At 32.4% G+C, this 144,179-nt stretch overlaps 1 protein-coding gene and 1 long non-coding RNA gene across 3 annotated transcripts; both read left to right on the top strand.

Moving 5' to 3' along the window:
• The first annotated feature begins 22,064 nt into the window (after positions 1-22,064).
• Positions 22,065-99,012, top strand: LOC140438372 (uncharacterized). Of its 2 annotated transcripts, none has more exons than XM_072528050.1 (4): positions 22,065-22,163; positions 46,125-46,324; positions 49,240-49,555; positions 98,912-99,012. In XM_072528050.1, the coding sequence occupies exons 1-4, from the start codon at positions 22,133-22,135 to the stop codon at positions 98,926-98,928; spliced, it is 564 nt and encodes a 187-aa protein (XP_072384151.1). In that variant the 5' UTR covers positions 22,065-22,132; the 3' UTR covers positions 98,929-99,012. The 2 variants fall into 2 exon arrangements, with proteins under 2 accessions (XP_072384151.1, XP_072384150.1); XM_072528049.1 differs by lacking the exon at positions 98,912-99,012 and adding an exon at positions 81,589-81,880.
• LOC140439918 (uncharacterized) lies at positions 57,720-59,177 on the top strand. The gene is made up of 2 exons (XR_011950754.1): positions 57,720-57,901; positions 58,398-59,177. It is a non-coding gene; the product is annotated as an uncharacterized lncRNA (long non-coding RNA).
• Positions 99,013-144,179: the final 45,167 nt, after the last annotated feature.

Raw genomic sequence — 144,179 nt, forward strand, 5'->3', positions numbered from 1 at the left:
ATGGAGTTGCGTCATTTTTTTATTCTGTAGTACAAATACCCTCACTTAGTCTAGCAGATGTGATGATGTCATCATTACTGTATATTACTGGATTTAAAGTCTGGTAGACAGCATTTTCTACATTTATACTTTCTTCAATCCAAGTACCAAGCTCAGGATTATGTTCGTCAGCTAAAACAAGAAAAAAACGTATTTAAAAAACGGATATTAGGTATATTAATTTTAAAGTTTTGGTTGATTTTTAACACTGTGTTCATTGCTGGACATACGCCTCCCCCTTATCCTCCCTGATACATGCCCTCTTCCCCCCTGCTGTTCATGTAATATATTATTAATACAAACGACAATTATTACCAAACATATTAATATTAATACTTCATGAAAACAACGTGCAATGTTAACTTAACATAAATTTATAGTAGGTATGCAGTTTTTGTAGTTAAGAACTTAATATTTTACAAAAAAGTGAGTACGTTCTTTCCCTGACGTTTTCATATTACATATATTAACTAATAACTATAAATTAACAAGGACTAACTCATCTCTAATCTACCATTACACTGACAACTGCTGTGATAAGATGTTTGATTGAATTATAATTACGTACGTAAATTTATAAAAATTGTTACTTACAATTTTGATGGAGTTGTGTAGTTGTCAACTAACTAGGTGGTTAATGTTCATTGAAATATTCGTTACTCAGTGCTAACTGCAGCAGTTTATAACTTCTAGTTTTTTTTCCATTAGCGTTGTCGATAAAACATAAACAATAAATTCACTTGACAACAAAAAAGAAAACGTTAACAAATATAACCATAAAAACGCACACCACATAAGCTGCTAATGTTCCAGCTGACTTATTAATAGTGACATATTATTTTGTGCACAATTATTGCATGTCCTGGACATACAATATTCTGCCCTTTCTCTTTTGATTGCTAAGAGCACATATATTGTATGTATGGACATGCAACAATTGTTCCCTTCACAATACATTTTTAAGCTTAATTTACAGTTTTGAAATGTCATTTATACCACACCAAACGCTTTAGGACATGCAATGTCTGTGCAGGATGGTAGATTGTTAGGAGGTAATCAGGGTACAGTGCATTCAATAATAAAAAAAATGGACATACAATAAGTGTGTGCTTTAAGCCATCGATATATATATATATATATATATATATATATATATATATATATATATATATATATATATATATATATATATATATATGTATATTATATATGTATCTTGACAAATAGAAATCAACTAATATTGTTAGATATAGCTTGCGGTAGTGAATTTTAGATTACTGTTAAGAAAAATATTTTGGGACATACGAAATTGATATTATTCATTCTGTATCTATGAAAGTATTTAGTGTTTATATACATATTGTAATTTTATTATTTTTTATTTTATTTAATTATATATTCTAATTAATTAGATAACTTAATACTTGTTGTTATTTGCCTTAAAAGCACAGACAACGCTTTAGAATATCAAGTTTTTTAAACGGTTTATTCAAATGATTGCATTTTAAAAGGGCACGCAATACAATAGTTTTGATTTATAACGGTACATTTGTCACACTAAAATTTGTCTGGGCCACCTAAAAAGATTTGTCAGACAGTTTTAGTCATATGGAGGGAACGAAGACATCGAAACCAAACAATGCAGTATGCACATTCCGGTTTAACGTGGATGCATCCGTCCTTTGGGTCGTTCGGACGAAATCATTAACGACCACATGTGTTAGCCTACTTATGAAGCAAACGCTCAATTTTTAGGTGGTCAAAAAAATATAATTAAAGTAGATATTATTGTATACATATAGAACTACCTTTACCTAAATATTTGTGCTATTTGAGATTATCAGAAAAAAGTAATATTAGTTTACAAATGATAAAAAATACGATTTTCGAAAACCTGAATATTTTTAAACAGCTGTATCTTTAAATCGTCTACATAGCTTTTAATTTACTAATGCTCGTTTGAAAGGTATTTAAAAGTCCTTTAACTAAGTGGTTTTCTTAATTTTTTACCCCAATTGTGTAAATTTTGACAACTAATTGAAAATCGTATTTTTTTTCTTTTCGTTCTTCGTGACCTATAAAATAAAACTTATATTCTGCGGTTTTGTAAATTGTTTTCTCAAAAAGTTGACATCATAATAAAAAAAATAAGACCATGTGAAGTAAAATCGAGCCAATGAGCTCAGAGATATAGTAGCTCCTCAAATACTGGGCAAAAAGGCTATTTGTGATTCTTTCAAGAGGTATGGAGAAAGTGGTCTTTGCAGTTTTTATAAATCTATTATTTTTTTGGTAACTTGTTCTTTTCAATTGTTTAGTTTTCCTAAACTAGAGAAGACAAAGTACTTTTGGGTCTGATAATTTTAGACCGCATGTTTTTTCGGTGTTCCTAAACAAATAGCTGAATATTTAAAGTTACCAGATCCCAAAATGTAAACAGGTCACTGTTTAAGACGAACTTCTATTTTGGTAGATGCTGGTGGTGATTTAATGGCTCTTAAGCGACATGGTGGATGAAAATATTCAACACAACTTGAGTTGTATGCTTATTACATGCTTGTAAAATTATTGCGCTCGCCGCTACGCGGCTCGCGCGCAAATTTTTTACTCGCATATAATAAGCTTCTTACAACTCTCGTTATGTAATATACTATTAACGTTGTAGTTACTTTTAGCCCTATTATTTTGGATATAACCAATAGCCTTATAACGTATAGTGACTCACTGGTACCGATCCATCTAATTAAGCAACAGAAAGTTACGTCTGTTATTAAATTACCTTTAATAATGCCTGGTGCAGTTGCAGACAAAATATTGAAATGAAATAACTCCAAAAAGCTGTCTGTAAAATACGAAACCAATGTATCACTACAAAAAAGTAATTTTAATTTTGCACAAGGCCCATTCTATAGTAATTATAAAAGTAACTTGTTACAAAAAATTCACTTTAGAATAATACTTATAGTAAAATTGTTATATCTAAGGTAATAGTTATCTTAAAATGTTTTATTTGTAATGCAGTTTAATAAAATTAATAATATACATCGCTGATTGTTTTTAAATTCTCTTAACCCAGACACTTCTACAATTTTTAACTAAAAATTTGAATAAACTCTGCTATGAATGGTTTTCTGCTTCAATGATATACGAGTTTTAGAAATAAAAGTTTTCATTTAGGTTGGCCGTTTTTGAGTTATCAAGCATATGTTATAACCCACAGTAAGATTCCAAGCTAGTCAACGATCGATGATTTCATTATACAACATATGAAACTAAGCATAAAAATTAAAGTTATTCTTTATTATGATAACTAAAAAAACATGATTTAGGGGAAGTGTAGTAATATCGCGTTTGTTACATCTGAACACTGCATGTTTATGACATACATCACACCTTGTTTGGTTTTCTTGATAAATATGGTCTAATCTATCGTACCTTGACTAAAAATGTGCAAGTTGACTTTTTTTTGACACTCCGTGTTTGGTAGTTTTCTTATACATTTCCAGTAATACTGATGCTATGCATCTTCTTAAAGCTAGAAGTAGCATTTTCCCACCATTACTTTAATTAGATTGCCAGGTACTGTCATCTTCCATATCAAGGCGAAAAGAAAATAAACTAAAGTATCATTTCTTGCCTCTGATACCTGATATGGGTGATATTCTGTATAAGCTTACGTTTTGGTCTGCATGGTATACTCCTCCCATATTTTTATTATACTTTTTTATTATAAATGGCTGTGAGATGAATATACTTTATTTTTATTTCTGCGATTATATTTTCAATTATAAGTTTGGCAGTGGTGAGGTAGCATTTGGTGAAATAGTAACGACAATATGGTCGTTAAATTTACATATTGTAATTTTCTCCTCGTCTACGAGTGAGCATTTAGATACACCACACTGATTTTTTTTTGAAAAGCTAGGAGTTTATTAGTGGACAACTCGAAACTCGATTTTCTCGAATTCTCGATATGTTTCAGTGTATATGTCTTGCTATTACCTCATTTTAGTAATGGAAGTGAAGTAAAAACTGAGTTATCAGACTTCAATTTATCGGCAAATAACAATACGACACTGGCTCCTAATCCTAATTTCTTATGTATGTACCAGACATTGATAAGGTTCAAACCACTCAACATATCCCTGATTTGTGGTATCGACTTATAGTTTACAAACCCATCTAATGGGTTTACCTCGGATAAACTGTTTTGATCCATACTGCCCATAGAAAGGGGACATCGCTTTCTCAATACTCTGATGTTCTTCAGATGGACGAAACATATGAAAATTTTTATTGAGTATGTCCAATCATCTTTTTATAATTAAGTATTATCAAAAACATTTGTATAATAAAATTGAATCCTTCTTGCGATATAGCCGAACAGACCAACTTACACCCTGCGTTATCGATGTTTTCCCAGTACATAGACCTTCGAGAAAATGAGTACTATACTCTTGAGGAGTATTGATATATCCAGAGCGATTATGTTAGCATGCATATAGATTGATAAAAGGGAAAAGAACAGTAAATGTATGAGGAAATTTTTGGTTTACTTACTGATTTCCACTATGGAAAATTGGAATTAACATTTGGTCTTTTTTAGGGTTACTTTTTTTTCTTCAGCTTAAGTTGTGGAGGACTTACAACAAAACGAGACACACGCACAGACAACGGGAGATTATCTTCACATCAGAATGTTTAATTGCATTATATTGTAAACCTGAGATAATAATTTCATTCTGATCTTCATCCTTTAAAGTTGCACTATCAAAAACAAATTCAGTTTGTACTTCTAATTGACTACCTAAAAAGTTATTTATGTCAATGTAATATTTATCCACGGAATCTTTATCGGTATCACTATGATAAGATAGAGGAAAGACAATAGTACCATTAGGTGATGAAGACAGATCATCCAGGTGTTTGTTTTAACGTTCAGTAAGAGAATGAGTATTTGGGTTAACATGTCTGCCTTAAATCCTTGAATGTTACAGAAAACTTACATCAAGCAATAGGTTTATCGATGATAATTCTAAACACCGTCTTCGAATGAAGAAAAATTAAGTTCTAGAACTAAAAAACAGAATCACACAGTTGTAAAATCCAACAAACATAGAGAAAAGGCTAAGAAAATATTAAGAGAAAATTCATACCCACACGGATTACTAAACAACCTAATCTTTAGTACTACATATTATTCTACAACCACAAGTCAAGACCAATAAATTGAACAAACAACACTGAGTTATCATTCACAAAATGATGCAACAACAAACAGTCCAACAACGGAATTACCAACTACTTTTGGATCACTACCATACATTCCTGATCTAACACCGAAAATTATAAAATTGTTTAGAGATCAATCCAGAATCGCTACAAAAAATGTTAGGACCATCTTTAATTTATATATTAAAACTAAGGAGTATTTGATATTAAATGAAAATGCAAGGGTTGTGTATGAAATACCATGCTCACATTGTAACAAAGTATATGTAGGAGAAACGTCTAGATCTAGAGAATTACAGAGCAGTATTATATCACACAGAAGTGAGATAAACTCTACTTTACTTTTGGAATTGAGCCCAGGGTTGATTTTACTTGGAGGGTGAAAGCCACCCCTTTTTAAGTTTAAAAAAAACATACGTTCAAAATAAGTCCAGAAGTGTTTTATAAAGTTTTTTTTACTCGATAGAAACTGAGTTTTAGCTCATGAAAAGTAGGTTCTTATTTGTCAAATTCCAAATCGAATATTTCAACGTTAAATATCTAAAAAATGAATTACTTGTTGGTAAAAACTAATTAAAACTTTTAAAAGTGCTTAAAAAAACTTTATTTTTTTATTTTTTTTTAAGTTTCAAGCATCAATACTAAGCGAGTAACACTCAAAATAAAAGTGGTAAAAACCTCGTAACAACCACCCATTAATTAGAACCTGAAATGAAATTAATGATTACCGCTTTTAAATTCACTTTATTTGTGTATTGTTTATATGATCTGTAAGTTTGACTGCTTTAAAGTGCTTATTTTTAAAAAAGTTGGGTTTTAAAGTAAAAAAATAATTTTGTAACAAATGCATTTTTTTTAAAATAACTTAAAAAGTAATTGTGATGCGAAAAATCTTAAAGAAAAAAAAACATAGGTTTTGCTTTTCTGAACATTTCAGTTTTTTTATTTTTCTGTAAGACAAATATTAATTAGGATATAGCTGTTCAAAGTTTGTTTACACTCGTGATTAGTAAATAGTTCTAGCCCTTTAAAAAATAAGGGTTTAAAAAAATTAATTTGAATGATCTTATTTCCCTTAAAAAGATTTACAGTTTTTTAAAGTATTTCATAGCTTAAAAGGTAACCGATTTTGAGTAAAAAACCAATCACAAATTTTAGGAGATAAGAACGCGTATATCGGAGCATTGTAAAATGCATACAATGTACTGTTAAGGCACAGACATACTTTCAGCCGCCCTTACAAACTAATAGGGGTTATTTGTTCAGTTGAAAAAAAAAAATAAATTCATAACTTTTTGATTAAAACAATCATTGTATTTATAGTTGTCATTATATTATCAATGTATTATCAATTGTATAAACAGTTGTTACATATAGGATTGTACAAGGAGGACACTTTTCACGCTCAGGGATTCATCAGAGCGTCTTTATTGTAACAAATAAGATACAAACCGAGGTTAGGTAGGTGGGCAACATACTTATATGGTAAACATACAAAGGAAATGTTCACGCAACGATCAATTTCACACTCATACCTTTAATTTAATTTTTACAAGGAATATAATTGAATCGGTGATCGGAAAAAGGATAACATTCCTGTGAACCATGTTTTTAGAAAATATAAAAAACTGTTTTTCACCGAAGCCGCTAGTTTTACTAAAAACATTTGTATTGAACATTTGTGTAATTTGACAAGGTACATTTAATGCCAAAGTACTCACAGTCCATGCCTATAAGGTAAGTAGTTATTGATATCTGAAAGTACAAAAATCTTATCCTTTTTCCACTCAAAACAGGGCATTTATAAAGAACTAATTTTTATTTCAGAAACAAACTTGAAACAAAAGGTATTTATATTCTTTTTAGTGTTCAGGGTCACTGTTCTCTCTATTTTTTGTAGGATTTGTAAGTATATCATCATAGAAGGCCCTGTAGTCTTCTGGCATATAATGTATTATTTTGGAAACGTCTTCTAACTTCTTGGATTTGATGGGAAGTTTGCCATTGTATGCTTTCGAGATGGGAAGGTTTACATTATCTTATTTCTTCATATTAAAAAGATTATAGGTGAAACCACCAATGGATTCAGACGCCTTAATACAGTTTTTCATTGTTTGGGTATACGTTAAAATGTCTGTATTTGCTTATGGTAAATGACTGTTTTTTTTTCAACATCGTTGACAGTCTTTTTAAAATATTGTGGCCACCATTCTTTGAAATACATTTTATCGGTATTTGTTAGCCGTTTTACTTGGAACTTATTATTGTTCTTTTTCTTTAAAGACCATGATTTCGTTGCATTGATCAGGAGAATAAATCCTATCACTTTTTTTTAAAGAGTGCTTAATAACTGAGAAGTTTCTGTCAAAATGCAAGAAACTATGGCCTCGTATTGGAAAATATTGATGGATTTATAATCATAATATAATACCAGGGTTTGCGTAAATAAAACATTTCTTGAACTGCCATTAAAGGAAGGGGAAGATTTTGCATATAATCAAAGACTATTGCTCCAATGTCATTTGTCTCCTTACTGGTCTCTTTGATTGCTTGTAGTTTTTTATAAAATTTAGATATCTGTTCCAGACTCCGAAGGTTATTAAGCGACAAGTTTTTCACATTGCGCGGATAAACGATAATATTCCAGTAATATTATCCTTCTTCCGCTCAACATCAATGTTTTTATATAAAGGCGACTGGTGATTTTATCGTTTTTACGCTCAGCCGATAGAAGATACAAATATTCATAAAATGACTATCTCACTTTAATTCGCCATATATTTGGAAGGTTACCCTTTTTCCAATCACCTATTCAATTATTTTAAAGATTTTTATATTGTCTTCACTTAATAGAAGATTTACGTTTAATGGTGTACTTAAACCCTCTTTTATCAATTCTTTTAGCAGCCATGTGCTTGTATTACGATGTAGTGGGCAGTTGAAGAATATGTGATTTAAATTAGCTATACCAGTTACACACTCACATCAGTCTGTTGGGAGAACTCCTATTTTGTGTAGATATTTCGGAAAACATTCATGATCTACTTTTAATCTTAAGACAGTTGACACTGTGTTTCTGCTTAGTGTGACATCTTTGTAAAATTGTTTTACATCTACTGTTGGTTGTAATTTGTATAAATTAGTGCCCCTGCTTTCACCAAACTGAATCCATTGTCTGTCCCATTTAAATTTAATATGTTGTTTGATATAGGCAAGTAGGTCACATGTGTTAAATTCTTCTATCACCATATGTGGGTGCTGTAATGGATTTTTAGCTATAGAATCAGCAATAGTATTGCCAACAATATCTGAGTGTCCCTTAACCCATAGAAATTTAGTACCATATGGATCTGATAGTTTTAGTAACTGTTGAAAAATTTCTAATATGAATATTTTGCTATTGATTGTGAATTTAAAGTTTTGCAAGGAGTGTACTTCTGACAGTGAATCACTGCATATGACAATTTGGTTTCACTTGTTTTCACAGCACAATTCAAGGGTTTTGTATATAGCAAATGTTTCAGCAGAAAAAATGCTGGATCGATTATTTAAAATAAATGATTTTTTAATCTTCATTTTTGGTTCAAAGTAAGCACTGGTTGTACATATTGGTGATTTTGACCCGTCTGTATAGATCACAATATGATCTTAATAGCCACCTAAGATTTCTTTAAGAGTAGTGTAGCAAAATTCGTTTTGGTATTTAGGGATAATAATATTTGTAGCTAGAACACTTGTTAGATGTGGTATATCCAACGATTCCCAGAGAAGATTACAAGGGGAATTTATTAACTTCAGTTCGTTGCAAGTTATAATTGCTCTTGCAAGTGGCGGAGAGTTTTTTTTAATGAAGTATGTAGATGTTAAATCTTTAGTACTACATATTATTCTACAACCACAAGTCAAGACCAATAAATTGAACAAACAACACTGAGTTATCATTCACAAAATGATGCAACAACAAACAGTCCAACAACGGAATTACCAACTACTTTTGGATCACTACCATACATTCCTGATCTAACACCGAAAATTATAAAATTGTTTAGAGATCAATCCAGAATCGCTACAAAAAATGTTAGGACCATCTTTAATTTATATATTAAAACTAAGGAGTATTTGATATTAAATGAAAATGCAAGGGTTGTGTATGAAATACCATGCTCACATTGTAACAAAGTATATGTAGGAGAAACGTCTAGATCTAGAGAATTACAGAGCAGTATTATATCACACAGAAGTGAGATAAACTCTACTTTACTTTTGGAATTGAGCCCAGGGTTGATTTTACTTGGAGGGTGAAAGCCACCCCTTTTTAAGTTTAAAAAAAACATACGTTCAAAATAAGTCCAGAAGTGTTTTATAAAGTTTTTTTTACTCGATAGAAACTGAGTTTTAGCTCATGAAAAGTAGGTTCTTATTTGTCAAATTCCAAATCGAATATTTCAACGTTAAATATCTAAAAAATGAATTACTTGTTGGTAAAAACTAATTAAAACTTTTAAAAGTGCTTAAAAAAACTTTATTTTTTTATTTTTTTTTAAGTTTCAAGCATCAATACTAAGCGAGTAACACTCAAAATAAAAGTGGTAAAAACCTCGTAACAACCACCCATTAATTAGAACCTGAAATGAAATTAATGATTACCGCTTTTAAATTCACTTTATTTGTGTATTGTTTATATGATCTGTAAGTTTGACTGCTTTAAAGTGCTTATTTTTAAAAAAGTTGGGTTTTAAAGTAAAAAAATAATTTTGTAACAAATGCATTTTTTTTAAAATAACTTAAAAAGTAATTGTGATGCGAAAAATCTTAAAGAAAAAAAAACATAGGTTTTGCTTTTCTGAACATTTCAGTTTTTTTATTTTTCTGTAAGACAAATATTAATTAGGATATAGCTGTTCAAAGTTTGTTTACACTCGTGATTAGTAAATAGTTCTAGCCCTTTAAAAAATAAGGGTTTAAAAAAATTAATTTGAATGATCTTATTTCCCTTAAAAAGATTTACAGTTTTTTAAAGTATTTCATAGCTTAAAAGGTAACCGATTTTGAGTAAAAAACCAATCACAAATTTTAGGAGATAAGAACGCGTATATCGGAGCATTGTAAAATGCATACAATGTACTGTTAAGGCACAGACATACTTTCAGCCGCCCTTACAAACTAATAGGGGTTATTTGTTCAGTTGAAAAAAAAAAATAAATTCATAACTTTTTGATTAAAACAATCATTGTATTTATAGTTGTCATTATATTATCAATGTATTATCAATTGTATAAACAGTTGTTACATATAGGATTGTACAAGGAGGACACTTTTCACGCTCAGGGATTCATCAGAGCGTCTTTATTGTAACAAATAAGATACAAACCGAGGTTAGGTAGGTGGGCAACATACTTATATGGTAAACATACAAAGGAAATGTTCACGCAACGATCAATTTCACACTCATACCTTTAATTTAATTTTTACAAGGAATATAATTGAATCGGTGATCGGAAAAAGGATAACATTCCTGTGAACCATGTTTTTAGAAAATATAAAAAACTGTTTTTCACCGAAGCCGCTAGTTTTACTAAAAACATTTGTATTGAACATTTGTGTAATTTGACAAGGTACATTTAATGCCAAAGTACTCACAGTCCATGCCTATAAGGTAAGTAGTTATTGATATCTGAAAGTACAAAAATCTTATCCTTTTTCCACTCAAAACAGGGCATTTATAAAGAACTAATTTTTATTTCAGAAACAAACTTGAAACAAAAGGTATTTATATTCTTTTTAGTGTTCAGGGTCACTGTTCTCTCTATTTTTTGTAGGATTTGTAAGTATATCATCATAGAAGGCCCTGTAGTCTTCTGGCATATAATGTATTATTTTGGAAACGTCTTCTAACTTCTTGGATTTGATGGGAAGTTTGCCATTGTATGCTTTCGAGATGGGAAGGTTTACATTATCTTATTTCTTCATATTAAAAAGATTATAGGTGAAACCACCAATGGATTCAGACGCCTTAATACAGTTTTTCATTGTTTGGGTATACGTTAAAATGTCTGTATTTGCTTATGGTAAATGACTGTTTTTTTTTCAACATCGTTGACAGTCTTTTTAAAATATTGTGGCCACCATTCTTTAAAATACATTTTATCGGTATTTGTTAGCCGTTTTACTTGGAACTTATTATTGTTCTTTTTCTTTAAAGACCATGATTTCGTTGCATTGATCAGGAGAATAAATCCTATCACTTTTTTTTAAAGAGTGCTTAATAACTGAGAAGTTTCTGTCAAAATGCAAGAAACTATGGCCTCGTATTGGAAAATATTGATGGATTTATAATCATAATATAATACCAGGGTTTGCGTAAATAAAACATTTCTTGAACTGCCATTAAAGGAAGGGGAAGATTTTGCATATAATCAAAGACTATTGCTCCAATGTCATTTGTCTCCTTACTGGTCTCTTTGATTGCTTGTAGTTTTTTATAAAATTTAGATATCTGTTCCAGACTCCGAAGGTTATTAAGCGACAAGTTTTTCACATTGCGCGGATAAACGATAATATTCCAGTAATATTATCCTTCTTCCGCTCAACATCAATGTTTTTATATAAAGGCGACTGGTGATTTTATCGTTTTTACGCTCAGCCGATAGAAGATACAAATATTCATAAAATGACTATCTCACTTTAATTCGCCATATATTTGGAAGGTTACCCTTTTTCCAATCACCTATTCAATTATTTTAAAGATTTTTATATTGTCTTCACTTAATAGAAGATTTACGTTTAATGGTGTACTTAAACCCTCTTTTATCAATTCTTTTAGCAGCCATGTGCTTGTATTACGATGTAGTGGGCAGTTGAAGAATATGTGATTTAAATTAGCTATACCAGTTACACACTCACATCAGTCTGTTGGGAGAACTCCTATTTTGTGTAGATATTTCGGAAAACATTCATGATCTACTTTTAATCTTAAGACAGTTGACACTGTGTTTCTGCTTAGTGTGACATCTTTGTAAAATTGTTTTACATCTACTGTTGGTTGTAATTTGTATAAATTAGTGCCCCTGCTTTCACCAAACTGAATCCATTGTCTGTCCCATTTAAATTTAATATGTTGTTTGATATAGGCAAGTAGGTCACATGTGTTAAATTCTTCTATCACCATATGTGGGTGCTGTAATGGATTTTTAGCTATAGAATCAGCAATAGTATTGCCAACAATATCTGAGTGTCCCTTAACCCATAGAAATTTAGTACCATATGGATCTGATAGTTTTAGTAACTGTTGAAAAATTTCTAATATGAATATTTTGCTATTGATTGTGAATTTAAAGTTTTGCAAGGAGTGTACTTCTGACAGTGAATCACTGCATATGACAATTTGGTTTCACTTGTTTTCACAGCACAATTCAAGGGTTTTGTATATAGCAAATGTTTCAGCAGAAAAAATGCTGGATCGATTATTTAAAATAAATGATTTTTTAATCTTCATTTTTGGTTCAAAGTAAGCACTGGTTGTACATATTGGTGATTTTGACCCGTCTGTATAGATCACAATATGATCTTAATAGCCACCTAAGATTTCTTTAAGAGTAGTGTAGCAAAATTCGTTTTGGTATTTAGGGATAATAATATTTGTAGCTAGAACACTTGTTAGATGTGGTATATCCAACGATTCCCAGAGAAGATTACAAGGGGAATTTATTAACTTCAGTTCGTTGCAAGTTATAATTGCTCTTGCAAGTGGCGGAGAGTTTTTTTTAATGAAGTATGTAGATGTTAAATCAGCTGTATTTAATTCATTAATTGTTTTTGCATTATAAGTGCAACGATAATGTTGGTTTAGGAAATATTTGCTTGCCAGATATTCTCTGCGCAATAAGAGTGGGTTTTCAGATGCTAGAGCTAGGGTGGCTTCATTTGGAGTGCTTTTCATCAATCCTAACACAATCCTTTTAAGAGCTTTAAATTGGATTATATCAAGTTTACGTAAATTGGTTATGCTAGCTGATCCAAATACCACACAACAGTAATCTATTATAGATCTTATATATGCTCGATAAAAATTCAATGCAATGTTTTGATCTGCACCCCACAATCTCTTACACACCATTTTAAGAAAATTAATACCTTTTTCGCAGCGACCAATAGTATAATAAATATGTTAAGTCCAAAGCAATTTTCTGTCAAGTACGACACAAGATATCTAAATCCCGAAACAATTGGAATATCATTGCCATGTAAGGTTACAGCGTGATGTTTAATAGGGTGTTTTCTTGAAAAAAATACTACGGCACATTTTTGGTACGAAATATTGAATTCATTTAACCAAGTCCAATTATTCAAGTTGTATATAATATGTTTGAGTTTAGTAGTGCTTTCACTGTACGTTTTCTTATGTGAGTAGATGACAATATCATCAACATATTGTAAGCAAATTTGTCAAAGAGTGTGGGAGTGTGGGAGACAGGTAAATGGCCTGAGGACTGGACACAATCACTATATATTCCCATACATTAAAATTGTGCGAAAGATTTATGTAGCAACTATCGCACAATTGCTCTAATTGCGCATTGCAGTAAGATACTCTTACACATAATTCTCGAGAGGATAAAGCCCTTTTTACTACCTAACATTGCGGAGGAACAAGCAAGTTTACTAAGACCAATTCTATTTAACATCTATGGTGAATGGATAAGGCGGAAAGCTACTGAGGACTGGAACGGTGGCATCACCATTGGCGGGAAGAAGATTTGCAACTTGAGATATGCAGATGATACTACTATCCTCGCTAGTTCTGAAGCTGAATTGATTTACCTGCTACAACGGATAGAAGACGTAAGCTTAACGATGGGCCTTAAAATAAACAGAGATAAAACGAGAATCATGATAAGTGTCAGAGCTAACATCGATCAAAAATCTGGGCTCATTAATAACATGATACAAAAAAATAGCTGGGATACAAAAATGAGATTAGTAAGAAGTCTAGTTTTTTCAGTTTTTACTTATGCATCGGAATGCTGGACCCTTACTGAGAAAGACAAAAAGAACATAGATGTATTTGAGATGTACTGCTGGAGACGAATGCTGAGAATACCATGGGTGGCCCAAAGAACAAATGAATCCATACTGGACCAGCTAAACATAAAGATAAGACTAAGAACACAAATATCAGAACAAATAATAAGCTGTTTTGGACATGTGCTTCGAAGAAATGGTCTTGAAAAACTTACCATCCAGGAAAAAGTAGAAGGCAAAAGAAATAGAGGTAGATCTCCCACACGATACACGGACCATATTGTTGCTACCATTGGCGCTCCATTGTCAGAATGTGCTAGAATGGCAGAAGATAGAAAAACGTGGAGGAACATTGAGAAATTTAGCTAATAGCTTCATGATATCACGATACCTGCATCAGGTTAACGACTAAGAAGAAGATTGTAAGCAAACAATATTGGGAGACCATAAATTGTGCAAATCGCATGTGTACAAATTAAAAAGAAGTGGGCTTAAAACAGCTCCCTGTGGAATACCTTTTGATGTGATCTTGGGTCCAATAATATTGTGACCTACTCTTATCGATACACTTATGTCTTTGTATAGATTTGATAGTAAATGAGCTATCGATTTTGGAATGCCAATAAACACAAGTTTATCACAGAGTATATTTAAATCTATATTGTCATATGCACTTTTTATGTCAATAAACAATGCACCTGTTGTCATGGAATAATGTTATTGGTCTATATGATTCCAGATCTTTGTCTTTTCCCGGTTTTAGAATTAATATAACAAAGCAATCATTAAATTTGTAAGGGGATATACCAGTTTGCAAAATACAGTTATAAATATGTAGTAGTAGTCTTTTAGCCAGTACACCCATTTTTTGTAATATAATGTAAGAAATCTGATTTGGACCTGGAACTGTGTTTTTGGATATGTTGATAGCATATTCCTGTTCAGATGATGTTATTTCTTTTTTTAAATAATGTTCTTCTGGATGTAAAGCCATGTAAGGTATATGTTTGTCAACAAATGGTGGACATAACTTCTGAAGAATATCTTCTGCAACTGCGGAAGGAGCATGTTTGATGTTTGCGTTTTTGTTGTTTAAAAAAATATATTACAGCTATTCGAATTTCTTCGCAGGGGGTGGTTTTTAAAAAGATATAAATAATAAGGTAAAAAATTAAAACAGTAAAGAAATCTAAATTTAATGTCACTGTATAATCAACTATAATAATTCCAAATTGCTTTAACCCTAGAACGTGCTAGAACCACAAGATGGCGTCGCCCGCAACCGGCGAATCCTACTACCCGCTATTAAACTGATTTCAATGATTCAATGTCCGGACACAGCTAAGCCAGAGAACAACCCAACACATGTGCCTCTGTTATTCTAGGGCTAAGCATCTATCCATGGTACAATGAATACACAAGGTATGATACATAATATTCCAAAATCGGTTCGCTTTCGCGCATGACGTAGTCAAGATCGCTTATTTCTGCAACATTTGAATGTAGTTGTATAGGAAAGACTTTTAATTTTAAGTTTTTTTATATAATTTGGCTAATTTAATTATAGTAATTATAAAGAGATGATTAAATTATGTTATTATAATATTTATCCTCTATAAAACATAGATATCCTTTATAAGACAAGTTTTAATTATCTTTTATTACACGTAGGTACAGGTTAATTAACTTATACTCCAGAGTTCGATATTTCAGATGTTTAAAAAGATACAGAAAAGTGGTAATGGAGGTACACAAAATTTGTACGTATATATACCTACTGAACTAAACACAAAATCAAAATAAATAATGACAAAGTCAACTTTATTTATATCGAATGAGCTAGCTGGCCATCGAATATGAGTGTAGTGAGGGCACACAATATTGCACAACATTTAAAATGACATTTTTGTAATATTCACACATAACATTATCTTGGTATTGTTTATAATAATGATAACATTGTATATTTTAATAATGATAACATGATTTAACAAAGAAAAATATGTTATTTTGAAAGATGCTAAATTGATTTCCTCCGAAACAGTTCTTATTGCAAATTGCATAGCAGGCTGAGGATAATTTCTTACTTAACAAATCGATATGAAAAAACCATTTAAGGTTTCATGACTAATAATTAATAAAAATAAAGATTTAGACTTACGTCGTTGACCTAGAAGTAGTAAGAAGCTGCTCAACATACTTTTTGGACTCTCTGTGTTCGCCTCCTTGTACGCGTTTCTTTTGGTTGGTTAAAAGGGTAGCCGATGTTGATTTAGGCAAATAAAGACTAGGTATTGCCTCAGGTTTGAGTTTTAGACCCTTTTTAGAAACGTAATTTAAAAGTTCCTGTTGTAGATTTCTTTGGTAATCTTCAGCTTTAAAATGTTTAGAACAAATTCTTGCAGTATTACAATTAAAATTATCCTATCTACAACAAGATATAATCCACAGTTTTCTGGTCACGCTATCTTTGGGAAATGTATGAAACCTAAAGATTTTATCTTCATTGTCACTATTGCAACAAGCAATTGCACAGCGTACTTTAAAAAAGGTACAAAACCAGATATACAATGGCAAATAAAAACTTTCAGTTTTACAAAAAAAATACTATACAGTATAAATAAATAGTAACTAAACACCATTTGTATAAAGACACATATATAAGCATATATCTAAATTATTTTTCTATTATAAAATAGATGACTCAGTCAGTATTGAGATACTTTAAAATATATTTATTATCTCATAACTTGCAATTTGCAATAGTCACCATTGATAACCGATATTATTGTTGAACTTTTGTTTTTATACAAGCTTTCTGTCTTGCCGGTGTAAAGTCATCTGAAGTCGATATTTATTGTGTTTTGCGTTTGAACTAATTCGTGTCTTATTTTCATATTATTATATTGTTTGATAAGTAAATTTTGCATATAATAATCGGTAGGTCATAGTAATGTGTATATTTTTTATTTTACTAAATTTCATTATAACTCATCTAAAATACCATATTGAATTGTAAAACAGATTTTTCTCTATTGTACTCTATTTTGTTTTTATTTTAGTAAAACTGCTTGGAAGTGAGTGACAGTGAATCAGAATAAGCAAATCTACTACTATTTACCTATTCACAGTATTTCCTCTGCAGAAAATTTTTAAATTTCAAGGGATTTGCATACAAAAAGAGTACTTATATTATTAGTATATGTATGAAAACCAAAATAAATATTTTGCCTGAATCTCTAGGAGAAGTAAAGGTTTTACGCTACTGAAAATATATTTTTTATTCAATTATAACCAAAACAAAACATTTAAAAAAAAATTAGATCACCTTTTAACCATAATTTCAAAATTAATGTGTACGTTAAGCTGTAATAATGGGTTCGAGGTGGTTCAGGCGATCTTAACTACGTCACACTCCTGGGCCAGCTGTCAAATGTCATGCGCAATATCATACCTTGTGTATTCATTGTACCATGGCATCTATCTATCTACCTTTAGCATTTCTAGTTACCAGTTGATTGTCGAGTAGGTTAGTGCACCAGTTTCTGTCAGTTTTGAGATTTACGATACAGGTCGCATACGATGCAACCTTGTTATTTACCTTTGAAATTTTACGACGGTGAATATAAAGGTTTTGTTGAAATAATTTATTTATTTATTTATTACAATTGTTGCAGAGTATTTACTATAAGGATGGAGACAAAGAGGCCTAAATTAGATGTAGCTACACCCAGTTGCAGCAATGGCTATAAGAGAAGACGGCCTTGGACGCAATTCGAGTTAGAACAATTGGCAAACGAAGGTTTTAGCGACTCAGATGAGTTTGTAGAAAGCAATGAGAGTGAATATTAATAATTTGATGCCATAATTCCAGCAAATCCTGATGTCTCTCCGGAAATTGCAGTAGAAGGTACAAATAAGTCCAAAACAAAAAGTGTTATATATGCTAAAAATGGGCGTAGGTGGTGTCTAAATAGTTTTCATAGTAAAAATAGCAGGGTTTCGAAAAAAAACTTGGTTATTTATTTGCCAGGACCGAAAGGACCAGCAAAAGATATGGTAGAACCAAAAAAAATTTGGAGTTTATTTTTTAGCAGGAACTCGTGGGTATAATTGTAAAGTACACTAATGAGGAAATCGAAAGAAAGAAAATTAGCTGATATAAGAGCGAGCAATGATATCTTGGAGCAACGGATATTGTCGAAATACGAGTTGTTTGGACTGTTATATTTAAGCGGTGTTTTAAAAAATGCCCATGTCACACTGAGTGATTTATGGTTACCCATTTTTGGACCTGTTCTCTTTAGGACAACCATGAACAAGAACCGTTTTGAACTTCTGATAAACTGTTTACGGTTTGATAATAAGGAAACGAGATAAGACAGAAGAAAGATTGATAAATTTGCATCTATCAGGGATATTTGGGATATGTTCGAGAAATCCTGTAGACAAATGTACACTCCATCGAAATATGTAACAATTAATGAGACGCCTTTAGGATTTAGGGGCCGTTGTCCATTTAAGATGTATATCCCAAATAAGCCCGACAAATATGGTCTCAAACTCGTAACGATGTGTGATGCTAAAACATATTATACGTGCTCTGCTAAACCTTATATTGAAAAGGAGGAAAGAAAAAGTCAATGTTCGATTCCAACACAATACGTGCTTGAGCTTACAACAGATATACATGAGACAAATAGAAATTGCACTATGGACAATTGGTTTACCTCGTACGAAGCCGCAGAAAAATTACAGGAAAAGAATTTAACGCTGGTAGGAACAATCAGAAGAAATAAACCTGATATTCCAAAGCAATTAGTAGAAACAAACGGAAAACATATTGATTCATCTTTGTTTGTTTTTGACAAAAACAGCACGTTAGTTTCTTACGTGTCTGAGAAAAACAAGACTATTATATTGTTATCAACTATGCACACGACAGCAAATGTTGACGAAAAAATAAAGAAGTCTGAAATAATTTTGTTCTACAGTAACACAAAAGGCGGCGTTGATACATTTGATCAACTTTGTCATCTAACGATAGTCTTGATGGAAACTCGCAGGTGGCCACTTCGAATTTTGTATACTATGATTGATACTGCTGGATTCAATTCCTATGTAATATACAAATGTAACTGCAAACCAAAATTACAGAAACGGTCCGCTTTTCTGAAAGATTTATCATATTCCCTTGTAGAAGATTATTTGAAACAAAATTTGAAACAAAACCTCATTAAATGGGGCATCAAGACAGACAGCGACGCACTTTGTGAATGTGGTGAAATACAGAACGTGGAGCACCTGAGAGTATGCAGACTTTGCTCATCACAGTGCACCCTTGATGATTTATGGCTCGCAAATACAAAGGGTGTAGACGTAGCCCGATATTGGGCAGAAAAACTGTAGTCGGATCCAGACACGAAAAAGTAAGGTATTTGAAACAAAGAATGACCAATACACGCCTTCCAAGATAAATTAGGAATAATATTCGTAAATTTCTGAATTGTGAAGAAGAACAAGAAACTGCTTAAAGATAAATGATTTATTAGACTGATATGACTTCTGTCCTCGAAAAAAGAACAGAAAGGCTCGAAATAAATGTGAACATTGCCATAAAAGTGTATGCACCGAACATCGCCTTAGCATTTGTGTAGATTGTAAATGACATTTTTTTGTAAAAATTCTATAATCTTTTTTATTTTACCAGTTTTAACACACTTTTTGATAAAAACGTTTAGTGACGCAATGTTTTATTTAGTTTTATAGTTTAAGTTAGGAATACGGCACATTTTGAAATTTTTTAATATTTGTTATAACTTTAGTGTTAATAAATCTTAATTTTAGTATCAAATGTTAATTAATACCTATTAAACACAATTTTTACAGTAACAACTAAAGTTATAAATAGCAGGGATTGAAATATGAAGAGCGAGTTTATCGGTCTTATATGATGCCACCTTATTGCTAACGTTCCACAAATTCCACCTTGTGGTTCTAGGGTTAATTAACAATTATAGTACTCCTGAGTATACTCCTAGTTTTTGCAATCCGACAGGCTCGGTAGTCCTAAGCACCTCCTGTCAAAGTCGCCACTGTGTCTGCTATACTGAAAGCTGTCACGACATGAATCTCATTTTTACCGGATGCTTTATTTCGTGTGTTTTCCGTGAGCAGTTCGGTTCGATAGGGTTTTTAGATACAGTAATAAGTAGTACCACACTTTTATTTAAATCATTTAGAAAGTTCAGTTCAATGGCGAGCAAAAATTCAAAACGAAAGAACAAAACGCTGACTCAAACATATAGATGGGATATTATTAATAGTTGCGAGTGTGGTGATACTCCGACTGCGATATCTAGATTCCTTGATAGAAACGCTACAGTGCATACAGATATGCTACAGTGTAAAACGTTATAAAAAACAAAGACAAAATAAATAAAAAAATTTATGAAGTCTGTAGAGAATGGTTCGAAGGACAGAAAAACTTTTAAACTGAGTGAATTTTCTGACGTTGAAGAAGCTCTGCACATCTGGTTTAAGCGACAACGAATCAGACAAGCTCCTATTTCAGGTGACATTTTATAAAATAAAGCTCAGTTTTCTATCAGGAATTAACAAATAAAACTGATTTTAATCTGGACACTTTTGGTAATCCGACACCCCTTTGGTCCCATACCTGTCGGATTAGAAGGGGTTCATAAAATTCAGGGTAAGTAGAATATAAATCCAAATTTTCATGCAATTCGGTGGTGACACGGAAAATTACAGAGCATCGCCGTATTTTACGTTCATTTACTGGCCTATAAATTAAAGTTGATTTTATGCAATTGAATGAACTGTCTTCCAATAAAGTCGACCTTAGAAACTCATCTACTCTAAGTCATCTACTTTAAAATGTATACTATATGTCCTAATTGTTAATATGTACGTGTCATATAAAATAACTTTATTAGAAGAATTTTTTACCACGTAATAACAACGAAATTGATTGAATTTTTTAATGTTTGATATTATAAGAAGAATATAAAACATTATCTCAACAACTGAATCAATCATTTGAAAAAATCGTTGATGGCCTTTGACTTCTTTATATTTTCGTTGAAGCCCATAATTGTATGTAATTATAAAGGTAGCTTAAATATAATAGAAACAGAAATAAAAGTGAGCTGATTAAGAGTTTAGGCATCATTATTTGTTTACTATAAAAATATTAACCTATTCTTTTATTCTATTTAATTATGTTAATCGTTTATAGTTACTTGTCGAAATATATTATTTAACAAAAATATTATTACAGTGTTTATTTAGTATTTTAAGACTTAAAATGACAAGTGCGTGTTCTATACTATTTTTTTATAAATAGTGTTTGGCACAAATAAAATATTGTAGGCATAGCGCGAGATTGTTAGCATACTCAATAACGACATCACTTCGTTTTCTCTTTCATACAGGTATAACCATAACAGATTAAAAAATATTGTCCAATTGAGAATCTCTTTTCTCTATTTTCTTTTTTTTTACAAAACTATTTTTTCTTTGGTATTTTTTTATCTTCATTATATATTCAGAGATACTTTTAATATGCCTGTATACTGCTGCTCTAGAAAGATTCGTGGTTGTTTTTTTTACACAAAATCAATTTTTATGAATATTCAAAAATTATATTATCATTTTCTGTCTCATTATAATCCAATATTTAGATCATTATATACAATTTTGTACCTTAGCACATATATTAGTATGATAATGGATTTATATATTTTCAGTGTGTCAGTCCAAGGAAATATTCATCACATTTTGTTAGTTATACGAAAAGTTTTTTTCTATTATTTTAATCATGGAAAATTTGTATAGAAGTAAACATCAAGGTAAGAGCATATAATTTGCTTTGTTAGTATACTATGTTTATTTCTTTTATTGCAACACTTGTAAGTTTCTTACCCGTTACAAATCGATATTGCACTTTATAACAACAAATATTTCTTACCTCACAAATATGTCTCATAGACCAGAAGCCCATGCAACCTTTTTCCCCTTATTTTTTATAAATAATAGAATAACGGCTTGTTTGACCCAGCATGGATCACTATTGTAATCAATACTAAAATATTTATTGACAACTTTAGAAACTATGCCTTTATTTTTTATGGGTACAGGTTACTACACACGTAAGGCAAATAGACCACTCAAAAGGGAAGCATTATGGTCAAACATATTTGTACGGTATTTATAATTTAGATAGGTGATACAAAAATAACGACCTGCGACCTAATGCCGTACAAAAACATTGGTACCAGTAGCAGTGACAATCTTTGAATTTCCGAAAATTTTGACCCTATTTTCAGCAATTTGATACAATATGGCATTCATACACATAGTTTCGGGTCTTTATTTAGATAAATTTTTTAAGTACAGTACATATCGACTTGTACAAAGTGAGAAATCTAGGGCGCACCCCTGTATTGTATGTAAAGTAGTAGAAATAAAGTGATTTGAGCCATTATGAAACTTTCTGATTTAAATTTAGTTGCATAAAATAACGTTAAACATTTTTGGACATGCTGTATATTTTTGAATGTACATGTGATTATGAGACCAGAATTAATTTTCCTCTAAAAAGTGGGATAATTCGATCAAACATTTTAATTTTTTAATAATATGTACATCAATTATCAACAAAAAAAAATGCCGTACAAACAAAAGATTCTAAAGGACCTTAGGAGGACGCTCCCGTAGGAAAAATGATTCCTTTCAAAAATGTCACTTCAAATAAATCAGAATAAAGAATCTAATTATTGTATAAACAAGTTTTTTAAACAAATTTCAATATAACCTGTTTTTGCTCCAAAACATTTTTTAGGTTTCGTGAGTCATTTTAAACAAAAAAATGTTTTAGTGATTTTTCTCTTAAGTTGACAGTTTTCAAGTTATAAACAATTTAAAATCTCAAAAAAGTATGTACTTTCGAAGCTGGAAAACTCATATGAAAATTAATATTTTTCAGGTTGCCAAGTGCCTAAATTTAAGAGCAGTTTTAAGGTCTATTAAATTTGTTTTGTCCTTTTCATTACCAAAAAATTTATCTTAAGATAATTAATATTCATACGTTTTGTGGTGGCGAAAAGGGTCGATAATAAATTAATATTGACATAGGAATAATGTTCAGAAAATGATAAATTGATTTAAAATAATATGAATAAAAAAATAGATAATAGAAAACTAAGTCTAATTATTCGTTTTTTTTGTCTTCTTAGGGGTAGAGAACCCTCAAGAGGGTTCTCCCTAGTCTCAAGAACCCATTCAACTTGACAAAACCCAGAAAAATTAGTGAAATTATAAAAATTTGTCTGTAAAAAACCTCCTTTAATATTGCTCTGATGTCATTTTATCCTAAAGTGTTTAAAAAAAAGAAAACTTTTAGATATTTTTATTTTCTATTTTACACTATAGTTTATTTTTATGAAAGAGAGAGTAATTAGCATAATTTTAACTGGTACCTCCGACCACTCCATGGGCGTGCTCAAGATTAATTGAAAAATTACTTTGAATAATTGTAAAAAATAAATCAATTATTTCAGTGTTATAAAGTGTTATGTGTATGTAAACAAAAGTGACCTCTCTTTTATCACACACTATATTAAAACTGACTGGCCTACATTAAAAAGGGTTTTAAAAAATTCACATTTTTTTAATTTTTAAAAATTACAAAAGAGAAAAAGAGTTTTTAAAACCGTCTAAGGTATGTTAAATAGATGAATAAAAATATTAATATAAAACTTACAGCTACTTGTTACAAATCCAAATCAGATTCAGAAGATGAACTTTCAGAACCAAGATTTATAATAACTGGCTCGATCATTTTATCAGTAATATTGTCCAGCTTCCACATTTTTCCTCTTTTTTAATAGTGTGATTTACTGCCTTTTCCCAGTTTTCAGGTTTTACATTATTTACGGCCTCCAAAAACAACTGTTTAACATCATGAATTTTAAAAGTGGTATTTTTTCTTGAAACTTCACTCTTTATCTGTGCCCATACCAGTTCAATCGGGTTTAATTCACAATGATATGGTGGGGATCTAAGTACTGTCATTCCACGATTTTTGGCAATTTCATCAATTTCGTATTTTTTAAATTTTTCTTTATGAAGGGCACACAACGAATAAAGTTCCTTTCTTATAGATCCGGGATGGTACGTAATATTTTTTGAACTCAGCCAATTCTGCAAGTCTTTTTTTAACCACTTGGTTGTGGGCAGTCCTTCTATAAGTCTGGAGTGATAACTTGCATTATCCATTACTATTACACAGTTCCTAGGAAGAGGATCTATCATTTGTTCGAACCATTCTTGAAAGACATCAGCGTTCATGTCTTCATGGTAGTCACCGGTACGAGTTGGTTCAAAAGTTAATAAACCACCTTCAACAAAACCGTCTGAACTGCCAATGTGTACTATTATCAGCCTGCGTCCCTTTCCTGATGGTGGGTTTAAACCAGTAGATAAGTTATTTACAAAAGCGTGCCTTTGACTTGTAACAGTTTCATCCTGCCAAAATTTATTTGGTGCATGACCCTCGTTGATCCATGTTTCATCAAGATAAAATATTTTTCTTTTTTGGTTTCTCATTTCCTTTATGGTTCTTAGAAAATGTGTTCTCCATATGACAATATCGCTTCTTTCTAATAAAATAGACTTTCTGGGATTCTTTTTCCAGCGGAAGCCTATTTCTTTTAAAAGTTTCCATAACGTACTTCGACTCATTTCTGGGTAATCCTTATCATCTCGAACTGAGACAAGAACTTTATCCAATGTTGGAAATTCTTGTCTAAAGAAGAATTCATGCACTTTCCGTCGAAGTCCTTCTTTAAAATGATATTCTATTTGAAATTTTGGTTTCCCTGGAGCATTACGTGGCATTTGAAAACTACCACATTTCTCTTCTTTAATAACTTCTTTTTGTAAATCGTAGATTTCCCAACACCAAGTGTACTGCTTACTAACTCAACGGTCTCATCAACACTTTTACATAAACGTTTGTCTGTAAATGATTTAAAACAATTAAATATTAATGTTTTTTCATTAACTGTTTAGGGACCAATTTTTCCAAGACCAATTTTTCGGCGTTTACACGGCACTTCCAAATTTTCCATAACACTAGTATACACAATAAACTGCACCTTGCAACTGAAGTACCTACTTTTAGTGAACTGTTAAGAATTTTGAATACGCCACTTGGACCTTCCTACAAAATGGAAAAATCCACTATCACATTTTCTGTGGAATAAGTTTAGAACGTAATTATCTAGTCAATTACTGTCGTAGATTTCTGGAATTAAAGAATTAAATGTTTGATTGTTGAAACCCTTACTTCGTGGAATGCACTCATTTCAGATAAAATAAAACGTTTTATTTTATCTAAAGAATTAAACTTTATTTTGCAAATAGGTAGGTACTTATTAAACTTTTATTGGTTATATATAACCAATAAAATAAACATCTTACATTTCTTGCAAATTCATTAGTACCTGTTAACCTCCATCATCCGACACTGGCAACCTTATTTAGGGATTAGTAACACTCACAACTATTGTATTTTATTCTGCTCCAACCTTTATACCTGGTGGTCATAGTCAATTTAAAATTGTTTTCCTATAAACTTCTGTAAACTTGTTGACAAATATCTGTTTTTCATTGAGTCACCCGTATCAACAGTTTAGGGATTTGCATACATAATTTATTGTTTTATTACTCTCTCATACATAAAAATACACTATAAAAAGTAATAAAAATAAAGTTGTAGAAAATTTAATTTGCTACAAATATTGTTAAATAAAAGTCTCTGTACGATTGCTAGTTTACGAGATACAGATCGAAACTCCTTTAAACCTCTTATTCCAAGATGGTGAGTATTCAAAAACATGGTCAATTTCGGAGTACTGTAAAATCCAGAGAAATTAATGCAATTAAACAACTTTTTAGTAAAAACTATTTTTTATAAATCCCTTTTTAATATTTTTCTGATGTCATTTTTTTGTTAAATTACCACAAAAAAAGTTATAAGTTGTAGACAATTAAATTTGCTCTAAATAATATTGAATATAATTTTCTGTGTGTTTGTTAGTTTACAAGATATAGCGCAAAAACCCTTTGCATTTCTTTTTCTAATATGACTTCCGCAAGACAAGGTTGGCGATACCACAAAATTGAACTTAAGCTTATATTGACTTTCCCAATACGTAAAATGAATAAAATTGCGTCATCTAAGTAATGCACGCTAAGCCCTAAAAATGTAAGATTTCAATCTGTTGCTAGTAGTGCCTATCCGTTTCGGATGTTGGCGACCATCATGGCAATCTGTATTTTGCAAACTATGGCTCTGAAAAGATTTGTGGTTGTTGTGTTGAACCACGTACGTAGATTTTTCAGCCAGGAAATTCTTTGCCTTCCTGGTCCTCGTTTTCCTTCTATTTTTTCTTGAAGAATTAATTGCACCAACCCATATATTTCGGTGTTCCTCATGATGCGATTAAAATTTGGCTGTTTTTATTATGATTAACTCCTAACTAACTCTTTTTCTTTTTACATTCTTAATAAAAGGTCCTGTTTAGTAACGTGGTCGGTAAAAGATATCTTCAGGATGCTACGATAAAGCAACATTTCGAAAGCCTCAATTTTTTTACAGATAGTGTCTGTGAAAGTCCACGACTCAACTTTGTACAACAGTATAGGAAAAATACAACATCGTAGTAACCTGATTTTTATGGGTACTGATAAATCATGGCATTTGGATAACTTAGACATTTTTTAAAATGCAGATCTTGTTTTCTTTATCGTAGATTGTATTTCTAGAGAATGGTTCCAATTTTGATTGACGTTCGTACCAAGGTAGGTGTATGTTTTTACTTTTTATTTTGGTTGATCATTCACACTGATTCATTCAATTGGCTGTTCCTTCTTAGAGGTCTTCATACATTTTGTTTTCTTATTGTTCAGTAAAAGTCCATATCTCTGACTTACTTATGTGATTCTATTCATTCATTCCTGGAGGGATTCATAACTGTTAGCGAATACCACCGCGTCGTCCGTTGTTTTACCCTTTTATTAACTAATTTTGTTTGGCCTTTCGTATTTCGATTCTTTTTTGTCTCTGAATATTTTTGTCCATTGTTTTGTTATTCTTTGATTTTCTTTTTTCTTCCATGAGTTGTAGTAAAATTTGAATAGACGGTATACCAGATCTGCAAAATCCATCCATGTTTTTTCCCATTTGTCTAATTTTAGATAACTAATAACAGCCACAGTATTTAAAAGTATAACATAACATTCACCACTGGATACTTTATGTGTAGGTACTCTGAAAATGTCCAATTTTCAAATTTTTGTTTTTTGTTTTTTTTTTTATTTTTTAATTTGTAGCATTTATTATAACTGGCTATTAATTAGTTTGATAGTTTTTAGTTATATTTTATCAAAAAAGTGATTACAGTTTAAGAAATAATTATCTTACCTAAAAAACAACGATTCTATTCCCAAATACAGAAAACTGTTTATAAACATTTGCAAGAACCAAAACTTTTAGACGGCGCAATTGCCAAAAATTAGTTTACGCATTAAGTAATAATTTAGAATTGACGACGTACATTTTTCAATGACCTCAACAAATGGGGGTTAAAATCACAGGTTGTGCCCTAGATTTCTTACCACTGTACCAACCGATATGTATGACGCTGCAAAAAAAGTAATCTAAAAGTAAAATTGTTCCTGCTACTGGTACAGTATCTATCTATATTATCTTTGTACGACGTTAGATCGCAAGTCATTATTTTTGTATTACCTACCTAAGTTAAAAATGCCATACAAATATCTTTGACCAAAATGCCCCCCCCCCTTAAGGGGTAAGTTTACCTTACCTGTTATAACATATTGTAGTATTTCTTTATATGTGACTTATGGATGGGTCAAATAACCCCTTAAAATCCCTCATGAGTCTATTATTTATATATTCGTTCTAATATTTCTTATTATTCTATTTAGTTTATTTATAAAGATTATCATCAACTTCAACACTCTTAAACAATGCGCCAAAAATTCACTTACATATTACATGTAAATCAGTACAAAATTATTACACTAAGTTAGCTCTAGTGTGTCACTGGATCCGCGAAGATCTGAATTTTGACTTAGAAATCCGATTCTGAAATTTGAAATGGCCATGGCAAACTTTCTAAAAACGTGAAGACATTTATGCGATAGGTCACTCGATCTGCAAACACGATACATTTTTGTGAAGTGCTATTACACCCTGTTACATTGGACACTTAAAGTTGTCAGTTTGACAAGACTTAAAGCATTTTTAACCTGAGTATGTAGACGAATGTTACGAATACCTTAAACTTCTCACACCATTAAGTGCGTAAGCCCAAAATTTCGGGCCAATGCTTTTTAAATGCATTATTTTTTTTGAATTCTGAGAAAACTAATAAGTATTTTTGAAAAATTTAAACGCGTATTGAAATAATACATTATTATTAACGGCCAAAAGTTCCTGAAAACTTCTATAATATTTATTTTAATAAGTTACAGGGGTGAAAAAGAAGAGAAAATTTAGTGTGATTTTTAATTTCAAATATCTCATTCAAAAAAACTTTCTGTTTATTCTAAGGAACTTTCAGCCCTCGGTAATAATGCAATCTTTCATTCTGCGTTTAAATTCTTTAAAAATATTTGTTAGTTTTCTCAGGATTCGGAAAAAATTAATGCATTTAAAAAGCATTAGCCCGAAATTTTGCGCCTACGCTTTTAACTTGAAAATTGTGCAAATTTGAATTCATTGAAATCATAAAAAGTGGAAAAGTAAATATCTTGAACCTAAAATCAGAAGAAACACATGCGATTTTCTACAGCTCTTAATTAAAGGTAGGATTAAGTGTAAACTTTAACTACAGCAAAGACAGTGCTCCTAGCTTAACCCTAAACGGTATGACAAAAAAAAGAAAACGTTTAAAGTATGGCGGGGTCAAATTGGACATTTGAATTTTTTGTTTTAATAAAACAAAAAATTAAAGAACAAAAGTGAAAAAAGTAGTATATGGCTAATAATAGCGCTATAAAAGCTAACATATATTACAACGAATGTTTTAGGAACAAACTATACAGGGTCAATATCGAAACTAGATAAATGATAAAAATCTTAAAATTGTAGCATTTTCGTTTCACCCCATATATCATAAAACACTGAAAAGTATTATTAATCTTTTTGCGACTCTAAGATTGGTAATGTAAACATTTTCTTTTGTGTTTATAATAATTATAATTGCTCTTTCGATTGATCTGGATTATGCCTAGATATTAACGTCGGAAAAAAACAGGAATCTTTCCACTTGGATTGGTGGAAAAATGTATGCTGACAAGAGAATAATTTTAGGAGGATGACGCCACTACTTGATGAACCGGCTGCGAAAGCAGTCGATTTTATTGTAGAAGTCATGAAGAATTTTGTTGTCGGAAATCGTTAGTGTAGCAGTTAAGGAGAACTAATTGGGTCTAAACGAGAAAATGTAATTTTTGGTTATAGTTTCAAAAATCGGCAAATTTTGGTTTAATTCGAATGAGTTTTGGTTAAAAAAATGGTGAGTAAGTTTAAATACTATGTGGCAGTCTTTGTAAAATGAGATAATCACCGGTTTATTGCTCTATTTCGTGTCACGGAATTGATAACAGCGTTTCTGAGGGCTAAGTGGCCTACATTGTTTTAAGTGAAAATTAAGCAGCCTTGTTTTGAAGATTACATATTATCCAGAATAACCTGAAGTCCAGTTCGATGTTTGAACTCCAAGATTTGTCAAGCTACCTTTTTGTGTCTTCGATGGTTGAAAGTTAACAAACTATTTTGATAATATAAAAGAAAATAATTAGCCAGTGCAAAAAGTAGTTTTGTTACATTTTTGTAAATAAGATTTGCTTTCGTGACAAATTAGAAAGGTTAAAAATAAATATAAGTTTTATGTACCAGCTAATTGTCATATTTTAGTTTTTTTTTTAAGTAAAGTTAACCTTGACAATTATTTAATAATTCAGAAAAGTTTGATATTTCATTTCGACATATGACAGTCAGTATATCCTTTTCTATCATTTGGTACATAACCAAAATTTTAAAGTCGGTTTTCTTAAATTCTGTTTTGTACAAGGTTAAACTCAATGTAAAGTGTGTTAATGAATTTGGATATTTTTATTTGTAATAACTGTTTATGAGAAATAACAATACATAAGTAATGTTTCTTTTTAAACCAGGAGTTTCAAATTATTTCTTTTAAAAAGATATTCACCTTTAAAATTTTTTTGGAGAGAATATGAATCTTCTTGTATAGTTTTGCCCAGGATATCTCTGTAAGTATTTTGTTTGATTTGTTTTTGTAGTAAGTCCTCCCAATCCTTCCCAAATCAAGGAATCGTTATCCATGACTTAGCTCTCCAACCAAAACACGAGTAGCCATTCGCAAACGTTTCAATTTATATGCTTACTTTATCTCCAAGCCCAGTAATTATTAATTCTCCCCTTTAAACTCACAATAAGCAAATTATAAATTGTTACAAAACAAACAAAGAAAAACACATTATCATGTCGGAAGTAAAGAATTTTTTTTTTTTTTTATTTACAAACTCGCATCAGCCTGTAAGGCTATTAGCGAAAAAAAGAAAAAGTAATAACAATAATTGAACAGTGTAACAATTAAATTTTGTATAAATAGTTTATTGCTTTTAGATATTGGATAATCACTTTGGCACCGCACTTTAAGAATAGTTCTCTCAAATTCTCCGGGATTCCGAATTTACACCTTTCCGCACTGTGTAACGGGCACTCCACTAGAAGGTGTTTTATTGTTAGCGGGGTCTCGCAAGCATAACACTCCGGTTGTGGATCCCTTGTCATCAGATGTCCATGTGTGAGGCGACTATAACCAAGCCGCAGTCGTGTGATGATAACCTGAGAAAAACGATTGGTGGAACTATCAGACCATGGTTGAAATATTGGTTTTATCTCAAGTAGTTTTGCCTGTTTTTTACACCATCTGCTATTCCATATGTTGACTATTTTGCTGTGGAAATATGATTTGAGATCTGTTGCTGGAGTTTTTGGATAGAATTCAATAGTTGTTTCCTCTAAGGCTTCTCGTGCATATTTATCCGCCAAATCGTTTCCCGTGATTCCAACATGAGATGGCACCCACAGGAAAGCAATGTTTCTGTGGTTTAGATTATGCAATTCTTGTCTAATGAGTTTGGCCACAGGATGGGAAGAATAGATTTTTGAGATGATTTCTAGAGAACTTAATGAGTCAGTAATTATTAAGAAATTAGTTTCAGGACATTTTGTAACATGACATATGGCTTTATATATTGCAAAGAGTTCTCCTGTTAAAATAGTATTCGTCTCCGCTAGTCTATATTTCTTTATTTCATCATTTGTTACAAAGGCAGATGCTACACAACGCTCTGTTTTAGATCCATCTGTGAATAACTTTTTGAAGGAAGAAAATTGAGAAATTAACGTTTGATATTTAGAATTAATTAGATGACAATTGCTTTCTTTTTTATTTTCTGATAATAGATCCAAATTTATGTAAGGAGAAGACATTAGCCAAGGAGGGGAAGTTGGCATCTTGCTAGGATAGATTTCGGGGACTTTAATGTTTAATTCATTTATGATTCGTCTGCATCTTTCGTAAAATGGAATGTGGGTTTTTGCGCGCTGGATATTCGAGCAGCGAATGGTTTGGTGATATTGTAAAGAGTACCGCTTCGATGCATAAGAGAGCATTAATTCCTGTCTTCGTAAATCTAATGGTAGTTCACCCAGTTCGGCCTGAAGACTTAAGATAGGGGTTGTTCTAAATGCGCCGCTTATTATTCTAAGAGCGTTATTTTGAATGGTGTCTTGAATGAACTTTTAGAGTTGTTGTTGAAGCACACGAGTAAGCGTGGCAACCATAATCGATCTTTGAGCGGATCAAATTTTTATATAGTACGAGTAGAGTTCTACCGTCTGCTCCCCAGTTCGTACCAGAAAGACATTTCAAGAGGTTTAGTCTTTTTTGACATATAGCTGATATATATTTGATGTGGTCCTTCCAGGTTAGAGCTTGATCAAATATTAGACCTAGATATTTAATTGTGTTTACATATTCAAGTGTTTGACCACCAAGTTTTCAAGTAGGTATTTCTTTTATCTGTTTTGGTCTCTTAGAAAATATGATGCAGCGAGTTTTAGATGAAGCAAATTGAAAACCACTCCTTTTAGACCATGCTATAAATTTATCGAGTTGATCTTGTAATAATTTGGCCATACTCTGTATATTGTTTCCATTTAAGAATATTATAAGATCATCCGCGTACAATCTCGCTTGAATGGGTTTGTTCATTGATTTGATTATATCATTGATAGCTATAAGGAAAAGCGTCGGGCTGATTACCGAGCCTTGGGGTGTACCATTTGTTTGATATTTCACATTAGATAGAAGTCCGTTTACTTTTACCTTGAAATTTCTATTTAGGAGAAAATTTTTAATAAAAGCAAGTATATTTCCTTGATAGCCCCATGATTCCAGTGTTGAAATTATTTTATGATGCCAAGCCATATCAAATGCTTTGTGCAAATCAAAATAAATTGCAATACATTTTTGGTTGTTGTAGAATGCGTTATTAATATGTGATTCTATATCTACTAAATTGTCGGTAGTCGATCTTAAAGGACGAAATCCAGATTGTTCATTAATCAGTTGGTTATTTTCTTCCAGACACCACAATAAACGTTTATTTATAATTTTTTCTAAAAGCTTACACATGACACAAGTTAGAGACACTGGACGATAAGAATCTGCTTTGTTTTGTGGCTTATTAGATTTTAAGATGGGAATAGTTATGGCTGTTTTCCATAAATTGGGAAATTCATGTTTGGTCCATATACGATTATATATTTTTAATAATATTTCTACTGCTTCGTCAGGAAGGTGTTTCAAAAAAGAAGCTGGGATGTCATCGGGGCCAGGGGATGTGTCTTTTAAAGAAACTACCATCTCTCTTAGTTCTCTGATTGTGATAAGTGCATTTGTAGGTTCATTGTTGTTTACTACGTTAATAGGGATGGTTTCTTTTTGTTCTTTGTATGTTATGAAATCTTTATCATAGTTAGAATTTGTGGATGTTAACTTGAATGTTTCCGCTATTTTTTCTACGATTTCTGCATGGTTTGTTATTAATGATTTATTTTCTACTTCTAATGATGCGATTCCTTGATATGAGCTAGTGCCTGTTATATTTTTTATTTTCCTCCATATGTTTGTTAAGGATGTGTAATTATTGATCGTTTCTACATATTTTATCCAGGATTGTCTTTTAGATCTCGTGGTAATCAGTTTGGCTTTAGCCCTACATTCTTTAAGATTAATTAAGTTTTCTAGGCTTTTGTACCTTTTGTACTTTTGAAGAGCTTTCTTACTTTCCTTAATAGCTTCTTTACAATCTTCATTCCACCAGGGAGTTACTTTATCTCTTTTTATAAACTTTGTTTTACCTATCGCTTCTAGAGCTGCTTCCGTTATGAGTTTATTGAACTGTAGAATTATTTCGTCTATTGAATTTTCTAAACAAATTTTTGATGATCCGTTACGGATAATTTCTTGATAACTGCGCCAATCAGCTTTATCTAGCCTCCATTTCGGTTCAGGTGTAACTGGCGTAGGTTTCATCGAGTGTTTTTCTATTAAAATTGGGAAGTGATCACTCCCATGTAAATCTTTTTCTACATACCAATTGTGATTTAATTGAAGAGTTGGCGTACAGAGTGAGATATCTATAGAAGAAAATGTCCCTGTCGATAAATTTAAGTGTGTGCTGCTACCATCATTTATTATTGCAAGGTTTAATGTGTTTATGATCTTTTCAATCTTTTTTCCAGTGTGTGTAGTTTTAAAGGAACCCCAGTTAGTATTGTGTCCATTTAGATCTCCCAAAATGAATTTCGGATTAGGAACCTGATTTATTAAGTTTACAAGATCTTGTTCTTCTAGGTTATAATTTGGAGGTATATATATATTACATATGTTGATCTTTTGTGTAGTGCCAATTTCTACAGCTACGGCTTCGAGATTTGTGATTAATGGAATTTCTTTGGATATTATTTGTTCCTTTACATATATTGCAACTCCACCTGATGCGTGTTTTGCATTATCTCTGTTTTTAAAATATGAATTGAAGGACTTTAGATTCATGCACGTGGAATGTTTAAAATTAGTTTCTTGAAGACAAATAATTTGTGGTGTGTATTGATTGATTAATAGTTGCAACATAGGTAAACGAGTTTGAAAGCTATTTATATTCCACTGTAAAATTTTATTATACATAAATTATTATATATCGATTAAGTGAAAGAAAAAAAAACTACAGTATTAACAAGTGGATGTATCACTTTCAGTATCCAAAATGGCTAAATCAAGTTGTACAGCCAATTTTTTCCTCAATTTTGTGCAGCGATATTTTGTTGTTCTGTCTTCTAAATGGGGACGTATTTCTTCCAACATATTAATAAGAGCTACGGTGTCTGAAGTATATTCATTCGCAATCGTTAGTACATCAGAGCATCCATAGCAATTTTCAAGTAGACTTTCAATTTGCTGACTGTTAAGACAAAAGGAAGGAGAGTGTTTGTCTATAAATGTTTTAATATTGTCTGAAAACTTTATGTTTTGTTCCGGTTTTTTTTCTGTTTTGCTCTTTTTTTTCTGTTTTAAAGTTGGAATTGCAAATTGGGCATCCTCAGAAGTAGGTGATGAAACAGCAGAAGCAGTACGTTTATGTGAAATATTTTGTGTAAAAGAAAGATCAGACTTTGTATTGTCAACCAAGGCGTTTTCCATTATCTCAGAATTCACAGGGGTATTGATAGGTTGAGATAGGGGTGGATTTGACAGTTCTGGATTTTGGGTCGAAGATGACTGTGAGCTGTTGGAAGAAGTTGTAGTGATTCCAGCAATAGGAGTTTGTGAAGTTTGGGCAAGAGATATGCTACCTGATTGAGTATTGCTTACTGTAGGTATTGTATTCAAAGTTGGTGAAACAGAAACAGTACATTGTGAAGCATTATGTCCTGCTTGCTTGCATTTGAAACAATTATGGCTGTCTAATGTTAAAAATAACCTGCTTACTACTCCATCTTGTTCAATTTCAATAAATTCAGGAATGTTAGTATTTATAGGAGGAGAAATGTAGATTTGTCTTCTAAAACTTAATATGTGGCTGTAAGCTGGATCAGTAGCTCCAATTCTCAGTGGAGTCATTGGCGATAACAGTGTTAAACCTAAGTTTTGTAAATGTCGTGTAATATCTTCATTAGGAATTGTAGGGCTTACATTAGATACTAGCAATCTTTCTGATGGAGTAATTAGTCGCCGAGCAACTAGACGAGTGTTGTTAATTGTGATGGCTTCATTATTTTTAAGAAGATCGTCGACAATTTTTTTATCTTTCAAATATATGCAAACTCGATTGTTAGATATACGTGAACAATATATTATATTTTGTGGGTTAACTATTGGTCCAATCTGTAAGAGATAGTCTTGAATTTTGCAACCTTCTATCGATGGGAAAACTATCGCTTGATCTCTATTTGGTAATGGAGAGGAATTTTTAACTAACGCTGCTGAGTATGATTTAACCGTGCTGTGGAAATTATTTGAAGTAGTATTGACATTTGAAGAATTTTGAGTAAGATTATCCATTTTTTGCTTTCTTTCGGAGTTTCTTCCAAAGCATTTGAGCTAAGTCCGCCTCTGGCGATGAAAAACCACAGACAATAATTTGAGAAAAAAAAAAACAACCAGTTGGTAGATAAGCACTCACAACAGGTGAATGGAAAGATATTGATTTTTTGTGGATGTTGATAATATTATGAAGTAAATTAAATACTCACAAATGATGTGTGATGTACTATTTTAACACTTCACCACTTTTTTCTCAAAAATTTGTTTTAATATGATAGTTAAAAACTCATTAATATTAAAAATCAATTACTACGAAATGATAACGACGTGTTTACTCTTCGAATGTTCGAGTGAGACTCAAGTAAAGAATTCTTATTTAGATATGTTCACCTATTTTAAAAAAATTTAAATCAGAAGTTAATTTTCGAATATAAACAAATCAGTAGATAAGTTGCTGATCTTTAGATTTATCACAAGTATTTATTTTGATACAACGTATTTATGACATATGTTACATACAAGTGGTTGTTTGTTATCATAACGTGAACAAATATAACAACTTCCACGTTTGGATGCTCTTTCAACAGGTCTATCTTGGTCTTTGTTATCGTGTGAAACAACTCGACGAATAACTTGTCTCAATTCCTTGAGAATATTCACCATTTAAACATGCCGAATTAAGTGGTCCTGTATTAGTTCTTTTCCAAAAGCGATAATAAAATTTTGCTGTGTTAATTTAGATTCTGGATATGCACTGTTATATAAAATACCCCCATTTACGTTGACAATATCCATTATACGAAACCAAATAGCCTATGGCCATCCGTCTAGTATGCCTCCCTACTTTATAATTAGCACAAATTTGATCCCGCACATCCACTCCCACTTTAGTAACATTGTAAAAATGTATCAGATCTGGCAGTTTTTTTTGTGTAAGTAAGACTTTGTTATTATGATGTAAACTGGAAATAAGGCAAACATATAGATTTTTTATTGATACGTAAAATAGCAGGGTTATGTCTTTAGTAAAATAAACCTCGTGTTGATTATTCGGCAAAAACTCATTTGGCAACTCTTTTTTGTTTCTTTTGATAGCACCTACATAATTAAGTTTACGTTGTTGTAGTTCGTTGACCAGCTATGGAAAACCAGTTATCCCCAGTCATATTGCGGTTAGAATTCACTATTGGAGCAACTTATGAAAGAACATAGAGAGTTGGTATGGATAATTTCTTGGGATTCGGTATTCTGTTTTCTTTTCCAGTATACACAAATTTTCTATCTTACTTTTCATAAACATTCTAAATTTGTACTTATCGCAGAAATCAACCAACATTTCATCAACAGTTACATATTCTCAAGATAATTAGTTAGTATAACAGTTAATTACGAAACAATTAAAAATTTCAGAAATAGATGCCAATTTGTCTCCATCTCCATTACGCTTATTTCTAGAATTTGGATCGTCAAATCTCAAAGCTGGTAGTAGAAACCTAATCTTTTTGCTATCATTACGGAACGGAATATATCACAGCCTGTACCATCAGTTTAAAAAAAAAATTATATTTTTATTGTTAGACTTGAACATGCCTGCAAAATACAGTAGGTAGTCGAAACCAAGGTATTATTTCGGTTTTATCAAGGTGGCTTTTAAATTGAGAGTTGAAAGTATTACGTAAAGATGTTTGTAACCCTGGAATCTTTTCATTTGTCTTTTCAATAACCGCGCAATTATTGAATCGGTCATTTCAGAAAACAATATGAGTCAGAAATTATAGTATTGAGTAAATCACAAAAAACTGTTGTATTAGAGTTTAAAAAAAAAGTAACTTATGTTGTTTCAGAACAGAAATAAAAGAAAACATTTCTTTTTGGAAATTTTATTGTCTGTCAGTATAAGCATTAATCATTATTAATTGCATCAGTAGTAGACCACTGCATAATCTATTCAAAAATTGGAAAAATTCAAAAAACCGGAGGAAAATTATAATTTTCCTCCGGTATGTAGTTCATAAGCTTACGTATAACTCTTTTTTTTTATTAATTGGTACTTTACTATCCGGATAGGCCAGAACTGTTGGTCAAAATGGAATTATATCATTTATGTTTTTAAGTTTAAAGTTGTTAGTAATAAAACCATTAATATATACCAATACTATTACAGACCTTGTTTGGTTTGAAGAATAAAAAAAATGGTAGTAATTTAAAATCTGGAGAGTGATTTTTTATCCTTTTCTTTTCTGCCCATTGGGTCGGTAGACAAATACGTTTTTTTGTAATGTTTAGGCCACCACTTTTTACATTCAAAAATATTCGATGTTTCCACCAGTTTAACAAGAAACTTTTTGTGTCAAGTAAAATTTACTATCATTTCTATTCTTTTGGGTGATAAACATGGTCAAAGTTTTTTATGGCTCTTTTTATTGCTGCAAAGTTTTTAACGTTCGGCAAAAAGGAATGGCCACGTTGTGGAAAGTACTGGTTTATGGTTTTAAAACGTCCAGTATCTTCTAACGAAAGTAGAAATCTCACTACAGTATGATTCCGGTTTAGATCGGCACGGCTGTCAGAAAATAAGTAAAGACGTTTCACAGCAGTAGGCACTTCAGACTTGATATAATTCACAAGAAATAAAGCAACTTTATTGGAACCCTTTCTGGCTTGACCCTCGTGGTAGGTGTAAAACATCCCTTGTTATTTTTGCATATTGTTAATTCCAAAGATGTTGTAGGTTAGTTGACGCAAGTAAAAAGACTCCGATATAGGAATAGAGAAGTTGAAGATTTTGCATATAATCAAACGTCAGGCCACATGAAGTGATCTGGCTTGCATGTCTCTGCAGTTTTTGCCATTTTATTGTAGAACTTCTGTGCACGTCTTTTATGGTACAAATAATTCCGCAACGGCCACTCGATTCGCTGTCTTGTTTAAAGATGGACTATGTGGACTTAATCTTTATTTCTAACTGTTCACATTCATAGGAAGTGTCTATCTGTGGACGTCCAAAAGATAGAGAAAAATGTTCCTGGAAAATCATTAAATAAAATTTATACTTCACTGAATTATTATTAGTACTTATAAGGAAATTTGGCACAAAATAGGTGATAGATAATTCGCACATTCAATTTTTTGTATAATTAATGCTTCTCTTTACCTGTGTAATGTGAAATCTTAGTGGGAAAACTCCTAATAAAAGTCTTATTCTGTTCTATTAAATTTTCAGACTTAGCATTCCCTGAAATATTTTTCCACGTTTATCTAGTGGTGCTTTTCCTTATACAAGACGCTTAGATATTCTTTGAATTATTTCATGACCCACAGTGTGAATTCTAAAGAAACCTTTTTTGTAAACCATAATTTTGCCACCCGAGCCTGAATAACAATCTTATATCTTCTATTCTTTGGATATTTATTTCGAGGTCTTTTTTTTTACTTCACACTTTTCCATAAGCCCTTGTAAGCATAAATATTGTGCATTCTTGATAAGCATACTTCTGAATTTGGCAAGTATTTCAGCTCATATATCTGCATTAACTTTTTTAAAGCACTTCAAGCGACAACTGCAAAAAATATATAATAAATTTACGTTTTAAAACTATCTTAACCTTAAAACTTACAGACAGTCCCCTCCTGGTTTTCTTGCAGGTACAGCATTACCTTTATAATTTTCATATTCCCCACAGAGCCTCGCATTCTTAATAATTTCTGACTTATATTTGTCTTTTTTACTTCTTTTTTTACTTTTTTCTAAATTCAGATCATTATTGGTGCCATTTACTGCAGCTATCTTGGTCGTTTTGTTTACAAATGACAATCAGTCGATGACTCATGTGGTTTTCGAATGAAATCGACAGCAAGTCGAGACTGATGTCGTTTCTGCTTAGAATGGTGCTTCTTCATCAGGTTCCTTCTCCTATCGGAGGTTGGAAATCATCATCGCTATTTTAGTTTTATTGACCGCGCTTCTGAGTAATTCTAATGAGCTGCAACCGAACCACTCTCTCAAATTTCTTAGCCAGGATATTTTGCGTCGTCCTGGATTTCTCTTCCCTGGTATCTTCCCTTGCATAATTAACCTAAGTAATACGTACTTCTCGCCCCTCATTATATGACCCAGATATTGAATCGTTCTAATTTTAACAGTTTTTATGACTTATCACTCTTTCTTTATTCTTTGTAACACCTCTATATTAGTTACTTTTTCAGTCCACGATATTCTGTGGATTCTCCTGTAGCACCACATCTCAAAGGAGTTTAATTTTTTGATTTCGGACTGTTTTATTGTCTACACTTCCATACCGTATAGTAAAGTAGAAAAAACGTAACAACGTAGCATTCTTGTGCAGATCTTTAGATTAAGGTTACGGTTGCAAAGTAAGTTCTTCAATTTTATAAACGTATTTCTTGCAATTTTTATTCTAGATCTGATTTCTTTTGTGTGATCTCCATCTTCGGTTAGCCACGTTCCTAAATATTTATATGTTGTTACTCTTTCGATCGTTGTATTATCGATGATCAGGTTGTCTACATTTTGTGTTTTTTTTGAGAATATTATTGATTTCGTTTTCTTGAAATTCATTTGAAGTCCGTAGCTTTTACATGGAATAGAATGGTGCGTTGACGTATAAAAAACGGATTTGTTAAGAAGTGTCAATATTGCAAAAAATTGACTTATTTATGTTGTTTCTAAAAAAACCGATTTAATTGTGTCATCGAGTTGAAGCTTGATAGCTTCAGTAGACGTTGCCGGCTTATGTATTCGTGCTGGCCCAGAAAGCTATGGTAGATTTGATACCACATCTGATTCACGGGTATGGCTTGAAGCAGGAGCTATTTTGGATCATTTTTTTACTTCTTTTATAACAGTAATTTCTCTTAGTTGCCTCTTTATTATTATTATTTTCGTCCTCACTACTAAAATCACTGGCCAGTATTTGATCATTCTTAATACTATCACCTTGGTCATTATTACTAAGATCAGAATAATTATCAGTATCATGATCAGTAAAAATTGTTTTGGTGTCAGAAATATCATCATTACTGTCAAAAAAGTGTTTAGCAATCTCTTCAAAGTCCTGCTGGGTTCTAGGTTTCTTTTATCTTTGAAATTGGCCATTATTTTTTAAAAACTAGGCACGAAAAAAAAACACTTAATGTATGGCGGGGTCAAATTTTACTCGATCAACGTATAACACCTAACCAATTGGAAGGTGTAAGTTAACTCTTTGCTTATAGGCCGGAAAAGTAAGCTGAGGTTCAAGACAAAGGTCAGAGTTGCAAACAGTATTATCCTGCCAGTGTCTACCATTTATTTATTATAACCAGCAAAATATTGTCGCCTGGGATATTTAGGATATTTTGCATATTATATATATATATATATATATATATATATATATATATATATATATATATATATATATATATATATATATATATATATATATATATATATATATATATATATATAGCAAGATCTAAACAGTCCAAAACTTCATAATGAGAGAAGTGCTGGAAATACCAAAATATGTACCTTTTAAGTTATGTACATATATAGAGACTCAAACCAACTGTATATAGAGACTCAAACCAAAATAAGATTCTACGAACAATGGACAAGACACCATACGAGATTTGCTACGACCTTAGAAATCATCCCAATACAATATTAAGAGAGTTAATAGACTATAATAAAAAACTAAGGATGGTGGGGACGGCCCCAACAACAACTAGCAGGATATATAGTGGACCAGCAGGATTTAAGAATGCTGAGATAACCATGCAACAGTCAACACAAGCGGTAAAAGAAGACCCAAAAAAAACTTCCATAATAATAACCACGGGGTATGTGATGGCAATATACACCTGGAAAGGCACACCCCACATCACGCACACTTTTTAGCAGTAGTAAACATATACACGGAGTGTGTGAGAGCACTATACACTTGGGAATGCACTCCCCATAGTTAAGGATAAAAAATACCTTCAGTCATATGACTAAATTATTTGTAAAATTTCACCTAAATACCGATGCTCGCACTAAATCTATGTAAATGAAGAAGTATAAAAGGCCCATCATACCTTTTACACAGCCGCTAAAGCCTAGACCCTTATGGCAGGTCACATAGAGACCCTATCGCGGAACCTGAACATCGAGACCATGTGCTACAAACATGGGCTCCGTGGCCAGACCATTTAAATGCCTAGCCGACGGAAAGAACAAAATTTATTGTGCCAAATCGGCAGCTGACTGACCGAGCACACACAAAGTTCAAACAGAGAGTCATTAATTTAGGTGGGTGGCCCTCTGTTCGAAACACACATCTTTATTAGTAACTCACGTCTCGAAGTCATGCTAGATTAAGCTCTATTTAGAGTCAGTAAAGTAAATAGAGAGAAAAGCCGATAAGTGTGCTATCCCTACAGATAGGTGGCCTAACGACAGCCATGAGACACAGAGGGTAATCATAAGCCTCCCCAAGTAAGTAAGATAGGTAAGTAAGATAGGTTCCACTTGACAGTGAGGTGGACCGGTCGGACATGTGGATGCCACTGTACAATAGTGTACTGTACACATGTTCCTAATGGCAGGATTTTGTGTGTGTGTGTGTGTGTGTGTGTGTGTGTGTGTGTGTGTGCGTGTGTGTGTGTGTGCGTGTGTGTGCGTGCGCGTGTGTGTGTGTGTGTGCGTGTGTGCGCGTGTGTGTGTGTGTGCGTGTGTGCGTGTGCGTGTGCGTGGGCGTGTGTGTGTGCGTGTGCGTGTGTGTATGTGCGAGTGCTGGTACGTGTGCATGTGCGTGTGCGCGTGTGTGTGTGTGTGTGTGTGTGTGTGTGTGTGTGCTACACGTTAGCGATGTACTAAACGGTGCCGTATGTAGGGGAATTTGCCGCGTCCTTCCGCCTTTTTGAGAATTAAATAAACAGTTTGATTGGAGTCAAAATTGACTTCGTCATAGGAATTAAGGGTTCAAATTATACGAGATTAAGTAAGTTTGGGCTTGAACTTTGTGCTAGAAAATTACAAAAATAATTGTTACCAATCTTAGATAGGAAAAGGCGATCGAAGAAGAAGCTTCCATTAGTAAAATAATATTCAAATCATGAATGTGTTGCTTATGTGAGTCCATTTTAAAATGAGTTAAAAAAGAAATAAATTAGACTTACTCACAATCAGTTTAATTTTACTACCCAAGACGACCAGTTTCGCTTTCTAACATTGGCAAAGCATCATCAGGTCAGTGGTACAAAGTAAATTAAATTATTCCGGTACAAGAGTAGTTATATAGTAATTGGTGATACATAGTTCAAACTATCCCGTATTACTGATAATGAGTGATCTTCGGTCAATGTTGTAACTGTCTAACATCTTAGGAGGAAGTTTCTTAAGGGGAGGGATGTTAACAGATGATATAGGAGTAAGGTATATGTTATTGTTTGTTGAAATAAAATGTGATGTTTTATATTGTGAAAGTTATTTATATCTATTAAAGAGATATATTTTGAAATGTGTGTTAAATTATTGAAAATTTTATAAAGAAAGAGGACAGTTATATGACAATGAATGAAAGTACTTGTACTATTTTGTGGGTGTGCAATTTCTTTGACTTTTAATTATCAACTTTTGATTAAAAGCATTTAATTTCTGCTAGGCAGAGAATTGTGATGTCAAATGTTAAAATAATAAATTAAAACACAATTAGGGACCAGTGACGGCTGGTGTGGTAAAATTTTGGGTAGGCCAAGCCAGCAAATTACATATAGCTCTGTGTAATCAGTGACGGATCCAGAGGGAGGGGTCACGGGGTCATGACCCCCCCCCAACTAATTTTTTAATGATTTCTCTGTTCATCTTAACTTCTGTGTTGTATCTAATTTTTGCGATTTTTGATTTTTATCTAGCAAATCGTGAACACAAAACGTACTCTTCTGTACATCCTTAAAGGACAGGAAATTACTTAAATGCTCCTTGCAACTGGAATGATTTTTTAAGGAGGCAGACATATTTTTTAAATCAAAGTATCCTTCAGAATTCCATACACATTTCTTATTAGAAAATAACAAACACGGCCAACAATATAGTCAATATACGCAATGTTGGAGTAGGCCTTTCATTCATAATAATTTTTCTTCTATCAATTTCAGTTCTAGATAATGGCGATTCCAATAGTGAAACAACAATGTTCAAACACTCACTATTAACACTACTATTACTGCAACCCAGTAAAGCGTCATAAAAACTCATTTTTATGTATCAGTTATAAAACAATCTCACATATATAACTTGCATACAATCAGGCGATATAGAAATCACGCAAATGTGATTTTTTTTCTTCAAATTTTACGAATTTTTTTAAATTTATTTGGGCAACCGTGCACTTGTTTGCAATTGTGTTGTTTCTATTAAAAATATGTTACAATTATAGATTATGTTACATATTTTTTTATCATAATTTAAAAGAAAATTTATATTACAATTCGATAATTACGTTGGTCGGTGTAGGTCCGATCGTCTGGTGCCTAAACAGCAAGCATAAACACGAAAATAAAAATCCGGCAAGCTGCTTAACTTCAAACGCTTTTTGTACGGGGATCTTATGTGAGCTGGGTCGGCCAGTTCCGATCGGGCCTATTAATGATATTTAAAATGTCTGAATACGATTCGATGCTTTCTGTGGTAATATAATAACATAGTTGTTTTAACGGACGCTAATGTATTGAGTAATTTAGTACATTTAAAAGTTATTTACATGCATTAACATAATTTTTGAATATATGTTTTTCAATTTTAAAGCTATTAAAATTATTGGGTAGGCCCGGCCTATCCTGCCTACCCCCAAAAGCCTCCACTGTTAGGAACTAACAGAACACAATTAACAGGACAAAACAAACATAAAACTTTAAAAAAGAAGGGGACAAGTAGACAACAAGTATCACTAGTAGACAACAAAAAAACCCAATTCCTCTCCTAGCAAGTAATGTAGTGCCTATAAGCCCCTTTTTTAAAGTTTAATGTTTGTTTTGTCCTGTTAATTGTGTTCTGTTAGTCCCTAATTGTGTTTTAATTTATTATTTTAACATTTGACATCACAATTCTCTGCCTAGCAGACCATTAAATGCTTTTAATCAAAAGTTGATAATTACAAGTCAAATAATTTGCACAACCACAAAATAGTACAAGTACTTTCATTCATTGTCATATAACTGTCCTCTTTCTTTATAAAATTTTCAATAATTTAACACACATTTCAAAATATATCTCTTTAATAAATATAAATAACTTTCACAATATAAAACATCACATTTTCTTTCAACAAACAATAACATATACCTTACTCCTATATCATCTGTTAACATCCCTCCCCTCAAGAAACTTCCTCCTAAGTTGTTAGACAGTTACAACATTGACCGAAGATCACTCATTATTAGTAATACGGGATAGTTTGAACTATGAATCACCAATCACTATATAAAAACTCTTGTACCGGAATCATTTAATTTACTTTGTACCACTGACCTGATGATGCTTTGCAAATTTTAGAAAGCGAAACCGGTCGTCTTGGGTAGTAAAATTAAACTGATTGTAAGTCTAATTTATTTCTTTTTTACCTCTTTTTAAAATAATATTGTTACTATGTAAGAAGTGTTGTTGAATATTTTAATCTGTGGATATGGGCCAATCACGTTAATCTAAATCTAAATGCTTGGTCCACATTCTGACCGACTGTCTAATATTCTTCAGAGCGGTGTACTTCGAAGCTCCTGAATTCTTTTGCCTTTCATTTTTCCTTGTAAAATCAGCTGAATCAGTCGTTACTTCTCATTATGCATCACATGCCCTAAGTATGACATGTTTCTTATGTTTACAGTAAGCATAAATTTTGTTCTTTGTGACATGGTGTATGTATAACATTCTGAGCATGCGGCAGTAGCACCATCTTCTGAAAACTTCGCAGTTTATATGCTGCCTCCGTTAAGATCCATGCTTTCACTCCACAGAAATGAGACTTTTAGTTTTATTCTTTGCACAGTGACTATATTGTTAATTGTTTTAACGTTTATTTTTTTATTTTTAAGGTGATAAACTGGAAATAATCAAACTAATTTTAATAATGGGTCACAACAGGCAATATGATTGGCTACTATACATTTGTTTTATATTTATACTAGCATTTATCGAAACTCATGTAATTGCAGGAATAATTATGTTATACAATAAAACTGGTACTTGGAAAGTTCTAATTCCATATATGTCAACAATTATCGCCGCCCAACCGGTAATTATAATATTTTTGCTTTTGTTTGTGTAATTCTTTTGATTTGATTTGTGAAGAATATAAACGTTCCTTAAATGTTGTATTTTTAAGAATGAAAGTAAAAGTATCTATATCCTTAAAAAAACATAAAATGAAGTCTTCTCTTGGGTTTTTGAAAATATAAAAAAAATTAATGAACTAATTTAAGAAAGCTACCAAAAAGACTGGTTAAGTTGAAGAACAGAAAACCGACCATTTAAACACCACTACAAATTACCTATCATAAAAAATCAGCCAAAAAAGTCTTACAAAAAGCATGCAATATTTAAAAATATATAATAAAAATATATAAGAGTAACCAATTTTACCCAAAATCATTTTTAAATATTATTTAAAAAGTACCAAAATTGCAAGATTTGAAAGAAAAATGAATAGTATTGGTGTCATGTAAATACCAAGTAAGCCAAAATCTCGGTATCATCTATTTTTGACACGTTTGTATGCTCAGCTTCTTCATTGGTATGCCGCACAAGATTTTGTAGTATTGCCGGAGTAAAGAATTTTTGGAACGACTGCAATCTATTTTATTGCGGTCTACTTTGCCTTCATGTCGATGTCCTGATTGCTCACAAAAAATATTTGGTACAGCTTACCACATAGAGCGTGGGAGGTGGGATAAGTAGATTCTTACTGACTTTGATTTATATACATGTGGCACAGTGTTTGATTTATATACATGAATTGTGTCAAAACTGGACATATCCAGTTGAATTTTCAATGTCGTCTTCTTCGTTGAACACTTCAAAGAGGTTTGCTACCACTTCTTCTAAACAATGTAGAAGCGCGAGACTAAAACCTAACACCGCAGAGGCAGTTTCGACGTAATTGTTTACTCGTAATTACGACGTTATCAGCCGTAAACTACCGAACAGTATAGAGAACTATCAGTTTTATAATGGACCAATGTGGGTTATTTATGTTCAGCGTAAAGTTTTTATAAAAGTAGGAAGAAATAGAAGAAATAGAAGAAGCATTGCCTGCTTAACCACTTTCTTCAACAAAATTTACAACGAAGGAAAAATACCAGATGATTGGTTAGAGTCACTGTTTACAACATTACCAAAGAAAAGCAGGCCCACCAAATGCAGCAATTTTAGACTAATCAGTTTGATGAGTCACACACTGAAGATACTCTTACGAATTATACAAAACCGAGTATTCCTTCTATGCGAAAGTAGGATGGGTAATAAGCAATTTGGATTTAGAAACGGTCTAGGAACTAGAGAGGCACTATTCTGTATGCGCGTTCTATTACAAAAAAGTTGTTAATTTCAAAAGAATGTTTATGTTTGTTTTATCGACTTCGAGAAGGCGTTCGACAGAGTACAACACGATACACTTTTCGATTGCCTACGGGCAGCAGGACTTGACCACTATGATATAAGACTGCTAAAATACTTATATTACAATCAAGTAGCCTCTATCCAAATTGAAGACAGTCCGACTGAAAAAATATCCATCAAACGTGGAGTACGGCAGGGTTGTGTTTTGTCACCCACTCTTTTTAATCTGTACTCTGAAGAAATCTTTAGGGAGGCTTTGGATGACAGACAAGGGGGAGTAAGACTAGGTGGAGAAGTAATCAACAATATTAGATACGCTGACGATACAGCCATTCTTGCAGAAAATTTACAAGATCTCCAAACATTACTAAATCTAGTCAGTGAAGCAAGTTATCAGAGAGGCCTAAAAATCAACATTTCAAAGACAAAGTGGATGGCAGTTGGAAAGATCAATATAGATCAAGGTCTGATTTCTCTTAATGGAGAAAAGATCAAAAGGGTAAATCATTTCAAATACCTTGGCAGCTGGTTAAATGTAAATTGTGACTCTGATGAAGAGATAATAACCAGGATCGAAATATCACGTAAGGCTTTTATGACCTGCAAACCAGTTTTATGAAACAGAAACCTGTCGATGAATATTCGTAAGAAGGTCCTGAAATGTTATGTGTGGTCCATCCTATTATATGGTTGTGAGACATGGACGTTAAAAACCACAATGCTAAACAAGTTAGAAGCATTCGAATTGTGGTGCTATAGACGAATCCTAAAGATATCGTGGGTTTCGCACACTTCCAATGAAAATGTTCTTCAAATGATCAATTCAGAACGTCTGCTCATAAACAACATAAAGAGGAGAAAAACAGAATACTTTAGCCATATAATTAGAGAACCTAAATACCATCTACTTCGCCTTATAATACAAGGAAAAGTGGAAGAAAAGAGATGGATTGGTCGAAAGAAAGTTTCATGGCTGCGTAATATTAGTCAATGGTGTGGTTCCACAGTAGAAGAATTATTTCTCGCAGCAGCCGACAGAGAAAGGTTTCAGGAAATTGTAAACATGATGACGGCCAACGTCTGAATACGGACACGGCACCCAAAGAAGAACAAGAAGGAAGAAATAAATTAAATTATAGAAATGCTTATTAAGCTCCCTAATAGAGCAGTAGTACGCCGAAAACTACGAATAATTTAAGATTTTTAGAAACAAAGGTATTCAAAAAAATCAGATGTAATGCATTGTTGTCTATACTTGTTAATCCACCCTTAATCCTTCTAGGGTTAATATTTGGTATAATCGTCATTAATTATTGAACTACATTTAATAACTTTATTCGCATCGGAGGCATAATTTGAAATTTTGAACAGACGACCTTGTAGAAAATTTCATTTTTTATTTTATATACAAAAGTTTTCTCTGATATATATAGCTTTGGAAAATATTGGGAAAATATGTCATATTAGTCCCATTTTATTTATAGAAATAGGAATTCCCCCAAACAATCTCACATCACCACCTCACTATTATCCTAGTTATATACATAATAATAACAAGACGTATGATTTTTTTAAATCTTTAATTATTTTTAGGCTTGCGCTGGTTTGTTTCTAATGACAAAGTATTTAAGTACAGCTCATGAGATGGCCGATACTATATCGAGAAGTAGCACGACACTTCCAATTCAAGATCCATTATTTGAGAAATACTGTATAAAACAAGCCAGAAATACAAAAATTTGTATTTTTCTATTTGTGATGTTAAGTTTGTTTGTACACTTACTATTTACTTTACCCTCGGTGTTTAAGGATTATAACACACATATTTTATATTGGCTATTCGAAGAATATTATATACCTCCTTATAGAGCATTGGCGTTATGGATGGAATGTATATCAGGAATCATAGGTAACTAATCGAACAATAATTGTTATACAATAGAAATATGCTTTATGGTCACTGAAAATTTTACAATTTTATGGACAAAGCGTAGAAAAGTAAAGGAAAATATTAACAATAACAATTAAAATTTACTAAAATTAGATAAATCGTCAATATCACATAATAAAACAAAATAAAATAAAATATACAATCCATTGAAAAATTTCACTAAATTGCAAATTGCATAATAAAACCTTACGAACTAGTCTACGAATAAGTTTAAGCTGCTGCATGTGATACCCAAATATACTCATATAAAAAAAATAATTTGTTGCTTGTACCTAAACGTACTGTACTTTCTTAATTATTCGTTAAGAAACTCTTCCACTGAATAATAAGGTCTTTCAGATAGATAGGCTTTTGTCAATTTACGGACCTTAAGGAAAGAAGTTGTAGATTTAAGTTGCAAATGGAGATGGTTCTATAATTTTTTTGCTGAATATAATATAGATTTCTTTACTAACGATATGAATGGACCATTTAAGCTTGCTGTCTATAAAAATCCAAGAAATTTTACATAATTAATTCTACTGATCTGGCTGTTATTAAGAAGCAAGGGTTGAAGAGCTCTTTTATAGGATAATGCTACTGTCTTATCCACGTTAAAAGAGAGTAAATTAGAGTCGGACCAGGTTTTTATTTTAAGTAGATTAGAATTTATAATTGCATGGAGTGTTGCAATATTAGAGTTCTTCCAGGTAATACTGGTATTATCAGCAAAAAGAAAAAATTTTTCATCGATTTTTAAGTTAGTGATCATTTATAAAGGTAAGGAAAAGTAGAGGACCCAGTACTGAACCTTGTAGTACTCCACATACAATTTTGTGACTAGAGTCAGTATCATTTGCTCTAACTAATTGTTGCCTATTTCTCAAGTAAGATTGCAACCAATTCAAAGAAATACCTCGAATTCCGTAGACATTCAGTTTTTTTATTAAAATGTCGTGATTTACACAATCAAAAGCATGGCCATAGTTACAAAAAACAGTGGCAGTATGAATATTATTGTTTAGGACGTGATAGACCTCATGTAGTACAGAAACCATAGCATCGCTGGTACATTTATTAGATAAAAAGCCGAACTGACTTTGTGATAAAATGTTGTTTTCAACGAGAAGGGACATAAGTCAGGCTTTTATAAGTTTCTCAATAATTTTAGATAAGACCGGTAGTAAGGCAATAGGTCTATAGTTGCAGACATTAGATTTATCATCACCCTTACGAAGAGGAATAATAATGGCTGTTTTTAGGCACTCTGGAAATATAACTTTTTCAAAGGAATCGTTAATTAGTGAGACCAGGATTTCCAACAGATTATTTGGGAGATTTAAGAAAAATTTTATGGATAGTCCATCAGTACTACAGAAAGATTTGCTTTTGATACTACTGATTGTTTGGATCTGTTCAGATTTATCAACTGGTCTTATAAATAATGAATTCGAGACCTTTTTTGAATTGAGAAGATAGGAAATATGATCTTGTAGTGGCAAAATAGCTGATGTTATATTCTTACTCACATTAACGAAGTATTCATTTAGATTTTCAGGGTTTGGTTAAAATGTTTCAATTTACTGTTGTGTGTTTTTCTATCTCAACATATTCGCTACCCCCTCTCCTTTCCAATGATGTATCATAACTCACGATTTGACAAACTATTCTACCCTCACCACAAAAAGGAGCTTTTGTTATCTATCAAAGAATAGAATTGTAAAGCATTTTCAACTGGTAGACCGACCTAGTGGCCTACAGATGGCAACAAGATCCCTGATCCAATAGACTTTATTATTAAGACAAAGCACGTGGTGTTCGTGTGTCTGGATATTTCCACTTCATGGTTTGTTCCAGTTTCACTTTTAATTTTATTATTAAGAATATTTCAGCTAATTTCCTTGACATTGACGATTGTTGGGACTTAAATTCTGATCATTCGCCCATAGTACTCACCATAAGTGACAATATTATTAAAAAACAAAGTAACCCTACACAAACAAACAAATTGAGGGATTGAGCAAGTTTTAAACTGAGCCTTGAAGACAAAATAAATCTAAGTGTACCACTACAAACCACAGAGCAATTAGATAAAAAGCATAATTGTTGGTGAACAATATCCAGCAAGCAGCATGGGAAAACACTCCTACACTAAAACCTAAGTTAAAAGAAAAAAATTATCCAGGAAGTAAGAAACATGACAATTGAAAAACGAAAGCTGAGAAGAATTTTGTAACAAACAAAGTCCCCTTAAGATAAGACTAATTTAAATCGTGTAAGTCAACAACTCAAAAAAATTCTCAATTAATACTCAATTAATTCTAACTTACAGGAGTTAACAGATGACGGTAGTACAGACTATTCATACTATAGCGTTTTTAAATAAAACGAGCGGTTCGAATTTATATAAATAATATATTTATTTATAAGTTTACAGTTAGGTACTCTCTTATCAACTAAACTCACTCATAACATCGTTACATATATATACCAAAAAGTATTATTCTCAAATCTTCTGGGGTAGTCCCACCTCTAACTCGTTTCATCGCTTATCGGGTCAAACTTTCTAGTTTCTAGCGGTCGACAGTTCCCGTCGTCGCATCTGGAAGGACAGAGCATTCTCGTCCCTGCCTGCAACCGTTATATGGGCTACGTAGATTGCATGTTCGTAACACTGCCCCCCTCTTAGATCTGAGCGTCCCGGTCAGCAACTCTATACGTAGGCCCAGGATGGCGAAATCTACAGGACTCTCCAGCTCTGCACGAACGCCTCAAAAAGAAATAACAGTCTACTGACTTTGATGGGCACGATCTCATCGGGTTAATGCAACACACAGTAATTCTTATGCCGGTTTCTCGGAAGATCACTTCAAGCATGCTTTTGACAATCTTCCAATCCAGATTATCTAGTACATGGCCTATCTTGGGTAAAGCCAAATTCTTGATGTCATAATTGCACACGATTTTGTTTAAATTAGCTAGAGCATGCCATATATCCTCGTAGCTTGCCCTGTACTGTATACGACTTCCTGGTCACCATCACCGTCATCATCGTCACTGGTACAGCAAAGATCGAGTGCCATCTTCTAATCTCAGTACTCTTCCAACTTTAGGCTGCTGATTTTTTAACTCGTCTAAATGACCGAACTTCTTATAAAATACAGATGAGATTTCTTTGGTCAGCTCAAGATCTTGGGCAACACAGTGGGCTAGAGAGACGTTATGCGGAACAATAAAAAGATCCCGCCGAACTTCTGTGTTCACGCCGAATCTAGCACTCTTTTTCTCTGCGTAATTTGACATAAACTCATTAAAGCTTGGTCGCCGGTCATCTTTGATTTCATGTTGAAGGGTTCGGGCTTCTTCTGTTTCATTTGAGCCAGCATAAGATGTAAGACGATTTATGTGAACTACTTCTAGTTTACGTTTCGACAACTTCTTAATTCGGTATATTACGTCATTTATTCTCTTTTTAATTTCATACGGACCCTCCCATTGTCTTTGCAGTTTAGGAGACAAGCCACGACGACGTTGTGGATTATAAAGCCAAACAAGATCACCTACTTCATAGCTTTCATTCTTGCATCGAGAATCGGTCACTGGCTAACTGGATGTGTTGTCGGGCAAGTTCATGAATGTTGTTCATTCTTAACTTCAGGCGGTCGATATAATCTTCGCTTGCAACATGTTCTTCGGAAGGTCTGCAGCCAAATTCTAGGTGGCAGGGCAAACGAACTTACATTAGGCAGGTTGGTGTCTGGCCTGTATGCCATTAAGAATAAATGAATATGCTGGTCCCAATATTTTTGATGTTTTAATACAACTTTGGACAGGTGTTTACCTATCGTTTGGTTCATCCTCTCGACCATACCATCTGATTGAGGATGCAGGGGTGTCGTTCTGGTCTTATTGACACCAATCAATTTACAAACGTTTTGGAAAAGGTTTGACTCAAAGTTTCGCCCTTGGTTGGAGTGGATCTCCAAGGGAACACCAAATCGGCTAAAGAATTCTTTAACCAGTACCTTTGCAATGGTAGCAGCTTCTTGATTTGATATCGCATAGGCCTCAGTCCATTTCGTAAAATAATCGATGGCTACGAGGATATATTTATTTCCATCATTCGTCTCTGGAAGTGGACCTGCAATGTCGATTACTACCCTTTCCATAGGACTAACAACATTGTACTGTTTCATGGGTGCCCTTCTTGGCCTTCATGCCAACACTTCTGACACTTTATTTTTATGTAAAATCAACTGAAGCTTAGTTTCTGTACCATCATCGCTCTCAAAGGTTCTATACAGAAGATCATCTTTCAGCACTAGGTTATTCCATTGGCTCCAGTAACACTTGACTTTGGGACTAAATGCACTAATGTCTTGCCAAGAAGGTCTTTCACTTCGACGCATCCAATCCAATAATCTTTTTATACATGGATCATCTGCTTGAGCATCCTGTAGTTGTTGAGGCTGCCATTGATCATTAATGACGGTGGTTCATCTCACGGGGCAAAGTCGTTCTTCTAATCTAAGACAGTGATTACAATTTGCACTGCATCACCGTTTTGACCGAGCCTCTGCATTTAAATGACTTTTTCCAGCCCAGTGTTCGATCTGTTCTAGCTTTTTGACTGTTGAATTATTTTCATGCAATTTACGACGAATGTGACCTACGTCGTTACCATTTCAACATCTGGGTTCACGTCTCTTCGGCATCATGTTACCAACTACTTTCCGTACGATTTCCTCCAGGCGTTTATCGTTTTGTATGTCGCTCTCTTCAGAGGTTCGTACTCGATAGCTCCGTCAAGCTCGACTAGCTGTCTCGTGTTCCAAGGCAATGGCGAGCACTTCATCTAAAACTTTCGGTCTTGCTAGTCGCAAAGCTTTCTGTAGTTCACTGTCTCTCAACTCATTGATAAAGGTATATACAGCAATTTCTTCCATAATGTTTTCTGGTGCCTCTGAATAGGCCAACAGCGCTATACGAGCAACATCTGCTTCAAATTCTTGCAAACACTCACTTGCTCGTTGGATTCTACTTCTTAGTTGGGCCTTGTAGACTTGTTGTAGATGGGCATCTCCGTAACGTTTGTCTAGTCGAGTAAACAAGGTCTGGTAACATTTTTCTTGACCCTTAGGAATCGATCTTAGGATATCCGCAGCATCACTTCGTAAAGCAGCAGTCAAGGAAACAGCTTTTTCTTGTCCTGTCCAATGAATGGCTGTCGCAATAGCTTCAAATTGTCTAAGGTATATGGACCAAGAGGACTTTCCATCAAATGATGGCAATTTGAATCTCATATGATGTGTCGTTTCGTCTCTCGGTAATTCTTCTTTCACTACCGGATCTAAGGGTACTGTATTAACTGGCCATGATAACTAACACTTTCGTGTTAGTTATTGTTGTCTTCTATCTTGTTGTTTACATTTTTCTGTATCTTATCGAATGTTATTGAGACTTCTTTAAATTTTTCATTGTTCTGAATACATACTTCGTTATCTTCTAGACATAATTTCGAATTTCTCGTCGTTTTGTCTAGCTGTTTCTTTAACAATTTGAGACGTTTCATCGAATCTTTCATCATTCTTTCGAGAAGGTTCTTCAATTTTGTTAGAAGTTTTTTCAATCATTTGCGAAACGTTATTTATCTTCGTATTCTCCATTCTTGTTGAGAAGAGCCTTCAGTCGTTCTTTTAGTATCTTCTTGGACCCGCTGCATTCTTCATCGCGTTCTTCTACTTGCTCACGCAACTCTTTTACTGAAAGTTCTACTAGCAGCATCTTTGGTCAGGCACACACGTACTTTTTAAATGATCTTTCGTACAAAGATAACTACCCAACTACGCGGATGTTCCCGAGAAACAATACTTTTCAAAAGTTCAAAAGTCTTTTTCACAAATCACTGCTGAATTTATTTTTTTTTAACCCCACATCTGACACCAGCTGTAGCGTTTATAAATAAAACGGGCGGTTCGAATTTATATAAATATATTTATTTATAAGTTTACAGTTCGGTACTCTCTTATCAACTAAACTCACTCATAATATCGTTACATATATATACCAAAAAGTATTATTCTCGAATCTTCTGGGGTAGTCCCACCTCTAATTCGTTTCATGGCTTCTCGGAACTTTCTAGTTTCTAGCGGTCGACAGTTCCCGTCGCATCTGGAAGGACAGAGCATTCTCGTCCCGGTCTGCAACCGTTATATGGGCTACGTAGAATGCATGTTAGTAACAATACAAATTTGGCCGGAAGTAGTGCACAAAAAGCAGAGCTATTTGCTGCATATCTTGAAAATACATTCAAATCAAATGAATCTCAAGAGGATGAAGAAAGATGGGAGAAACCTGTTCAATTAGAGGAAGAAATTCGGCTAACTACACTAAAAGAAGTGATGGAAGAAATAAGGGAAAATATTAACCCCGAGGGGCTATCGTAAAATTAACTAACCTGAATGCTGCATTCAGATTAAAATTTGTACCAATGATATGGGAGATGGCGGAAGTCATTGTTAAACCAAGAAAACCAGCACATGAGTTTTCGTCATACAGACCGATATCTCTGCTCTCTGTAATATCGAAGCTGTTTAAGAAACTGCTTCTCAATAGAATAAAACCAATTATTGAAGTAAAAAATTGATTCCGACACATCAATTCGGATTTAGAGATAGGCATTCAACAATCGACCAGGTGCACAGAATCACGAATATTATCGAAAGATCTTTAGAAGGAAAGAAAGTATATTTCAACTGTCGTCCGTGATGTTGCACAGGCTTTTCATAAAGTCTGCCATGAAGGTATAATACATAAATTAAAATGTTTTTTACCTAAACAGTACTCAAAACTTTTACAATCGTACATAAAAGAAGGACATTTTAGAATTAAGCAAGAAGACTGTTTTTCAGACTTTCAACTATAACGTTTATTTTTTTTAACACTTTTACAAAAACTGACTTTAATTGCAGCAAAAGGCAAAAATCGCATAAGAAAACTGTATTCTTCACTTTTAAAAGGTTTTTGAAGTGAACCTTCTGTAGTTCTGGCGTTGTTTTACTTTTTTCTCCATAGTAAAATGTTGGGGACAGTGTCATAAAACTAGCTCCACAAGATGTGATATGTTAGAAATATCTTGAAGATATAAAATTTTTTATAAAAAAAGAATTCTAAAAGAAAAGGTAATAGTGTAGAGATTATCACCCTATTGTTTATAACTTCGTCGCAAATACCGGTCAACTTTTATCGGTTATATCTTAGGAAACACTACTCATAATTCAACTTTTTCCAGTTTCCTGAATTTAATTTAATTTAATAGTTACCGAGATATTTTATTCAATTTTAAGATAAAAAATTGTTTATAACTTTAAAACATTCCTGAGACTGTCCAAATAATTCGTTGTCATTTCCGTAAAGTTCGTTATACAGGATAAGTGCGTTTTTATAACCAAAAAAAAAATAACAAACTTCTGTGGTCTAGTTTTGTTGCGCAAGATTTTAAAAAGATTTATTTTTTTTTCAATTTAGATTGTAAAATTATTATGCCAAATCTATAAATTCGATTTTAATAAAATTTGGTTGTGCTGAATAGAAGAAAATAATATACTGTAATCTTTTAGAGTAAATAAATAATTAGAATATGTTGATTAATTAAGATCATATTATAATACAGTAATAAAAACATTGAATGAAAAATATGTAAATAAATACTAAATACTTTTCCAAGCACCAGCCTTATCTTATAGACAATTTAATTGTATCTATTTTAGTTCATTATGACTTTGCTCAAACTGTAACATATGACATTGCAAATGAAAGAGAAGGATATAAAGAATATACTAAGGAAGAAAAAACAAACAAAAGACTACCAAAAGGGCAGTACACAGCATCCTCGTTATTAATAAACGTAGGTATAGTGACATTGTAACGAGTCCGTTACTTAAAGAACCATTTACCTTTTTGTCACTGGAATCCTTTAATTTAATTATAAATTTAAATTCATTTTTGAAATATTCTTAAACCAAATATTTAAATAACTCCAGTAAAATATAATTTTCGAAAGTTGGCATTAAATCCCGCCCTCTGTCTAAGACTCTGAAAGTACATCGTTTGTGACAGCGTAGCGTCAAATCGGAATCGGCACTTGTTGCTGGGGTCTCGTGGAGTGAACATCGTTTGTTCAAGGCGGCTGTAGGTGCCATTTTCATGAATTGGGTTTAAGTTTATTTTTTATTTTTTTTGTGGAAAAGCTGTTGTGTTGGAAGAAGCCATTTGTTATTTAGTTTTTTTTTGGGAAAGTACTTTAATTTTGGACCACCTCAGCCGGTAAGTTTAAAGTTATAAATAAATTATGTGTAAAAACATGTCATATCATCTGCCATTGTTAGTGAAATTCAAATCTATTTTAATCCGCTCTCGATATATATTCTTAGCTATCTAGCTATCTATTCTATCTTATATATGTCCTATTTCACTTATTTCATTAATACCTAAATATATTACAAGTATTAGATTTTATCATTATCTCAAACTTTATTTCTTTCCAAAGATGAAAACCAACAATTATCTATTTCAATTCCATACCGTTAAACCGGCTAATATTTCCTTTTTTTTCTATTCTATAATATATATAGACCATGCTTTCTGAAAACCTATCTATTTAATATATCCTATAAAACATTGTCATACCATCCCAAGGTTATTTTTTACAGAAAAACAATATAGTTTTTATTTTAATTTAAAGCAACCTGTTGACCTTCTTGGTTTTTCTTTACTTTCTTGTATGAACAAAGGACTTGGAGTAACACAACTGTTTTTTTAGCCTACTTACGGATTCCAGTGCAAGTCAGGGAAGAATAATTATTTTTTTTGTATGGAAAATTTATTAAGATAAGGGGAAGAAGAATTTTAAGTTTATGGTTTTTTTTTTGAAGAAGAATTTAATGGACTTGGTTTAAAGTACCTCCTTTTTTTATATGGAACCCAGGTTTGGAGTAAATTTACCCACCTGCAGCTAGTTCTTCACCAGAGGACCTTCCAGGGAAACCTACGGAAACTGGCCGGAAGAACTTAGTTTTATCTTTTTGTTTCTTATTTAAATATCTTTAATAACATTACGTCCTCTTCAAGGTTTTAACTTTTACATCATTAATAATAATTACATTCAATTTTCCTAAAACAATAGTACAATTTAATTAAATTATTTATTGTCTACCAAGGGATGAGATTTTGACTCTCCCTTGAATCTCTCTTCATCAGGTTATCGTGTGCACACTTATCCGGAGAGGTTCATTTCATTTCAAACTTAAACATTTATTAAACGAAAACTAAACTATTATATTAGTGAGTAGTATTTTATATTTATATTATCTTATATTTTATTTTATATTATTTATACATAATTATTGAGTATAACCTCTGTCAAAATTTAACATTAATAGGTACGTTAGGGGGGGGGGGGAAATTGTTTATCATTACATTCTGGGATTTTACTGTAAATATAGATAAGTTAATTGTATATAAGAGGTGATGGGTCATATATAAGTGTTAAAATAGTCTGTACATAAAATTGGTATTTATTAAAGTTGGGTTAAAAATTTAATATTTCAATTAGTACCTATCTTTCTTATTTTCAGCAATACAAGATATCTCGGAAGAAAACATTTAACTTCCTGGCGCCCAAGCATTCATTAGAGCAACTTTTATTTTTCATCTGTTTATTTCTTGGTGGTTTTCTTGTCATTAATTCTTATATCTTACGGTCTCTGTAGGGCATGCAAATTGGCCGAATCCTTCTTTGAGTGTCAAGTGGTCATTCTCCTGCATAGTCGCTAGCCAACACTTAATTCTGCTATAATTTAAAATTCATAGTTACTCTTTATTTATTTCGTATACCTAATTTATTTCTATCTAATCCCTTCCATCTTCTGTTATTCCACATATTAGTTCGTTGGTGTATCAAGGTACATTTTAGAGTTTATCCTTTTGCTACACTGCACATTTTTGCCCCACATTCCTCAATTTTGTTATATTGGCGCCCAACGTGGGGCCTTTTCTCAGTTCAGACCGTACATTCTGTAGTATATTTCTCTTTGCAAAATATTCTTTATTATTTCTAATTTGTTCCTGTTGCTCTTTGTTCATTTTTTTTAACTTCCTTATTTATTTATCTTTTCTTATTAGATTTATATTTATAGGTATACTTGTATTGCTGCAGTTTACTTATATTCATATTTAAACCCTCACCTTCTTAATCATTGTGTACAGTTAACAATCTATTTTACTAATTATTGAACTATAAGAATTTAATAATTTAGATATTACTATTTTTATATATATTTATTAGCCAATATTGGTGGGTTTTTATATTCAATTATTTGTTAATCATATACTTGTTGAAACCATTGTGTGTTGCTTCAAGGATTGTGTTATATTTACTTAACTTTACTTAACCATTTTAAAATTTTTGTGAATAACTAGATTATTCTTGGATTGATTTTGTGGTGTGTTGTTATATATTTATTTAGATATATATATTTTTTGTAAACCTTAGATTATTCTTCGATTGATTTTGTGGAGTGGTAATACATTATTTCCTTTGTCTATTCCTTTATTCATCTATTTTTTTTCACAATGTCTGCATTCAAGGTAGAACATTTATTAGTCAAGGAATTAGATTATGAGTTGAGAATTAGGGACATCAATATTGATGAGTCTTCCAATGTGGATTTAAAACGCAAACTATTGCGTGGAGCTTTAAGGCAAGAAGAAGGAAACAGAAGCTTTCGACAAATTTCTGCCACAAGTATTCCTTTTCTAGAGCAGCAAGAAGAGATTGATGAGACTGTGGATGATTTGGCTAAAAGGATATCCGATTTTAGAGGGACTGTCCAAGATAGCCTATACTCCAGGCTGATATCACGTCTAGCTCATGTCTCAGGCCGTGTTCATTTATTGTCGTGTTCGAATGAGGAGCAGCAATCTTATAAACGCTCAATTTCAATCCGAATTCTTAGCCTAGAGGGTGAACTTGATTCACGAGTAAATCCAATTGCTACTTCAACACCTATTTCTTCTGTCCAAGCAGCTAACTCATTTCTACACCCCAAACCTGTTCAGGTACATAAATGGGGCATTACATTTTCTGGTGAAGGTCATTATGACCAAGTAATTTCTTTTTTGGATAGGGTGGAATGTCTTCGAGTATCGAGAGGAGTAAGTGAAGATGATCTTTTTGCAGCTTCTGCTGATATGTTTACAGGCGCAGCTTTTACGTGGTTTAGAAACAACCGCAATAATTTTTCTAATTGGTCTGATTTGGCTCAGAAACTTAAATCTGATTTTCTTCCATATTCATTTCAAGATGACCTTCTAGACCAAATCAAAAATCGTAAACAGAAGCCAAATGAGTCTGTTACGATGTTTATCAATAACATTTTGGGTATGTGTAGTCGCCTTGAGACTCCTTTAACAGATTCTGCAAAAATTAAGATTATTCTGAAATGTCTATTGCCTTTTTATCACCAACAATTAGCTTTAGTAGACATCACCAGTATAGCAGACATCACCGAGAAATGTAAACGTTTGGAGGAAACTTTATCTTGGTCTTCTCAACCTCCCACCACTTCCAAACACTCTTCTGACTCTTTCGGTCACCAAAATCCTTTTAGGCACCGTTCTTGGCAATCTAAGGGCCCTGAGCGTAATATCTCAGTTGTAAGTTCTGTAGTGTGCTGGAATTGTCGTGAGTCTGGCCATACTTTTTATGATTGCGGCATCCCTCGTACCCGTATTTTCTGCCACGGTTGTGGTAAAGAAAATACCCTCAAACGCAATTGTTTTAGGTGTTCGGGAAACGAACGATCGGAGGTCCGTCCCCTGAGCGTTTCTCCGTCCACACCCCCATCAGGGAATCAAACCGTTACATCAAACGAAATCACTGGTCCAACCACGTCAAACCACCCAAACCCACCTTCCAGTCGGAAAGGGAAAGGGGTTGTTCCAAAAAAACCAACACACACCACACCAAGTCATTCCAAGAAGTAACTTCTCAATATAATACATTTGATTCGCATAGATTATCTTCCCCAAATATCTTCCCAAATTTTAGTAATAAACATAATAGTAGCAGTGTAGTAGTTCCAGTATCTATACCAGAGTCTACCACAATTCAGGAGGATTCTTTTATTTCTGATTCTTCTTGTTTGCCTATTGCATCCTCTGATTGTGTAGGTAGAGATAATAAGTTTAGTTTAGTACCATTTAAAATTTTTGATCAATCAGATAATAATTGTTTTGATTTGAATTCGTTATTAGTGAGAAAACATAATGATAATAGACCTTATCTTCCTATTAAGATTTTAGGACAATCTTGTTTAGCTCTTTTAGATAGTGGCTCGAACATTTCTGTGATAGGTTCACATTCATTAGCTTTACTGAAAAATGCTGAGATTTCTATTATGCCCATTTCTTCTCTGCAAGTGTCTACTGCAGATGGTACAGTTCAGTCTATTACAGGCAAATTTGAAACTGAAATCACAGTAGCAGATTTATGTAAACAAATTACATTCTATATTATTCCTTCAGTTCAGAATTCTATAATTTTAGGTATGGACTTCTTAAATGCTTTTAATAGCACACTAAATTGTTCTAATTTTTCCTTTTCTAGTTCTCAATTTAATCTGTCCTTACTTAGTGCTATTCAGGATTTTACTAGTTTATCTAGTTCAGAACAAAGTCAATTAGAGAATATGATCTCTAAATTTACAACCCTTTCGTCAAAAGACAAATTAGGTCGTACATCCTTAATATCTCACACTATCGAAGTGGGGGATACCACACCTTTTAGACAATATCAGTATCCTATTCCTCAGGCTTGGCAAGTTGACTTGGAAAAGGAAATTGATTCCATGTTAGAGTTGAATATCATTGAACCTTCCACGTCTTCTTACTGTAGTCCTTTGTGGTTAACCAAGAAAAAAGATGGATCTTTTAGGGTTTGCTTCGATGGTCGAAAGTTGAATAATATTACTACAAATCGGGATGCTTATCCTATTCCCCGAATAGACGTCATTCTAAGTAAACTCCAGAATGCTAGGTATATTTCTTCTATCGATCTATCTAAAGCTTTTTTACAGATTCCTTTGAGTGAGGAAAGTAAAAAGTATACAGCTTTTGCAGTTAGTGGGAAAGGATTATTTCAGTTTGTCACTATGCCTTTTGGTCTTGTTTCAGCTCCTCAGACAATGTGTCGTCTGATGGACTTAGTCATTGGTCCTCAGTTAGAGCCCTATGTTTTTTATTATTTGGATGACATTTTGGTTGTCACTCCTGATTTTTCTCTTCATATGGAAATTTTGGATAAGTTGTTTTTACGTCTCAAAGAGGCTAATTTAACTATTAATTTAGATAAATGTCAGTTTTGTCGTCCTAGTCTTAAATTTTTAGGATATGTAGTCGACAGTAAAGGTTTAAGGACTGATCCTGATAAAGTTACTGCTATCAAGGATTTTCCTATACCTAAGACTACTACCCAAGTCCGTAGGATATTAGGCATGTGTGGATATTATCGTCGGTTTGTGCCGTCTTATTCTACTTTGTTATCTCCACTTACAGATCTCCTTAAAAATAGGAAAAAAGGCCAAACTATTACATGGACTTCAGAAGCCGATGATGCTTTCCGGCGTATAAAAGAAGCTCTTACTAGTGCACCTGTCATGACATCTCCGAATTTTAAAGAGCATTTCTATCTCATGACAGATTGTTCCAACACTGCTTCAGGTGGTGTACTGTTTCAAATGAAGGATGGTTCGGAACATCCAATAGCTTATACCAGCAAAAAGCTCAATAAAGCACAGAAAAATTATTCCACCACAGAGAGAGAACTTCTTGCAATTATCCATGGTCTTGATGCCTTTCGGTACTATCTTGAGGGTCGTAAGTTTACTATCATCACAGATCATAGTTCTTTATTATGGTTACATTCCATGAAAAATCCGTCACAACGTTTATCCCGTTGGATTTGTAGGCTTTCTGTCTTTGATTATAATATTGTTCATCGCAAAGCCAATGGTGTTGTGGTTGCAGATGCGTTGTCACGTACATTCGACATCAATCTTTTAGATCTGTCCACTTTATCTCCAGATAATTGGTATCGAAAGATGATTCATAATGTCACCCAAGAACCTACTAGATATCCTGATTTCAAGGTAGAGAATAATATCCTGTATAAACATGTAATCAGTCCAGTTGAGTCTTTATCGAATATGTCTGATTGGAAAATAGTAGTCCCAACAGCAAATAGGGATGAAGTCTTGAGAACTTTTCATGATGATGTGACATCAGGTCACTTTGGTTTTTATAAAACATTTAGTAAAATAGCTGAGTTATATTACTGGCCTGGTCTGCGCAACTCAGTTAAGAAATACATCTCTAGATGTAGAGTTTGTGCAACATGCAAGCCGAGTAACCTACCTCAAGCTGGATTAATGGGTTCGTTTAGGAACATTAATTTTCCTTGGCAAATGATCTCTTTAGACCTTATTGGACCGTATCCACGTAGTTATTCAGGTAATACGTATTGTTTGGTTGTTGTAGATTACTTCACCAAATTTCCTTTAGTCTGCCCTCTTCGTAAGGCTACAACTCCAGCTATTTTGAAGTTCTTAGAGGAGCAAGTGTTCTTACTATTTGGTATTCCCCAAATAGTATCATGTGATAATGGTCCACAATTTATTTCTAAAGCCTTCAAAGATCTTTTAAGTAAATATAAGGTCCAAAAGATATTCTACAATGCAGCTTATCATCCGCAAGCTAACCACACTGAACGTGTAAATCGTAGCATTGTTACTGCTCTTCGATCTTACACTTACACTGATCATAGAGCTTGGGATCAGTACATTCATTCAGTTGCTCAAGCCATTCGAACTTCTGTTCATGAAACCACTCAGTGCTCTCCAGCTTATGTTAATTTTGGTAGGCATGTTCCATTGTCAGGTGATTATTTCGGTTTAATTTCTGGAAATTCAACAACTCTTCCTCAAATTTCTGAGAAACTTCACCGTATGGAAGATCTCCAAAACTTACCTCCAATATTCGCTGATATTAGGAAGAAGTTGAAAGCTTCTTACTGTAGAAATCAGCATCAGTATAATTTGAGGAAACGAGATTTGCGATTTTTTGTGGGCGATCGAGTTTTGAAACGGAATTTTGTAAAATCAAATAAAGGTGATGCCATTTCTGCTAAGTTTTGTCAGAAATATGTTCCCTGTACTGTCGTTAGGGTAATATCTCCTTTAGTATATGAATTAAAAGACAATTCGACGAATAGACGAATTGGTCAATTTCATATAAAGGATTTACTCCCTGACAATACAACAGATGAGGCAACATCTTCATCTTCAGAGGAAGATTAACTTAATGTCTATTAAGTTAACTTATTCCTATGAGTGTTATTGTTTTGGCTCGGTTTGGTTACGATTTGATATTTTCTTAGATTTTTGTTATTAATCACCAGATTTGATATATCTACAAGCTTATATTTTGATTAGTATCTGTTATAATAAGTTAAAATTATTAAGGCCATTAGAGTGTTCACTTATATTAGATGTTGCATTGGTATGGAACTAAATATTGTAATGCTACTATACTGTGCTATATGTTTATGTGTTGTATAACTTATGTTCTCATTTTACTTACTTGTTTTGCCAGTTGGAACGAATGTTGTATTTTTTTGTATGGATTTGATTCAGTTATTGGTCATAATCAAGTTATATAGTAACATGTACCTGGATTTGCTATGTGGGATGTTTTTTAAATCAGTCATTATGAATTTATATAGACAATCATTATGCATAATTTTAGGACACTCCTATATTATATAGACTATTCTGCCTGTGTATAGGTGAATGAATACGTGGGTTCGAAGTTTTAGTTCAATTGTTGGCCCCAGTTGTGCAATGAATTTCGGAATTCACCATTTTCATGACAAGTTGTACAGTTATCTAGGCAGTAGAACGTCTTAGGATTTGAACATTTAGCTTTAATCCTTAATATTTTCAGACTTTGGTCTAATATAAGAATTGTTCCTTAGCTGATTTATTAGTCTTACTTATATAGTTTACTCAATCCATGACATATTCCCTTTACAGCTAGCATGTTTAGAGTACAGTTATGGATAGTATTTCAGATTTTGGCGACAAATGACCATTTATAGTTATTTTCACTTCTTTCCTTAGGCACTTATCTATATTTTGGTATATTGAACTAGGAATTATCCTGTTCTCTTTTATTAATATCAGAACGAATTATAAATCTGCAGTTTCTTCAGAAATTGGTCTACTCGTTCTTGATGTTCTGTTTTGTTATTACTCCCACCTTAACTCTTACTATTTTGCTATGGTTGTTAGAGTTACTGGCACATTAAACTCTTTTTAGTGCTCTTATGCTAGATATTCTTATAAATTTGTAGTAGCTACATGCTATAGTTATCGAGTATCAGCATAAGTTAATTTTGTTGTAAGAAGTTATCACAGCAGTTCACATGCTTTGGTACTTTACCTTTTTGAGCTCAAGCTGTTCAGCTTTGCATTTGCTAGGATGATTAAGTCTATAACACCTCCTAGTTTTATTTTTGGTCTTTATTTTGGATCCCAAATGTACTGATGGCAGATCATCAGGATGGAATCGATTTTATGGCTGTCCTTTTGTTCAAGCCGTTAGTCTCACATTTTGATCCAATAATTTATTTGATGAATTTTTAGGTTAGGCACATATTAGCGGATGTGGGTATATGTGGACCTACCCTATTTGGTTTATTTGGTTATAGTGTGAATTGGGTCATTATTTGCCTGATTGATTATCTTTGGATATGCTACTTTATAAATCTGTTGTCCACTGTATGGTCAACTTTGGATTTACCATCCAATTCGACACTTATATTGTTGTCTATACATTTGGTATTTTTATTGTTACTTATATTGTTTTATATAAGTACGTTAGTATTTTTATTATTACTTATTATTGTGTATCGGTCCACCCATTTGCCTGATTGATTATTCCTTGGATATGCTCTTCTATAAATCTGTTGTCCATTGATGAGTCAATTTTGGAACCAGGGTCCGATTTCACATTATTTTGGATTATTTTTATTGAGTATTTGTATTATTAGTCTATACTATGCTATGTTGGAGTTACCTTACTTTAACTTTACTCTAAATAGTATGTGACTTTTTACTTAGTTACATGTGGGTATCTTTAGATGAAACCATTTTTTTATTCCTACATCACTCATAATCTGCGGTTAATTATAATCATGTGAATCGATGTAGATTGTTTTGGAAGTATTTTAGTGAGTTAATATAGTTTATAGCTGTACTTGGCAAATTGTTGCCCTAGCTATAATTTTTTATATATAAGTTTATTTTTTTTCTTGATTCTTGATTGCTCCACATATGGTTGAAGTATTGGTTAACCTACATCTAACCCATCAGTCAAGTAAAAAGAAAAAAAATTTTTTCACTTAAAAATTTTTTTTCTCCAAGTAAGAGGGGAATGTAACGAGTCCGTTACTTAAAGAACCATTTACCTTTTTGTCACTGGAATCCTTTAATTTAATTATAAATTTAAATTCATTTTTGAAATATTCTTAAACCAAATATTTAAATAACTCCAGTAAAATATAATTTTCGAAAGTTGGCATTAAATCCCGCCCTCTGTCTAAGACTCTGAAAGTACATCGTTTGTGACAGCGTAGCGTCAAATCGGCACTTGTTGCTGGGGTCTCGTGGAGTGAACATCGTTTGTTCAAGGCGGCTGTAGGTGCCATTTTCATGAATTGGGTTTAAGTTTATTTTTTATTTTTTTTGTGGAAAAGCTGTTGTGTTGGAAGAAGCCATTTGTTATTTAGTTTTTTTTGGGAAAGTACTTTAATTTTGGACCACCTCAGCCGGTAAGTTTAAAGTTATAAATAAATTATGTGTAAAAACATGTCATATCATCTGCCATTGTTAGTGAAATTCAAATCTATTTTAATCCGCTCTCGATATATATTCTTAGCTATCTAGCTATCTATTCTATCTTATATATGTCCTATTTCACTTATTTCATTAATACCTAAATATATTACAAGTATTAGATTTTATCATTATCTCAAACTTTATTTCTTTCCAAAGATGAAAACCAACAATTATCTATTTCAATTCCATACCGTTAAACCGGCTAATATTTCCTTTTTTTTCTATTCTATAATATATATAGACCATGCTTTCTGAAAACCTATCTATTTAATATATCCTATAAAACATTGTCATACCATCCCAAGGTTATTTTTTACAGAAAAACAATATAGTTTTTATTTTAATTTAAAGCAACCTGTTGACCTTCTTGGTTTTTCTTTACTTTCTTGTATGAACAAAGGACTTGGAGTAACACAACTGTTTTTTTAGCCTACTTACGGATTCCAGTGCAAGTCAGGGAAGAATAATTATTTTTTTTGTATGGAAAATTTATTAAGATAAGGGGAAGAAGAATTTTAAGTTTATGGTTTTTTTTTTGAAGAAGAATTTAATGGACTTGGTTTAAAGTACCTCCTTTTTTATATGGAACCCAGGTTTGGAGTAAATTTACCCACCTGCAGCTAGTTCTTCACCAGAGGACCTTCCAGGGAAACCTACGGAAACTGGCCGGAAGAACTTAGTTTTATCTTTTTGTTTCTTATTTAAATATCTTTAATAACATTACGTCCTCTTCAAGGTTTTAACTTTTACATCATTAATAATAATTACATTCAATTTTCCTAAAACAATAGTACAATTTAATTAAATTATTTATTGTCTACCAAGGGATGAGATTTTGACTCTCCCTTGAATCTCTCTTCATCAGGTTATCGTGTGCACACTTATCCGGAGAGGTTCATTTCATTTCAAACTTAAACATTTATTAAACGAAAACTAAACTATTATATTAGTGAGTAGTATTTTATATTTATATTATCTTATATTTTATTTTATATTATTTATACATAATTATTGAGTATAACCTCTGTCAAAATTTAACATTAATAGGTACGTTAGGGGGGGGAAATTGTTTATCATTACATTCTGGGATTTTACTGTAAATATAGATAAGTTAATTGTATATAAGAGGTGATGGGTCATATATAAGTGTTAAAATAGTCTGTACATAAAATTGGTATTTATTAAAGTTGGGTTAAAAATTTAATATTTCAATTAGTACCTATCTTTCTTATTTTCAGCAATACAAGATATCTCGGAAGAAAACATTTAACTTCCTGGCGCCCAAGCATTCATTAGAGCAACTTTTATTTTTCATCTGTTTATTTCTTGGTGGTTTTCTTGTCATTAATTCTTATATCTTACGGTCTCTGTAGGGCATGCAAATTGGCCGAATCCTTCTTTGAGTGTCAAGTGGTCATTCTCCTGCATAGTCGCTAGCCAACACTTAATTCTGCTATAATTTAAAATTCATAGTTACTCTTTATTTATTTCGTATACCTAATTTATTTCTATCTAATCCCTTCCATCTTCTGTTATTCCACATATTAGTTCGTTGGTGTATCAAGGTACATTTTAGAGTTTATCCTTTTGCTACACTGCACATTTTTGCCCCACATTCCTCAATTTTGTTATAACATACAGATTTCCTATAAGACAAATTTTGATTCATTGACTGAAATAGGGTCTCTGACGGAGCACAAAATCAACAAATATTCTTATTTAATGCTTAGCAAATGGGGTATAAATAAGATAAAAAACAAACAAGACGACTACCAAAAGGCACTAAACAGCATCTTCGTTATTAATGAACTTATAGCGACATACAAGATATCACATGACACTATTGATAATAATAAACACACTATAGGTAAATTTGCCTAATTGACTTGAAGAAGACCTCTGACTGAGTACAAAATAAACAACTAGCCGAATCCTAGCATATGACACAAAAATCAAACGAAGTGAGTCGTATATAGTGCATATAATGCACTATATATAATTATATGCACTATACGTCTCATCAACATATATAGATATTTGTATATATATATAAGAGTAAAAAAACAGAAGTACTTATGACTCGTTTGGAAAAAATATATAAATGTTTTGGATGGGTTGGAGTCAATAAAAGGGGCTATTGGTTAACTATTTATTATCTCGAGCTTTCAATTGTGTTTACAATTATTATCAAGAGCTGCTAAAAAATTCAAAATATCTTACAAAGTTGAACTAGAAACAAAAAAATTTTTTGTTAACTCACCAATAAAATTAGTTTGGTTAATAAAATTGCTGCAAATACATCTCAAAAAGAATTAATAAAAAATGTCCTTATCTAATAAATGCTTCTCTGAAATTTTAATATTATTTTAAAAACATTTTCTTTACACAAAAAAAATTAAATTTATAAATAATTTAAAGTAGCGACCAATTACAAATAAGCCTCAATGTCATAAATGCCAACTTAAAATTTTTATTTTTGACAATATTATATTGAGGAAAATAAAATTTTGTTTAAAAATTCTTTTTTGTTTAGTAACAAAAAAGAAGAAGATTTATTCACCATTGATAGATGTCTGAAAAAATGTAACAGATATATGAAAAATTAAATCAAAATGTGACATTTTCCAAGTTTCATATATAAATTATAAAGAAATAATATAATTATAAATTTTGCTTAGATTTTGAATTTCTGATCTTTTGTTTAAATTATTATCACTTTGGCTAATACAAACCATTTCCAAAAAAGTCCTTTTGAATTTATTACTTTCACTACATAAAATTTTAATGTTATCAAAATCCATAATATGGTCTTTATCGATTACATGCTCTGCCAAAGCACAAGATGGTTTTTTAATTCTGCAATCACTTTTGTGAGAAATAATGCGATTTGAAAGATTTCTTTCGGTCTCACCAACATACTCAGCTTCACACTGAGTACAACTGAGAAGAAGTAGATAATTCTCTACCATTCCTTGACATGAGAATTGTAAGAAATACAGACAATATGTTGAAAACCAGATGGTTTAGAAAACCCATATGTAGTAATAGATTTATAAGCTATTACTCTCATCATCCAAATAAGATGAAAATGAACCTTATAACAGGATTAAATGAACGTATTTTAAAGCTTTTTTATCCAGATAATCTATAAAAAGATTTTCAATTGTTAAAAAATATTTTAATTGAAAATTCTTATCCTCCAGATATGCTACATAGGATGCTTTTTTCTAATATTGTTAATATAAATAACTTAACACCATTTTTTGCTAAATCTCAAAACTTTGTATCTAACAATCAGAACATCTATTATCATTCACTATATTTTATAGCATCATTAACACCTAAATTAATACAAACACTAAAGGTTATTAACAATATAAAAATAGCAACAGAGAACATCAAAACTATTTCATCTTTATATTCCAAAACTAAATATCCTATAGACAAATTTGAAAAAACGAATGTAGTATACAGCATTAGTTGTACTCAGTGTGAAGCTATGTTGGTGAGACCGGAAGAAATCTTTCAAACCGCATTATTTCTCACAAAAGTGATTGCAGAATTAAAAAACCATCTTGTGCTTTGGCAGAGCATGTAATCGATAAAGACCATAATATGGATTTTGATAACATTAAAATTTTATGTAGTGAAAGTAATAAATTCAAAAGGACTTTTTTGGAAATGGTTTGTATTAGCAAAAGTGATAATAATTTAAACAAAAGATCAGGAATTCAAAATCTAAGCTCAATTTATAATTATATTATTTCTTTATAATTTATATATGAAACTTGAAAAATGTCACATTTTGATTTAATTTTCCATATATCTGTTACATTTTTTCAGACATCTATCAATGGTGAATCAATCTTCTTCTTTTTTGTTACTAAACAAAAAATAATGTTTAAACAAAATTTTATTTTTCTCAATATAATTGTCAAAAAAAAAAATTTTCAGTTGGCATTTATGACATTGAGACTTATTTGTAATTGGTCGCTACTTTAAATTATTTATAAATTCAATTTTTTTTTGTGTTAAGAAAATGTTTTCTAAATTATATAAAAATTTCAGAGAAGCATTTATTAGATAAGAACATTTTTTTATTAATTCTTTTTGAGATGTATTTGCAGCAGTTTTATTAACCAAACTAATTTTATTTGGTGAGTTAACAAAAAATTTTTTTCTTTCTAGTTCAACTTTGTAAGATATTTTGTCTTTTTTAGCAGCTCTTGATAATAATTGTAAACACAATTGAAAGCTCGAGATAATAAATATTTAACCAATAGCCCCTTTTATTGACTCCAACCCATCCAAAACATTTATATATTTATATATATATATATATATATATATATAATATATATATATATATATATATATATATATATATATATTTATATATATATATATATATATATATATATATATATATATATCCTACTATCATTTTCGCATCGATACATTATGCTTTTACCATCAATTTAGAATCGTCTTGCAAAGTAGCATCTGTATATCGACGCTACTTTACAAGACCTTAATAACTGTTTTCCCGTACTTGTTACAAAAATTTTAACCATCTCATTGATTAGAGTTTTGATACCGTGTTGGTATTTTAAAATATCCGCTTTCTCTTTTTATCCCTTACTGAGTTTTATAAGTTTATTCCAGAAAATGTTTGAGTCTAAAATGATGATACAGTGAAAATATTATATATTTTTAGTTCAGGGTTTTACCGTTTACTCGCTGCCATTATATACATGAAAATGTATATCCTACTTCCATTATCAATCATTTTAGCATCAGAAATTTGGCATCGCTGTTGAATATAATATTACCCACAACGAAATAGTAAATTTAAGAATATATATATATATTTTTTTCATCCACAAATCATTCTGGCATCATGTTTGGTTAAAAGTAACGGGTTATGATATATTGCAACTACCTATTGTATCTTCGCTCCAATCCGTCCAGTCGCAACGTACAGCCCCTCAAATGATAGGATTTAACCAATAAAATACAATAAAACAAAAAAATTTAATATAGCAGCATGTCAAAAAGGCCTTAATTATATATCTTCGTTTCTATAAGTCCAATCGTGACGTACAGTATCTCAAATGGCAGGATTTAACCAATTGACAACAATGAAATAAAAAAATTAAATACAGCAACATGTCCAAAGGGCCGTAGTCACGTATCTTCGGTCCTATTATTCCAATCGTGACGTATAGTACCTCTAATGATAGGATTTACCATAAATAATACAATGGGATAGAAAAATCAAATGTAGAACAATGTCAAAAGGGCCTTAGTTGTGTATCTTTAGTTCTATTAGTCCAATCATGACGTGCAGTACCTCAAATGAAAGGATTTAACAAATAAAATACAATGAGGTATAAAAATTAAATGGAGTAGCATGTCAAAATGGCCTTAGTTATGTATCTTCGGTTTTATTAGTCCAATCGTGACGTACGATAGCTCAAATGATAGCACTTAACCAATAGAATACAATGACATAAAAATCAAATACAGCATCACGTCAAAAGGGCCTTAGTTACGTATCTTCGTTTTTAGTGGCCCAATCGTGACGTGCAGTACCTCAAATGATAGAATTTAACCAACCGAATACAATAAGATAGAAAAAAAAAATACATCAGCTTGTCAAAAGGGCCTTAGTTATGTATCTGCGGTCCTATTAGTCCAATCGTGACGTTTTGTACCTCAAATGATAGAATTTAACTAATAGAATACAATGAGATATAAAAATTAAATAGAGTAGCCTGGAAAAAGGGCCTTAGTTATGTATCTTCGATCCTATTAGTCCAATCGTGACGTACAGTACCTCAAATGGTACCATTTAACCAATAGAATACTACGACGTAGAAATCAAATACATCAACACCAAAAGGACCTTAGGTATATATCTTTACTCCAATATATTTTGTTATGTCAAAAGAGCCTTAGTTGCGTATCTCCGGTCCTATAGGTGTAATCATGACATATGGAGCCTAAAATGATAGGATTTAACGGAGATAATACGATGGTGGAGAGAAATTAAACATGGCTGCATCTAATAACACCTTAAACTGGCAGAAATAAAACGAATTATCGCAAAGAAGTATGTGGCATATTACGTGACAGGATTATTAGCGAATACCATACGATTACGTCATACATCTCTTTGCATACGTCCACTTTTAGTTAACTACTTAGTATGTATTCAGTACTTTGCTTTACGGTTGTTGAGGCATGGACTCTTAAACAGAAGAATGTTAAAAATCTTGAAAGCTTTGAGATGTGGTGCTACCTCCGTATACTAAAAATAAGTTGGGTGGATAAAATTACAAATGAAGAGGTAATACGCATAATAAATAACGACTCAGAAGTTATACTGAATATAAAAAAGAGAAAACTTGAATACTTAGGCCACCTGATGAAAGGACAAAAGTACACATTCCTACAAAATATAATGCAAAAAAATCCAAGGACGCAGAAATCCAGGCCGTATAAGAATGTCCTGGATGAGAAATTTAAGAGAGTGGTTTGGCTGTACCACTAACGAATTATTCAAAACAACAGTAAATAAAATTAGAATCCGTACGTTTTTTAAACATGATTAGGAAATTGTTGACTGGGGGCTATTAAAGAAGTTTTTAAAATTTTTGCGGGTCACCGCCTTTTCTGTAAATGGAGTGAATATTGTTATCCATTTATTTTTTTTCCTCAGTAGAATAATTCCTGCTGGTATTTGGTCTAAGCTTACTTCTTTTCTTCATTTAAGCTGTTTCATAGCTAATTCTACTTCGTCTTTATAGTGCCCTGTTCACCTGTTTTGGTAATTTCGGACTATTTCATCTCTTATAACATAAAACAGTTGTTTCAGATATCTTTATCGCGTTTCCTTTTTTTATGGATGAATATGCTGCCGTTTTCATCTTCTACTATTTCATATGGAGCTACACGATTAACAATTCCAAATCAAAAAAACACAAATAACACTCCGAATTATATTATACAACTAATAGTCGAAAAATGAAGAGCAAGAGGTAGATAATCAGACAATTAAGATTAGCGCTACATGATGCACGCAATGTCACATTTGAACAATACATTAGTACATTGTCTAAAGAAGATCATTCACTATGGATAGCAACAAAAACACTTAAAGAGACCTGAACAATACAACCCACCAATTAAGAAAGATGACGTTAGTTGAGGAAGATCAGACCAGGAAAAAATGTCAACATTTTCAGAATACCAGATAATAATAATCAAGCAATAGAACACTGAAAACTTTAGTTTTTAACTGTACGCCCGTGAATGACTTATTATTTTTTAAATAACACTTAATATTGCACTTTTTTATTGTATTTTTTTCATCTTTCAAGATAATTCTTATAGAAATACATTTATTTATAACATACGGTCTTATGGTCTTATTACGGCTTTAAGATTATACGACCTAAATGTATCTTGTACCGCACTGCTAATTAAGAATTATGTTTGTAATGCGATAAGAGGTCCGGATATACGAGATACCAGTGACTCATGCCGCACTGATAAAAATCCGACAGGAATCTGCATTTCTATAAAAAAATAGATTAATTTGTTTTGTGTATTAATTTAGTTTAGGTTGAACAAAAGTTGCAGTAAAAGATTTTTCTAAATATAGAATGTAAACCATATTTCCAATGCTTTGTGAAAGAGAACCAGTTTATAATATTCCGGACGACGTAATAAAACCTTATTTTAGAATATTGGTCGATGAATTGAAATCATTGTTCAAGAAACGAATTATTCATGTGCAGATGTTTTACTATAAAAACATGTAAAACCAAAATCTCGATTAAAAAAGTTGCAACCAGTTACTCACCATGAAACTTAAAACCCCATTATTGATTTTATAAGTAATAAAATGGGTCGACAAAAGACCAGTTTTAATCCTTACAACGTTTAAACATTATAGTTGTATCTTGGTTTAATCAAATGAAAAGAAAAATTATACACAAGTACTAAAACCACAAACTATTCTCGATTATAACTTGGTGAAAAAGAGTGTTGATTTTAGTGATCAAGTGGCTTCTTACCAAAGCCCAATACGCAAAATTCTGAAGTGGTACCGGAAAGTGACAGTGGAATTAATATTTAATACCGCATTTAATACCGCAGTAGTCAATGCTTATTTGATAAATAATAGAAAACGTAAAAAAAGCGACAACCTATCCTTGAGTTCAGACTGGAGTTCGCGAAGGCATTTGCAAATAAAGAAATGTTGTAACCCTCACGACCAGTTACACCCAAAAATACCATCTTAGGCAAAGCGATGTAGATAATACAAAGAGAAGAAAGTGTACAAGATGTAACAAAATTTTAAGAAGAAGCATGACTAGTAGAAAGGACGATAGAAAAGTTAAAAAAGTTAAAACATACTCTGAAGAATGTGATGGCAAAACTGGATTATGTCTAGTGTGCTTCAATGAAGCACATTAAAAAACAATTTTACCTATACAAGAACTATTATTAAGTAAAAACGCATTGTACCTCAAGTGGCCTTATAGTATTGGAAGTCGTAAGTTGATAGTTTCTAGTAGAACGTTTTTATTGTTAATTACCTCCGTAAAAGTGAGTTATAGTATTTATAAAAAGATGGATGTAAATAATATGCCTTCGACATCTAAAAAAGCTAGATGTGAACATAAACGTAGATTGACCACTGCTGAATTACAATCAATGTTAGAAGCATCTGGCGAGGACGATGTAGATTAAATGAATGGTGGAAGTGACTCTGACGAAATATTTGCACAAAGTCGTTTAGAAAAAATCGAGGATTGCGTTTTGGAAAGAGACAACAAAAACAGAATTTAAGACTTTTCTCGGACTTATGTTTCATATGGGGACAATTAACATGAACCGTCTGAATGACTACTGGAAAAGTATGGGTAACTTCTATAATAGTGTTGACTTGACTAGATAATTGCTCATAGCCCATATTAAGAAATAAGCGAATAGACAATCCTCACTTGTCAAAGAAACTGAAAAAACGTGAAGTGGTCTAAAAACTAAAAAGTCCCCTATTCAAACTGGTTTTTAATAAAAAATTTAATAATATGTTAAAGTTTTTTTAGTATACCCTAAAACTGAAAGCGCAAAGAATCGATTGCAAGTTACAAAATACTTGTAGAGTCATACTGTTTGGACAAGTACAGTTGTTTAAATAATCGCTTTCCGTCATAAACAAATTGAATAAATTGTGAAATATTTTTTGCTCTGCTTGATATTTAGCACACTTTAATAACTCATTAATTGCCATAATTTCAACTAGCTATATTACCTGTCGTTAGGCAAAAAACAAAGTTATTAACATTTATAAATTACTACAAACCTAATATCTTAGAGTTTACGGTTTTTTGGAATTATATCAATTATTTATGTATTTAAATTTAGTATTTCTCTACATAAAAAACTTTTTATGGTCTACAACTTTTATTTGAATTATTTTTCTTTAGAATGTTTACAAAACGTTTTATAAGCAAAAAATTGTTTTTTGCCTTTTAAGATTGTTTAAAAAAACAAAGCAAATCAACTGTACGAATTTTTCGTCAGCTACCCCTCATACTATTTAGAATTTAAATTTCTGCATAAGATTTTTTTAAACTATTTAGCGAGGTTCCGTGAACTACTTTCTCATGGCATGGTCAAAGTCAAATATTATTTTTTTATGGGATTAAGCCACAATTATTGGTCGTTATTGAGATGAAAATTACATTTTTAATTAACTAATATTTAAAGTTTTGATTTCCACTATTATTTTACAATAACTTTGTTTATTGTACTAATTATGTAAACATGTTTATACACATTTTGTACAGAAAAACATTTTTTGAGAACGATTTCCGGAATGGAAATCAAAATTTCAAACATTAACACAATCACAACCAATAATTAAGGCCTTAATCCCATAAAACCATAATATTTATCTCAAACTATTCATCGATAGCTTCGACTAAACAGGTTGTAAATTGAAATTTATGTAAAATATTCCCCTACACGATTCTCTGGGCAAAAATATCTAGGTTAAATAAATATAACATCTAAACGAACAAAAAACCTGTTGAGACTGCAACTTGTGAGCAGGTAGTTTCAATGTCGTTATTCGAACTTGATCCAAACGGATCGATATTTAGGTATCTAAAATATTATTTTAAGGATTAATACCGGCAACATCTATTGTCTTTAAATTGATGCCAAATACAGTGATTTTACCGCTCGATGTTAAAACGTAGGTTTGATGTAAAAAATTAAATATATAAAACCAATCGGAATATTGAAAAACCGACAACAGTGCCAAGCCTACAAAGGTGCCCTAAACGAACATACACAATTTATAAATAGAAATATGATAGCAATTCTTGGTGATGCTAAATTACTGCAACGTGAAAAGAGTTCAAGAGGATAGCGGGATGTATATATATATATATATATATATATATATATATATATATATATATATATATATATATATATATATATATATATATATATATATATATATATATATATACAGGTTATAGTAAAAAACATGATGTCAAGTCAAGTCAGAAGTGCACTAGATTACACTTTATATTTACTTGGTTTACATCCAAGTGCATTATTTTAAAAATTTATTAGGGGAAGGGCGGGTAAAATGGCATAGGCGGGCAAAATGGTTTTTTGTTTCGAAGTCAAGCTAACGGTCACCGCAATTTTGAATACTTATTATAAACAGTGGCAACACTGGTCCACATTAAGTCTCGTGCACCTAATTTAACGGCCGGCCACGAGATTGGTGTATTTGTGAATAAGTGCTGGTCGAGTTCGATGCGTCAATGTAAGTTTTATTCAATAATTTATTAAATTAAGGTTATAGAGCTTTTTGAATTCACTTTTTGGTAATTATGCTTTATACGCTGCCTGTGACCTTAAATAAAAATTGTGTTTATTTCCATTATTAATTTTTTTCAACTATCAGTAGTCGGCAAATACAAAACGGGCAAAATGGCATAGCATTATGGCGGGCAAAATAACATACTATGCCATTTTGTCCGTCTGTTTTTCAGGTTAAGGTACATATTCAGTTTTTTTTTGTAGATGGTTTATTCATATAAAATGGGTTGGCTTAAAGCAAGCAATACATTTCATGTACCGTTCTCAACACTACGATGTCGAGCAGGTAATAAAAATAAAATTGCCATTAAAGCAAAAAAACATTTGGGCTCCCTGGCAACAGTTTTAAACGAAGATATGGAGACTGCAATAGTTGCCCACATTCTGTATCGTGAATCCCGGTTTTTTGGCGTGACAAGAGCAGACTTATGCAATCTAGCCTACAGCATTGCAGAGAAAACGAAGATTAACCATCCGTTCAATAAAGTAACCAAGATGGCTGGCAAAGGATAGTTGCATGGTTTTCGCCAACGAAATCCGCAATTATCATTACGTCTTCCAGAAGCTCCGTCTCTTGCACGGGCCGAGGCATTCAATAAGCCTCAGGTAAATAAATTTTTTGATAAGTTAGAAGAAGTTATTGAAGAACACAAAATTCAAAATACCATGATATTCAACATGGACGAATCAGCGTTGACCACCGTCCAAGTTCCGCCAAAAGTCTTTGCCCAGAAAGAAAAAAAACAAGTGGGCTCTATCACGAGCGAAGAAAGGGGTGTACACACAACAGTTGTAGTGTGCATGAGTTCTGGAGGAACTTACGTACCACCATCAATAATTTTCCCCCGAAAAAGATTTAACCCACTTTGATATGACGGCGCACCTGTAGGAATATTAAAATTGCATAATGAATCAGGATACATGACCGGAGATTTGTTCATAAGGTGGATGCAACATTTCATTGACCATGTCAGGCCGAATCCTGCGCAGAAAGCATTATTAATTTTAGACGGACACTCCAGCCATAAAAGCTACGAAGCTTTAGAATTAGCTAAACAGAATTCAGTGGTATTACTTTGCCTGCCGGCACACTGCACGCACCGCCTTCGGCCATTGGATGTTGCCTTTTTCGGACCACTCCATAAATATTATAATTAAGCTGTTACTCATTGGCTCAGGGAAAATCCTGGTCGTGCAATAACCATATATCAAGTGTGCAGTCTCTTCCAGAAAGCATATGAGAAAACAGCAAATATTGAAATCGCAGTAAATGGTTTTCGGGCCACAGGAATATCACCTATAAATCGTGACATTTTTCCGGAGCATGCATTTTTGTCTAGTGCAACTACAGATGTGTCTGAGGATGTGCCTGGTTCTACTAATAAACCTGATATTGCTTCTACATCTTTACCTGCTGATGTTAATGTTCCTCACGCTGCAACTTACGATCATCATGATGTCCAAGAACCATCGGCATCTGGTTCTAAAGATGAATCTATTGAAGGAATCCTGATGGAATTGGCACCGGTACCTCAGAGTAATGTAAGAAAATCTATCAAACGTAAATCTGGTCAATACCAAGATGTATTAACCGAGAGCCCCTTCCTGAAATATCTCCGCGAAAAAGAAAATGAAAAAATAGTACAAGAAATAAAAAGCAGAGGGGACGTCGTGAAAAGAAAAATAGTCAATGATTTAAGTGATGGAAGACGCATTGTGAACAAAGATAGACATCAGTCGGAGAGAAAAGGCAAGAGAAATATTGTGACCAGACCAATACTGAACACTATATCAAGTGATGAAGAAGAACCCTTTAGTATTGATGATGATGAACAAGAGGACTGCGCTTGCATTTACTGCAATGATACGTTTAGTAGGACCAAATCTAATGAAGGATGGTTAAGATGCCAAATTTGCCAAAACTGGTCACATTCAGAATGTGCTGGACTTCCCAAAAAAGCAAAACAATTTATTTGCGAACTTTGCATGAACTAAAATGTTTAATTTCAATTTTTTTCTTCGTAAAAATAAAAATTTATAATTATTTTTGTATTTAACACTATTGTTTATGTGTATGCCATTTACGCACTGGGCGGGCAAAATGATTTTTTGGTACATTTTGATTTTGATATATTTTTTTAAATAAATCTCTTTGTATGAGTGATTTTTTGTTACTTAGAATAGTAGAAAAATGACCTGGCTATCATTATACATCAAATGGAATGATTTATCTCTATTTATGTCTCAGATATATGGAAAATAAACTAAGTATGCCATCTTGCCCGCCCTTCCCCTAACTGACTATAGATGGCAATTTAATATTGTTCTGAAGCTATTTTCTTGTGGCATTTTAAATTAATTACTATTTAACTGGGAATAAGCCACAATTAAAGGTTAAAATACGTTTATTGACGTTTCAATTTCCACTTCGGAAATCGTTCTCAAAATACAAACATTAGTAAATTAAACAAATTTTGTTTAATTTACTAAAGTTTGTATTTTGAGAACGATTTCCGAAGTGGAAATTGAAACGTCAATAAACGTATTTTAACCTTTAATTGTGGCTTATTCCCAGTTAAATAGTAATTAATTTATGGCAATTTAAAGTGGAAAATGTCAGGGCACGTTTCAAGAGCAAGGGGATAAATGAATTAAAACAAATATGGAGTAACGTTCAAGCTGACAATACAGGCTCAGTCTTGGAACACACAGTGGTTACAAATTAGATTAGTAATGCCCATGGCAGGGAGAGCCGAAAATTTAACAGAATGATTTGATGATCAAACTACTAAATTTGGAAAAAATCTAATACCGTCATTATGTACTAAATTTGGGTTTATGCAATTAAAATTTGGTATTTTATAATAAATCCAATATTACCATTTTGCTTCAAACATTATGAGAAATTAAAAAATTATTGAATAGACACGCAAAGCAGCAGATCTACAATGTTAACAATCGGGACATGTCACCAGACATTTTGTAGCAATTTCAAAATATCACGTCATTAAAAAACATTAGATGTTTTTAAAATGATACTTTTATAAATAAAACATAAAAATATGTTGTATTTTTTAGAGTCCTTTGCAATTGTTTATCCACTGATATTTATGGCATATTTTAATTTCCATATTTGCTGTAGATGTCGTTGCTTATCAAATTATATCGAAAACAATTTCGATATTAGATCAAATCACGACACCTATGTTCAAAATTTTGAATACCAGGAAATGATATACACCAAATTAAAAGCAACAGTTGAATATTATTTAAACATCAGAAGGAAAGTATAATCGTATAAATATAATACACATTTCATATGTAGCACTTTATGTCTCAAATTGCATAATTTCGTTTCTTTATTTAATAAATTTTTGTAATCTGATTATTGTGACTTGTTTCTATTCTACCACATAAATAAGCAGTCAGTCAGATGTTGAAACTAACTAAATATGAAGACTTGAATTAAATAATCCTTTGTCGAAGTAGGTAATAAGAAATAGTAGATGAATTTAAAAGCAATTTACTTTTTGTTGCACTGTTACAAAAAAAAAACTTATTACAAAACGTATTTAACTTAGATTAACTTCTTATTTTTATATGCGGATGCGATGTCATTATACAATGCTAAAATGCTGATCCAATCCATTAATTAATATTTAATTATTAATTGTAACAGAAATCATAAGGGAGTATTGATAATATCGACCCCTGCAAAGAATAACGTTGTAACCAGCATTTATGATATTCTTCAGAAATGATAAAAAAAGATACCAATTTCTTTGATTTCTTTTTTATATGTATGTGACATTTTTTCGGTGTAAGTAGTAAGTAGTTATATAAATGTTGAACTCCTCTTTTAGAATAAGGTCTACTTTTTTTTATTAGAGAATCGGTTTTTGAACTGTGGCAGTTACAGTTTTTAATATAAATATAAAGTTTCATCGAATAATCTTGTAACTGCACTTACGATGTTCTCATCGGAAAAGTTAATATGAATTTCAAATTATTGCTCGTTGTACTCGTAGGTTAAGGAATAATGTTAGTAGATAGTTTTTAAAATGCAAATTTTATTACAAACTAAATATAAATTCGAATTAAATTTAAAATTAACATATTTATTTTATGTCTAATCTTCCATATCGCTGTCTTGATTAATGTTTTTGCAATCAACTGGGAGATTTTGACGTGACAACGTCTTACTCAAATTAGGTTGTGGCTCGGAGTCATTCATGAAAAAGTGTAACGCCCGGTCACGTCTGTTACAGTGAGTCACCGAACGAGAGAGAGGCCCGCCGGACCGGCGAATGCCTTGCGTCTCTCTCCCACTCAAACATGATCGGTCCGCTGCGCGCGCAGCACTAGAGAATTAGGCGCGTTGAATCGGTGCGTGCTTCCGTGCTTGTCTCTCTGTCTTTCTCGAGCGTTCTTGGCGTTCAAGACACATTACAGCAGAAACACTTCCTTTCATTTCATACTTCTCCTATCATCGTCCTATCCTCAACAAAATCACTCAAATAGAAATTAGTTAAGTTTAAGTTTACATGTACAATGTTTAAGTAAACAAAATATATTTCTATAGTTAAAATTTGTGCAATTCTTATTTTCATTCAATTCCTTGTTCCTATTGTGCAATTTAATAATATTCATATCAATAAATATTCTACCGAGAAAAAGACGTTGTCACGTAAAATCTTCGCCCGTAAAACCGACTTTACAGGCAACCCACTTTTTTTAAAATAATCGTGGTAAGTGACAGGAATGCACTGGCTTCGACATAAACTCTGCAGATCATCATATTTTGCTTTTGTTATCCCTAGATAAGATGAATATGCTAGATGTAGATTAGAAAGACCGTTACTAGAAGTTGCTAACCTTTTTTGTTTCCTGGAGATAGGTTTCTGTAGCAAGTTTAACTTAATTTTTTTCTCGGATATGAAATCATATTGAATATTCACCTCGCCAGGATTTGTTTCAGAAATATTTATGTGTTTCACCATGTTCCAGACCATTTTTTCATTTTCTTCATTTATATACCAATTTGGAAATGTTGTCATAAGTTTTTTAAAATCAAATATATTGTCTTTGTGCAGTTCAGTTACCAAATACGGTTTACCTGTTGTTTTTGCACATCTTACTAAGCTTATCCATTGTTCGGGAATAAAAACTGTTTGGTTTTTTTACGTCGCTCTATTAAGGCGTGCATGGAATCTCCCTCATTTTGGAAATGACCTACCTCAAAATAATTGTGCGTTATCGTTATAGAAAATTTTTCAACTGCAAAAGAATACATCGCAAATATTATTTTGTTTCTATTTTGTCCTCCGCAATTATCACTATAAAATATAAAATGTTTATATCCTTTTAAAACATTAGTTGAAATGAAATTATAAACACTGCTACTTATTTCGTTAGCTCCCTTCCTTCTTCTGGTTTCATCCCACATGTAGCAAAATCCTTCATTGCGTCCTAGGTCAAATATTGTGAAATTATAAACGCATAATTTTCGTTTATAGTAAAACATTGACAGTTCAGACTGAGGTGTGGTGAGAACTTTCTGCAAGTCGTAACAAGCAACTATAGTTTAAATTGAATTTTTAGCGATCTCTTTATCCCTTTCCTTAAGTTGTCTTACAACAGTCTTATTAGCAATATGGTTAGTGTACTTCAGATTCATCTCTGCTTTTTCGTCTTCACGTGCATTTCGGTAAACATGACAGAAGACACACTGGTCTTTTTTTGGTTTAAAAAATTCGATGTTAAATTCACTGTTGAATATCTCACGGTACTGTCTTAATGTTGCAGTAGACGAGATAGGATGGTCTTTCTGCATCCACTCCGTATACAAATCAAAAAGTTTAGAAATATTTAGTTTCTCTTCAAAATATAATTTTGTTGTTTTTTTTTTCTAAGGTAATGTGACTCTACTGCTGGAATAGACGATATGTGTTTTCGAACAGTTTTTTTTATTTCTTCTGCTACTCGTTGTGGCCGAGTGGTGTGTTTTCCACGTATATCTTTAACAATTATACCAACTTCACTCTCTGACATCTTTTTAGACATTGTCATCACCCAACTATCGGTTATATCAAACGTATCAAGAAACATTTTTTTACATACCACAATGTGGCTATCATTTATAGGCAATTTATTCTGAAATGTCCACTTCCTTCGAGATTCAATGGTAGTATTTAAAATACGAGTTCTTGTGTATCTAGTAACTAAACGACTAATATATTGGGCCTGAAGGTTGTGATCTCCCATTTTCCAAAACTCTTTAAAAAGTTATTGTCTTGTTGTAATATTCAGTTTTTCTTGGCACTTTCGGATACATTTGTCCATACAACCACCTTTAAGTTGTCGTTGTTTTACAACTTTACCTTGTTTATTTATAAATTGTTCTCCTTTGTTTTTTTTGTTTACGAATTACATCTTTCCATTCCGTTCTATTAGCTTTACGTTTTCGTCCCCTTCTTATACTTATTAAGCTAATACTTATGACTTGCCCTAATATGTCGTTTAAAATTGAACTGACTATAAATAGCGATGTCGATTTATTATTGTTCCGACGGAGGTAATCACCCAAACCGGAATGATTCTGATGTAGAGTAGAACTTTTTAATGATTCTGTAAATAATTAAAACAATTAAAAAACTTATGACTAACAAAACAATAAATTTACCAGATGATGAAGGAATATACTCTGAAACGTCGGGAGAAAAAGCTTCTTCAATTTCACTTTGCTCAAAATCATCAAATATTTCATTTTGTTTCTCTAACGTTTTTTTAAAACTTATTAGTTCATCTCCTAAAAATAAGATCAGAACAATAAAAAGAATATTTAATGGAGACCTAACTTAAACCACTTTATATAAGAACAAATTATTTACCTGTATTTACAAATGAAGAACAACTACTTGCTTATCCAAGTTCCACGTCTTTAGTACCATTATGTTCTTCTACAGGACCTTCTAAAAATTAACCTTGTTATCGTTATTTATTTTTAGAAAATTATAAAATACTAACTTGTTTGTTGCAACGCCAACTGTATCAGTCGAGAACTACGTTGATGTCTGCTCATGATTTTTAAAAAATAACACCTGCACTGTGTACTATTCAACTGCAAACTAAACACCGTGACCGGGAAACAATCAAGATCTGTCTTGTCTATTTCCCCCTACTATTCTTACAATAATGCCGTGAAATATTGATACACGACGTGTAGTATCTACCTGCATAATTATCGGAACTTAGCAGCCAATGCGGCGAATAAAATTGTAACAACAGTTACGGTGTAGTTTTCGAAATATGAGAATTATTTTGATACACTATGGTACGATGCAGTATTTTTACCAATTTTTGATTTGGTTCAACGTCGTATCTGTAGTTACTCTGTTATTCTACAAATAATTCAATTTTTTTTATATTTACGGTATTATTCCATTCGGAATCTTTCTTATTTATGCAGTTACAGCCACACCGATCATGTTGGCAGACAGTGCGTAAAAAGTTATCCAAGAAGAACACTGTAACTCAAAATCGCCAAAAATGTTAGTTACAACGTTATTCTCTGCAAGGGTCGATTATGTTACGATTTAACACTGAGAAATTACTATCTTTCTAGGATACTAGGGATGGCCAACATATGACGAATTCCGCAGAAAACATACACTTTTTTAATGCCAAAAACATTGATTTTGAAATTTAAGAGCACACTGTTGGGACCAATTTTTTATTATTCTTTAGTATTCAAAACTAAAGAAAAAAAATAGTACTGTCGAAGGTTACAAGGGTAATCGTGCTTTTTTTGCGAGATTTCAAAAATTGAACGAGCGAAATAATGGCGATTTTGGAGTGTAAAAATGTAGCCAATTAAAATTACTTTAGAATTTGTTCACAAGCACCTACAAACCTTTTTAACACACAAAAATGAACGCTTTTTGTATACTTTTAAAATAATGCTTTTGTTTTTCTCTTTATTCGCAATCTACAGGGTAAGTTTTAATAGGTTGGCTACCAATGATACTGTGATGTTTTTGCTTTGTGATACCATAGGTATCACCGGTGATCAACTTTGTTGGTTTATTTCTGTACACTGTGTGTCACTCGTGATACTTTTCAGAGTACAGTTTAAATTACCATTAATATTGGTGGTATATAAAATTCGGCAAACAAACTATGCCGGTAGGATGCAAGTGAACCTAGTAGCATGTCGGACAAGTAGGCATCACAGATCATTCATCTTAATCAAGTTAGAAAAGTAATAAAAAAATAGCAAGATCTGACAGAAAAGTAACTACTATTAAAACAATCACAGGTGATTCATCTTAGTCAAGTTACAAAAGTAATAAAAAAATAGCAAAATATGACGGAAAAGTAACTAACAATCACGCATTATTTGCTAAATATTTGCTAAATATTTTATTATAAAAGGTTACAGAAAAGACATAAAAGGTAACAGATATCTTGTATAAGATAAGGGCATTGCTTACTGACGTTTTAAACACATACTTAAATGCAACATTATGGTACTATCGCAAACATTGACGAAGGACAGTAAAATCGGAAGCCATTTGATCTGACAAATCAATACCCATTTTAAACTTGTTATAAAACACAACTGTTTCCGGTTTATAAATTGATTCTCCTTGTCCGTGTTTTTTGTTATAATAAACCTAAAAATCTCTTTTGTTTCCAGTTTCCAATAACCTTGCCGACACTTTATTTTCCCTTGATGTTTCCCTTTTTCATTGTTTTTTTTTTCGTCCAATATTTCTCTTAGTACAGCTTTCACATCTGCCAGCTCTAAATTGTTATTGTAATTATTTGCTAGTAGAGTAGGTACGAACACTATTGAGATAATTATTGATCAAATTAAAAAGGACTGTCTTACTTCTTCGTCCCGCAGTAACCGTGTTAATTTGTTTTTATAAATTTCGGTTTTATACGTATATCCATTATCGTCATATAACTTAAATATTTTCACATCATATTTTAAGGCCTTTCCTGCAATAAGAATAAACTACTAGAACAGCAACCTTCCTCTAAATGGTACGAAAGATTTATCTATGGAAAATTGCTGCAAATGCAGATAGTTGCTTAAAATTATTAGTCTAGGCATGTGTGAGAGGTTTTATGTTTTAAAGACAAATATATTTGAATCACGAAAGTAAAAATCCGAAGATTTCTATTGACGAAAGCAAAATCCAGATTTTTGCTTTAATCTGTGCCTTCTAAGAATTTGGTTTCGTCAATAGAAATCTTTGGATTTCTGTATTATCAGATGTCGCTCTAGCATCCATACTGAAGCCATTTTATTTTTGCTTCTTTTTCGACAGGAAAGATTGTTTTCACGCTCAGAGCTTCTGTGAATAGACGGTCTGATGAGTCCTGTTAGAATAATACACGTAAAAACGAATATACAGAGACACTACGTGAAATAAAATCTTAACTGTCTTTCTTTTACGATTATCTTTATTTGTTGTTTCATTATCAGTGAAGTGAATAAACCGTAGTATGGTCTGGAATCTATTTCTACACATAATATGGCTAACAAAACAATGCCGATACAGAAATTTTCGCGACCAGTAATCCGATTTTTTGGATAATTTAGTTAGTCCCATATACAACAAAATGGCGAACAAAAAGTGAGTACAGGTCACACATTGGTCAAAAATTTTTCTACCCATATGCCTTTTGAAATTTTTTTGAAAGGCGTATAGTTTGAGTGCCCCCCGGCAAATTTTTTAGAGATTTATACTCTCTTGAAACTTCTTGTACGTCTTCCTTAGACCAAGTCCGCCACAGTTTATCTCTGTGACTTTTTTTGGTTCGGGGGCGTTTTCCCCTTATATTTTCCGAAACATGACCGTTTCACGACATATGCAAAAATGATAGATACTCTTGCCATATTTATTGAATGGCTGGATTTTAGTAAATAATAAAAGGAAATAATATTCTCTGACGCCATAGATGGGACGGTAAGGGTGTCCACCCCTCCAAATATGACCGAAAAACGGTCAGTGTAAAAATGATAAATAACCAGATAATTTTTTCTGTATGCCTTGCAGTGCCGGATTTAGTTCATGGACCGCCGGGAGCTAAGTCATACTATAACGCCACTCTCCAGTAGGTATAGATGCGTCTTAGGCAAGGCGCTCACCAACGTGGCAACCAAATGCCGTGGCAATGGCGAACAAGTGTTGTGGTACCCCAGTGGCAGGTGAAATTTATAAACATATGTAGTCGCACGTGCGACCTTTCGATACGTGCGACCACAGCACTCGCTCGCCATTGCCACGCCATTTGGTTGCCACGTTGGTGAGCGCCTTGCCTTAGGTTAACAATTCATTAAAACTATTTTAATATTATTACGTAATTTATTACAAATATACAAAAAAGCCACAAAGACACAAACTCACAACTTATAAAGTAAATTAACATAATTATTTACAAACAAATTTTCCTGGACTTCCTACTTGCAAACAGATCAATGATTTTATTAAAATCTAATTTTGTAAGCAGATCATTATTAATATTTAAAACAGCGAACGAATTTAATGTTTCTTCCGTCATCGAATTTCTCAAATAATTTTTGACCCGTTTTAAAGTGGAAAATTATCTTTCACCAGTTGCGTTAGTAACCATTAACGATAAGAAGATTCTTAGTGCTATTTCTACGTTTGGGAAGGTTGCAATTATATTATTTTTATGCAAAAGCTCCATCACAAAAGTAGCACTGTGATTTGTTGGATTTTTATACTCAACTTGGCCTAGTAATGACATAAAATGTTTTAATTGAATACAGTCACTTGGTAGAGATAATGTATCCAAGTCATTCGAATAAATATTCACTAATACCGACGCTTTGTCTGAAATCACGTTATCCTCTGAAAGAGGTAGAGAAAATAAAAATGAGAAAGTGATGGCAAGATCTTCATAAGCTTTTCCTCTAAATTTCAGATTATTTGCCAAATAATCAATTGTTTTATACAGTATTTGGGTTCTAATCTTATTTTGCGGTGTAAGGTTCTCTTCTGTATCTGCTTCGTCAAACTGTAATTTTCTTTTGCGATTTCTAATTTCTTTGCTGTATTCCGTTTGTTGTGATAAGAGCTGCCCCTTTTGTTCAAATAAATTACATTTATCACGAAGAGACTCGTAAAAATGTTGTAATGAGCTATACAAAGACGAACATGTATGTAAGTCCATATTTGCGCTTTGTAAAGATTTACTCGCTAGTTCAGTTCTTTCCAGTACTTTGAACCAAAAGGCAACATAAATACCAAATTCTAACGTAGCCATCTTTTCGTGTAAATTGTTTGCTTTACAGCGTACTGGCATCTTCTCGTCATCGTTAGCGGATAACTAAAAGTGCTTGCTTTATATCTTGATAGTATCAATTAAGAGCTTTTAATGCATTAAATCGTACTGACCACTTAGTCACATTAACTCTTTTTGGAACAAATGTTGTATGGCCACAATTTTTCAATAGATCAGTGAGTCCTTTCCATCTGTAAGTTGAAGCTGAGAAAAAAACATAAATTTCTTCAGCAACTAAAAAAAAGAAGTACTTTCCATAGTGCATTCTGCTGCATGCTGCACAATCAAATTTAGGGAATGGGCTGCACATGGTACGTATTTTGCCAAACTATTCCTAGATTTTATTCGGGCTTGGAGACCGCTATAAATGCCAGACATGTTATTCGCATTGTCATACGATTGTCCCCTGCAGTCATCGATATTTATATTCAGGTTGGACAAAATTTTTACAATGCTGGCTTCCATATCTTCGGCTTTGTGGCCAGTGTTGTCTAAAAACTGTATGAACCTCTCGACAGGTGTTCCGGTGTCCGAGCAATACCTAATAATGAATGTCAGTTGATCTGTACGTGTTATATCAGGCGTAGAGTCAACACTGATTGAATAATATTTGCCACAATGAATTTGTTTTACAATTTCTTCTAATATGTGGTCCGAAAGCAATTGATTGCAAAAATTCAAAACAAATTGTTTTTGATAACTAAGATACTGAACCACAGCCTTTTGAAGCATATTTTTCAATATGTTCTTTTAAAAGAGGATCATATTCCGCCAACAACTCTAGTAATCCAAGGTAATTGCCATTGCTAGTCGAACCAAATTTTTCGTCGGTTCCTCTAAAAGGTAGTCCCCTACTAGCTAAGAATTTTATGACACAAACGACTCTTTGTAATATGTTTCGCCAATATGTGGTCTCATGTTCAATTTTTTGCCACAGAGAATCATCGATATTTCTCATACTCAATGAATTTCTTAAAATAAAATTTTTAAGATGTTCTAATTGAACGACTGATCTTTCATGACTATCACATTTTTCTTTAGTCTTTTTCCAGTGGTCAAATCCAGTGAAAAAGGAAAAAGTGCAATTTTCGCTTGAAAAGAGTCGACAATATAAGCAAAATAAAGAGCCTGTGCTTTTGGAATAAACTAACCAGTCACGCCGAATTTTTTCACCATTCTTTAAAACCTTATAAAATAGTGATTTAGTGCAGTACCTGTTTTGTTTCCCTATTTTTCTTTTTGAATATTCAAAGTCTAAAGAATTAAGATACTGTGTTTTGAATTCTTTCAGCACTTCATCTACACAATTTCTTGGCCAGAATTTTGGATCTTATAAATCAACTCGATTAACACCACTTTCGACTAGAATTTGACGTTCAGGAGAACTCTTTTCAGGATGTAACTCGATATCACAAAGTGGGTCTGAATTTGCTGTGGATGAATCATCTCGCCGTGATGAAGATCCTGCTGCAAATTTTATTTTATTAAAAAAGTAACTGAAACAGTCAAATTAACCTACCTTCTAAAACATCTGAAACTGTTGCAATTGGATCGTCTTGAAAAGAAGTGCTCGTTGGTATACTATCTTGCCTGGATTTGGTAAAAAAAAGCTGAATCTTGGGGGTTTTTTTAATACTGCATTTAATTTTTATTGCTTTTCTAACTTTTGTCGCTTCCAAAATGCACCTTCTTCCTTTTCGCTCATTTTTTAGAAACGTCACGAAAACACTTCACTAATAAAAATAAGTAAAATTTGAGACTAGTCTCGAAAACTGCGCTAACACGACTAACGATTGACGACATACCGTGTTGGAGCCGGACACGCTGTCGCCAGGCGCAGTGGATTTCCCGGAAACATGAAACGTGTTTTTGTGCGACCTGCTACTGCAGGCACGGATCTTGTCGGTGACGAGACGAAGTTTTATTAATATTGTTCTGAAGCTATTTATTTGTGGCATCTTACGTAATTTATTATTATTACCATGATATTTCAGAAAATCAACCCCATAAATGTGAAATATCCACATATAGAATTAAAACGTGATGGGAGCGACGTATCGCCTCTCAAAATTTACCGCCGGGGACTAAGAGTCCCATACCCCCCCCCCTTTAATCCGGCACTGATGCCTTGCTTTAACGAGGAAACTAACGGTTCTATTATTGTCTGACACCAATAGCTTTTTTCCAGCCTTTCCACACTTTTTCCAGTCTGACGCGTCAAACGTGCCCTTCTCACGCCATCTTCAAAATGACTAATACTCATCAGATATCAATATATATTGTCAAAAAAAAGCAATACTTAATTAACGCTAAAAAAGTCTGGCGTTTAAATTGGGGCATGGCATAACTCGAGTCTGAAGCAAGAACACTATTTTTATTTAATGATCGTACTGAACTTTTAGTAATCATACACAATATTAATTAATTCAGCAAATAATTCTATATCTAATATTATTATTAGAATTGCATTTCGAATACTTTATAAATTATGTATGCGTATTTTTGCATTATTCTAATTAATTAATTAATATAGTATATTACATATTTTAAAACTGCAAAAATAAATCAAGGAATTTTTGTTTCGCGAAACACTAGTAAAATTTTAACACATGAGTAATTTATATAATATGATGTATATGATTTAAATTATTTGTTAAAAATAAAATTGTCTGTTTATCAAAAAAATTTAAAAAAAAATTGAATAAAAGTTAATATTATCACGAATACGTGCCATATAATATCCATAAATTGAATGAATATTCTTTATAAAGATTAGTTTTTATTTATATAAAAAAACGTATAAAAATACAATAATAATTGTCAGAAATAGTAAAAAAATTACGAAAATAAAAAAAAATGTTGAAAAATTGAAAAAGCATAAAAAAGTAGTAAAAAAAATTGTAAAGGCATTCTTCTTCACTTTCTTCACCATCGTCAGAGTCTTCACTGGCATAGTCAGATTCCTCATTTTCTGACTCTGTGATTTGATTTGCAGAATCTGAAATTTACCAATTGTATTTATTTTTAAGGAACGGAATTAAATATTTTAAAAATGTATATTACATAATGTTAATTTACCTTCATCAGCAGATGTTATATCCTTAAAAGAAGGGCTTTGGGGACCATCGAACCAATAATGGACATATTCATTATCAATCAATGTCCACCCACAATCCTCGGGTATGTATTGTGTTGGTTGCCTTAAATGTGCATTGCACCAAATACTAGAAATAAACATGGTCCATTTTATTTGCTGGAGAAGTTCAGCTTTACTTGGAGGCATACTCAATGCATTTATTCCTTTGACCTGCCGCTTAAAAACAATCTCACTTGTTTTTGAGTATAAAAATGCTTTGTCAAAAAGCTCAACTCTCGCTAAATTGACGTCAGTCTATTTTACAGAATACAATTTGCACACATACTTTTCAATGTCATGAAAAACGCCATGATTAATAATCATTTCTGAAGGAGAAATCTCCAGAAGTTGTAGGAAAGCATTTTGATAATTTATATTGCTTTGTAAAAGTTTAAATGGCCTTTCCTAAAAAATGAGGGACTATGATCATTGCCCGTGAAAACATGAAAGATGGTAAAAGCTATTGCCAACTTTATCCCCATTTTTTGGAAATGTCCGATGTCGGGGCTTTGCTCCGGTTCTGCGAACGTTTTAGACTCTGTAGCTGGACCTTGTCTTCTGCCACCCTTGTGTTTCATTTATCCATTGTGTAAGAGATAGTAATTATCAACTAAGATGGAAGACACGCAGAGAGTACTTCGAATAGACTGGTCGAAAACCCTCTGTAAGGCACCGTGGGAGTGTATAAGTGGCCATACTACATATCTGAAAAGGAATGTCACGCACACCAAAACCAGTATTCTTACTCACACGTATACATATTTCTACGACGCTTAGAAGCGCGAAATACAAAAAAAAATTCTAGAACAGCTGATTATGGGATATTTTGGGAATTAAATTAATTAAATTACAATAAGTATATTTAAACAGTATACAATTAAATTATCAAACAATATCTAACTCATCACGATTTTTTTCATTTTTTTAAAATTATTTTTTCGTTTTTAAACATTCATTTATTTATTTTATTATTATTTATATATTATTTAAACATTCTAATTTATAATTAAACAATGATTGCTGTAATAAATATATGTTTAAAAAAACACCTATTTATTAAAGAATTAATCCTTACCGTCCCATATATGGCGTCAGAGAATATTATTTTCTTTTATTATTCACTGAAATCAAGCCATTAAATAAATATAGAAAGAGTATGTATCAGTTTTGCACATGTCATGAAACGGGCGGGATTTCGGAAAATATAGGGGGAAAACGCTCCCGAACCAAAAAAAGTCACAGAGGAAAGAGGAAAACTGTGGCAGACTTGGTCTAAGGAAGCCGTACAAGAAGTTTCAAAAGAGTATAAATCTCTAAAAAATTTGCCGGCGGGCACTCTAACTAATATGGGTAGGTCCGATTTAAATACAAAGTTTAATTTACCAAACGGTGCCCACATGAAATAGTCCTATGCGACGTGGGAGCTCACATATCTGGTTATCTCTTTCCAACCGAATTTCATGTTCTAAGTTCTTATATGATGTAGTCTTCATTAGACTAGTCATTATTTGCGTTTTGTTTATATTAATCTTTAGTCCGACCTCCAAGGAAGCGTGATATAATTTTTTAAACATTATTATTGCATGATCCATACGATCGGCTATAAGCACAATGATATCTGGGAATATCAAATCACTGAGCTTATCTCTATGTATGTTGATATCATGCTCGTTTAGAGCTGCTAGATCTGCTAGATCTTTGGAAAAACGGTATCTCCTTGCCGTACTCGTTGTATCAGAATTTATTTGTTTTTTGTTTGCATAGTCTTACGCTAGCTATAGCATTGATTATGTTAGTGTAGCGAAGGTCTATTCGGCATTCTGTCAATGCTGTCTACATTTTTTGCAGTCTTATGGAATGGACTGCTATCTTGTAATCCACGAATATCAGTGCCAATAGTTTGTTGTACTTTGCAGACTTCGCTATCAGGTTCTTTATCACTATAAGTGGTTGTTAGTGCAGTATCCCGATCTAAATCCAATTTGTTCTCTAGGCTGATAGAAGTCTAACTTAGCGTCCAGTCTTTTTTTGATAATTTTTATGAAAAGTTTGTATATGTGTAGGAGCAAACTAATAAGATGGTAGCTTTTAGATCTGTTATGTCTCCTTGCTTGTGTTATAAAACAATGACTACATTCTATTGAGAAGGAGTTTTTCCTTGGTAAATGAATCCTTGGTTTGTGATTGTGGGCAGGGGCTGATTTGGTTTTCGATATTTTACGACAAAAGGATTCGACCTCGGTTTTATAAGTAGTAATGTTCTTATCTTTGTTTTCTATTTTGTACATATTTTTGTTACCTTTATTGTTCGTAGTTCGCCTTAAAACTTTTGTTTTCTTGAATTATTTTAGTTATTACTCTAGTATTGTTTTCTCTTACGTCTTTTTTGGATTGACCGGAGGATATCTTTATTTAATTTCGTCATTGTTGTGTAGTTGGGGTCGTATGTTTTTGTCTGCTGTGTTTTTTACCTATTAGCTTTTTGGTATTTTGGCTTAGTTTTTCTTCATCGTTTAGAATGGTCCAACAGCACTACCTGTCCGTTGCTGTTAGTGGCTTCGTTATACCATAATTTGCTTGATCTACACCCATTTTTTGTTCAATGTCTTGTATAATGTCTGATTATTGTATCTTTATACATATCGTTGTGTTCTGAGGGAGTACTTCGGTGTCTTTGATAATTTTTTTTTTCTGTTTGTTATGATATAAATTTTCTTGGTGTAAGAAGTTCAGCAATCTTTGCCCTCGCTCATTTCTTTCGTCATATTACCCCCCACTATTACTTCGGCATCATCTTCCGTATCTCCACAATCGTCCATAATTATTATGTAATATTCTGGTGTGACATGTAACGCTGTTTCTAGGTTCTCATAAAATTTTTCAATTTCCTCATCCGAGTAGGTAGTCATTGGAGTATATGTCTGAATTGCTTGCAAGGATATATTATTATCTTGCAGTTGTAGTTTGAAGATAAGGTTTGAAGGTCTGAAGGGGTTTGAAGATCTCCGAGCTTATATTGATAATTTCAACAGTATTTTGTGTGTGTTTCTTTTAAAGTGTCTTCTTCTCTAAAATAAAATATGTGTCTTGATTTGGGCAAAATGAAAACTTATGGAGAAATTTAACTAGGAAAGCTGACCTCGTATACAGATAAAGGCAAGGGGATAAGAGTAATTGTTGTGCTACAAAACGCTTTTTATTTGTTTTTGAAAGCAAAGCTTTGTTATCGCGTACTGTGATCGTTGCGAACGAAAGGCATTAATCGGTGAAATGCATCGCTATGAAACGTAATCATATTCAATGAAATGTTAAATCGTGTGATTACGTACTACGTGGAATACTAATCGCAGCCCCACGCATATTTCTTAACAAAATAAAATAAAATAACTTAAATTAAATTAAAAAGCACCGCTCTATAAATAAACGAGCCATGTTCCACTTCTCAGGCACTCCAGAAGCACAGAATAATAAACAATTCGAATGCTCACTCTGCTTGAAAAAATAAGTACGCGCATCTCGTTCGCGTAGACGAAATCAGCCATGTTTAAGTCGGAACTAGTGCTGTTCAGTGACATTTTATCTTGTGTGCATAGAAAAAGTAACCTCGTTGTAACGGTTATTTTGCCTACCACATAGGGTATTACTATAGGGGTTAAAAGGTAGGGACAGACATTATTGGGGTGGAGATAGGGCAAGTAAAATAAACTGAAACGTTTGCGAACGGCTACTTAGGGTTTTCTGGAGAGCTAGATCGTGGATAAGTAAATGAAACAATGGAATTGGATTGGGGCAGCTACAAAAAGTAAAGCAAAAGGGTACATACATAAATCTCCTGGACAAACACAATGCAAGAAGGTTCTCAAGTTATTTCAAATAAGGACGCCGCTGAGAAAAATCTTCCTGCTGGTTAAAAAAAGGCTCTTCCTTCCTAAAAAAAGAAAACAGAAAAAAAAAAAATATTTATTATTATTTTACCATAAATAGTTACAACTATAAATAGTACAAAAAAAATACTATATAAATAGTTGCAAAATTAAATACAAAATAACAAAAACAAACTTACTATATTCTATCCATTTACAAATTCTAGAAGTTGGAGATACTTACAATTGTTACTGGGTGATATTTTGTAGCAGAAATAAATTATTACAAATGAAAAATATCTTTTTAAATGGAACTATGCATAGATGTTAACCTTTTTTTAAAAACAAAACAAAAACAAATCAAGATCTCAATTATGATTAGGTATTTACCAAATGTCAAAAATAAAGCTAGCTGTCAGATGTCAATAAAAAATTTTTAGACTTTGAGGATAATTAATATGACAGCTAGGCCACACCCTAACATATTTATAATTTTAATTATTACAATTTCTTAACTTGTTACGAAAGCAATTATTTATGACAAATGTCTATTTTTTCTTTAAAAGTTCAACAAAAAAAAGTTACCTGGATTTCACTAAATGTTATTTTATTTCTTTAAAATTTCTAAGGTTAGAACTAGATTCAGATTGACTGCAACACAAGCAAATGCATCTCCAACTGATGACCTGGGGCAAACAAAACGAGGATGGAAGCTGTTCACTGGGACGCCAACTTTGACACTCGGTTTCTTAAAAACTTAACAATGGAACATGTGGGTATCTTTCAATTTCTTTGGAAAACGCCGTTTTACAAATTTATCAGATGAGAGACGGCATGAAAAATAAAACAGTAACTACTCTTATCAAAACTGACACATTACATTGAGTATCATTCACTTTTTCACAAAAAATTTGCCGGTTTCTTAACGCCGACACTCCCTACGTATTTTCTCTTCAGAAACTCTTTCAAACTTGAATTTAACTTTCCTCAGTCCGTGTAACCGGCTTCTACCGTTTCCTTTTACCACCATTCCAGTCTTCGCAGCGGGTCACTGGTAATTATTTTCTAACGCGCTTCACATCGTATCGTTACTGACCTTGATCATCCCTCGCTTTTAAAATCGCAGAATTAAAGCGTACAAATATAACTATATTTTTATCACGAAGTTGAATTCTTTCTTGTAAAATGTAGAATATAAACAACGACACACGAAATTTTATACATGGTCCAGGGACGTACCAAATAATTTTATACCTTAAATATTCGATAGTTATAAAGAATTTATACATGCTACAAGGTTTCATTTATTTACGGCAACTATGGACGTAATATGCACTATTTTATTCGTACTTTTAGTTGAAGAATAGATTAAGTAATTTCAAATGTACTAAGTTATTATTCTCCAAATATTTAAATTACAGTTCTCTCGTAGCTTGATACAAAATTTCGCAATTCGAGTCTATTTCTTCGTTTAAAATATGGCGATCGCGTGCTGACAAACTTTAAAGGCGGCATCTGAGAGTAGTCATTCTGATTGTTATTTATTCTGTGCCAGAACTACCACATCTTGTTTTTTAATAAATCATATGTTGGGAATAGAACAGTCTTAACAGTAAAACCAAGGCTGAACTAGGTCAGGATCAACAAATTTGATAAGATAAAGGTCAAAACTTTTTAGGTTTTAAAGTTTTTCCCCCAACGTCAAAAATTAGGTATTAACCCGTATTTATTAAACAATCACCGTGAAATCTACCAAAAAGAAGTTATTTAGCGATAAGCGGTGGGTTCTGCAATCAACATTCAGCATGCCCCAGTTGTGGGAAAGAAGAATTGATCTAGCCATAAGCAACCGCTTTTCACAACCCTCCGGCTATTAGAAACCAATCAGTGTATTTCTTCACATCATTATTATCATCAAAGGACAACATCAAAGGACAACAATATTATCCAAGACGGAGGACTCGATGATATCCTTACCAATTGATTCAGTACCCCAACAGCTAGATTACTCATCACTATTTTAAATATTTTTATTTAATGTGCTTTTAAATGTTATTTACACAAATAATTCTACTTGCAGGTCTTTTAATGTACTAAAGGCTGGTCACAACATTTCTATATTATTATTAGGAACGACTGGTACTTTGGCTTGTGTAGCAATATTATACTTTATTATTACAGTAAGTATTACTGTCTGTATTACCTATAACAGGATTAAGATACCTGTAGCTTAAAAAGTTAAAATAATAACACACAAAAAAGTATATAAGTAGTTATAAAATATAAATTACTATTAGTCCAAGGGCCAAATCCTTTCAGTTTTGATGGGTTTACCCAAAAATTTTTTATGTATTTTTGACTGTCGATTACGAATTTCGAGGGTGGATTTCGATCTAGGTGGTCAAAGAATTAATATAAAACATTTAATTATTTATAATTATGTCTCTACATCGTAAACTAGTAAACAAAACATTTTTTTTAAATAAAGGTTGCTCTTTAAAGAAAAACAAAAAAGATGGCGTTAAGTCGACTTTAATCCAATATTTAGAAGTCAAGATGGTTGCAAAATAAATATTTATCTAAGCTTTTTCGAACGTAACTCGGCTTCTACGCATCCAAATGAGCTTTAAAAAGTTTGGTTTTAAAGCTTAATTTATAGACTTTCGAACAAAATCACTGTTAAATTACTTTATTTTTATTTGTATTAAAGTTATAGCCATATATCCTTCTAAGACCTGATGTCCAATTAAATGGACATGGTCCATCGTAGTGTAGTGTACACATACTAGTGAACCTGGCAATAGCGCGCCGTATTGCTAAGAGCACATTTTACTTATGTAGTTAACCTATTAATCGCAAGTGGCAAATATGGGGATAGTTGTAGTAAAACAATTGATGGTAAGTAGCTTATTTTATTAGATTATTAACCTAAAGGTTGCTTTGTTTAATAACATACGATATTATAAATATATTTATGTAATGTAGTTTTCCTAGCAAATCATTTTAAGTTTGTTTTTATCTAAAACAGGGATGTCTCTATAACGAACACGGTTATGACGAGGTTTCGCTTATAACGAAGTACATTGGATGTCCCGTGAAATTTCTATTGAACTATGCCTGTCTACAGTGAAGAAAATTTGGTTATAACGAGAGAAAATAAGATTAGAAAAAGTGTTTTTTTACGTTTTTGGCCGGGCCGTGGCTATAAATAAATACCCTGTTAATCTAATAGTTTAATCTAATGACCGATATTGTGTTGTCGAAAATTTATAATTTATGAATCAGTGTCAGTGTAAGGGTTTGACCATTCGCATCTAATAAACTACGTAAAGAGGCTTTAAAGCATGACAAATGAAACAAGTTTCACCAGAATTTCATTTCACAGTTGATTTTGTCGTAGATGTTTATCGTTTGTTTCCTGATTGTGCTTTTACATATTGAAAGTTGTTTTGTAGATTACATAGTCATGTAAATTACACACTATGACTCCTAAAAGAAAAGCATTTACTTTAGAAGAAAAATTAACATCCTTAAAGATGTTCAGAACGGTAAAAAGAAAGCAGAAGTTTGTCGTGAAAGAGGAATTTCAAGTTCCACTCTATCTACCACGCTCAAAAATAAACACTAAATTGTCTAAGCAGGTTCGTCTGTTTACGGTAAATCAAAAAAACTACGTGCCGCAACTAATAAAGAACTCGATACTGCAATGATCAAATAGTTTACCGTGAATAGGGCTGCGAATGTTTCAATAAGTGGACCACTGCTTCAAGAAAAAGCAACACAGTTTTCGCAGGCGCTAGGTGGTGATGAGAATTTTAAAGCATCGAGTGGGTGGATTAGCCGTTTTAAGGCGAGGCACGAAATTACGTGTGGAAAAATTTGAGGTGAAGTGAAGAGTGTTTTCAAAGAATTCACCGACAACTGGTTGAAGGCATGTCCTACAATAAGACAAAAGACGAGCCGAGACTTTTTTTAAACTTACTCCAGATAAGTCCCTCAAATTCAAGAATGAACGTTGCATAGGTGGCAGGTTATTAAAAGAAAAGGTAACTCTACTCGCGTGTGCCAACATGTCCGGTTACGAAAAAAGGAAGTTAGTCGTCATTGGGAAATCTTAAAAATCACGATGTTTCAGAGGTGTAAATCAGCTTCCTGTCACATATAAATTTAATAAAAAATCGTGGATGATAGCAGAGATTTTTAGTGGTGAACTTTTGAAATGGGACAGAGAGTTGGGACATCGAAAGATTCTTTTATTTGTTGACAATTGTACAGCCCATCCGAAAGTTAACGGTTTAAAAAACATTTAACTTCTTTTTTTACCCCCAAATTGCACATCTATTCTGCAACCGATGGATCAGGGAATCATAAGGTCCCTTAAAGTTAACTACCGTCGTGAATCCTCTGTTACTTTATTAGATGCCATAAATTTGATTCTCAAAGTATGGTCACTCGTAGATAAAAAAACCATCAGAAAATATTTTGGTCATGCGGGGTGGAGAGAGACTGAGGTAGAAAACGAAGAAGACGAATATTCTGTACCAGAGTGGTTGAGGTTACAACAGTAAGGTCAAGAACTAACCCAACTGAATAATGATGACGAGTTTGCTAAATTCATTGCCATTGATGATGACGTCATTGTTTGTGATTTTCCAACGGATAGTGAAATTATGGCAAAAGTAATAAATCCGCCGGCGTTATCGTTAGTGACGAAAGTGATGAAGATAGAAAAGACAATCGCGGTGAATCTACGCAAGAAGGTCCCTAATACACAAGATGTGGAAAGTGCTTTAAACGTTGTAAAAAACTTTATCCAAAGACAAAACGCAAATAAAGAAACTGTTTCACATCTTTAGAAAATATGAGAGAATGATACTGGACAACTTAAATTCCAATTGCAGAAGCAATAGTTAATGTTATATTTGAAAATGCGCTTTATACATTATATAGTTGGAAAAGCGAAGAAGACACAGAAGAATTTTATAAAACCATTAAACAAACACTGAAATTTGTTAAGTCTAGAGACATTACAATAATAATGCGAGATTGGAATGCGAAAATTGGGAAAGGAGAATGTGGCAAATGCGTTGGAAAATATGGTCTCAGTCAAAGAAATGAAAGAGGCGATCGGCTGTTGCAATTTTGCCAGGAAAATAATTTTATAATTAAAAACACATTTTATCAACTACAAAGAAGACGTATGGGAATAAGCCACAATTAAAGGTTAAAATACGTTTATTGGAGTTTCAATTTACACTTCGGAAATCGTTCTCAAAATAAACAAACATTAGTTTTGTTTGTATTTTGAGAACGATTTCCGAAGTGGAAATTGAAACGTCAATAAACGTATTTTAACCTTTAATTGTGGCTTATTCCCATTTAAATAGTAATTAATTTAAAATGCCACAAGAAAATAGCTTCAGAACAATACAAAGAAGACGAGTATACACGTGGAAATCTCCTGGAGACACTAAAGACCATATTATACAAAATCAAATAGATTATATAACCATAAACAACAGATATAAAAACACAATCCAATCTGTGAAAACGTATCCAGGAGCAGATATAGGGTCAGACCACAATCCAGTAGTGGCACAATTCCGAATAATACTTAAAAAAGTACAAACACCTAATCCCAAACAAGTAATAGATATCAATCATTAAAATGATGAAACAATTAAACATCAGGTAGAAACAAGCATGCAGGCAAATCTTGAAAAACTTGAAAAGACAGAGATGATACCAGAACTAGACATTAATAAACACTGGACCGTTAGTAAAAAGAACGTGCTGGAGCCCGCTAAAAATATTCTGAAGAGAGAAAAACCAAAGAAACAGAAGGAATGGATAAGTGACGAAATTTTGTTATTGATGAATTATCGAAGACTATCGAAAGGCAAAAATGAAGAACAGTATAAGCAAATTAACACAGAGATCAAAAGAAAAATCCGCGACGCTAAAAAACAATGGTTACAAGACAAATGTAAGGAGATTGAAAACAAAGCCAAATATGATTCGTTCTATCTTCACAAGAAAGTTAAAGAAATGATCAACAATAGCAACAGGAAGCAGACAGTACTTATAGACCAACAAGGGAACATGATAATGGAAACAGGAGAAACTAAAACATTGGCAGACATACATAGAAGAACTGTTTGACGATCAAAGGCAGCCTCCTTGTGATAATTTTCCAGAGAAGACAGGTCCAGAAATAAGCAAAGAAGAAGTAATGCAAGCGGTGAAGTCATCAAAGAATAGCAAAGCTCCAGGACCAGACGAGCTACCAGCGGATATACTAAAGTTAATAGACCAAGATCGAATCCAATTGTTAGTAGACTTATTTAACAAGATTTATGAAAACAGTATAAGTCCTGAAGAATGGCTAAGATCAACGTTTGTCCCTCTACCCAAGAAGGCACATGCTAAGCAGTGCATTGATCATCGCATGATCAGTCTGATGAGCCACACCTTAAAAATATTCCTCAAAATAATTCACAATAGAATTTACAGAAAATTGGAAGAAGATATAGGAGAAACTCAGTTTGGATTCCGGCAGGGATATGGAACTCGTGAAGCATTATTTGCCTTTAACATCTTGACACAGAGGTGTTTGGATGTGAATCCAGATGTATTTGCTTATTTCATTGATTACAACAAGGCGTTTGATAACGTCAAGCATGAATAACTTTTAGAGATCTTGCGAGCTAAACAGTTAGACACTCGCGATATAAGAATAATATCTTCTCTGTATTATAATCAGAAAGCAGTCGCACGCATCGAAAATAGCACAACAAATGCAATTCAAATTAAAAAAGGAGTTGACAGGGATGTGTGCTGTCACCATTGCTATTTAATCTCTATTCGGAAGAAATTATGAAGAAAGTATTGAAGGAAGAAGAGATTGGGATAAAAGTTAACGGCCAACTAATTAATATTATTAGATACGCAAATGATACGGTTTTAATAATGGAGACAGTAGAAGACCTGCAAGCCATTTTAAACAAGGTAGTCATAGCTAGTGAAGAGAAAGGGTTAACAATGAACGTCAAGAAGACGAAATTCATGATTATTTCAAAAAAACAAAGATTGAATGCAAACCTGTACATTCACAATAACGAAATCGAACAAGTGCACAAATATAAATATTTGGGAACAAGCGTTAATAACAACAATGACATCACAGAAGAAATAAAAACTAGAATTGGAAAGGCTCGAGCTGCTTTTGTTAATATGAAGGACATTCTAGGAAGTCATGACATTAACTTAAACCTGAAAATGAGATTGGTTAGATGCTTCATCTTCTCGATACTGCTGTAGGGAGTAGAGACTTGGACTTTAAACAAGAGCAATATTGATAAACTAGAGGCCTTCGAAATGTGGATATACAGAAAAAATTTTGAAAATACCTTAAACAGACAAAGTAACAAATAGTGAAGTTCTTCGAAGAATGAACAAAGAACGGGAGCTGTTGATCACCATAAAGAGAAGAAAGTTGGAATATTTTGGTCATGTGGTGAGTGGGACAGGTCGAACGGTCAGCTTGTCAATATGACGATAGCCAACGCTTGAATACAAGCACGGCACACAAAGAAGAAGAAGATGATAGGGAAAAAGTACCGATTGCTTCAGTTAATTATCCAAGGAAAGATTCAGGGCAAACGAAGCGTGGGGAGACGACGTATATCTTGGCTCCGTAATTTAAGAGACTGGTTCCAGTGCACATTAAACCAATTATTTAGAGCAACAGCTTTAAAGATACGAATAGCAATGATGATTGCCACACTCCGTAGCGGAGAGGGCACTTGAAGAAGAAGAAGACAGAAGTTGAAAAAACAAGTAAGCACAGATTTTTTCTTTTAACGAATATCATTGACAATAAAAATAAACAACTTTTTTTCAAAACGCCATTCAAACAATATTTAGCATCTTATATTGCAAGATATTGTTTTGGAAAACTACATATTCATATGTATGCATAGTACTATTGTTGTCTGATGTAACGACATCGGCTTATAACGAGGTAATTAGTCTGCCATTTCAGTTCTCGTTATAGAGGGAGTCTACTGTATTAGACTTTTTTGTTTCAGCAGTCTTTGGTACTAAAAATATTTAAGACTTGATGTTGATCATGAAAGACTTTTTGAATCTCTGGAAAATTCGGATATAGATTTTTCAGATTCTGAAAACTCTGATGACGGCTTTGATCCAAATGAAAAATTGTATCAGTCTCAGCAATCAGATTTGGCTCAATACACAGATGATGAACAAGGCACAAATACCATCCGAAGATAAAGTAAATAACGTGCCACTCAATGAACGAAAAAAAGGCTTGAGAGCCGAAATACATGAAATAAAGCGGGTGTTTTTGTCCCTCACCATGTAGACTTTACTATTGAAATTGAGGATATAGTTCACGAGAGGCAAATTTAGAAAGTTTAAAAATACGTCGGTAGTTTTAACCTAGTCGGTTTAGTCTGTTAGTGGGTTAGTATTTTGATGATTCCGACTTTGAGAATATTTGTAACTATACAAATATTAAATTTTTGCAAGAAAAAGTGAAATTTTTGAGATATTAGATCAGTTACTGAGGGTTTTTACCTCCGAATTCTTTATAACTAAATCAATTCATTTGAAATTTTGTTGGCTTTTTAATGAATATTTTTAGTTCAATATTAACTGAGTTATGGCTGTTCAAAGAAGGTTTGTTTTTCAAAATTTTCATTTTTTAATTTTTTTTGTAGCTTAAAAAATAACGGAGATATAGTTGGTTGAAGTTTGGTTTATAGCGCATGAACCACTGATCTCTGACCCTTTGACCCTTCACCCTTTAAACACGAAGGACTTCAGAATGTTTCAACATTCTTATACTTATAGCCCGTTAAATTACCTGTAAAATCGTTTTTTTATGCATGTTATAGCATCAAAATTAACTTAAAAGTTATTGTAAAAAAGAGTTATTGTAAAAAAACCAATAGTAATTTTTAGAATAAATTTTGGAGCATGAAAAATTTTTATAATTTGGAGCATTGGAGCATTTGGATGGAACTAAAAGACATTTAATATATACATATTAAAGCATCTATGTATCTCTTTCTCTCTCTCTCTCTCTCGTTTTATATAAATATTATTTATTTTTAGTTTTTTGAAAAATAAAAAGTTGTAATATATTATAAACTAAATTTTTTCTGTTTATGTCCATGTCTAAGTTAAGGATTTAAGGATTTTATTTTCATCAAAAGGGGTGCTTGTAAGGGTTGAAAAAAGTAGGCTCATTTTATAAGTAAAAAATTAATTTTTGTCTACAAACAATGCACTCTAAAAATGTTTCAAATCGTTAAAAACATTTTTTAATACATTTTTGACAAAAGGGGTGGTTGTGAGGGTTGAAATGTTGAAATTATAATAAAATGTTATTTTATAAGCAAGAAATTAATTTTTGTTTAATAAAATGCACTCAAAAGATGTTTTAGACCAATAAAAATATATTAAATTAACTTTTTGAAAAAGGGGTTGGTTGTGAGGGTTGAAATGTTGAAATTATAATAAAAAGTTATTTTATATGCAAAAAATTAATTTTCGTTAAATAAAATGCACTCAAAAAATGTTTCAAACCGATAAAAATATTTTTTAATTTATTTTTAATTCATTTTCGTCATAAGGGTGGTTGTAAGGGTTGAAAATTTCCAATAAATAAAATATGATTGTATAGCTAGGGTATTAATTTTTATTTGTATTAAAATACATAATTGAAATGTCTCAAGCTGCTACGACTTTTTTTTCATATTATTTTTATAAAAAGTATTAGCTTTTAAGGGTTTTTAAAGAGTTTTAAGGGTTGAAAATTGTGAATAATTAATTTTCATCTTAGAGAACACATTACAATATTTACCTTATGCGAATAAACAAGATTTAAGTGCATAAAATAATTAAATCCGTGTTTTTCCCAGTTTCTTTAATAAGGGGTAGTTTTCACCCCTTAAAAACAAAAAGCGGACCTAGAGTGTATATAACTTTTGAAGTGGAGGGTAAGATAAGCTTAATTTGAAATTTTCAAAAAAATCGATGCAGTTATAAATATTTTAAGCCTCAGTAACTGGACTATATCTATTCTAATGGTCAACAGTATCCATAAATTAGAATGTTTTGGGCTAAGACAACAAAAGTCAATAGTATTGCACAAGCCATGACACGTGATATATATTTTCAAATCAGAAGCTGACAAATTATTTAAGATCCTGCCTTTAGTTGAAAGAATACGAAGAGGTTGCTTGACACTTCCAATATACAGTGATGTTGCGGGCGTATGTAACATGAAACAATTTGTTCGAGATAAAGCTAATCCAGAAGGATTAAAAAATTTTGTCTGCGCCACTCCCAAAAATTAATATTAGACTTCTATATTTATCAAGGCAAAAATACATTTCTGCAGAATGAAGATGATGTTAAAAAGTTAGGTGTTGGTCCATCCGCAGTTATCAAGTTATCTACAACATTATTCGAAGACAGACATGATAGATTCACAGATCGAAGATTTATTGATAGATATTTCACTACCTTACCTTTACTTCAATACATGTTAAACAAAAATATTTTTTTAACTGGTACAATAATGAGATCCAGATTACCCAAAGCAGTTCATGTAACATCGGATAAGGTGATGAGTCGATTAAGTCGTGGTTCTTATGAGCAAGATGTAAGATCTGATAAAAAATTAACATAGTCCAATGGTATGATATGAAATCAGTTATGCTAGCGTCAACTGCGTTGCAAATAGAACCTTCATATGAATGTAAACGACGGTCAAAAAGGACTCCTGATATGTTGATGTACCTAAACCAATCATTGTTAAAATGTACAACTAATCCATGAGGGGCATATATTAAATTGAAAGGATCAGTTATTATCGATTGGGTGGTAGAAGTAAGAAATGAACAGTCAAAACCATTTTTCACTTATTTGACCTTGCGATTGCAAATTTTTGGATTCTATACAGAGATGGCCATACGCAACTTGGTGATGCTAATAAAACCGTTATTAAATTTAAAATAACTGTTTCTGAGTTACTACTTCAAGATAAGATAACATTTCTGAAAATTCTAATTTTGGGAACATTTTGACACTGGTATCTAGAAATAGTTAAAAACCTAGAACAAGTCTTCAAACGTTTTCTAAGAGAGTGATACATTCATGGACGTATAAACACAAAATGTTTATACGTCCATGGATACAACACATTCCTGCAATAGCATCCTAGTTGAAAAATTCTGTTAGGTGTAAGTCTCCAGGTTGTAAGGGTAAAACAAAAGTTATTGTGAATCATGTGACATAATTTAATGTTTAACGAGAAATAACAATTGCTTTAAATAATTTCATTTACAATAATTTTGTGTTGATGCGATACTGATGTCCTTTAGAATGTTCTTTTCACATTTAGCAAAAAAATAAAAATTTAGAAAAATTTACATGTGTTTCTATAATAAAAATCATTTAATCAAAAGAAAAACAAAAAAGGTCAGTTCAGGTCTCACGAGGATATTTTGTAACGATTATTTTGCCCACCTGTAAAAAGAATATGTAAGGGGGTGTTGGACGCCAATGTAACAAAAATGTGTATGTGTAATGTAATAAAAGTATTTGGACTAATGTAACAAATTACAACAGAGCGCCAATGTAACAAAAAACAAATAAATTAAGGCTGGCTAGCAGAAGGAGCCGGAGAGTGACTACATGACACTCAAAAGAGGATTCGGCCAATTTGCATGCCTTACAGAGACCGTAAAATTAGAAAATGAATGACAAGGTAATAAAAAAATATATGTATGAATAATGTAAATGAAAGTAATAGACTATAGAAGTTGCTCTATGATGAGATTGGGCGCCAGAAAAGTATTAATATATACCTTCCAAGGTATCTTGTAAAGCTGTTTGCTAAAATAAAAAGGAAAACAGGTATTAATTGAAATATTTAGTCTTCACCACAAATTATATACCGATCCAAATATATACAGTCCAAATCTTTATAGCTACCCACCATCATTTATGTACAGTTAACCTAGTTACTTATATGGTAAAAAAATTCTCTGGTTATACACAATTGATCCTTGATGATTTGAATTTACAAATATTAAAATATAAGAGAAATTTTAATTATTCGACCTAAAAAGGTAATTTACTTGCCTACTAGAGATATAAGTCTGTACTTTGGCTTTCAATTAAATGTCCTAAAAAAGTAATAAGGACACTATCTTGACGGGATAGATGTCCAAGGTTTAAATATATATTAATAAAATATCAAAAAAGAACTCTCTGATTAAATGTGTACACACAAAACCGTACAACAAAGTTGATAGGGAGGATTTAAAACCTCAACCTGTAGTTGACACTTAGTCCTTAAATATTATTCAGTAATTATTTTAGAAAAATTGACGGGTCTTTATTATTAGGTACGATAGTATGGTTTAAAGTTAAAAAAATTTATTATAAAAAATGATTAAAATTGATGGGTAAACTGAATACAAATTAGCAGTGTTCCACACTCTAAATGAGGGAGGTCTTTTGGCTGGTTTCTTGAAGTTGTCCGGGAATAATAATGTAAGATCTGGACCTCTAAGTGAACAGCTAAGACAGAGGAGAATCAACCTGGAACCAGGTGTAACTCCGACTAGGGAATAACTTAACCCTTCTTCTTTAAAAATAAAAAAACATAACTAACACTTCTTCTCCTTGACTCCTGCTTGACTCCTATAGTAGGCTAAAAAGAACATTTTTATTAGAGTTTCTTCTTACTCTTGATAAAAAGTAGGGAAAAACACAAGGTTTATTAACCTTGAAAGATATTACAAAAAGTTACTGGGAAGCTTGCATGCAAGCAAAAAGCTTTAATGATTTTGTAAGTAACGTGAGCTTCGAATGGTTTGACAATATTTTAAATAAAATGAATTGATTAAACAGATAATTTTAACGAAAAGCATGCTATGGATGAATTTTAAAATATAAAAGAACGGAATGAGACATAATATTTTCATAGATATTCTTAACAGATAATAGATAGTTTTTTTCTTTTTTTTTTTTTTTATTTTAAATTAAAGTGTCTCGGCAACTATTGGCCATTGACACTGGTACAAGTTTATTACAATTTGCTTATGTTTACATACATATACAATCTGTTTATATACAAGTTAGGATACATTAACAACATCTTAATATAGTTACACTAAGTAGTAAAGGTGACAGTCTTTTAGGAAACGAATTATGGCACTGTACATGTTTGTAGAACCAAGTAGATCACTTAAATTATTTTGAAAGTTGTAGTAGTCTCTTTGAGGTTTGTAGTGGACGCATTCTAGTAATATGTGCTGGACGGTTAAGGACTCATTACAATGTTCACAGCGAGGATGGTTTTCAGATGACATCAGATATCCATGAGTAAGACGAGTGTGACCTATTCTGAGCCTTCTGATAATAATATTGTCTTTTCTGCTCATTTGTGGCATGGTGATGGAGGTAACAGTTGGTTGAATTGTGCGTAGTTTAGTATTTTGCACATTCCAGTGTGTTTGCCAAGTGCTTAGTACGTTGTTCTTGATACTGGCCTTTAGGTCTTGGTGAAGTTGTATGTTTTCCATATTTTCTAAGGAGCAGGCCAGTTTTGCTGCATGATCAGCGTTCTCATTTCCATTGATACCAACATGGGATGGTATCCAGATGATAGTTACTGAAACACCATTCTTTGACTGCTCTTGGCAGATACTGTGGATGCACTGTACAATGGGATGTATGGAGTATATATTTCTGATTGAGTCAATGGCGGAGAGAGAATCGGTGCATATTGCTAATGATTTCTCATTAGCAATGGGCGAGTCTAATGCCTTGAGTATTCCATACAGTTCGGCTGTGTGTATACTGCATCTGGGAGAAAGCCGATATGATGCTACTCTTGTATTTGAGGAACTGACAGCACAACCGACGGCCTGTTTTTCTTTGGAGGCATCTGTGTAGAGAATTTTGTCATAACGCTGTGTCTGTATAAGTTCCTTAAATGCTTGCACCAAGAGAGTTCTGGGCGTTTCTTCTTTTTTGTATCGGTTCAAGCTGGTAAGGACAGTAGGTAGCTTTTTGGTCCACGGGGGAATTCGGGACGTAGTAAACGGAGTTGTGAGTTTTAGATCTGTGTCTTTTAGCAAACTTTTTAAAATTTGTGATAGAGAATGTGCTCGAGGGTGACTATTATCTGGGACAGGGTGGGGAGTATTAATTAGTTTAATTACTAGGTTTTTTGGATTAGCAGAAATTCTAGAGAAGTAAGACAGAAGTAAACGTTGCCGTCTTATAAAAAGTGGAGGTTCTGAGGATTCGATATAAAGACTTTCAGAAGGACTTGATTTAAAGGCGCCGAGGCTAATGCGTAAAGAAGTGTTGTGAACTGTATTCAGACTTTTAAGGTGAGTATCGGAAGCAGATATGTAAAGAATGCTTCCGTAATCCAACCTAGAGCGGATCAATGTTCTGTAAATTCTTAAGAGGACTTTCTCTTCTGCCCCCCATTGATGATGAGCTAGAGTTTTTAAGATGTTGATTCTATTTAGGCAGTTTGTTTTTGTATTCTGTATCTGATCTCTCCATGTGAGTCTTTTATCGAATATTACTCCTAAGAATTTGTGTTTATCAACAACTTAAAGAGGAGAGCCATTTAGGTGAAGTAGAGGAGGGTGAGTGTGATGTCTTCTAGAGAAGTTTATGACTTTAGATTTTCCAGATGAAAATTTAACTCCAATTTTAGTAGACCAGTTATGAAGATTGTTAAGAGTGTTTTGGAGTAAAGAGCATGTGCTCCTTGTAACTTTACCTTGGCAATAGAGAACAAGATCATCTGCATATATTAAGTATTTTATTGGAGGGAGAACAAGAGAGTTTATATCGTTGATGCTAAGAAGAAATAGTGTAGGGCTGAGAACTGAGCCTTGGGGTACTCCATTTTGTGAGATATGTGATGTAGATGTTTTCCCGTTTGTTTGACTACTTTGAAAGATCTCTCTTGTAGGAAATTGTTTATAAAGGTGATAATATTACCCGTTAAATTGAGTTGCTCAAGTTTTCTAATAATAACAGCTCTGTTTATTGTGTCAAAGGCGCTTTCTAAGTCTAAGGCAACTGTGATGACTTCATTCTTATTTGATATAGCTTGGGTTATTTCTGTATAGAGAAGTACCAGGTTATCCATCGTACTTCGATTGGGTCTGAATCCCGACTGTGCTGCATCTATAAGATTATTTTCTTCAAGAAACCAAAGCAAACGTTTATTTATCATCTTTTCTAGTAGTTTGCACATTGTGCATGTTAGTGAGATTGGCCTGTAGGCACTGGCAAAGTTAGAGTCATTTTTCTTGATCGGTATGATAAGCGACTGTCGCCAAAGACTCGGAAAGCTTTGGCTGAACCATATCTTATTGTAGAGCGCAAGTAGCTTCAAGAGGGTTCCTGCCTGTAGATGTTTGAGAAAGATAGACGGGATGTCATCAGGACCTGCAGATGAGTTTTTTATTGATGAGATTGCCAACTTTAACTCTACTTCTGTGAAGGCGAGGTTTATTGGATTTGTTTGAATAGGGTTAGATGGTGAGTGGTTTGTGGGGTACGAAATGGAGAGTTCAGACTTAGTTTTGTTTTGAAAGTATTTGGCTAGCGTTTCGGTTATTTGGTTATCATTTGTAATGATATTATCTCCATCTGTTATTGCGGATATTTTACGATATGTTTTTAAACCTCTCATTTGTTTAATTTTTGTCCACACTTGAGCGGGAGGGGTATCTGAAGTTATGCTGTTAACGAATTTTTTCCAGGATTCTTTTTTGCTTTTTTTTGCACGCATTTTCTAAAAATGAATAAGATCTTCGATGCTACGAGTTTTGAGATATCTATTAAGGGCCTTTTTGTATTCTTTTATTGCGAGTTTACAGGAGTCGTTCCACCATGGGACGGCCTTTCTTGAGGGATTTATGGTGCATTTACCTATACATTGGTTGGCCGCAGTTAGAATGCAATTTTTAAATTGCTCTACGGCAGCGTCGATGTTTTCCTTAAAAATAATTTGGTTTGAAAGGTCTTCAAGAGTGTCACTGAATAACCTCCAATTTGCCTGGGCAATTTTCCATTTATTTATAACTTCCGAATTTTCGGGTATATGACTTGAGATTAAAATGGGGTAGTGATTGCTATTATATAAGCTATCTAGTGTTTGCCACTGAAGCAGAGGAGCGGTTCCAGGATCGCAAACACTTAGATCTATGCAAGAAGAGGTTCCAGACTGGATGTGGAAATATGTGGGGCTCCCTGTATTCAAGAGGTTAATGTTAGAGTTGCTTATGATATCTTCGATGTGTTTACCTCTCCCAAAGGTGCGCTGGGAACCCCATGTTGTGCTGTGAGCGTTAAAGTCCCCAACTAAGATGAAAGGGTTTGGCAGTTGTTTTATGAGGTCGCTTAGTTCTGATCTAAATAAGTTGTAGTTTGGAGGAATGTATATAGAACAAATAACTATCTTGTTGGGACACCATGCGGTTATCGCAATTGCTTCTAGGCTTGTGTGTAAGTCAAACTCTTGATGGAAGATATCGTTGGAAACAAAAATAGATGAACCGCCACTTGCTCGTAGGTGTGTGGGTCTTAGGAAGTTGTAGCTAGTGTAATTTTTTAGGTAGGGGTTGTGATCTTTGGTGAAATTGGTTTCTTGAAGACAGATAAACTTGGGCGAGCAGTCCGATATAAGTTTTTGTAAATATTCTAGCCTGGGGTAAAAGCCATCGCAGTTCCATTGAATTAGACTTAGCATAGTGTTAGTATTAATAGGAGCTGAATTGAGAGGATTGGGATGGTTGTGAGCTGTCAGAATTGTAGTTATCTTCATTAGAATCGACGGAAAGATTTGGACTGGGCGTACTTTCGGGTTCTTCTGGATCAGTGCCTAAGGCTTTTATCAGTTTTTTAGTTAGACGGGTTAGCCTGTTTTTGATAGACCTCTCCTGACAAGTTGGGTATAATGCTTGAATGTTAGAAATTAACCCTGATACATTTTCTGTAAACTTAAGAGCTTCAGCGTAGGGGTCACTACAGCCGAAAGTGTTTTCGACAAAGGCTATCAAGTTTTCTAGAGGAATAACAAGTGATTCTGAGGTTTGCTTAAAGGATTCTTTGATAGCGTCTTTTGTTAAATCGGAAAGGTAACGCTCTGATGGTGAACTTGTTCTGGGTTTCTTTTTTGGTTTCTTAATGTCTCTACTAGGGGGAGGCATGATGTTGTCCTCGGACGGATTTGCGACCGAGATGTTATCGGGAATATCAGTCTGCTCACTTGTACTCTCGATTTCAGAGTGGCCACGTTTATGTGTGGGCGTTTTAGTCATTATGGAATTGTTTGGTTCTGAATCAGACATATGTGGTGATGTTGCGGGTTGTATAGAAGACTGTGGTGGTGAGGGATCTATTATCTGGGTTGATATTAACGGCTGAGGCTGGGATGTTATATAATTAGGTGGAGGATTGGGACAATTTGAGGCAATATGCCCTGACTTCTTGCATATGTAGCATTCCATTTTGTCTGTGGACAAAAATATTCTGTTTTCATTACCTTCGAACGGGATAACTAATGAAGTTTGCAGATTGAAATTGTCATCAGAGGTAAAAACATATACTTGCCTTCTAAAGCTCATGATGTGCGAATATTCATTGCCGGGGATACCTGCTCTTAAAAATGAGACGGGGGAGGCCAGTTGGAGCCAAGTTCTTTTATAGCATTTTCTGCAAGGTCGTGTGGTATACATGGAGATATATTGGATATTATTATTCTTTTTGTGGGAGAGACTAGCCTGCGAACATTCATCACAGAGTTTCCTACTGTCAAAGTCGGATGGGATTTTAGAAGTTTGTCGACGAGTTCTGAATTAGTTAAATATATACAAATTCTGTTATTAGATATTCTGGATGCGAATAGGATTTGTTTGGGACCAATAGCGTCACCTACTGCCTTGACGTAATCGAACAATTTTAGATTTTCATCGGCATGCAGTACTATGGCTTGATCCCTCTTTGGAAAAGTTGATCTGGGAGTTGATTTGGTTGCAGTTGCATATGAGAAAGTTGAAGTAGAATTATGCTGAATATTTTGTGACATCTTGACAAGTTGTAAACTGTAAGGATCTGATGTGAGAACTGTATTTGTTATCGGTACCCTTGTAGTCAAAGGTAGACGAGAAATTTATTTATATGTTAAATTTAGTTAGGTTTTATGTATTTTCTTCCAAAAATACATATTAGGTAGGCCTACGCCACTGGTAGCTGACCCAGTTATTGAAGAAATTACTAATTTGCTAATTAACTAATCGTTCCAAAAAAAACATGCAATTAGGCTTATCGATACATACGGTAAAGTCTGGTCTTACTAGTATTTAAAAGTAGTTGTTTGGTTTCACAAAAAACACTAAAACTCGGAGCAAAACACTGATACGATGTTACCTCGTTCAAGTACACACTCGGAATGAATAGATAGTTTTAAAGATAGATAATTATATGTTTTTAAGGCCGGAAAGTAAAATAGAAAATTTACATATAATTTTATTTTATTATAAATACGTAGAATATTTCTTTATGAAATGATGTGAGAAATGACAAATAGATATATCTACTATCAAAGAAAAAATGTCAATATTTTAGAAATCAAAATGGCTGAGGGTTTTTATATTTTTTATTGATAATTGGACCCACTTACCGGCTCAGAGTGGCTATAGATCAAACGGTACAAACTACAAAACAACTAAAACTTTTTCATCTTCTTTTCCAAAAAAATACTATTATTAAAACAAATTTAGCCCCGCTCCTGCCGCCTACTGTTTTCAGTTAACCGAACTTATCCTTCCAAAAATTCAAACCAGAGTGCTAGCTCAATGTTAGTTGGATAAGCATGTCTGCCAAAACGGCCGCTTGGAGTCGCTGTTTAATACCAACTTAGGAATTAAAAATTAAAAAATATTAATCGGATACGGATTTAAAATTTTTATTTAAAAGTAATTAAAGAATTATTGAAGTGACGGACTCGTTACACACCACATTGGGATCATTATAGGAAGTTAAAAATTGGGGACAGAGATCACTGGGGTGGAGATAGGGTAAGTAAAACAAACCGGAACGTTTTCGAACGGCTACTCAGGTTTTTTTTTGGAAAGCTGGGTCGTAGATAAGTAACCGAAACAAGGGGGATGGTAACTACAAAATTAAACAAAATGGGTACTTACATGGGTCTCCTGGACAAACACAACACAAGAAGATTCTTAAGCTATTTAAAGTAAGGACGCCGCTTACAAGAATCTTCCTGTTGGGTGAAAGAAAGGCTCTTCTTTCCTAAAAAATATAAAAAAGGGGTTAGAAAGGAAATAAACAACTTGGTTAATGAAAAAATTAAATATATGTATTGTTATCTCACCACAAACAGTTACAAATATAAAAAATAATAAAATACAAAATAACACAAACAAACTTACAATGTTACTATCATTTACAAACTCTAGAAGTTGGAGATACTAGAAGAAATTACAATTGCAATGGGCAATATTTTGTAGCAGAAATAAATTATTACAAATGAAAAATATCTTTTTAAATCGAACTGCGCATGAAGGTTAACCCTTTTAAAAACAAACCAACACGAATTTTAAATTTATGATTAGGTATGTACCAATTGTCAAAAAAATAGTGCTAACTGTCATATGTCAATACTAAATTTTGAAGCTTATAATAAATAATTAATATGACAGCTAACCACTCCTCAACATTTATAATTTTACTTATTACAATTTCTTAAGTTGTCATGAAAGCAATTATTGATGGAAAATGTCTATTTTTATTTTAAAAAAATTAAGAAAGAAGGGTACCTGGTTTTTACTCAATGTTGATTTTTTCTTTAAAAGTTCTGGGGTTGGAACTGGACTCAAATTCACTACAAACAAACAAATGCATCTTACACTGCAAATATAGTCTGGAATGACCTGGCACAAACAAAATGAGGGTGGAAGCTGGGTACTGGGACGCAATCTTCAAAACTCGGCTTTTAAAACACTCAACTTTTTAAGTTGTTTGAAACGCCGTTCTTCAAATCCGTTGGGTGAGAGACGGTACGAAACAAAACAGTGATTACTCTTATTTAAATTCACACATTACATTAGAGTAAAATTCACTTTTTTTTACAAACAATGTTGCCGGTTACTTCAGACTACCCACGCTGCGTATTCTCTCTATAAAATCTCAAAACCAACTTGAATTTACTTCGACCTGACGCTCTGTCGTACCGGCTTCCTCTGTTGCATCTCACCCCTCGTATCAGTCAAAGAAACTAGAAAATTGAAATTCTTTTAAACAAGAGCTGCAAGGGAGATTCAACCTTAACATGGCTTGGTTTGAAAATTCGCAGAATTTTTAAAACGCAAAATATTAATTATTTTACTTCGCAGCGGAATTTTTTTTCGATGTGTTCAGACGCTTACGTCACAATACAAACAGAAACTCAACGAAAAATTATATATAGTCGAGGGGTGTACCAAAAAAATGTTATACCTTAAATATTCGATAGTTATAAGGAATTTATATATGTTACAATTTTAAATCAACGAGAGAATAATTAAAATGCATATAGACATATACGGTAAAGAAACAGTGATATTCGGAGTATATGCACCAACAGACGATTCCCCGAGAGTAGAAAAAGAACATTTCACGAAACAACTTCAACATCAAATAGAGCTAACTAAGAAGAACGTGAAGATAATTATAACAGGAGACCTTAACGTCAAAACCGGAAGGAAATAAAACGATAAAGTAGTGGGGAGATTTGGAGAGGATAAACAAAAGGATAACGGGGAACGTCTGATTGAATTATGCAAACTAAACAACATAAAAATTCAACAACTCAACAACTAACGGATTCTTCATACATGAAAATATTCATAAATATACATGGACGCAAAAAACACGATAGCTGAAATCGAAAATAGACTACAAACTAATCAAACAAGATACCACAATAAAGATCAAAGATGTGCGAGTCAGAAGAGGAGCAGAATGTGGAACGGACCATAGACTACTGACAGCAAAAATGGGCATTAATTGGAAACATAAAAAGACCCCCTCTACACAAGAACCGTTGAACACTATAAGAGAAAAACAATACGATATAGAACTACTCCAAGAACAATCAATAAGAGAACTATACCAACGACGTCTAGACCAAAAACTAATAGAATTTAGATACATTAGAATATATAACAAATAAACAGCACTATTATGAAATAAATGAACCACCAAAATATATTGAATATGAATAATTGAAGAAAGAAAGCAACTATACAGAAAATGGCTGACTACAAACAACGATGAAAATTACAAAGAATATAGAGAAAAAGATAGAGAAGTGAAAAAACAAATAATACAACAATTCATGAAGAACATTCAACATTCATGAAGAATGGGAAAGGACCTGCTTAAATATTAAAACATACATAGGAGGTACAAGAACTTCGGAGTCATGGAAAGTACTGACAGGATTGAAACAAAACTTAAAAGAAAAAATTAAATTGGGAAATATACAGGACAGAGAATGGAAGGACTATTACAAGGAACTGTTAACAGAACAAAGACCACAATTCATTGGAAAAGAAAACAGGCGAAGACGAAGCAGATCCCCACAACAAGAAAAAGAAATAACAGATAGAGAAATGAGAACGGCCATAAAGGCAATCAAAAATAAGAAAGCACCGGGACCTGGAGGCATTTCACCTGAGCTTATAAAATACGGATTAAAAAAATTACACCCGATGATACAATGGATATTTCAGTAAGCCATAAATGGAGAACAGCTCCCAAAGGAATAGACGGAGGCATGTATAACATCAATATTGAAGAAAGGAGATAGAAAACGATGCAAAAACTACAGAAGAATAAGCGTTCATCAATAGGAAGGTTATATGAGAAGATACTGCGAGAAAAGATAGAGCAAGCGATAAAAGGCAAAATCGGGGAGGATCAGGCAGGCTGCACGGCAGGAAGATCATGCATAGTCAACATATACACACAGGAAAAACTGTTGGAAAAGAAAAAAGCAAAAAATAGAGATATACATTTGGCATTGGTGGATCTGAAAAAGGCGTATGACTCTGTACCAAGGTCAGAATTATAGGAGGCAATGTACAAATTAGAAATACAGACGAAACTCATAGCTCAAGCTACAAAAGCTCTGTATAAAGAAAATAAAGTGTTCATTAAAATGGGAACAAGAATCATAGGAGACTTCACCACAACAATAGGGCTCCTGCAGCGTTGTTCCACATCTCCAACCCTATTCAAAATATACTTAGAAAAAGCCTTGACTACATGGAAAAGAAAATGCGAAGGCATGGGAATACTGGTACGGAACGAATACCTATATACGTTAAGCTTTGCAGACGATCCAGTGGTGATTGCACAAGACCAAGACGACCTCAGCTACATAATGAAGAAACTACAAGAAGAATATACCAAGGCTTGCCTAGATATTAACCTCGCGAAAACAGAGTACCTATCTACAAGTGAAGAAGACAACGTAACAATCAAAGGAAAGGATAAATTCAAATACTTGAGGTTTATAATCACGAAAAAGACAACAACAGAGGAAGAAATTACACAAAAATTAGGACAAACAAGAACAGCAATCCGACAACTTAACTCAGTACGGTGGGATAGACACCTAAATATGAAGACAAAAACACAGATTTATAAAAGGTTAGTGCGAAGTATTATGACATATGGGAATGAAAATTGGATCTTAAACAAGAAAAACAGCAGTTTTTTGTAGCAACAGAGATGGAATGCTTGTGAAGATGCTGCAAAGTAACAACAATGGATAGGAGAAGTAATGACGAAATAAAGCAAAGAACATCGATAGAAACAGACATACTAACATATATAGAACAAAAAAGACTAAAGTGGTATGGACATGTTAAGAGGAACTAGCGACAGCAGATGGATAAAGAGAATAACCGAATGGAGCCCCATAGGAAGGAGGAAAAGAAGACAACCCCGAAAATCCTGGAGGAACGAAGTAGACGACGCCATGAGTAAGAGAGGTCTAAACGATGGAGAATGGGACAACAGAGAGAGGTGGAAACGGTTGAGCAAGGGAATGCAGTGAATACTGTAGAATCCCTGAATATATATATATATATATATATATATATATATATATATATATATATATATATATATATATATATATATATATATATATATATATATATATATATATATATATATATATATATATATATATATATATATATATATATATATATATATATATATATATATATATATATATATATATATATATATATATATATATATATATATATATAACTGTTTTGGATGGGTTGGAGTCAATAAAAGGGCTATTGGTTAACTATTTTTTTATTCTCGAGCTTTCAATTGTGTTTACAATTATTATCAAGAGCTAAAAAAGACAAAATACTTACAAGGTTGAACTAAAAAGAAAAAACAATTTTTGTTAACTTACCAAATAAAAATTAGTTTGGTAAGTAAAAATTACTGCTTACATCTTCAAAATATTTAATACAAAAATGCTTTAATCTAATAAATGTTTCTCCGAAAATTTTTATAATTTGAAAACATTTTTTTTTTAATATAAAAATAATTGAATTTATAAATAAGTTCAAATAGCAACCAGTTACAATTGTAATTTACCTTCGAAGTGATACAAATTTTATTTAAAATTGATTTCTCGCCAGTAGATGACATTCAAATTCACGGGTTGCTTCAAACATTGTTTCTGACAGAACGGTTTATTTTACAAAAAAAAGTGCTACAATTTTAACAATTTTATTCAAAAGTATCTTAGCTACATTTTTTATTTGAAATATTTTTCTACAACTTATAGATTCTTGGTTAATCTATTTTTTCCGTTTTTTCCCCTACGACGGGGGTGGTTTTAGGGGGAAGCCTAGGGTAGGAGTAGTAAACTTTTTGCATATTTTTGTAGTCCCAAAATTAACATTCTCAGCAATGTTCAGCTTGTTCGTATGATTTTTAGAAGTTAAGTGGCATTTTCGTCTCTGACGACTGACGTGTAAATAAATTTATTTATTTTATAACAAAAGTAAAGCATTTTTGGGATTTAATAATTCGTTTTTAGTTGTCTCTATTTAAGTTGTATCATGTTTAAAAAAGTAATAAAAAAAATCGCTTCATTGGAAGCCAAGCCAAGAACATTTTTTTACATATATAATATATCGATTTTGCAACATAATTTTCTTGGTATTTTTCACATGTAATACCGATAGTTTTTATTATAATAATGTATGTTGTAAATCATACATAATCATACACATCATAATGTATGTTGTAATCATTGTAAATCATAAAGTATCATGGACGCAGTTTGGATTCCGCGATTCCTTAGGCACCCGAGAGGCTCTATTCGCTGTCCAAGTGCTTGTGCAAAGATGCAGGGATGTTAACTGTGATGTGTATACTTGTTTATCGACTACAAAAAGGCATTTGATAGAGTAAAGCATAATAAACTTATAAACATCTTGAAAGAAGTGGGGTTAGATGATAGGGACTTAAGAATCATCTATAATTTATATTACAAATAAACAGCCAATATTACAGTGGATGACCAAATGACAGAGGCAGTCTCGATAGATAGAGGAGTGAGGCAAGGATGCATTCTATCCCCGGTGTTATTTAATATATACTCTGAATATATCTTCGAGCAAGCGCTAGGCGAACTACAAGAAGGCGTATTAGTCAACGGAATACGTCTAAACAACATTAGATATGCCGACGACACAGTAGTTTTTGCGGATAGTCTGGACGGTTTGCAGAAAATAATGTCGCGTATATCAGATATAAGTAGAGAACACGGACTTGATCTTAATACGAAGAAAACAAAGTACATGGTAGTCAGTAAGCGCGAAATATTAAATACACAGCTTTTAGTTAACCAACATCCAATTGACAGTGTGGACAGCTACACATACCTTGGTACCAACATTAACAGCCAATGGGATCACTCCAGTGAAATAAAACAACGCATAGGAAAAGCGAGATCGGCGTTCATAATGATGAAGTCTCTTTTCAGAAGTCACGATTTACCACTTGCTACCAAAATCTCTCTCATTAGATGCTATGTATTTTCTACGTTATTATACGGAGTAGAGGCCTGGACACTTTCCGAAGCTTCTTTAAGAAAACTCGAGGCATTCGAGATGTGGTGTTACAGACGTATTTTAAGAATTTCATGGGTGGATCGTGTGACTAATGTTGAGGTCCTACGTAGAATAGGCAAGGAATGCGAGATTATTAACACCATCAAAGAGCGCAAACTAGAATATCTTGGCCATGTTCTGAGGAATGAACGGAGATACGGCTTGTTGCAACTCATTTTTCAAGGCAAGGTATTTGGAAAGAGAGGACCGGGGAGAAGAAGAATATCTTGGCTTCATAACCTGAGAAAGTGGTTTAATACATCGACAACCGGACTATTCAGAATAGCAGCAAGCAAAGTTAGGATAGCCATGTTGATCGTTAACATCCGGAACGGATGGGCATCGTAAGAAGAAAATAATGTTGTAAATATCTTGAAGATACAAATTTTTTTATCGAATAAGAGCTCCGAAAGAAAAAGGTAATAGTTTAAAGATTACCATCCTATTATTTAGAACTTTGTTGCAAATGTTGGTCAACTTTGACCGATTGTATCTTAGAAACCACTGTTTGCCAGGTCTTTTCCAACGCTGTTTTTTAAATTTAATTTGATCTAATAGTTACCAACATATTTTATTTGTTTATAAGCCAAAAAATTGTTTATAATTTTAATACATTTCTCAGGACGCCCAAAGAAACTGATTTTAATTCTATAAAGTACGTTAAAATAGGTGAAGCTTTTTTATTAGTAATTTTTGTTCTTCAAGATTTTAAAAAAATTCAATTGTTTTTAAGGTTTAGATCGCAAAATTATCATGCGAAATGGATTAAATAGATTTTATTGAAATTTGGTGGTTTTATAATATAATGGAAATATTTTGGACGAATTATGAAGGTCCTAAGAGAAAATTGAGTGGTTAAAAAACATTGAATAAGAAAAGTATCGCTTCCCCCTGTTTTTTTTTTGTATTTATTACCATTTTGCAGCAAGGGCAACAAATGAAAACATTTTTAATTAGCTATATCTTATAGAAAATTTAATTATCCCTATTTTATTTTAGTACGACTTTGCTTCAAAATAAATTATTTTAAAATTATAAAGAAAGTAAAAAAATCGATGTTTTTAGTAAATTTTAAATATTAATTTTTTTTATTAATGTTCCCGACTTATTTGAGAATAAGGGTAAGTCAATTATTATTATTACTGAAGTGGTTATCACACAACTTTTTCTGCATAAATCCGAATGCAATCGCTCACATCCAAATTTAGACGTTTTTTCATAGAGCCGCACAGGTCTAGAGTTCAAATGTTTCAATAGTCCATTTGACTATGTGAAAACCAAAGATCTCTTTAATACTTTAAGAGTTACTTTAATACTTTTTTTAAAGTAAATACTTTAAAATACTATAAAGCCTCCTTCTAAGGGTCCATATACTTCCAATTGGTTAATTTAACTAACAACGATTTATCAGTGTTATCTCTTTAAAGATTATGTTAACTGTAGTACTGTCATGGTCACTTATTAATGTTTTCGCATAGTTCTTTTTAGAATTTTTTCTTAGAAGATAGGATTGTTCTATTTATAGGTGTCCATCAAATCAAGTTTGTAGCATTTTATATTGAAGTCCCCTCGTATATGTGATATATTGAGGTCCCCTCATATATGTTTGAGAGATCTAATGCTTTTGATGTAATTTTGTTCCTATCGTACGTGTTGGAACCCAAATGTTTTCAATTCTTTCTTAGCGTCGAAAAGTGATATAAATCATTTTAGAGTTGTTAATTATTTTAAAGATGTGTACTTTCTCAGCATTTTCTTTTAATGTTTTATTCGAAGTCGCCTTATAATTTTGGTAAGTCGTAGAAATGGAATCTTCTGCGTTTTAATTCCTGTCAAGTGTTTGTTTATTTTCAACTTATATAAACGAATTTTTAAATTCATCATTCGTATTTGGGTCGCTGTAGGTGCAAGTGTAGATCAAGATCAAATTCTTACTTGGTTCGCTGTGTGGATCACAAGTATGGATCCGCAAATTCGCCGTCGAATTTGTGTTTTCCTGTTTTTGGCCCCTTTGTGTAGAAGTATGTAGCAGTGAAGCCGTAAGTAGTTAGTGTATCCTAATAGTTGGGGATTTGTGCAGTACCTACACTGATGAAATTTTGAAGCGGTATATAGGATGTCCCACCAGTTTTGTTGTCATTTTCCTGTTTGATCCAACTCCATCTACGTCAGATTTTCGTTCCAGATTATGGAAATGGTTTCCTGTTGTTCCAGTGAGTTCCTGTTTGATTTTCAGAAGTTTGAGTGCAAAATTACTAGTGAAAAATTAAGGTAACATTTAATGTTTTAAATTTTAAAGTAAAGACAGACAGTTTCTTGCTAAAGTAATAATTGCTTTCAATGTTTAAGAGGATAATTTTTTTATTTGTAAAAATTTTTATATTTACCACAGTTTATACGTCAGTATCATTAGTAAGTTTTTGTAGCATCTCCTGAATTTGTAAATCAGTAGAATGCATGTAGGTTTTTTGTATTTTGCGACTATTGTGGTAATATTTTGTATTTTTTTTGAGCATTCTTGTATTCTCTATGTTTTGTAACTGTTTGTGGTAAGACACAATAAATGTTAAATTTTGTTTTTTAACATTTTGTTTATTTCCTTTTAACTAACCCTTTTTGAGTTTTATTTGAAAAAGATATGTTTTTTAAGTTTAATAATTATATCTCCAGTTACAACTAGCTGTTGTGATGGTTATAATTAGGTACCTCAAAGTGGCGCTCTATATAAATTACTAGAGGTGTTTCCTGTTTCTTTCTGTTTTGCTTGTCCCAAGAGATTTGTATAAGTACCCCTTTATTTCATTCTTTTGTAGTTGCCCCAATCCAACCCCCTTGTCTTTTACTTATCCACGACCCCAGCTCTCCTACCAAAACCTGAGTGCCGTACGCATATGTTTCGATTATTTTGCTTGTCCTTCTCCACCCCAGTAGTTTCTTCTCCCAATTTTCTACCCCTTGTATTAATGACCCGTGTGGTAGGCAAAATATTATCGTTACAAGTTCAATAGTGCAAAGGTAATTAAAAAGCAACTTAATTCCGTTGTTTATTTCTCTACTACCCCATTATGCTTATGTTAGGTACATTTTAGAAGGTTTTCTAAGTTAATACCTGAAGAAAAATACTTATGTCAGTGAAGTAAAATTATTTTAAACAAATAAACTAACTTATCCAACTACTCACTAATCTAACTTAGATATTTTTGCTTTTTCTAGGATATTCGTCCAGATGCTAACTACCGATTTTGTTTTGCTCTTCTTGAAGTGATCGTTATTACATCTGCACAAACCTTTTATGGACAAACTGTATCGGATGAGGTTTGTATTGGATATTGATTTAAAAATGAACAAACACATCTGGTCCTTTATTAATATAATCAGCGACAAAACGGAACATGCCTGGAAAAAAGAATTTTTAAGCAGATCTTCACAAAGTAGGATAATCTTCCGATAAATCACAATGGAGTATTCCTTGTGTGAGCAAAATTCCACGATCTGTCCATTTTACATATTCATTCGAATTTGAGTCTTTAAATGATTGGATTAATTTAGCAACATCTGGGTCTTTTAACTGTTTCTTCCTGGTCTTATATGCCCACCGATGGTGCAAGTCAATTTGAACTTTACATATCACGCAGTATAATACATTAATGTGTTCACATGGTGGTCTGAAAAGCTTTCATGTTACGTTTGCTAGACAGATAATCGATAATTAAGTCATAGCCTTGGACCGATAGTGCCCATCTTGACAACCTTTAGAAGTTGCTCTAGGCTCAGCAGTCACTTTAAAGTTTGCTATAGGAATTAGATGCAAGATCGAAATATATGGAAAATTATGAGGTAGATTTATATCCAGCAGTTGACAAGCCAAGATGAACGATGATCAGTCTGTAGGATTACTTTAATAGCTTAAGTATAAATTCTAAACTTTTCTAAGGCCCAAACAACAGATAAAGCTTCTCTTTCTGAAGTGGAGTAGCTGTGCTTGGCAGCAGTTAGATATCTGCTAGCATATTCCAGGAGACTATTTCACTTGTTCTATCTTCTGCTGCATATTGAAATAGTTGTGTTTGTTGTGTATATATATATATATATATATATATATATATATATATATATGTGTGTGCGTGCGTATGTGTGTGTGGTTGTGTGATTAATTTAGAACTTATATTTGAACATAATCGTATATCTTTTTATTTTTAGTCAAGCAAATTAAGCGATATGTTCTATAAATGCCCCTGGGTATACTGGAATAATAAAAATAGGAGAATGTTGATAACAATATTACTTTGTACTAAGGAACTCGATGTTTCGTTTTATAATTTGATTAATCTTAATAATCAATTTATTACGAGGGTAGGTATAATTTAATCTTTTTTTGGGCACTAGTGATAATAATATCATGTAACTAGTTGCTTGGTAAACTAAAGATATAGAACTATTCACTGTCAATTTTTTTTTGACAAGCTTAAACAAGTGTGCTTTATTCTGAAACGATTTTTTAATGGTTTTTTAATAAACATTACTATTTTTTTTTTGAAAAGAAACCACACTTTTAGTTTCCAAAATACAGTTGATATTTTTAAAGTTTCAGAAATTTTCTCTGTCTTTCTTAAAATACAAATTAAACACAGTTTCATATTTTGTTTTGGCTATTTGGTGACATTAAAATTTTTTGCTAATAATTAAATTTTCTCTGAGTTATTCGTATTGACAATTCAGACATAGTATACCTATTATAGATGTTATATTTAGTGCCAATCGGCAGAAAAAGTATCGGACGACCGCGCAAAAGATGGAGTGACAACCTTTCATAGAGGTATTAATCCGCCAATGAACAAGCATAATTGCTCATAAAGAGGAAGAAAAAGAAGATGTTAAAGTAGATAATTTTAACGTCAATATTTTTAATTTGCGTTCCTGGGACAATTTTATTGATTATAGTATATTGAATAGTTCCTTCGATTACATGAAACCAGCTTTAAATTAAGAATACATGCCATAAAAATCATGTTTACTAGCACAAAACTCTGGAACATTGATTTTGTTTGCTTTGATTCCATCTTTAATCCATACCCCTACGCTACCACCTCTACTGAATTTGTCACTGGATGGTCACGGGTGTAGTAGTAAGTTATGTTATAACGTTCGACGTAATCGTAATTTACCGAGTCAATTGTCTCCTATAATTCTGTCAAATAAATTATATTTATATTCTTAAAGTTTCTAATATGTAAAATAATTTTACAAGATTTTTTAACAGTAATACTTTATATATTTATAATTTATTTATTTATACTTCTGGGTTAAGAATTACCTCTGGGATTGTGGTTTCAAACTGTTCCAAAGGTGTAAAAAACTTAACACTTGCGTTTTTGGGGCAGATCGATGGGTCCGCAACCTTCTTAAAATTCGCTTGATAGATTATTACCTTGAAAGATGCCTATAGGGTTGGATGTTTGGATGTTATAGATTCACATAAAAACTTAAAGTGTGATTTGGGTAGATTTTCTGACGTGGCTACATCGGTAACTGGGTCAACTCTGTAGACATGTAAGTCGGTGAATTTAGGAACATGCTTTATGCTAGCAGTAGTTTCTTCGATGCTAGTACAAACTGGGGTCTGTGTATCTTTCTCCTTCTGTGTTTATTCCTTTTTACTTCAGTCCATTCTTCTTTAGATTCTGGTAATGGTAGTTTTCTGTATGTTTCTATTTTTACCCTTTCAGTGCGGTGTACTTGTATACTAGTATTATGAAATCCGTGCCATCAATACGAACCACTTGTTAACAAGTAATTGAGTGACGCGCTCTCATTACGAACCACTTGTATACAAGTTTTATGTAAAGTTATTAGTTATTGAGTGCTAACTACTTGTTTAGAAGTCTTATGCTGTAGGTGTAAGTGAATAAAAGAAGTGCACAAATGACAAATCATTGTTGAACCAATGAAATTGAAAAATAGGCGTGGTTCATTTTTATGCTAGAGTAAGGAATTTCAACAAACGGTGTTGACCCGTTGACCGTGCCATTAGTTTTGATCTGACTTTTGAGAGAGGTTTTGTGCTAATTTGTAGTGAAGTATGTTTCGTGAGAAAAATGGTTTGAGTGAAGCAGAATTATTACAGTTAATTCTAGAAAGTGATGATGATGAAGTGTAATATGTGTTTGACGAGGACAATATTGAGGTGCAAGCTAATAATAATGATAATTCTGAAGATAGTGAAGATGAAGAAATTAATATAAACATTGCTCATAAATTTAAATGGACTACCAATAATTTATCACCTAATAAATTTGTTTTCGATAGCTCTACTTCAGGATGTAAAGTGGATTACTTGAATGCGGAATCGACACCATTAGAAATTTTTGAAAGTTTCTTTACTAGTGAGATTGTGCAAAAAATTGTGGATGAAACAAACAGGTTTGCCATACAAGAACTTGAGAAAGAAAACATGTAAAAATCGCGAACTAAGAAGTGGACAGATATAAGAAATGAAGAATTGTATATTTTCTTGGGGTTAACATTTCTGACGCCAAGAACCAAAATAGTTATCCCTTCATGAATATTGGAGTAAGAATCCACTATTACGCACACCTCTTTTTACAGAAGCGATGTCACGGGATCGATATCAAAATATTTTGAAGTTGTTACATTTTTGTAACAACTCAGTTCAACGTGAAAATGATGTTCTCTTCAAAGTTGGGATGTTGGTAGATCATTTCAAAACAAAATTTATCAATATCTTTGAACCTTTCGATAACGTATGTATTGACGAAATTTTGCTTTTATTCAAGGGGAGATTATTTTTCAAAGAGTACATACCATCTAAACGTCACCGTTTTGGCATAAAACTTTTTTTACTCGTAGACTGCAAAACTGGATATATTTGTGATTTTATTATATATACGGGTTCGAGTACTTATAGCTCCGATATTGGAAATTTAGGAAAATCGGGTTATATTGTAACAACCCTAATGAATAAATATTTAGACAAAGGTCACAAGCTATTCGTTCGTAGATAACTAGTACACAAGTGCAGAACTGTTTTATTGGTTATACAATAGAAATACCGGAGCTTGTGGCACTGTAAAGAAGAGTAGGAGAAATATGCCTGCATTTTCTGAAAAATTGGCTAAAGATGAATTAACTTTCAGAAGCGATGGCAAAATGTTAGCTATGAAGTGGAAAGACAAAAGAGAGGTATTGGTGCTAACTACTCTACACGAAGCTGATATGGGAAAAACAGAAAAAAAATGCACAGATACTGGACGTCCAAAAATGAAACCGACTTTTATTATAGACTATAATAAATATATGGGCGGAGTAGATAAAATTGATATGCTATTGTGTTCAATTGAATGTGTGCGGAAAACGACGAAGTGGTATAAAAAACTTTTTTTCCATTTCATGGACATGTCTCTTCTAAACTCCTACTATTTGTACAAATTTCTAAATAATAAAAAAAATTTAGTAGCAGATTTCCAAATCAAACTAATTTTTGAGATTTTGGAAAAATACAGGGGAAGTTCTGGTACTAGTAGCTGTTCTTTATCTGGACGCGTTATGGAAAATCCGTTAAGACTTGATCGTTCAAGTTACCACAGTCCTTCATTTATTCCAAGTACAGAAAAGTTAAAAAATCCGTTAAGAAATTGTGTAGTTTGTACTAAAAACAAAATCCGACGGCAAACCAGATACCGTTGTGATAAATGTGATGTTTCACTTTGCGTTGTACCTTGTTTCGGCTACTATCACAGTAAAAAAGTATACTGGAAGTAAGTTATTTATTTAAAATCAATACCTAAATGTATTTTTGCAACAATTTTATTATTTGACATGATAAATACTTGTTTATTTTAAAAAATAAATGTTTTAATTGTAGATTTTTTTATGAATTATTGTTAAAAATAACCTTTCCAATACATAAAAGTTACAATAAATTATAATTTATTGCAATAACACTTTAATATTAAATTAAAAAATTCCTGTAGTACAATATAACGAGTGTTCGCACTCCAGCGAAATCATCCGTAATACGGGCACGATTGCCACAAAAACAGTCGTACTGGTGTACGATAAACGTGGAGAGACGGCCGCGCTGAAAGGGTTAAAATTTCTGTAGACAGCTGTTTGTGTGTTATTTTGTTATGGTCTTGTTTTTGTTTACAAACAAAATTCTCATCGTTTTTGCTAGTAATAATATGTGCTATATTTGTTAATTCAGTTGTAGAAATTTTATAGTTATGGTTTAATTTCGACAGGGCTGGTTTTATATTAGATAGCTTATCTGTATTTGAATCAATATGGTTAACACTATTAAATTTATTTAATAATTCTATTTTATAATTTAGAATTTTTATTTTATCTTTAAGATTTTTTAGAATTTCGGAATACACTTCCAGGTATATGAAAAATCCTCAATGGCATCTGTTCGGTCTCATTATAATTTAGTTCATATTATTTTTCGATTTTATTTTATTTAGATTCATAGTTATAATTTTTAAAGTTTTGGGTAAAGAATAAAATATTTATTAGTTTTACATATTTCTCGGGAAAATTTGTCCATTATAATCCCTCCACTTAGAAAGTATATACCCAGAAAATCCGTCAGCTATTTTTGTCGCATCCGCTGCGTCTGTAGATGGTTCTGATAAGGACAATATAAATGACATTGTAATTTACTTTTTTATCCCAAGGTAAAATTATATAGTTCTTAGTAACTCCCTCCCCTCTACTAGGGGTTTCTATTAGGCATTTCGTAATGTATTTTTAGTAGTATCGAACAAAACTCAGTTCTGTAAACATGTATAGTAAGCAATAAATATTTCTTTGAAAATTGTCATCGTATATTATTTTAATTTGATAAAATGATATTTTATAGCATATATATTTCACGGTAAACTATCGTGGGTCAAAACATCATCATATAAGTCATTATCCAAAATGTCACAGTGTTCGCACTTTCGCACTAAAGTCGTTAAAATCAACATTTCCTCAACATTTGCACATTTGAAGTGTAGGGTAGAATGGCACTAACTGTACTTTACACCTTTCACAAATTTTTTATTTCATTTTTTGCTTTTGATTAAAATTTTCTTGACCAAAAAGATTTCCAACTTAAAAAACTTTTAAATAAAATCAAATATTGTAGTACTCAAACACAATGATGTAAATATTGAAGGTGCTAATAAATTTTATTTTTTAGGTAATTAAATTAGTCTACAGTTTATTATCTGTTGCTGTTAAATTTAAATAATTTATATTTTCTTAATATTTGTCAACACACCTATGTGCAACAAAGGAAAATATGGTAAATTGTAGTATATATATATATATATATATATATATATATATATATATATATATATATATATATATATATATATATATCGATGGCTTAAAGCACACTTATTGTATGTCCGTGAATGTACTTTTTGAGTAAATCGATTTTGAATGTGTAAGCTCTTGTAGTACTGTATTACATTAAACTTTGTATAATTTTTTTATGATAAGTCATTAAATGGACATTGAAATGGGTAATAAAAATAAATACCTTACCTCACAAAAAAATTAAAGAAGAGTACTTAAAAAAAGCATGGACATACAATAAGTGTACATCAGTATTTTGATTTAATAATTGGACGTTTTATGTAAATAAAAATAAAGAAATAAAAGAACATACATGTATTTATATACATGTATTTATTCATGTTAACATAATAAAGAACGTCAACAGTCTATTTTACTTTCAGAATCACTTTCTATTGGAACTCTGTCTTGCAAAATGACTTTGGTCATTAGGGAATCTATCGCGCCTTTGTAGTCTTTGGGTATAACTCCAACATTGCACAAGTATAATAGATCTTTTTTCTTGGCGATTAATATTGGCAGTTGCTTGGAGTTTTTTTTTCAATGAGACTTCTTTCCAGGTGGGTGATTTTCTTGTACTGCTGCGTGTGGCTGACACATCCAAATAGTAGAAATCTTCATTATACAAGTTATATTTATACTGCATAGTTAAACACTGACTTTTTTCAAAACGAAGCCACATAAGTTTAAGTCACTTAACATTTTCATTATTTACGTTCAACTTTGTGAGTAGTCAGAGCTTGAAAATCAAACATGTCCTTATAGGCTAGAACATTTGTTTTGTATGGCCCTGGTTTGATTCTCGCCATTTCGATAAGGAGAGCCCATTCTCGTGTAGAATAATTTGATTTCTGTTTTCTAGCCCTCTCGATAGTGGCATGAATTGAATCTGCTTTTAAATATGAGTCGCCACTTTCCATGAATTTTCCAGTCAATCGTATCTAGATGTTGTATTGTTTTTACCGCATATAACATGGCTGCTGCCATATTTTTGTTGCGATTCTGGCCTCCGCAAATATCGGAAAATGTCCTTACATGTTTTACAGTACTAGGAAGTTTTGAAATGTACTTCCACAAAGAGGATGCAATTTTAAACAATCCTTTTCCGCCATATGTTTCGTCCCAAATGTAACAATGTCCGTCGCTATTACAATAATTAAATATTGTAAAGTTGTAGACACAAAGTTTGCGTCTGTAGTAGATTTGATCATAACAAGCATAGGACACAAATAAAACTGCCTGCAAGTTAAATGAAATAGATCAAAATATTACACCTTTGTCATCTATTGACCGTTTTTTATCTTCAGCCTTCATCTTAAGAGAATCAGTTACTCTCTTTTTATGAGCTTGGTAGTCATTTTCTATAAGGCGAACTTGTTTGAAGCACTTTTATAGCTATTGGAAAGAGATCTGTATACATTTCTAGTACAATTGGCTATATTATTCTCCTGGTAAAATTTTTCATAGGTTTTGTACAAAATGGAGACATTTAAATCGCATGATAAGTAAAGCTTCTTTGAGACTTTTCTACCTTAGTGGCTTTCCATACGAGGAAAGGAATCGATGTGTTCTTTAGCTTTAGCAATTATATTTGCATCTGTAGTATTAGGAGCCTTATGGCCTTTTCTTTTATCTGTACCTACACACGCTCCTGAATCGCCACGTAGTGCCAAATCTATAACTTGGAAACTTATGCTCAAAGTCTTACAGAAAAACTTAAGACATACTCTTTGATTTTCGTTATTTTCGTCCGATAAGTAATAATAGTTTGAATACTTTTTACGTCCTTCAGAGTTTTCTTGACGTGGATGTGATCGTAAGATTAAATTTTTTTTTAAAACTGCACAAATGAATGATTTTTGTCTACATGGATCTTTCAGTTGCCAATAATCTTTGACATATTTTTTGGAAGCATTTAAAACGGCATTTAGAGCAGTCAACATCTTTAACTTTTTTTTCAGGCATTATTTTTCCACAGCGGTTTACATACGTCTTACCTGACACACGTTTTTACTTTCTCACCTTTCTGGTTTAAGTGAAGGGGTCTGCAATCCTCTTTCGTTTTCTTGTTAAACTTGGATTAATTTCTTCAGTTGGAGAATGTTGAAGATCGGTATGAGCTGGATGGAATTGCATTATTATTCGAGTCTGTAGTCAAAGCACTTCCACAGTTTTCATCAGCTGCCACTGTATTATTAGACAGTTCTGAATTAAAATTCTCTTGAACAACTTCTCCTATATTGCTATTTTTATCACTAGACAGCTGTGAAAAATTTGGTACGTCTGCTTCACCAGAATCAGAAAAATCACTATGTTGAATCGAGTTATCTACCATTCCCCTGGTCGGTTTGAAGAAGTCATAAATTTCACATTCTTTGGCCGAAAAATGTAAATTATGCGATAAGGTAGATGGAATTACGTCATTTTTTTATTCTGTAATACAAATACCCTCACCTAGTCTAGCAGATGTGATGATGTCATCATTACTGTATATTACTGAATTTAAAGTCTGGTAGACAGCATTTTCTACATTTATATTTATACTTTCTTCAATCCAAGTACCAAGCTCAGGATTATGTTCGTAAGCTAAAACAAGAAAAAAATGTATTTAAAAAACGGATATTAGGTATATTAATTTTAAAGTTTTGGTTGATTTTTAACACTGTGTTCATTGCTGGACATAAGCCTCCTTCTTATCCTCAATGATACATGCCCTCTTCCCTCCTGCTCCGGTTCATGTAATACATTATTAATAAAAACGACAATTATTACCAAATATAATAATATAAATACTTCATGTAAAGAACGTACAATGTTAACTTAACATAAATTTAAAGTAGGTATGCAGTGAACTTAATATTTTACAAAAAAGTGAGTACGTTCTTTCCCTGACGTTTTCATACTATATTAACTAATAACTATTAGAGGTAGATTAGAGACTAACTCGTCTCTAATCTACCATTACACTGACAACTGCTGCGATAAGAAGTTTGATTGAATTATAATTACGTACGTAAATTTATAAAAATTGTTACTTACAATTTTGATTGAGTTGTATAGTTGTCAACTCACTAGGTGGTTAATGTTCATTGAAATATTCGTTACTCAGTGTTAACTTCTAGTTTATAACTTCTAGGTTTTTTTCCATTAGCGTTGTCGATAAAACATAAACAATAAATTCACTTGACAACAAAAAAGAAAACTTTAGCAAATATAACCATAAAAACGCACACCACATAAGCTGCTAATGTTCCAGCTGACTTATTAATAGTGACATATTATTTTGTGCACAATTATTGCATGTCCCGGACATACAATATTCTGCCCATTTCTCTTTTGATTGCTAAGAGCACATATATTGTATGTATGGACATGCAACAATTGTTCCCTTCACAATACATTTTTGAGCTTAATTTACAGTTTTGAAATGTCATTTATACCACACCAAATACTTTAGAACATGCAATGTCTGTGTAGGATGATAGATTGTTAGGAGGTTATCAGGGTACAGTGCATTCAATAATAAAAAAAATTGACATACAATAAGTGTGTGCTTTAAGCCATCGATATATATATATATATATATATATATATATATATATATATATATATTAGAAATAAACTAATATTGTTAGATATAGCTTGCGATAGTGAATTTTAGATTACTGTTAGGAAAAATTTTTTGGGACATACGAAACTGATTTTATTCATTAACTGTATCTATAAACAACTGTCAAAGTTAAACTTGATAATTAAAAGTTCTCCTATTAGTTTTTAATAATTGTGTGTATATTAAACAGTATTTAATAGTTATATTACAATAAATAAGTATTCAAGATTCCCATTCAGGTAGCCAACGGAGTGGTACGGTGGTTAACGTGTACGGAGTGTAAATAGCTCCCCCCTAAATGGGGGAAGCTTTAAAAAGAAAGACGCCGTTAGGTGTAACTATTAACCAGACAATGAGTGCAAATAACTCTAAAAGTGATGCGGAATCAGAAAATTATTTATCGGTCCCCGTACAAGACATGGATACCACTTTAAGTTCTGAGACAACAGCTGAAACCAGTCGTCAGGTCATTAGTGATAAAGAAAAGGATATTTATAAACAAAATAAAACACCTAAAGTTTTTAATCTAAGAAATGGAGATAAGTATAATTTGAGTAATATTTGTGTTTTTATCGAACGAAAAAATATTGAAAATGCCGGCCGTCTTCATCCCTTATTTGTGGGAGATATCTTACACAAAAAACTAAATGTTAACAATATTAACCAAATTAGATCTGTTGGAAAAAATAGAATAAAAGTTAGTCTAAAAACATGTTCTGATGCCAATGCTTTAGTAAACAATCCTCTTTTATCAGAAAATGATCTTGTAGCTTTTATACCAAATCATTTATTAGAAATTAAGGGTTTGATAAAAGATATTGATACTCAATTCGATACGAAATATATTTTAGATAACATAAAATCTCCTTCAACAGTAGTTGATGTTAAACGTACACATCGTAGAATAGAAAAGGATGGTGATATACAGTATGTCCCCAAAAAAACCATTATTGTAACTTTTGAAGGGAACACTTTACCTAGTTATATTTCAATAAATAGTGTATATTTTTCGGTGGAGCGGTTTTTTAGCAGAGTTACACAGTGCTTCAGATGTCTACGCTATGGTCACATTTCTAGGCAATGTAAAAATATTGAAGAGTTATGTATTAAGTGTAGTAATGTAAAAGCTGAAAATCATGTTTGTCACGATTCAGAAATTCGCTGTTTATATTGTAAAACAAATGACCACGTTTCTATTTCAAGAAAATGTCCTCATTATGAAAAACAACGTAAAATTAAGAATGTTATGGTTGAACAAAACATTTCCTTTATTGAGGCAAAAGAATATTGTGAAATGTCTTATTCCGGTATATCTGTAAACAATAGTTTTTCTATTTTATCCAACTCCAATTTTCCGCCTTTACCAGCGATTGAATCTAAGTCTGGAAATTCTAACTCCCTTTTACACTCAAATTTTAAGAATAATAGCAATTACGTTTTGCCCACGCATCCTACACGAAGTCCTACCGGCCATAGCAATAAAAAACGTCGAATTTCTAATGACACTCCTCCTCCACAACCGATGTTTCCGTTTCAGTTTGGCCCTAATCAACCACTGCCTCGAAATAATAATCCACCAAATTATCAAAATTTAAATAACAAAAACATTGTAAAGTCAATTGCAGATTTTATAGTTGAATTTTTAAAAGGTATTCATACCATTGAAGATATCAAAAATTTGAATAATGATTTAATTCAAACAGGAATAAATAAAGTGTTGGAGGACACATGTAAAAAGTAACCTTCACTCCATTACCAAAGACATTAAATATTTGTCAGTGGAATGCACGTTCTGCTGTTTCGAATAAAAATAGTCTAATGCATTATCTTGTAAATAATAATATTGATGTAGCAATAATAAGTGAAACATGGTTTAAACCCAAAAAAGTATATAGTTTCGTAGGTTATAATGTAATTCGTAAAGATAGACAAGATGGTTTTTCAGGAATTTGCATTTTGGTCAAAAAGTCGATTTCACACCTAGAATTAAGCATAGTTTCCAATTTTAATGTCGATCTTCTTGTTTGTGGTATTAATATCAAATTCAACAATAAAACTTTAAGTATAATTTCCGTTTATAGGTCACCGGATATTAAAACCAACACAACTGATTGGGTAAATATTTTTTCACAGTTTTCAACTCCATGTATTATTGGTGGGGATTTTAACGCGCATCATGCTACTTGGGGATCCCATAAAAACGATTCTATTGGTAAACAACTCATTGAAGCAAGCAATAATTGTGATTTTGTAGTTATGAATACTGGCGAACCCACGTGTATTACCCGGCCAGGATGCAATGATTCTATGATAGATGTTACCTTTTGCTCCTCGGACGTAGCTAGTGATATAGATTGGGCAGTTTACTCTGACACACTTGGATCGAATCATTTTATGATAAAAATAACTCTTGCAATGCAGCAAATTCCGCAGGACATCACAATTCCGCGATATAGATGGAACCTAAAAGGAGCTAATTGGGAACAATATAAAGAGTTTGTGGAAGACTACTTTTATAACTTTACTGATGCAGAATATCCAACCACCAAAGAAAAATATGCATTCTTAATCAATTGTATAAATAATGCGGCACAAAGAACTTTAAAAGAATACAGACCGTTTAAGTGCAAAAATCGAACACCTTCACCTTGGTGGGATGCAGAATGTGACAACATAATTTCTGAAAGGAAACATGTACTGCAAGTATACAAAGAAAACCCCACAAAAGATAATTTTCTTGCATACCAAAAATGCATGGCACTTACTAAACGAACATTAAAAGAAAAAGCTAAAAAAAGTTGGATTGAATGGTGTTCCAATCTCAACAAAAATACTCCAACTAGCATGATATGGAAACAAGCAAAAAAAATGAATCGTAAAACAATAAACATTGGTAAGCCACATAATGATGATTTAATAGATGAGTTTTTTAATCATGTAGCTCCCCAGACTGTTCCTTTCACTGTAAATATCGAACATACGATCTTAGATAAAAAACATTTTTTGGCAAATAATTTTCATATTAATGAACTAAATTATGCTTTAAGAAATAAAAAAAGTACTGCCCCGGGTTTTGATCAAATAAAGTATCCGATGTTAGAGAACCTACCAATTATAGCAAAAAGTTTTCTTCTACAAATTTTTGATGAGATGCTTGCAGGTGAGTGCATTGAAGATTTTAGGAAAATTATAATCACACCGATTCCTAAACAAGGTAAAGACCCTAACTTGGCCCATTCTTATAGACCAATTTCTCTGCTATCATGTGTGCAAAAACCTTTCGAACGTATGATAAAACATAGGCTGGAATGGTGGCTACATAAAAAAGACCTGCTTACGCCCTGTCAATTTGCATACAAAAGAGGAGTGGGTACGCTAGATGCACTTACAACCTTAGTAACAAATATTCAAAATAATTTCTCTAGAAATAACTTTCTTCCAACAATTTTTATTGATATTGAGAAAGCATATGACACCTTAAACTTAAATATTTTGAGTAAAAAAATGATTATTGATTTTAACATTCCTAAGGCAATAGTGTATGCTATTATCGGATTATATTCAGAAAGACATGTTTATGTCAGGGATTTTAACAACCATTTATTAGGCCCAAGATATGTTTTCACAGGAATTCCACAAGGAGCTGTCTTAAGTCCTTTTCTTTTCAATTTATACACAGCTGACCTACATAAATTAAAGTTGGAAAAATATCCTTTTAAGATCATCCAATATGCAGATGACTTCTGCATTTACTGTGAAACAAAGAAGAGAGATGAAGCTTTTGGATTTTTAATGGATACCTACAACGTTGTAGAAATATGGTTGGAAGAAAATCACCTTCAGCTGTCGGCCACAAAATCAGCAGTGACCATTTTCAGTAGACATAATATTCCCAATATCGAAACATTTATAGTAAAACAGCGAGAAATTCCTTTTAAAAAGGTAATTAAATATTTGGGCATTATACTGGATCACAAGCTCACATGGAAATTTCACATAGAATATATGTTAAATAGATGTGAAAAAGGCCTAAACTTTCTGAAAATGACAACTAAAACTTGGTGGGGAACAGATGTTCAGACTTCCTTACTTTTTTATAGAACTTACATTCGCTCTATCATAGATTATGGATGTTGGTTATATGGATCTGCCAGCAAGAACTTACTAAACAAATTAAACATATTTATAAACCAGTGTTTGCGTATCTGTATTGGTGCCATGAAGACAACTCCTATTGAGCCCCTTTATGTTGAAGCACGTGAGCCTCCAATTTCTCTTAGAAGACATTTCTTGGCCGAAAAATTTTTACTGAAAATTAAACACCAGAACACTTTCCTTTATACCGAATTAACAAATTTAAACAATTATGATTTAACGAATAAATATTGGATTAAGAAAAATTCTCCAACCCTATGTGAAGCTCTTAGAGAAAACACAGTTTGTGCTGATGAAGCTATTAATTTAAAATTACACACAGATATAAATGATTTTGAAGCTCTTTTTTATAGCGTTAAATTTATTAAACCAAATTATGTTAACACTGGAAGAGCAAATAACAACATTATAACAAGCATCTTATCCAATTGGGATTACTACAGTACTATCTACACGGATGCCTCCAAATCAGAAGACGGTACAGGATGTGCCTTTTACATCCCCATGGAGAAGGTAGAAAAAATGTTCAAATTAAAAGCAAATATTTCCATATTTAGTGCGGAAGCAATTGCCATATATCAAGCCCTACTTTTTGTTTCTAACAGAGATTCCTCCGTTATTATTGTTTCAGATTCCATGTCAGTTCTCACAGCCATTAACCAACCTTTTGTTCCAACCACATACTCCAATCCCTACATAATATTAATTAAAAAATTAGTTAAACACTTTAAGGAAAATAAAAAAAATGTGATATTTATATGGGCCAAAGCACACAGTGGAATTAAACATAATGAACATGTGGACCAACTAGCCAAATTAAGTATTTATTCAGTGGATACCACAGAATTTCTACCCAGTATTTCTGATTTGGTTGCTTCACGCAAGGCAGTTTTAAAATATAAATGGAGTGACCTATGGTCTGAGTTTTGTTTTACCAACCCAAATAGATACACTTCTTTACACACAACTGTCCCTGTTGCACATTGGCACAGAACTTATAATGTCCCTAGGCGTTATATAACAACCATATCTAGGCCTAAATTTGGACATGCTTGTTTTCCTGCTCATCTTGCAAGGATTCATGTGATCGAGAGTAAAAACTGTGTGGAATGTGGAGTAGAAGGTGACCTAGATCATGTAATTTTTGGTTGTGCCAAATATAATTTGGAATCCACCTTATTATATAATAATATAGTTCGTATTACCGGTAAATCTCCGTTTAACGTTTTATCTGCCCTAGCGACTCAAAATAGATTAATTTACGATTGCATAATCGATTTTTTGACCAAATGTAATATTTTTCTTTAGTTAAAAAAAAAAAAAAAATTGGTTTTTACTTTTTACCTTTGTTTTCTCTAATTTATATGTTTAATCCTATTTACCGTGGCCTAGTTCTGTGTATGTTATATATTATAATATCCTGATGGTCCCCTGGACGTGAAACGAGTGACCCATGTTAATTGTATATGTTTATGGATATATATGTGTATGTATTATTTATATTTTTTCTCTTCTTTTTGTTAAATGTTTAGTCTTTTAGTCTATTCGATTGCAAATAACTCAAAAACTTTTTACTGTACCTAATGAGATTAAAAGATCATGTAACTGGCTGTATGGCAAACTGCCGAAGCCATAAAAAAAAAAAAAAAAAAAAAAAAAAAAAAAAAAAAAAAAAAAAAGTATCTATAAGTATTTAGTATTTATATACATATTGTAATTTTATTATTTTTTATTTTATTTAATTATATATTCTAATTACTTAGATAACTTAACACTTGTTGTTATTAGCCTCAAAAGCACAGAAAACGCTTTAGAATATCAAGTTTTTTAAACGGTTTATTCAAATGATCGCATTTTAAAAGGGCACGCAATACAATAGTTTTAATTTATAACGGTACATTTGTCACACTAAAATTTGTCTGGGCCACCTAAAAAGATTTGTCAGACTCCATTGTCATTACTAACTTCCGTTAATAATGTCTGCTGTACCTAATTCTAAACAACAGCCTATAAATCGTGAAAGCAATGTAATATGACATAGTTTTAATTGTCCAAAATGCCCAATATGTTATGTAACATGTTAAAAAATTCACTTTAGCACAATATTTATTATAAAATTGTAATATTTGTCTTAATAATTTTCCTGTAGTGCAATAAATCACTTTTTTTTTAAATTTTTTTAAATTTAATTAATATTTCTTCCTTCTTCCTCTAATCATTAAAGAATACAAAACGTAGAATATGTGGGTATGCATTGTAATATATTTTTTAATTAAAATATTAAATAATTTTTAATCCTTTTACTCCTGTTTTTGCAAATAATATATACGCGGTTGATCGTGTTGACCATTAGGAAGTTTTATTGAAAATTACCGAAATCTACCTACTTATTAAAAGACCCCGGTTTGGTTAATCCTTAGTTAATCTCTTTCCGGTTGTGGGTCTATTTCTTTTGATAGATTTATTAAATATCGCCGAAGGCACCTTGTAGTAATTTTTCTGAAGAGAACGTAATTCAGAAGATTTTAATTTCGTTACGTTCCAAGTTATTAGTACTGTATTTACCTCGAATTTTCGATGTTCGTTAGAATCTTTTTGTCTTCTTAGAAATAGATACAGGCTGATTGTCATTTTCCCCACCTTTTTGCTGGGTAGTTTGGTAAAATTTTAGAACAACCAAGTAACTTCTAGGTGGGCACTCGTTGAGAAAAGACCTACTTCACGTGGGGCGCTTAGCTCATTATCGTCTCTGTGTTACCTTCTCTGTGCATTTTCTTTCTAAGTGTGTATACACTTGTATATTTGAGTTTTTTGATCTAATATATTATTAGATTAAATATTGGTATAGAGTAACTTTAATTTTAATTAACTTCAGTGCTTGATACAAGTAAAGTATTATCGTAAGGTAAATTAACTTCAGTGAATTAGTGCAGCAGTCATCAGGAATTACTGTAAGTTACCATAATCTTAGTATCTTCACTTATCTGGGCGAATAATATGGTATGGTATCATATTTTTTTTTTCAATCATCTGGGCGAATCTAAGTTCATCCATGTCTTCACCTGTAGTTGAGAGTAACTACTGATTTTTGCATTCAATTTAAAGAACATTCAATATTTTCTTACGAACTTTCCATCAGCTACTAAGAAATTTCAATAAATAATAATTACGAACATTTAGTTCTCAATCATTAAATAACAGTGCGAGATAATCAACTTAACCAAGTGCGGTTTGGTTAAATTTTTATTTCGGTAATCTTTTTGTATTCTTGTAAATTTAGATTTGATTAATTTTTGTTATTTGCTGCTAAAGAGAGCTTCTTTAATCAACGTTGGTGGAATTCTTTTCTTACTCACTATCAGGCTCTCTTCGCTGATAATTGAACCTGTGCATTATTATATTGTTGTATTTGTAAAGGTACTTATTATTCATATTACTGCTTATTTTTATGTGTACACCACCATTTCATAATTGATGGTGTATTTTTATTACTTGTATGTACATCCAGCTACCGACATCATTGTGTTGTTGAATATATTGTTTTTGTTTTATGTATGTATTTTATTTGTCGACTCCTAACAAGTTTCCTGATATAACCATAACTCTGAATATTTGCTTTTTACCTTTAAATATTACTATACCTTTGACCAGTTGAAAGATCAGGCCGATTAAGTTTTGTAGGTAAGTAGGTGGACGAAGTCCACCTAATATGTTTATTATTTGTTTTTATAGTGTGTTGACCAAATTTATTTAATAATTAACTGTAAGTATCTTTCCTTGGATTTGGTCTCAGAACCAAAATATTTTTCCTTATCTTTTTTCTTTTCTAAGGTTTCTTAATTTCCTCCTTAAACCCCAAAAAAATTAAGTGGCGCCCTGTTTCTATCTTATCGTATCTTTGGTAATTTTACCCATCTATCTTTTTGTTTATTTCTGTATCTTTTCTAATATCTCTTATCCTATCTTTACTTATTTCGTCCGTTGGACCCATTCCCGGTTCCAAAAGCTAGTTTCGAACCCACGACTCGCTCTCCACCAACCATCTGGCTGCCGTCCGCAGTGTCTCCATTGGTGACCTTTCTAGCACCATCCAAAAAAGGTTTTCGAGGTTACAGCATATATATATATATATATATATATATATATATATATATATATATATATATATATATATATGTATATATGGAAAAGGATAATGCGAGTGAATAATAAAAGTATGTAATGGCATGTCTCGCAAAACAGAAAACCAAAAAAGGTATATCGATGTAAGGCAACCGTATCTACGTATTTCTGACTATTGGTTGTCTTTAGTACGGTGCAGCTAAGTTAGAAAAAGGGGCATATTAACTTAAGAAAGGATCACTACAGGAGCAATGCGACTAATTTGTGGCATTAGAGTAAGAAGACCCTGATGGTTTCCAGGGCAACAACTAACAATAACCACGGAGGAAGCTACAGCCACCTGGGGAAAGAAATGCCAAACGTTAAAAAGTTTAAAACAACATACAAAACAACAAACATAAAGTATTATTTTTTCTATAATTCAAAACTTCATTTTTTTATGCTTAAATTTTTATGTTTCTGTTTCCTAACAATGAAGACAAATGGAAAGATATATCCAAAAAAATTGAAAAACGATAGAAGTTTCCACACTGCATCGGCGCCATGGATCGAAAGAATATTTACATTATTCCCCTCAGAGATTTTGGGTCTTACTATTATAACTACAAGGAAAAGCATAGTATGGTTATACTTGCTATTGTTGATGCAATTGATGGAAAAAAAATTACATATTCCTCAACCTGACAATATCACTGAAAATGTTAGAAATATTTCATATGTATTTGTCGCCGACGATGCATTTTCTTTGACAGCCAATATTTTAAAACCGTTTAGATAGGCATGCCTTGATT

Source organism: Diabrotica undecimpunctata, chromosome 4, assembly GCF_040954645.1.
Source record: "Diabrotica undecimpunctata isolate CICGRU chromosome 4, icDiaUnde3, whole genome shotgun sequence".
NCBI lineage: Eukaryota > Metazoa > Arthropoda > Insecta > Coleoptera > Chrysomelidae > Diabrotica > Diabrotica undecimpunctata.

Excerpts from the sequence above, each read along its gene's own strand:
- LOC140438372 (XM_072528049.1), top strand. The coding sequence starts at position 22,133 with ATGGAAAATTTGTATAGAAGTAAACATCAAG. Across the intron at positions 46,325-49,239 it reads CAATTATCGCCGCCCAACCG|GCTTGCGCTGGTTTGTTTCT; the intron begins GTAATTATAATA and ends AATTATTTTTAG. Across the intron at positions 49,556-81,588 it reads ATGTATATCAGGAATCATAG|AGTCCTTTGCAATTGTTTAT; the intron begins GTAACTAATCGA and ends TGTATTTTTTAG.